Source organism: Callospermophilus lateralis, chromosome 19, assembly GCF_048772815.1.
Source record: "Callospermophilus lateralis isolate mCalLat2 chromosome 19, mCalLat2.hap1, whole genome shotgun sequence".
Classification (NCBI taxonomy): Eukaryota; Metazoa; Chordata; class Mammalia; order Rodentia; family Sciuridae; genus Callospermophilus; species Callospermophilus lateralis.
In genome coordinates this window covers 16,074,972-16,218,686 of record NC_135323.1, presented here as the reverse complement: position 1 = coordinate 16,218,686, position 143,715 = coordinate 16,074,972, and the positions used below count along the sequence as shown (strand labels likewise).

The 143,715-nt window shown below is 44.6% G+C and overlaps 2 protein-coding genes and 1 non-coding gene across 3 annotated transcripts; 2 read left to right on the top strand and 1 right to left on the bottom strand.

Moving 5' to 3' along the window:
- Positions 1-26,316: 26,316 nt before the first annotated feature.
- Positions 26,317-49,425, bottom strand: Scnn1g (sodium channel epithelial 1 subunit gamma). Its single transcript, XM_076840553.2, has 12 exons — positions 49,109-49,425; positions 47,104-47,401; positions 45,506-45,696; positions 44,495-44,598; positions 41,771-41,934; positions 31,818-31,916; positions 30,005-30,122; positions 29,659-29,737; positions 29,521-29,578; positions 29,258-29,319; positions 27,032-27,107; positions 26,317-26,700 (listed from the first exon to the last, which is right to left on the bottom strand). The coding sequence occupies exons 1-12, from the start codon at positions 49,423-49,425 to the stop codon at positions 26,317-26,319; spliced, it is 1,950 nt and encodes a 649-aa protein (XP_076696668.2).
- Trnaa-agc (transfer RNA alanine (anticodon AGC)) lies at positions 38,861-38,933 on the top strand. Its single transcript has one exon. It is a non-coding gene; the product is annotated as a tRNA-Ala (tRNA).
- A 22,956-nt stretch (positions 49,426-72,381) lies between the features above and the next one.
- On the top strand, positions 72,382-143,371 carry Usp31 (ubiquitin specific peptidase 31). The gene is made up of 16 exons (XM_076840038.2): positions 72,382-72,999; positions 106,590-106,727; positions 107,868-107,956; positions 108,041-108,133; positions 109,103-109,238; positions 111,623-111,767; positions 115,199-115,379; positions 118,339-118,450; positions 118,926-119,020; positions 120,344-120,421; positions 120,991-121,120; positions 123,681-123,800; positions 126,033-126,258; positions 131,537-131,695; positions 133,186-133,338; positions 135,336-143,371. Exons 1-16 carry the CDS (start codon positions 72,382-72,384, stop codon positions 136,901-136,903), a joined length of 4,041 nt encoding a protein of 1,346 aa, XP_076696153.2. The 3' UTR covers positions 136,904-143,371.
- The last annotated feature ends 344 nt before the right edge of the window (positions 143,372-143,715 follow it).

Genomic DNA, 143,715 nt, shown 5'->3' with positions numbered 1-143,715 from the left:
GCTTGATCTGGGGACAACCTGGTGAACCCAATGACCCAGACAATCCAGCAGCATCACTGGAGTCCAATAATGAGGGTTTGGGTCAGGACAGGCAGACATGGAATCCATCCAAAAAGCAGCTTGAACTTTGTCTCATAAGGCAACATGGTGTTGGGGGGGGGGGGGAATCAACATTCATTTATTCATTCAACAAACATTTAACGAGTGCTCTTAACATGTGGCACACCCACGGCCAGGAACAGGGTGTTCTCTAAGAAAGGGAGTTCCTGACACGAACTGCATGTTCTGGCCGCCAGGCTCTTGGCTGTCTTTGTTAGTCGGATCCACCTAACATTCCTGGATAGATTTTTTTTTTCCCCTGAACAGTTTTACCATGTGTGCATGGTCATTTTCTGATCACAGGCAAAGTATTGCCAGTCTCAAGGTTTAAACATGGAACTGTACGCCAGAGGAGAAGAAATGTCTTCTACTCAAGTCAGGGGCCCGGCTGTCTTCTGGAATCGGGGTTCGGCTTCTGTTCCCTCCCTGAAAAACTGTTAGTATTTCATTTAGAGACAGGGTCTCGCTGAGTGAGAAAGGAGAAGGTCCCCAGGGTGGGGTTTGGGCTTGTTCTCCTCAGGAACAATTATTTGGAGAAGCATCATTCAGTTTCTGGACTCTATTTGTTTTGACTCAAGTGTTCCATTAAGTTTGGTTCAAGGGAGGGTTGAGGTTAGGTTTCAGCGGGTGTCTGTGTTTGGAAAAGTGAGGGAAACAGGACAGATGAACCCAGATGAGCTGCAAAGTCCTGAGCAAGGTGAGGTGGTGGCACTGATGAGTGACACCGTGGCACTGATGAGCATTCCCAGGAGAGCAGAGGGCTTCCAAGACTGCTCTTTCTGCTACCCAGGAAAGCTCTGGATTATGGCCATTGTATTCTGAATGCTTTACAGATGTGTCCTCAGGCAGAGCCTGGAGAGCTCTTTGCTGCATGCATTATATATTTTAATGGAGAGTGTGAGGCATCTTCCATAAAGGTTGTATTTATTTATAGAATCACCAACAGCCTACCGACCAGTCTCCTCAAACACTGGCTATTACAAAGGTTTTATTCATTGCTAATTAAATAAATGAATGTCAACAAAAATCTGCATATTTTAAACTTTTAAATCTGCATGTTTTTAATCAATAGTAAGGTTGAGGCCTTTTTGGTTCGGTATTGCTCTGTCCTTTGGAATTGACGGGTCATGACCTCATCTGTCAGCAGCTGTCTCCTTGATTTAGAAGAGCTGTGGTCCGTGAGCAACGCTACCTGTTTTGCTTGACATATCCTGCAAGTGGCGTTCGCCGTGGAATGTACTAAAGCAATTATCATGAAGATGATTCTTTCGGTATTTGAAGCAATTGCTGCATTTTATTTTTGCAGCCATTGTTATTAAGCGCTCCCTTGCATTCTCTGTAGACTTTGTTCTGTGTTTATTGGGGCACAGCGTGCACGACTCTTCCCATCACATCAGCTAGGTGTTTGTTCTTCACTGAGCTGCCTCTTCCAGGTGAATGCATTATGCCCTCAAGTGGATTTTTTTCCCCAGCATGAAATATGAAGAGTGCTACAATAACTGATTGCTTCTGTATTCAAGAACATCTTTCTTTTTTCTTTACTGGATATAGAATCGAGAAATTTTTTTGGGGGGGTACCAGGGTTTGAACTCAGGGGCACTCCACCACTGAGCCCCATCCCCAGCCCTATTTTGTATTTTATTTAGAGTCAGGGGCTCCCTGAGTTGCGTAGTGCCTCGCCATGGCTGAGGCTGGCTTCCAACTCTCGATCCTCCTGCCCCAGCCTCCTGAGCTGCTGGGATGACAGGCGTGCGCCAGCATGCCTGGCTAATTGAGAAATGGATGAGGTTGTTCTCAGCATTTCAGGTGAAGGAAAACAAGGGGAATAAGGACTAGAGAGAGTGAATCGTGATTTTCAATGTTGTCACACCAAGAAATGACAAATGTTTAAGGTGATAGATACACTAATTAACAGATGTGCTGGTTACACAGTGGACACATTTACAGGCTGGATTCCATGTTTTCATGAGACACTACATTGTGCCTCATATATATATATGTGCCATTGATAGGTGTCAGTAAGGTTTTATTTAAATAAAGGGAAGACAGAGTAGGTGACAGCGTGGTCAAATGTTGGAGTCCCTTAACAGCGGGATAGAGGGCACTGAAGGCAACTGATCAGAGAGGAGACTCGCACACAGCCGGGTGGTAGTCAGATTAGCCTCGTGAAGGTGATGGAGAGAATGAAATGTGGGACAGGGACTTGGTCATCAGTTGGTCATGACGTGGCTACAAGTCACAGAAAGCTATAATAGGAACTCATCTATGTTTTGTAGCAAGAAGTCCAGGACTAGCAGGTGCTGGTGTTGGCTTCATTGCTCATTGCTGTCAGAGCTGATGTCTCAGTGTTGCTCTGGGCCTTTTCCTCATGATTGCAACATGGCTGCTGCAGCTCCGTATATCCTCGTGGCTTTGAAGCACGAGGTGGAGGGAAGAGGAGCAATAGCTACAACTTACTGATTTTATTAGGAAAGTAGCCACTTCCCAGAGCCCCCTCCTCCTTCCAGTAGGCTTCTGTTGATATCTCATCTGAATGGCCAGAGCTGTGACATATGGCCGACCTCTCTACCAGGAGGCTGGGAAGGCAAGTGGTTTTGCTACACATGTTTCAAAGGGGAAAAAAAAATGGGGAATGAACATTTATAGGAAATTTGAAGTGTCTACCAGAACCCCCCAAAAATACCACCACCAACAGAACAAAACAAACACACACGATAAATTGGACTATGTTAAAAACTAAGAACTTCTGTCGATTCATCAAGTATCATTGTAAGGAGAGTGAAAAGGGTAACCTGGGGAAAGAGGCTGACCAAGGAACTGTATCCAAATATACAAAGATCCACAGTCAATAAAAAAAAAAGATGTACAAGTCAAGGGGAAGAGAACAGGCAAATAAACACACACACACAAAATCACTTCACAAAAAGAGCATATCCAAATGGTCTCTAAACATCTAAAACTGTCTTCCAACCACAGGAGTTTCTGTCATGCACCTATTAGTAATGGCTGAAATGGAAGACAGAGGTGACCTCGTGGTGATGGCAACGTGACGCAACTGGAGCTCTCACACTCTGCTGATGGGAGGGAAGATTATCGCCATCTCTTTGGAAAACGGGGCGTCTCTACTAAAGCAGTCTTCTGGATCCTCTATGCCCTAGCAATCCCACGTCAGCGGAAATGTTCAGCAAGGGAAAAAAATATGCGTGCAAGCACACCTGTGATTGTGCATTCAGTGGAAGACGTGCACGGAGCATCCGAACAGCGCTGTGGGTAATAATCTAAACCAGAAGCTACCAAATGCCTGTCAATGGGAGAATATGACGGGCTGATGGCTGGCATCTCATTGGAGGGGGTTCTTCTTCCTGCCAAGGAGGGTGTCAGCAGCTGGAAACTTAAAGTCTAAATTAATTAGTGAAGAACCAAACAGAAACAGTCAGAAATATCTTTACATAAAGCAGAGCCCCTGGGAGATCTGGTCCCCACGGGCGCTGGACTAGACCAAGGAAGGATGGCTCTGGTGGTTTATTTAAGGCAGGGATCAAAGTTTATTTAAGGCAGGGATCAAAGGTACATCAAAGGCCGGGATAAGGTTTCAAGGGCGGAGTCTTGCTTCCCAATGTCTCGCAGTCAGCAGGTTGATTGGCATCTCGGCAGGCCACACCCATCTCAGGTGCTGGGTGGGATCTTTGGCAGAGCTTGACGGAGAGGTTCAGGGTGCATCAGGAGGTCCATCCCTGTGTGTGGGGGGGTGCCAGCGGAAGTTCCCATTGCCAGACTTCTCCCCTCACTAGGCTACGATGTGCAACCCAGTCCACACAGCCCACGGAGGGCTCTCAAGAAGAATAGGTAAATAAACGGGATCTATTCATTCATACACGGAATACTCTATGTCAACGACAATGCACATTCTGTAAGAATATGCAACAATGTCTATGAATCTTGAACCGAATGTTGAGCAAAAGAATGGTGCAGCCTATCCTGTGTGGTTACATATGTATAAAATACGTGCTGGTGCCTGGCGCTGTGGCCCACGCCTGAAATCCCAGTGGCTCAGGAGGCTGAGGCAGGAGGATTTGTGAATTCAAAGTCAGCCTCAGCCATTTATCAAGGTCCTAAGCAACTCAGTGAAACCCTGTCTCCAATAAAATATAAAAACGACTGGAGATGTGGGTTAGTGGTTAAGCACCCCTGGGTTCAATCCCTGGTACCAAAATAAATAAATAAATAAATAATAAAAATACATGCTGGAGTGCAGGAGAAACTCATATATGCTGTTAAAAAAAAATTGGGATAATCTAGATACTGGTGACCCTTGGTCGGGGATGGTTCTGGGAGGGGTGGAGGTAGTAGTGACTGACAGGAAGCATGAGGCGTCATTGACTGGTGATGTTCTCAGTTGAGGTGTTGGTTATACAGTCATCATCAGTCTGTGACAATTCATTATTCGGCACATTTATAATCAGCACTTTTCTGTTCCTATGTTGAATAAGGAAAATCAGATTCTTTTTTTTTTTTTCCAGTGCTGGGGATTGAACCTAGGACCTGTGCCTGCTCCACCCCCAGAACCCTAGCTTTTTAAGAAGTGGCTGCCACAGCAGGGGTGAGATTAAGAAAAGGGGTCCTTGTCATCTTCTTGCCTCATTATGAGCTGCCACTGCGCCTGCCCTCTTCAGAAACCCCCTTCTGGCGCAGGGACGCAGCAGTACCGCCCGCCGCTGCCCCCTAGTTCAACTGGAAGAGCAGAAACACGTGGAGGCTGCTCCATCATAATTATTTATCACAGGGGACCCGCAGTTTGACATCCCACAGTCCCACAGGTCTCCATGGTGAGGGGGAGACCCATGAGGTCACCTCTTCCACCTTTTTAAGGAAGAAGATGGAAACACAGGAGGGTCGGGGAAGGATTTCACACTCGGGCAGTTCTTTCAAATGGACCCGACCAGTCAAAACATGCCTTGGGGGCCAGATGTGGCCAACAGGAGACCTGTTTGCGGCCACTGGCGCCAGGTTGAATGAAGCACCTTCTGCTGCAGCCGGGATCATAAAACAGGAGCCGCTCTCTACGGGCCCTGGCTGGGACCTCTCCCTGGAGGGTTTCCTCAGTCCTCAGCTGTCAGCCACAGCTCTTGTGAAATGAGAGCTTTCCAGGAAAAGAAGAAGAAAAGGAAGAGCCCAGGCTGTCAGGCTAAATGGATTCCTCTATTAAAGGTGCATCTAGATTTCGTAATCATAAAACGTCAACCAAACAGAACAATGCAAACGTCTGTCTTAGAAATGACTCAGTATGGTACATAGTCCCATTTATTTGCTTTTTTGGTACCAGGGGCGCTTAACCACTGAGCTACATTCCCAGCAACCCCCCCACCACCACCACCTTTTTTTTTTTTTTTTTGAGACAGGGTCTCTAAGTTGCTTAGGGCCTTGCTGATTTGCAGAGGCTGGCCTCCAACTCATGATCCTCCTGCCTCAGCCTCTCGAGATGCTGAGATAACAGGAGTGCACCACTGCACCTGGCACTCATGTTATTTTTACAAAAACATTGTGTGGTGAGTTTGTTAGGCCCAATTTAGTGTGAGGCCCAGTAAAGTTAATGAACTGTCCCAATTTACACACCAGCAAGCATATCTGTGACACCCCCCACCTGTACTCCTAATTGCTGTCAGACAGTGCATCTCAAAGGGTGGAATAAATATCAGTGAGGGCAAATATTGCAGATTTGGGCAAATGTTACAGCAAGATAAGCGTCTATAACAAAAGACCCAGACATATAATGGCAAAAATGAGATTAAAATGTATTTCCTGTTTATTTAAGGAATAAACAGGAAATTCAGGATTGTGGGCAGCTCTCTTTCATGCCATTCTTCAGGGCCGTGGGTGACTCTCCCTTTGAACATGTGGCTTCCGACATGTCACTGGCTCAGTGAGCTCAAAGGGGAAGAAGTGGAGGAGGCAGCGGCTGTCTTGAAGCCCTGGCTTATCAATGGCAACCACTCACATGATATTCAGAATAACTCAGGCCACACTAACCCACAAAGTGCTGGAGGGGGGCTGGGGGGGCTAGAAAATGAGGTTCCACCCGCGAAATAGCCACCCCTGAATTACCACGGAAGGCGAGAGTGAATTTTTGCAAAAAAAGCTACTGATCTCTTTCACAAAGAAAGATGGCTTTCGGACATGCGCACCAATGTCAAGTCACAGAGAAATTCTCAATTTGGGGCTAAAAAGTTCTGTAACCCTCCTCGCCTTTGGCTCGCTTATTTTTTGTGTGTTTGTTTACAAGGAGAGTGGATGATCGTGTATCCTAGAGGTTTACTCACCATATCTTTTATCTTATTCTAAAATCGGCTTCTCAGTGTTTGGGCAAAGGACGCTAGGCAGGGACAACAGCTTTCCTTTGGCAAATCCATGGGCCGCGGTGGAAAGCAGTCGATATTTTAACATGCTAAATAATCGTGCAGGGGCACGTGAGCATGACGAAAATTGGTGAATGTGCTCTGCAAACGGCCGAGTGCTGGTTAAACCGTGCACCATAGTGAAGGTGCCAGGCAAAGAATCTGAAGCTGAGACAAGCAGCCCAGGCTTGTGGGTGGCCAGCTTGGCAGAGCGTGAGATGGGACTTGCTTGAGACCAAGACTGGTCCTAGGGTGACCATGAGGGGAGCCCAAAGCCAGCCGTTCTCACTGGTCCTTGGGACATCAGCAAGGGCTCGTGGGCCTGCCTGGTGCCTGAAACTGGGGCTAGGAGCGTGTCTTCCCTCCTGATTCCCCTCTGTCCCACTGGGCCATCTTCCAGAGGGTAGAATTCTTGGGCTTTTTTTTTTTTTTACGGAAGACTCTATACCCTGGCGAAGCTCCCATCTGGCTGGCTGTCACACTTCCTGAGGGTAAGAGAACAATGGAGCCAGCCCCAGTCCTGGAACCGGTGAGTCCAGACCCCAGTCCTGCGTCCTTCCTGGAAGGCTGGCCCAGGCATTTCGAGTCATTCCTTCCGGCCAGTGATGAAGGACGGCAAATTTGGCCACGGAAGATGGTAGGAAATCCCTTGGGAGTTGAAAGACCCTGGAATGATCTGATAAGCTCTGCATCCAGTCTTGCTGAGGGCTCTGGATGCCCAGATAATGTGGGGTTACTCACTGGTTATCAGAGAAGTGCAAACTAGATGTTCTCCACTCTGGAGAGTGGTGACAGATTTGCAGATCTGACTATCTGCCATCAGGAAGGTGGGGAAAATCCTCTCAGAGATGGCTCGTGGGATATCTCGGGAGATTTACTTTGGGGAACAGATTGGCACTATCCAGAATAATTTTAGCATGTTGCCTAAAAAAAATTTCTCACAATTAAAAAAAATTTATGTTTTTTTAAAAAAATGTTTTGTTAGTTGGGCAGGGTGATGCGAGCCTGTGATCCCAGAGACTCGGGATGCTGAGACAGGAGGATCTCAAGGTTGAGGCCATTCTGGGCAACTTAGTGAGGCCCTATCTCAAGATGAAAAATAAAAACGGCTGTGGGTGTAGCTCAGTGGTTGTGTTTTAACACCTGGGGTTGATCTCCCAGTGCCAGGAAATAAATAAGCAAATAAAATTCAATCGAAAAAAAAACAACAACAAAAAAAACTTCTTAACTATGTGCACAAGAAGGGATGTACAAACATGTTCATTGTAGCTTGGTTTATAACGGCAAACAAAACCAAAACAGAACTGGAGACAACCTAGAAATCTAGCAATGAAGAGATGGATGGATAAAATGTGTCTGTACCAATCAACACTAACAGCCTGCTGTACACAGGTGCATGAAATGGAGCTAAGACCAGAATTTTGAGGGGAAAAGCAGTATGCGGAATGAGAGGTGCATTTATAATCTATTGTCCTACAAGAAAGTATCCACATAACTTCATGGCTTCCAGCAGTATGGAGATTCCTCAGAAAACTTTGAATGGAACCCCCATTTGACCCAGCTATCCCACGCCTCCGTTTATACCCAAAGGACTTAAAATCAGCATGCTACAGGGACACAGCCACATCAATGTTTGTAACAGCTCAATTCACAATGGCAAAGCTATGGAACCAATCTAGGTGCCTTTCAACAGATGAATGGATAAATAAAATGTGGTATGTATACCCAAAAGAATATCACTTAGCCATAGAGAATGAAATTAGGGCATTTGCTGGTAAATGGATGGAGCTGGAGACTCTCACGCTAAGTGAAATAAGCCTATCCCAAGAAATCAAAGGCTGAATGTGCTCTCTGATATGTGAATGCTGACACACAATAAGGGGGAGGGGAGAATAGAAGTTCATTGGATTAGACAAAGGAGAGTGAAGGTAAGGGACCAGGGAAGGGAATAAGACAGTAGGATGATTGGGACATCACCTTCCTGTGTTCCTATATGAATACATGACCAGTGCGTCTCCACGTCATGTACAACCCAAGAATGCAAGTTAGACTCCGTGTATGTATAATATGTTAAAATGCACTCCACTGTCACGGACAACTAAAAAGAACGAATAAAAAATCTTAGTGGCTTTCAGCAACAGCCAATACCGATTACTGTCATAGTTTCTGTGAGTCATGAAATCAGGAGTAGCTTCTCCGGGAAGTGCTGGTTCAGGGCTCCTTGGGAAGTTGCAGTGGAGATGTCAGCCAATGCTGCAGGCGTTGATGACTTAGTTGGGGTTGGACGATCTGTTTGGCAGAAGTCCTGCTCATCTGACTGTCAAGTTGGTGCGGACTATTTGTGGGAGCCCCACGTGGACTTCCTCCTGGGAGCTGCTTGAGCGTCCTCACAACATGGCAGCCAACTACCCCCCAGCATCAGCCGTCCAGGCGAGGGCAAAGAGGAAGTGGCAGTGTCTTAGGACCTGGCCTTGGGAGTCCTGCACTGTCACTTCTGTCACATAGGATTCAATGAGTGGCTCAGTTTGGTTCACATTTAAGGGAAGAGGAATGAGGCTCCATCTTTGAAAACTTGCATATACATGGTTTTATGTAGTTCCAAGTGACATCAAGACACACACACACAGGCCGGGACAGAGATTCCTCCCACCCAGGCTTTGGGTATTGCTTCAGAGATGGATTCAACATGTGGCTGCTAGAAATCATTTTTTTGGAGGTTGCTGAGCATCTAAGATATGAGATTTGGGCTGTTGGAGGCTATTTTTCCCACCAGAGTTAAGAAAGCCTTTCCAAAGGACCGAAAGACTAAGTCTGCCCTACTGAAATCATTGAAGCCCCTGGATCGAGACATGCCTGAACCCAAATCATCTTTCTCTGGTCTTTTCAGTTATATAAAATAATGAATTCCTTTTTTTTTTTTAATCTTATGTTGGCTTAAATTGGATTTCTGCACCCTGCTGTCATAGCACTCTGCATGGAAACATTGGTGTTGGTATCAGAGTTTCGATCTGCGTTAAGGTCAAGGATAGGTGTCAGGTATTCTAGAACTTTGTGATAAAATTGACACCCATTTTGGACTTTGGTAACAACAGCTCACTCTCATTTGGAAATGTCCCTTGAATGTATCCATTTCTGCTGTCACCAGTTTAGTTCAGGCCCTTGTACGCTCTTGCGTGGATCATTGCAGTAGTCTCCTAACTGATTTCCTGAGGCACTCTCTTCCGTCTGCTATCTTCCCTGATGCAAATAGACTATGGTTTGAAAACTAATAGGATCATGTTGCTTCGGTGCTGAAAAACCCCCAATGACACCAATGTCTGGAGAATCAAGTCCAAATGCCTCCGTGTGACCTTCAAACTTGATCTCTCTCTCTCTCTCTCTCTCTCTCTCTCTCTCTCTCACACACACACACACACACACACACACACACACTTCTTTTCTCACTTGCATTTAGGAGTAGGGGGATATGTCTAACATTGGTGTTAAAAATTAAAGCCAAGTTTGGGTCTGTGACAATTAGCCTCCACGATGGTCCCCAACGATTGAGTCTCACCTCCTAGCATTTATGTCACTTGAGTATTTCTGCTCTGTTCTCTCATAATGAATAGGGCCAATCTGTGTAAACAATAGGATACTGTGAAAATGACGGAGTATAAATGAGGGTTAATTTTACCTGTCATCTTGATTGGACCACAGGGTGCCCAGATATATGGCTTAACATTATTTCTGGATATGTCATATAATCGGTTTCCTCAAAGAACAGAGAAATCAAATTCTCCCTTCCTCCACATTTTTTTTCTACTTAGGTCCTCAATAGAGAAGTTGATTTTTTCTGCCTATTTGACCTAATGGTCTTCTCTTGTCCTTAGGCTGAAACTTGAGGATTGGTGTCCCTGGTTCTTAAGCCTTCAGACTTGGGCTGGAACTTAAACTATTAATTCTCCTGAGACTTAGATAAAAACTATACCCCAGCTTTCCTCCAACTTACAGCAGATCCTGGGCTTCTCAGCCTCTCATCACGTGAGCCAATTCCTAACACTAAATCCCAACACTCCTCTTCTGCTCTCAGGGAACCAATTATATGCACATTTATCCCTCCAATCTCTTCTCCAGTCTGCTTATCTTTTATTTTTCTCCCTCATTCCTTCTCTCTGGGTTTTACCAGAAGTTCTTGATCCTTTCTTTGGATCCACTGACTCGCTTTTATGGAACAGTCTTCTAACTCTATCTACTGCCCTTTTGGATTCAATAGATAACATTTTTATGCTCTGGGATAATTTTCTATTCGACATTGCTTTAGAGACGCAGTAGCTTCAGATCTTGTAACTACCATTAGAAATTCCTCTTACATTTTGTCCCCTGAGCCTTAAGGGTGACTTATCCAGAGACTTTTGCTCTCCTTCCTCCTATCAATATCCTTTGACCCGCGAGATCTTTGCATATATCCAGCCATTATTCTCTGTTTGCCCATTTTTTACAGGAGGAGGCCCATGTTTGCTCAATGTTGGGTGTTCAGATGGATTAAAGAGTCTGTTTAAATTTTTTTGACTCAGCCAAAGAAAAGAGGGAAAAGTTTATGTTTACTGTACCTTTACTTTGTACTATTGGAGAGTCAGCAACCCACGGAGATAGGGAGGCAGCTTCAATGAGGTGGGGTATTTTTTTCTTTGTGCCAAATGTCCTCTGTCACCTTCATGGGGGTGTTGAAGGAATCCGATTTAAATGGGGGAAATTAAAAAAATAAAACTTTTTTTTTTGGTACCAGGGATTGACCCCAGGGGTGCCTTACCACTGAGCCACTTCCCCAGCATTTTTTAATGTTTTATTTAGAGACAGGGTCTCACTGAGTTGCTTGGGGCCTCGCTAAGTTGCTGAGGCTGGCTTTGAACTCGAGATCCTCCTGCCTCAGCCTCCTGAGCTGCTGGGAGGACAGGCGTGTGCCACCATGCTCAGCCCCCAAATCACTTTTGACCTGACCCTGTTGTCATTAGGGCTTGCTCTTGGGGTTGTTTGCTCTATGGGTTTGGATAAATGGCCCTTATTGCTTGGGTGTGACCCTGCTCGGCCTCTCACAGCTCCTGGCTTTAAGGCATTTGTGGGTACTCTGGCAGGCCCAAGCTTTGCTTCTCCATAAACCACACACCCCTGGCCTCCTCTGCCCCGCTTGGAGCTGGCAGAGATCACAGGGCCACTTGGATCCCCTCTGCTGCTTCTTGCCGGAAATGAATCATGGCTTGGTAGTCCCTGCCCTCACCTGGTTTGAGCTCAGTGTACGTTGCAGACATCTGCTTTTCTGTTCCTGTCTGCTGAGAGTGGCACCTCCTACCCTGCTTTCCGTCCGTCGGTCCGTCGGGTGGAGTGAGTTTTTCTCTGTTAATGAACCTTGCTCTCCTGGCCACATCCTCGGCTTGGCTGATCAGCTCATGCCTTAGGCTCTAGCTCAAACCTGACTTCCTGGGGGTGGGGGGAAGTGTTCCAGGAAGATCCCCAAACTAGAAACACTCTGAGGTGCTCTCAGAAATTCCTGCATTCTGCTGCCCAGGAGCACGTCTCCTGGCGCCCCAGCTCTGGCCGCTGAGCTGTCTGCCCCTGTAGTCCACAGAGTCTGGGCAGCGCCCGTTTATCCACTCAGAAAGCATTTATGGAGCGCCAGGTCGATGCCAGGCACAGTGCTGGGCCGTTCTCGCCTCTGCACAGCGTCTGCCACAGCTTCAGGGAACCAGGCCTGAGACAGCGAGGGGTGAGGAGGAAAGGGGGCTGGAACAGCACAGGGCGGGACGTCGCCGTGGGCCCAGGGAGAGGCACGAGGGGAAACTGAGCTCTTTTAGCCTGGGCTGGTGCCCTGAGTTTGGCCAGTAGTTGGAAGCACCTCACAGGGGCAGGGGGTGAGCCAGGGCCGGGCAGTGCCATGTTAAGAAATCTCAGACAGACCAAGGAAGGCAGTGTGTGTGTGTGTGTGTGTGTGTGTGTGTGTGTGTGTGACTCCTCCATGGGCTAGAATCTGCACGGATGAGCTACTAGGCTGGAGTGCAGAGAAGTGTTTGTTTATCCATTTAGGAGTTTATTTATCTATTCACTCATCTTGGTTGCTTCCAGATTTTCGCAATGATGAATAAAGCTGTTATAAATATCTTTATGTAGTTTTTTTTTAAGCGTTTAACCTTTATTTATTTATTTATTTATTTATTTATTTTAATGTGGTGCTGAGGATTGAACCCAGGTCCTCACCCACCCTAGGCAAGCATCCTCCCACTGAGCCATAACCCTAGTCCTGTATGTAGGGTTTTATGTGAACCTAAGATCTTATTTCCTTTGGGCAATATATATATTTATTTTAAACTTACCAAATAGGCAGGGATGGAAACACTTCATTGTGTGGTGGAGAGGATGTAGGGAAGAAAGGAACTCCAAAATAGGAGATACACGCCCTTGGGTGTATTCATTCCTTTTCTAGGAATCTGTTGGACCGGTGTGCTTGTACACACGCACACAAGTTTGCACAGGATATTCATCTCTGCAGGATTTGTTATAGCAAAGGGTTGGAAACAACTGAAATGTCCATCAACAGGGGACCTGCAGAATAAGCTATGGAACATCATTTCAGTGGACCACACGGGGTGGTCAAAACACACAAGGGAGATAAATACGGATGTGGAACAATATCTAAGATATCTGAAGTGAAGTAGGTCAGTTCTGGGATAGAACAGGGTAGACGATTATTTAGGTAAGTGAGCAGGGGTGTGGCTTGGCTTAGATCCTGGCTCCACCACTTTCTAGCTATGTAATCGGGGGCCCGTTGCTGGTGCCTCGGTTTTCCCGGCTGTCACACTCAAAGGATTAACAAGAATAGGAAGGCGACGTACTTTTCCCTTTTGTATCTTTTGAATGTTTTAAAACCATGGAACTGTGTTACCCTATGTATTATATAAACTTGTGATCCTCCTGGTCTCAGTCCTCCAAGTTGCTGAGATTACAAGAATGTGCCTCCATCCCTGGCTCAAGTTTTTAGATGAAATGTTTTAAACTACAAGTCGCAAATTTGGACACAGAAAAAATGCTGAACATCATCAATATGAAGGATATACACCCTAAAACTCCGATGAGATACCTGTTAGTCTAGCTAAAATGGAAAACAAGATAGCAGCTTCTTCAAAAGCTAAACATCTATCTGTGTGGTGACCCACAGACCCAGTCTTGGGAATTTACCCAAGAGAAATAAAAATGTATGTTTACAAAAAGACTTATATGTGCTGGGCACATTGGCACATGCCTGTCATCCCAGCATACTACATACTCTGAGGCAGGAGGATCGTGAGTTCAAAGCCCGCCTCAGCCACTTAGTGAGGCCCTAAGCAACTCAGTGAGACTCTGTCTCTAAATAAAATATTTTAAAAGACTGGGGATATAGCTCAGTGGTTAAGTACCCATTAGTCCAATCCCTGGATTTAAAATATATATACATATATACTTGAATGTTTTTAAAAGTTTGTTCAAAATATCCCCCATCTGGAAGCAACCTCAAAGTCTAATAATAACTTGGGAATGGATAGCAAACTGGTAAATCCACACAATGGAACCAAAAGGAACCAACCACAGTTATCCCCACACTGGTGAACCACCAAAACATTAGCTAAGTGAAAGAACATAGAAATTAGAAAATAAAACAAATACCATATGATTCCATTTATTTAAAAAAAATTTAGAAAAGGCAAAATTAAAAACATAAAAAGATGGTGAGCGGTTGCCAGAGAACAGAGGCGGAGAGGGACTGTCAGCAAAGAGACACAAGGAACCCTGGGGTGACGGAAAGAGTCTCTAATGTGATCTTGGTGGTAAGTTATGTGACTTTAGGTGTTTGCCAAAACTTCAACTGGACGCGTAAAATTGTAAGGTCTATAAACAAAGCTAGATTTAACAAAAACAGGCTCAGTCTAGCCACGGTAATTTTTTTTTTTTTTAAAGGATGAGCTGGTCTATAATGTTCAGTGACAGGAAAATTCAACAGGATGAGGACAGAAAGGGCCAGTCTGCCTGGTTAGCAGGTTTTGCTGGGGGTGTCTTGGCAGGGGAGGGACAGAGTGAATTCCAGATGAATCCAGGAGTTGAGAGTCAGTGGGGAGTGAAGTAGAGGTAACCAACGTCATCTTCCAAGAAATTTGACTGTAACAGACATGGGATACACAGGAACCGACCTTTCTGGTTCCAAACAGAATGCAGATTAAAATGATAATACTGTGGAGATTCATCTGCTAAGTACAGCCTAATAACCTGGGTGCGCCCACAGGTAGGAAATGGTGCCTAATCTTTGCAGAAAGCAACTTGAAAAGCCCCCCCTCCCCCACCCCCACCTCCGCCCCACAAAACATAAACGCTTTGACCTGACCCATAGGAATTTATTCTAAGGAAATAATTAGCTGGGCAAAGGACGTGCCCAAAATAGGGATGTTAAATTAGTGCCATTTATTTTTTTAAAAAAATGGGCACAACCTAAATATTGAGTAATCAAGGTTTGGCTGAGGAAAATGATTTATTCATCCCAGAATTTGCTTTTTGGCCTCTAACATTTTTTTCAGATCTTCAAAATACTGAAGGAAATGAAAGAATTGAGCATCTAGAAAATAGGGGTGAGAGAGAAATTTTGGCTACATACTCTTTCCTGACTTAAATATTGCACCTTGTGAATTTATCACCTGTCAAAAAGTTAAAATAGAGCTGAGCATTGGTGGCTCATGCCTGTAATATGGGTGACTAGAGAGGCTGAGGCAAGAGGATTGAGAGTTTGAGGCCAATCTTAGCAACTAAGCAAAGTCCTGAGCAACTTAGTGAGACCTTGTCTCAAAAAATAATAGGGGCTGGGAAATGTGGCTCAGTGGTTAAGGTCCCCTGGGATCAATCCTTAGTACCAATAAAAAGTTATGATAAAAATTTAAATTACAAAAATATGAGCTATAACTGCTAACATGGAAGACATTATAGTACTTAATGGGAAAATTAGATTGAAAGGCAGAATGAGTGTAATACATGTTGCATATATTTTATGTTATATGTATATTTATATATATTAAAAACATGGATTTATCATCATAAGAGAAACAATAAAATTCCAACTGTAATTTCATTTAGATGATGGGTTTTGGTGATTGAATTTTTTTCTCTTTTTATAACCACCCTTTTTAATTTTTAAAAGAATGATGAAAAGGCATTGTATAATTAAGAACATATTTTTTTTTTTGACATTTAGTAGTACAACTGAATAAAATCTGGAGTTCACTGTATGGCGTTTTACCAATGCTAATTTCTTCATTTTGACAAACACACCGCAGTTCTTGGAGATAGTGCAATCGGAGGAAACTGGGAGAAGGGTGTATGGGAACCCTCCAGATTATTTTTGCCATTCATCTGTAAACGATGAACTGAGAATGGAAACATAAACTGATATATACACATAAAGGGACAAAAAAAAAAAAAAAAGAACTCTTGATACTCTAGCATTGGTCATAACGGGACAAAAAGAAAAAAAAAGAACTCTTGATACTCTAGCATTGGTGGCTCTTCAAACCATTATGCTAAGTGAAAGAATCCAGAAATTAAAAAAAAATCAAATTTGGTTTATAAATAATTCCATTTATTAAAAAAATTTTTGAGGGGGCTGGGGTTGTGGCTCAGCAATAGAGAACTCGCCTAGCATGTGTGAGTCCCTGGGTTTAATCCTCAGCACCACATAACAGTAAATAAATAAAATAAAGGTATTGTGTCCAACTACAACTGAAAAAAAATAAATATTTAAAAAAATTGAGGAAAGGCAGAAGTACAGAGATAAAAGGCAGATTAGTGGTTGCCTGTTTAATGATACTGAAATCTAAACTGATTTCAGGAAAGAAGGCTTTTTTTAACAAAATTTTAAAAAATGTGTTTATAACGTTGTAGGATATAGAGAGATGCAACCCCCCAAGAAAGAAAGAAAGAAAAAAAAAAAAGGTTGGTGAAGGGATTAGAGAGAGAAGGTATAAGAAGAGGGAGATTTTAGAACAAGAAGAGTTTGAACAGGCAGAGAAGGGGCCAGGAGGGTGGGAGAGGTGTGTGACAAAAGGGAGGTGCCACCTGGGGGGCTGAGAAAGGTGAGTGGGATGCGCCAAGATGGAGGAGGGTCCTCTTTCTCCAAGACCAGAGGGAAATGGACACAGAGGGACATAAGTGGAGCTTATAGGCCGAAGAGTTTGTTCCTGCTGATCCACTTGAGCTTTCTGTGCAAAGTAGAGACCAGCTCATTGGCTGAGAGTTAGGGGATGAGGAAAGGGTAGAGTTGGTGGACCACCGAGAAGGACCGGAAGCCCAGGTTGAGTCATGCAAACCAAACAGGAGAAGAGCGTTTCTCAATCATCCTGAGAGATAAGGGCCATTTGGAACTTGTTAAAATTACATATCCTCTTGGCATCCAACCTGGACCTTCTGAATCTGAAATTCCAGGGAAGATTTCCAATGATCTTTAGGTTTAACAAGTGTCCCCGCTGGGTCTCACCTCAAGGATCTCCTGAGGAAGACGTGGGTAAAGGAACGGCAAACCCTACGGGTTCCAAGTGTGCAGGGACAGGCAGCTTCAGCCTTGCCCGGGAGCTGGTTAGAACTGCACATCTCCTTCCTGATCTCACAAATCAGAACCTGCATTGCAGATTTGAACCATAGGTGGTTCCCGTGCACATCAAGGTTTGGAAAGCACGAGGCTAAGTCACCATAGTTACCATAATTATGTGACTGGTCAATTGGCACCACTACATGGTTGTCCCCAAAGTGACTGGTGAGCCCACCAGCAGTAAGAGAAAATAACTCTCATTGGGACTGATCCAAGGTGGTGGGGTGGAAAGGTAGGGTGTTAAGAGGAGGGTAGTTGAAGTGTTTGAACACTGGGTGGAGGAGAGAGAGAAGATAAGGTAGAAAGCTGATAAGTTGGGAGTTTAGGGAAGGCTGAGGGGCTCTGGAGATTGAGAATGGGTCAAGAACGAGGGTCAGGAAGGAGAGAGAGAGAGAGAGAGAGAGAGAGAGAGAGAGAGGAAGTGACTGCAGGAAGACGGATCCTTCCAGAACACAGCCCCAGGGCCCCACCTCCTCCAGCCCTAGAGTCACTTCCAACCCAGTGCATTCAAACTAGGATGGACTGATTAGGTCACAGCTCTCACAGTCCAACCGCTTCACCTCTGAACATTCCTGCACGAACATGGGGACCTCACATCCAAACAGTGCAATCAAGGGACTGTGAGGTCTCCTGATTGAGTGTGTTGTTTCAAAGTCCAAGTACAACTTGCTCCAGACGAGGACCTCTGCTTACTTGTTCAGTCACTCTGCCTTGGGGCTCCACGTGACTTGGGTGGAACTCAAGTCAAGGATGGGCAGGTGACCTGGACAGGACCAGTGAGAGTACACCATCTTCTGACTGCTGCGGTTGGTTCAGAGTTGGGCATGTGACTCAGGCAGGACCAATCAGGATCCTTGGATGAGTTTGATTCATGTATGCTGTTGGGAAGAAGAATCTCTCTCTCGCTCTCTGTTTTTTTTTTTTTTTTTTGGTCATGAGTGAGCTAAAAATAATAATAATAATAATAATAGAGACCGCAGGGAGGGGGATGTCTCCCTCCCTCGTGGAGAGAAGCGGTCTGAGAATAAAGGCAAGCTCAGGGAAATGGGGAGGGGACAGGGATGGCACCCATGACTGAGGGACACCTGGCTCCATCATGCTTAGTGCTAGATGCACCTGCAAGTTACACAGAGGTAGTGACAACACCCCCTCCCCGCTCCTCTGCCAAAGCCAGGGTGAGCTGGGGTGCCTGCCACCCCTGAAAAAGCATGGATTCGTGAGGAAACCAGGGAGTAAGGGATGAGTCTTCAGGGACCCAGGGTCCTGGATGAGGGTGGGCCACGCAAGCCAGGCTGGGTGTCCGATCTGGCAGGACCCTTGAAGGAGGAGGGCTGTAAATAGTGGAATGGAGGGGGCAAGGAAGGTCCGGGAGACAGCCAAGCCCACCCGCAGGAGTGCTCATGGGCAAAGAAGCATCCTCCACCTAAAACCTGACAGTGAGGCCGGGCCACCGACTGGGCCCTGGACCCTGAGGACAGCCGGTCCTGATGCTGCCTGGGCCGGGCCCTTTCCTGGACACATGCTGACACTCGACGCAGGCCCCTGCCAAACTCAGATCCCGTCCCCGTCAGAGTCAGTACAGAGTCAGAGCTGGCTGTTCCTGGGGGACCGACTGTTGTCTCTCCTGATTTCATAAGCTGCACGCATCAGTCACTCTTGGAAGCCTGGGACCAAGATCTCAAGCTACGGCCCAGGAGGCCAAGTCCGATTTTCCGTCTGGAGAACAAGACTTTCCAAACACTGCTGTCTTTCCCTGGTGATGCACACCCGAGAGGACACTCTCTTGGTCCCCACTCTCTTGGTCTGTAAGCCCACGAAATTCCACAATTGTTGGTAGGAGTGGGCTGGCTTTGTTTCTGTGCCACTTCCTAGATCTACAGTGACACAGGACTCCCTGATGTCTAGCTGGTGATCTATCAGGTGTCCAGCCCTAAGCTAGGAAGTTTTAGTAACGCCAGGCCCCAGACCACTGCCTTGACCCAAAGGAGTTGCAAAGCATGAGCTGCCTTTATTATTATTTTTAAAAATTAAATATAAGTTTTTTTAAAATTAGGAAGTCCCAGAGGCCATATCTTGGTGGTCCTAAAAGCTCTTACAGTCAGAATCTGCCTCTAGGATTGCAGAGAGAAAAAAAATTGTAGCGGGCAGTACTTGCCCAACATAGCCCACTCAGCTACCTGGACGTGGCCTTCATATGGTAAATATCTAAGGTTGGGAAAATAACAACGAACATTCAAGACTAGAACACTCTGTTGAGAATCTTACCTGAGCCCTGCTCTCAACAAAGCACTTGGGATCTGCCTTAATCTCATTTTTATCCTCAAAACGATCTTATGTAGTAACAACTGAGGCACAGATGGGTTGAGTAACTAGCTCAGAGTCACACAGATAATTAGAGTCAGGACTTGGATTTGAACCAGGTGGTCTAATTTCAGAGCTTAAAAGGTAATTGTTGAATAGGTGAGTGGTTGGTTGAATAGATGAATGGATGCATGATGGATGAGCACATTGATGAGCGATAGATGAATGGCCGAAGGTGAAATTTCAAGAAGGCATAAATTTGCTCCAGGGTTGGCAGGGATCTGGGGATTGACTGGCTCGTGAGGTTGACAGGGAACCGTGGATTATCAGCCTTACTAACTCACTAAAGCACTGTTTGCTTTTCTTCTCTTTCTCATGTTTGCACTTGAATCATTTCACATTCTTGGGAAATCCCCTGCTGAATTGAATGCTCTAATTATGAAAGATGGCCCAGATGACGTATTGTGGAATAATGGCAGGTCTTTATTTTGTTATTTATGTCTTGCTGAAATTTCTAATTTTCTGGAGGACAGCACATATATATTATTTGGGCTAAATACTGATGACATTTGGGCAATTGCTTTATACCCCACTCTCTTTTTAAATATTTATTTATTTTTTATTTGTAGTTGGACACAATACCTCTATTTCACTTATTTATTTTTACGTGGTGCTGAGGATCGAACCCAGGGTCTTGCACCTGCGAGGCGGGCGCTCTACCGCTGAGCCACAACCCCAGCCCCTCCACTCTCTTTTGACGCGGCTCTTGAGAAGTGGGCTGCTCCATCAATTCTAAAATAAACACACAACCCAGACCTGACCTATTACCATTTTGTTCCTTTGGCCACAGCGATTGGTTCAAGGAAAGAACCATGACCCGTGTATGTCGAATGCAAGTTTATTCGATAATTCGGGGTTTGGGAATAATTTTAAGTGAAGCCCTCCCTTTCTTTTGGGATACTAAGGCATAGGATCTGGGATCTCTAGTATCTGTTCCACACACTGTAGGGCGAGAGTGACTGGAGACAACGTAAAGGAAAGCACAGGTGAGCAGTGGGAAATCAGAGTTCTTATCTTTTGAGTCCCTGGATCCCAAAGCTCCCTGCATACCTAAAGCTAGAGACCCGTGGATTTCTCAGTCACATGAGCCTGAGTATTTATTTATTTCTTAATCCAAGATGTGTATTTTTTTTTTTTGCTACTTGTAGATAAGATTCCTAATACAATATTTACTATTTTGTGTGTAAATACAATAAAAATGCATTTAATCCTGTTATTAAAAAGAACAAAAGACAGTTGTCAGATTCCCGAGCGCCCGCCGTCAGCTAACAGAGTTGACGGACCACAGAGTGTGTCAAATCAACACCTCGCAGGTCTGGCTGGAGGCGGGAGCCGTCAGCGAGGCTGGGAAGATCTCTGGTCTGTTCCTGGAGGAGGCGAGGGAGCGTTTGAGCAACTGGGTCTGTCTCACTCCACCTCCTGCTCCTTCCAGCTTCCAGCCCGGCACAATGAGGCTCCTTCAGCCCGCAGCCTGCAGTCAGAGCACGTGTCCCGGGAATCCTGACGATCCAGGTCCTTCTCCACCCTGGGCCGGTCCTGCCTTGGGACAGAAGGAGCTGGAATGGCTCCTGGGTTGCTAGGAGGTGACTAAGCAAGGCAGAGCTGGGCCAGGCAGGAGGGGTTCCCTGGGCACCCACCCTGGGGATGCAGAGCCTGTCCCTTCATGTGGCTGCTTCAGGGGAGGAGGGAGAGGACAGAGCCAGAGAGAGAGATGCACCTCAAAGGCATTTCCTTGAGGGTCAGTTCACTGTGGTACGTCAGGTTGCTTTTAGGGTCCACACGACCTTGTCTCGCCATCACTTTATTTTTTTAATTCTAATTTGTTATGTATGACAGCCGAATGCAATTCCATTCATAGTACACATCCAGAGCACAATTTTTCATGTCTCTGGTTGTACACAAAGAAGAGTCACACCATTTGCCTCTCCATGCAGGTACTTAGGGAAACGATGTCCATCTCATTCCAACGTCTTTCCTACCCTCCCTCCCTTCTCCTCCCTCCCCTCTGCCCTATCTAGGGTTCATCTATTCCTCCCATGCTCCGCCCCCATCCCCACTATGAATCAGCCTCCTTACATCAGAGAAAACATTCGGCATTGGTTTTCTGGGATTGGCTAACGTCACTAAGCATCATCTTCTCCAACGCCGTCCATTTACCTGCAAATGCCATGATTTGATTCTCTTTTAATGCTGAGTAATATTCCATTGTGTAGATACATACACCACATTTTCTTTATCCATTCAATCATTTTATTTCTTTTCTGAGGATTTTTTAAAAAATCATCCACAAAAGACATATATGTGGTCTTAAAAAGTAGGGACTCACACACTGGCGTCTGTGCATGAGAAACAGCCCTTTGCCAGTCTTCTAAATGTCCTGGGTGGCCCTGACCACCTCCTTCCCCTGACCATCTCAGAAGCTCCCACGATCCTAACTTCTGTGATCAGTGTATCTTGTTTTTCTTTATAGTCTCACTTATTACTTTTCTTTAAATCAACTCGCTCTTCCCATTTAAATCATGTTTTGGAATGCTTTTCTTTTGGAAATGGAACCTCCCTATGTCGCCCAGGCTGGTGTTGACATTCTGGACTTAAGGAATCCTCCTGCCTCATCCTCCTGGTTTGCTGGGACTGTAGATATGCACCACCGGGCCCAGCTTGGAAATTTTTTTACAGATACAATTCATACCACGTAAAATTGACCATTTTAGAGTGTAATGTTGAATGGCATTTAGTACATTCACAGTACTATATGAGCACTACCTGGACCTAGTTCCAAAACACAAACCACCCTCAAGTGGAAACCATACCTATCAAGCAATCAACACCCGTTTTCCCTGCTTCCAGCCCTAAATCTGCGTTCTGTCTCTATGGATTTGCCTATTTGGGGACTTTCAAATGGAATCACACAGTGTATTGCCTTTTTTCATTTAGCATAATAATGTTTTGGAGGTTCATCTATGTCAGTACTTTGTTCCTTTTGATGGCTGAGTAGTATTCTATCAGAAACTTATCCTGAAAGAAAACTTTTTAGCTGGATGCAGCGGCCCACACCTGTAATCCTGGACTGGGCCTCTGTTTTTGCACGGTGGAAAACAGAAAGCTTTGCTTATTCTGTCGATGATTTGCAGTACTCCAACTTGCTGGGAAAGGAAAACCTATAGTAAGGCTTTTTTAAAATTTCTTTTTAAAAAATATTTATTTTTTCGTTGGACACATATCTTTATTTATTTTTATATGGTGCTGAGGATCGAACCCAGGGCGACGCACATGCTAGGCGAGCGCTCTACCGCTGAGCCACAACCCCAGCCCTGTAGAAAGGTTTTTATTTATTCATTTTTTCCCCCTGGTGCTGAGGATCAAATCCAAGTCTTGGTGCATGCTAGGCAAGAGCTTTACCATGGAGATACCCCCCCCAGCCAAGGGAACACTGCATACAGAGATAGCGACATTTGTCCCTGGTCTTGAAGGATAAGGGAGTGAGTGGAGGGGGAAGAGGCCGGAGTGTGGCCCGGCAGTTAAGCTGGTGTGTGACCTAGGATGATCGTCGTAGGGTGAGTCCATGCAACTTAGGAAATATGGCGAGCGCTTTAGAGCGAAGACATCAAGCAGGAAGTGCGGCGGTCCAGTCTGTCCTTTGGCAACATGCTCCTGATGTGGCCTGAGGTGGGGGTGGGAGGAAGGAGGCTGGGAGGCTGGGAGATTCCTGAGCAGGGGGCGCCTCAGGCTGCTTGGTCTTTCACCCAGGTGCTTTCTCGTGCTTCAGCTGCTTCTTAAACACTGGGGTCCCGCGGTCTCCATTGTCACCTCTCCACTTTTGACCTGGGGACGGTGGTCCCGGAATCCGCACCTCGACTTTCACTACCCTCATGCCCTGACCCCAGGAGAGGTTGGCGTCTTTATCCAATATTCCCTTGGGGGGCAGTTCCCAGGGAGCCTGTTGAGTTGGAAATGCCTCTGGCTCACCAGGGAGATGGTCCACAGGCGAGAGGACACGTGACTGGGATTCAGGGGCCTGAAAGGGGGCAAGTCTGAGGCCATTAGCTCAGATTGTTTGAGAAAACCAGGGCTGTCTAAAGAACAGACTTTCCCGTGATCTACGCATGGAGTTATCATGGCAGCTGCTTAAAAGAGGTCTTGAGGCTGGGGCTATAGCTCAGTCAGTAGAGTGCTTGAGAAAAGACGTTGTTCTTTTCCACCCTCAACTCTGTCCTGGGCCAAGAATGCCGGTGGGCGGAGGAAGATGAGCCTGAAGTCAGAAAGGACCAGAGGAGACTTCCTCAAAGACAGATAAAGTGGCCTCTGGGGAAAAGCCCCCCTACAGAAGACAGTTTGCACAGTGGCCAGGTGCCCAGGCTCTGGACCCACTAGTCACCAGTGGTGTGGCTATGTGGATTCTCTCTGCCTCCGTTTCTTTATTTGCAAGAATACCAAGCTGTCGGCTGGGTGCAGTGGCACACGCCGGTAATCCCAGTGGCTCTGGAGGCTGAGGCAGGAGGATCATGAGTTCAAAGCCAGCCTTAGCAAAATTGAGGCCCTAAGCAACTCAGTGAGACCCTGCCTCTAAATAAAATCCAAAATAGGGCTGGGGATGGGGCTCAGTGTTTGGGTGCCCCTGGGTTCAATCCCTGGTACCAAACCAAACCAAACCAATCAAAAAACCCAAGTTGTTGAGTTACATGAGCTGATATGTGTGGAGTGATACAGCAGAATCCTCAGCAAACAATAAGAACTCAATGAATATGCCCCTTTTATTGTTTTTATTAGCTCTACAACTTTTCCTAGATGCCAACGGTTCTGTCCCAGTCTGGAGGCAAAGAGATAAAAGCCCATTCCTGTCCTCACGGAGCACATGGTCTCTGAGGAGGAGACCGCCAAATGGATACAAATATTGTATCTGGGGTGAAAATTTTAAATTCACCACCTTTGGAGGGTGAAAGGTGACTCTGCAGAGTGATAGCATCTGCCTCTGGCCTGGACAGGCGAGGGGAGGAGAAAGGGCAGCGTTGGGCTTTGTTGGAGCCAGGCAGGGACGCGGCCAGCTGGAGCCAGGGGGTGTCCCCGCCCGTGTGCTAAGGGACAGCCGAACCAGATGCTGACGGCCCTACCTGGGACACGCCCAGCAGCAAACCCAGCCTTGCTGGAAGTGTTCCCACGGGTGACATCATGCCCAGGCTGGTCAATTCCACGAACCTGAGGGCGCAGCTAACCCCTCTGCTGGCCCCGGGGGGTGGAGGAGGAAGCGCCTCTCTGGGTAGCACCCGGGTGAGCACCCACGGCAAGTTCCCTGTCGGCACCGGCCGCGGCCACTCCTGCCCAGCCTGGACAGGAGCCAGCCAGCAGGGAGCCCTCTGTCATCTGGGGCTGACCTGCATCAGCCCTGGCTTCTGAGCCCCCTCCTCCAGGGAACGCTCTCTGGCCCAAGGTCACCATGACCCCCTCTCTGCTGACTGGCCTGACTCCCGACCACGGGATCTAGCGCGACCTGGCTGGTTGGGTTCCTGGCCAGGGTTACATCCCTGAGGGGACACCACCTGGAGCAGAGGTTGCTATTGCAGCCACAGGCCTGGGGGTGGCTGGACCAGGAGTCCCGGGGTCCTCACAGCCTCTCTCCCACAAAGACTCAGGATGTACTAGCAGCCATCCCTGTGTGGTGATTAGTCCTGGAATCAGTCCCCCATTCATGGATGAAGGACCCCCTTCTGCCTGAAGGAGTGCTGCAGACTCGGCTGGCTTTGCGGGTTCGTGACACGCCGGCCAAAAGCAACGTGGAAGCCAACAGGTGCGGCTGTGTGCCAATAAAACTTTATTTATGGACACTGAGATTGGAATCTCATATCACTGTCACGAGAAACCCAATATTCTTCTTTTGATATATTTTTTGCCAGCTCTTTGAAAAGTAAAAACCATAGCCATGCGTTCTCGGTTCATGAGCAGAACCAGGATTTGACCTGCGGGGTGGAGTTCTGCTGTCCTCTTGGCTAATTTATAGAAGGGCTGAGAACAGTGCCCGGCCTCCTGTTCTCGGGCCGACTCTGCAGCTGGAGGGTGGGAATACAAGCTGTCATGTGGCTGGCAAGACATTGGAGGTGGCATTGGTCATTCTGGCCCAGGGTGGTGCTGAGTCAGTCCAAAGCAAGAGCAGCTGAAGAAGGGTCAGGACACCACAGGACAGCAGTGTCCAGCTCTGCCCTTTACCTAGCCCATCTCTGTCTGGGAAGGGCCCTGGGACCTGCCTTGGCTGCCTAGAGCCAGGCCCCAGCCCCCAACCCCATCCTACCACACCCTCCATTGCACCCCTCCCTACACACACTCCCAGGGCTGGGGCCAGCTCTCTGCCCTGGGGCCCAGAGGACACCTTGCCCCAGTGTTGGTGACTGAGGTTCATATATTTGCTAACAGCCCGACTCCAAGACTGGGGCTTCTTCTTGTCTTTGGTCATTGGTCGGGAGCCGTCCAGCCTTGCTACCTAAGGTTACATCCTCAGGCCCCAGCCCAGGACAGGGGAGCAGACGAAACCCTGGGCTGGGGGCTTACGGGTGTCCTTCTCTCTCAAGACCCAGTGAAGAGCTCCCTTCTGGCCTTCACCTGGGCACGGTTTCCTCAGCCCTGTCTCTTGGTTCGGGCGTGGGATCTAGCACAACCTGGCTGGGGGTGTTACTGGGCAGGGCCCAACAGGTCCTCCGGCACCTGCCCAAGCCCTCTCTCATTCACAGAAGGCTTTCAGTCCCATCTCAAAAGCCCAGAGCGGGGGAGCAGGAGGTCCCCCTCTGTGTCTGGGAGACAGGGACTAAGTCCTCACGCCGCGACTAGCTCTTTCTTCCCATTCCCGCCTCAGGGCTCCTCAGCCACCTCCGTGTCTGAGAGCTGGCTGGAGAAGGCTCTCTCCAAGCGCAGGGTGTTGTATCTGGGGGGTGGTGTGCCGGGCACCTGGGCCCCCGGGGCCGGAGGCAGGCGTAATGCAGAGGTGAAAGTGGGCAGGTCATCGTCGATATCGAGGGCCGGATTGTCCTGGCCCTGCTGCCTAGGGGGAGGAGCCTCAGGACCTGAGGGTGCCTGCTTCCGGGCCCACCATTCCTTCGCTTTCTGCCACTGGTGACGGGCAAGGATGGAGAAGGAGTCGATGAAGAACACCTCAATGATCTCGATGACGCAGACGACGGAGCAGCTCATCCACAGGCCCAGTTGGCCACCAAAGTTGGACAGAAGCATCTCGATCTGCAAGGGAGGGCATGCCCCACCATCAAGATGGACCCTTCCTTTAGTTGGCCTCCCACGGGGATTCTGCTCCGGGACTTGCTCCCTCCTGGTCTTTGGCTCCAGGAGGTAGCTGTACAGCCTTGCTTCTCAAGGTCATGTCCCAAGGGCTCTGAACAAGCTTGGGGGAAGCAGCAGAGAGGCCTCCTGTCCCTTCTCCCTCTGCTGGTTTGTTCTGCTTGGGGGCCTCAGTCGTTCAGGTGGGATCCCCATAATCTGACTCTGCTCCCCAAGGCCAGGAAGACGGGCACCTCTGTAGACCCAGGACGGGTCCCAGAAGGACACCACTCACACTGTTGGCCGGGCTCTCCATGATGGATCTCTGGTTCAGGTCTTTGTAGAATATCAGGAGTTTGGCCAAATCCGTCCTGCAGAAATTCCAACAGGTAGGGCGCAGGTGGGTTGGCAGCCTTGGCATTCTCCCCGATGCCCAGCCCCTCCTGCCCTGGCCCTCAGCTTGGCCCAGGCTCTGAGTCCCCTGGGGATGTCAGAACCTGGTCCGTGGGGCCTTCTGGTATACCCCAGCGTGCATCTGCAGCATGGATCTGCTCCCAGACCACTCATTCACTCAAAAGCTATTTCCCAGTCTCCAGATTAAGTTGGTCCCTCCAGCCACACTCCCATGGCACCCTGTTCTCCATTCAGCTTTGACATTGGTAATTGTTTAGTTGCAATCTCAAATACATAGAGGAGACGAGCAAGTAATGTAAATGAACGAGGTACTGTGTTGCCAGGCCCTGTCGTTAAGACCTTTATGTGAATTAACTCAAATCTCACGGTATCTCTATGAGGCAGGGAGGTATGTTTTAACCATCCCCCACTTTATAGATGTGGAAACTCAGACACAGATTAACTGACTTGCCCAAGACTGCACAGCTAATCCTGGTCTAAGCCAGTATTCAAACCCGCACAGATCTGGCTTCAAGTTCATATTTTTTTGTTTTTGTTTTTGTTTTTGTTTTGTACCAGGGATTGAACCCAGAGGTGCTTATCCACTGAGCCACATCTCCAGCCCTTTTAAAAATATTTTATTTAGAGACAGGATCTTAGTGAGTTGCTTAGCACCTCACTAAATTGCTGAGGCTGGCTTTGAACTCGCAATCCTCCTGCCTCAGCCTCCGGAGTTGCTGGGATTAGAGGCATGGGCCCCGACACCTGTCGGCTTGAATTTATGCTCTTAGCCACTGATCTAAGTTGTCCCTTGATGAGGCTGCTGAATTGGAAGATTCCTGCTCTTTTAAAAGAAGCCACTATTACTTAGCCACATGGTACTATGCAAGAATGGAGATTCACTGTTGCCAGATTTTTTTTATCTTTCAGGAAAAGCTAGAAATAATGGGGTACTTGTATAGGGCTAGACTTGGCCTAGGGGGCATTGGTGTGCGACATTTTGTTAATGGTTTGGAAATGCTTGTTTAAAAGCCTATCACTAGACTTAGTGGCAGAAACCGTGGCTTCGTGGTCTCCAGATTGTTGGGGACCAAGGGAGCAGACCCAGAGCTGGGCACTGGGAGGCAGTGACAACCCAGGGACATGTGAGATCACATGGCCTGAGTGACAGAAGTGAGCTGTCTCTCTCCCTTCTGTACCTCCATCTGCTGAGGCCCCTGGACCCTGGCTTGGCTGATTTTTGCTAAAGCCCCCTCAGAAATGAATACATTGGTAAGCCACGGAATAAATGTACAGGGCTGTGACCGATACCTTTTACAAACTAAAGACAATGGGAAACATCAGAATGCATTCAAAGGAATATTCAAATTATTTGCCAACTGAGATACATAGGATTTAAAGAATCAGATTAGCACACTGTGACCAATTGGGATGGAAATACTCTTGACCCTCCTTCTGAATCTGTGGGTTCTGAATCTGAGTAGTCCATCAACCACGGGTGGAAATTTTCAGAAAAAAAAAAATTGCATTTGGATTGAAATGTACAGACAATTTTCTGTGGTCATTATTTTTCCAAACAATACCATAGAACAACTATTTACATAGCATTGACAGTGGATTAGGCACGATAAGTAGTCCAGAGATGACTTCAGTGTACGGGAGAATGCGGTGGATCATATGCAACTACTATGTCATTTTACATAAAGCACTTGAGCATCCCAGGATTTGGGGATCTACGGAGGCAGTGGGGGTCCTGGAGCCAATCCCCGGAGGGTACAGAAAGAGGACTGTAATAATTGGTTCGGCCACACCACTGTGTATCATCTGAAATCCAGCCCAAGGGCTTCCTATTCACATAAGGAAACACTGTTGCTGTCTTTATTTCAGCGATATGTTCAATGAGCCACAATGCCAAAAAAAAAAAAAAAAAAAAAAGTCTTTCATACCCAGGATCACGGTCCAACAAAAGTTTGAGCAGGGCCTGGTTCATGATATGAGCTTAACAAATATTTGTTGGATAAGTGATTGAGTGAATGAAAAGCAGAGGGCTTGGCCAGGAGGAAGGCAGCCAAGAAGCTTGTGCCCTCGGCCGACGGAGGCAGAGGAAACCGGGTGGAGGTCAACTTACTTGTTGAACTTTTTGTTTATTTGTTGGCTTTGATCCCAGTTGAGGACAGGCAGCAACCATTTCTGTGTTGGAGAAAGAAAGAGTGGGCCTTGGGGATGCCCAGCTTGGCCCTTCCCTTCTCAGAAATCCCCCTTTCCCTGGACTCAGCGAGACAGCTCCTCCCCCGAGTCACCCCCCAAGCCCCGGGTCCCAGACCATAGCAGTGGACAGCAGGGAGGCTCCCGGCTGGGAGCTCCGAGGAAAGGGCAGGCAGTGGGATTCACCTCTGAAACCTCTGATGGCCACTGTGCCAGGCTGGTGGTCAGGGTCCATTCCTTAAAGCTTAGGGGAGGAAGGGACAGAGTGAGCGTGGGTGGCCCGGTCCACTTGCCCATCCCATCCCTCGGGGCAGGTCCACGCACCTGCAGGTTTCTCTGCACACCGACTGGCAGCCCAGCTCTTCTTGGACAAAGGCCTGGTACAGCTGGTAGTAACAGTACACTAAGGGACAGGGTAGAAGACGGCATGAACTTTGGGGGCCGCAGGGCCCTTCCTGGGGCCTTCGAGTTGCCCACGGAGTTCCCACAGTCTCACGTTAATTATTTGATCATTTCATTTGGCCCTTAATTGGGAAGCATAATGTAAGTCAAGCTTGACAACAAGAACTAAAACTGCAGTTTAAACATCGACTACCTCCCTCCAGCACAAGGCAGCGGGGCGGGGAGCGTCTCGGGGCAGGTGGGTGCAGGGCTGGGGTGTCACACTCACTCCAGTTAGGGTGCTGCTGGTAGTTGCAGTAGCTGGCAGCCGGAGGCAGGGGCTTGCTGTACTGGGCACACCCACATTTCTCCACCATCTTTGTCTGGAAGCAGGAGTAAAGGCAGATCTGAAAGAGGAGACCCAGAGACCCCTGAAACTCCCTGCATGTTGGACGCCAGGGAGCTCCCTCCTCACCTCATCGCTCATCCTGGAGGACCAGCCTCCCGCACCCGTGACTCACTGTGTGAATGTACCCTCTTGGGCCAACTGGGCCAGGGGTGGATCCCTGACTCCACAGGGACTGAGCCTGGGACATTTACTGGGAATTTGGAATGAGACACGGAAACCAGGTTGCGCGCTAGGGCTCAACCACATGGTACCGACCCAGGTAAATGTGGGAACTGGAGCCGTTGCCAAGGAACAGAGAGAAACAAACACAGTCCCAGCATGTCCCATCCCAGGTCCAACCTCTTTCCACGCTGGATCTTTGGGGATCATAAGTTACCACAACATCCAAGAAGTGTGTAATATAAAGGCTGACGGCAGGGGCTCGGAAGCCAGGCTTTTATTTGAGTTCGGATCCTAGGTTTGCTACCTACCTGCTGTGTGGCCCTAGGCAAGTCACTTGACCTCTCTCTGATACTTTGCTTTCAGGTATACAATAATAGCTACCCCATGAGATTGTTATGAAATGAATCAATCAGATAAAGGGTTGGTATACAGTTGCTTGTCATTAAATATCATCCAGGAACGTCTTTCCAATGAGCTCACCATTTTTTTGTTGTTGTTGCCGCTATTTGGCCTTAAAGTCCATTGGATTGCGTTTCTGTTTCTTTAGCAGGTGCCAGGGATTGAGCCCAGGGGTGCTTAAACACTTGAGCTATGTCCCCAGCCCATTTTTAATTTTTTTAAGACAGAGTCTCACTAAGTTGCTTGGGGTCTCACTTAAGTTGCTGAGGCTGGCTTTGAACTTGCAATCCTCCTGCCTCAGCCTCCCGAGCCACTGGGATTACAGGTGTGTGTGTGTGTGTGCCACCACACCCGGCTTAACAGTCCCTATTTAACTCAGTGTCTCCACCACCTCTCATCTCCGTCCTGACGGAAGCTGTGTGGAGGGGGGCCGGTCCTCTAATTCTACCAGGATGATTTCCACGGACCTTCTAAGTATCCCAGTAGGAGGCCGGTTGCAGACTCCCTGGATGCGAGATGAGGCCACACACGTCTTTGCTGTCACACTCAAGAGCTGGCAACCCTGATGCCTGCAGAGGTCAGTGATGTTCCTAATACACTAGACGGGGTGAGAGCGGCCCGGAGAATGCCCGGCTCCTTTAACAAGGCTCCCCCACTTTCTATCCTGCAGGAATATGGGCTCGATGCTGCCAGACTGCCTCATTTCCAAGGTCAAGTGCAAATCTTGGAGGGCTTGGGAGCTGCCCATCAGGCCCCTCGATAGGACCCAACCTCCTGCAGAGAGACACCAGTAGGGCCCGGAAGCCTCGCTGTTGACTCCTCAGCCACTGTGACCCCCAAGCAGTCCCCCGCCCCCCGTCCCTCACTTGCCAAGGCCCCTGTGGGAAGCGGGCCCATCTGGCCTGAACACCGTGTTCCTCCCAAACCTCAGTGAATCAATTAAGCTCCAGTTACGGACGCACCGAAGAGGACTGGAACCAGCCGGCATCATTTGTTCCTGAGGTCTTTGGACCAACCCCAGGTGTCCTCATCGTATATAGTTCCTGGTCCCAGACACACCCCAACCTCGATTTAACTTTGTCCCTTGGGTCCAGGCCACAATCCAGGGCTGGGCGCCCCCGCCAAGCCCTACCTGGAGGGAGTAGGCAGCGTTGTAGATGTTTCTGACTGGCACGTCACCCCCGTCCTCTGTGCACTGGCTGTAGGGCTCGCTCAGCTTGAAGGACTCGGTCTGCAATCACAGAGACCCAGACGGGGCTTGGCTGGCTGCTTCCTGGGATCTGAACAGCCATCTGGTCGTGCCCAAGACGGAAACGTCCTGAGAGCACCTACTAGGTGCGTGGGGCCAATGTAGACAACCGGGGGACACACACAGCCATCAAGAAGGCAATTCCCTACCCCATCCAGCTGACGTTCCAGAAGGGTAGACAAGTGGTTAATAAGCAAATAAATCACGAGCGGGTTTTGGATGTTGATCAACAACACTGGACAGGGAGACGGCAGAGCCGGAGCAGGGGTAGGGGACACAGTCTTTCCCATAAAGGGATTAGAGAAAGTGTCTCAGAAAGGGACCTTTATGATGTTGTCAGCTCAGTGTGAAATGATGACAAGAAAGAACTGGCCTTGTCAAGAAATGGGGGAAGAAGCCGGGCGTGGTGGCTCACGCCTATCACCCCAGTGACTTGGGAGGCTGAGGCAGGAGGATCCCGAGTTCAAAGCCAGCCTCGGCAACTTAGCAAGGCACTTAGCAACTCAGTGAGACCCTGCCTCTGAATAAAATACGAAATAGGGCAGGGGAATGGGGCTCAGTGGTTAAGTGCCCCTGGGGGGAGAGGCTTGGGCGGAGAAAGCAGCAAAGATTCGAGACAGGAGGGGACAGTGTGGCTAGAACGTGGGAAAAGAGAGACGTGGCTGGAGATGGAGTCAGAGAGGGAGGGAGACCAGGCCAAATTACTCCCTACCAGAAACCAGGATTTGGGCCTTCTGAGTGGTGGCAAGCCATGGGCGAATCTGCTGGGAGAGGGTCACAGGGGGATTGAAGGGATAATAGGGTCTGAGAGCTGCCTGGGATTCCTGTCCCTCTGGCTCTGGGTTGGTGACCAGAAAAGAGTTGACGCCCAGCCGTGTAGAATGACCCCCTGGTCATCAGAGGAGGCAAAGGCTCTGGGATGCAAGGTTCAAAACCCTTATTCAGCAGGGCACAGTGGCACACGCCTGTGATCCCAGTGACTTGGGAGGCTGAGGCAGGAGGATCGTGAGTTCAAAGCCAGCCTCAGCAATTTAGCAAGGCCCCAAGCAACTCATATATAAATATATAAAAAATATATATTTTATATTCTGTAAGATATAAAAAGGGCTGGGGATGTGGCTCAGTGTTTAAGCACCCTTGGGTTCAATCCCTGGTACCAAAAAAAAAAAAAAAAAAGTCAACAACCCAAACCTATCCATTATAATTTATTGTGGTTCACTGAGTTTGACTCTAGCTTCATATTTGGCACTGCAAATAAACAATCCGGGCAAGCCAAAAAGGGAAAGCAAATAAGACAACAGGTAAGGGGATGGCTTCTCTTCAGGGGGAGAAAACACAAGTATAGATGGTGCCCGGGCTGTGGCGAGGGTCTAGGCTGTGCGTGTGCACAGCGTTTCCTCGTTTGGAGACGAGAGGGAGGAGGGGTAAAGGAAAAGAGGATGGTGGATTTGTAGGTGGGAAGAAAATGCTTTTCTCTATGAAGAAAGAATGATAATTAGGCAAAGCCAGGAGAGAGGGCGTCTGACCCAGGTGGAAACAGACCTCTGAAGAGGCCGGGATCTGGTTCTGTGTTTGCCTTGTAACTCATCTGCTGACCCATTAGTCTCCCTCAATTAACTGCAAGGGCCCCGAGGGCAATTGAGAGTGCTCATTTTGAAATGTTTAAATAACAAACAGAAGCCAGGAGGGAAGAAGCTGGCTGGCCTCTCTGCCTTCCCAGGGTCCCCGAGGTTGGAGAGAAACCGGCCAACGTTCACCGTTCTCTCTCCCTTGCAATCTGCCCTTTTTGCTACCCACAAGGAGCTTCTTTCCAGGCCAGTGTGGGACACACAGCCTGAATCGCTGGGTAGCAAACCCATTGAGAGCTTCTCGTGGGCCAGGGCTGGGCTGGGAACAAAGATGCTGAGAGGCAGAGATGCAGAGCAGGGGCTCCCCCCCACCGCAGGGCACCTCAGTTCCTCCCTTGACCCCGAGAACCAGCTCAGGGACCACTGCCCAGAAACCGTCTGGAAAAAAAAATCATTTTAATTTCTGTTTTCCAAGGACTCACTGGCCTTTGACTCTACAGTGATGCTTTTGGAACTTGGAGGTCATGGGTGGTTCAGGTTGAGGTAACCAAGGGTGGGTCAAAAGGGGACGGAGGGGGCTGCGGATGTAGCTCAGTTGGTAGAGTGCTCGCCTTGTATGCACAAGGCCCTGGGTTCAATCCCTAGCACCACCACCACCAAAAAAATATAAATAAATAAAGAGGGGGTGGGGACAGAGCTTCTCTGGGTGCGAGAGAGGTCTTTAACTCCTCCAAGACTCCACTGAAAGAACTTTCCAGAGCCTGGGACACTCCCACCTCCAACCCTCTGTTTTCCATAGATGCTAGTTTGTGGAGGGCGGGGCCATGTTTTGGCTTCTGCCCTGACCCCTAGGGGCATGAAGTCAAGAGTAGGTGTATATGAATATGCACCAATTAAGCGTGTATACATGTGTATTTATGTGCATCTGCACATGTCTGTGTGGGAGTGTGTATTCGCTCACGTGTGTGGTGGATGAGAAGGTATTTGTGCATACACACATGGGGGATATGTGTGGATATATGCGGGGCGTAGGGTCCATTTTTATCAATTGAGTCCTAAGGAGAGAGAGAGAGAGAGAGACAGTTGCCCAGGAATCCTTAGCTCTCCTCTTTGAAGACAGAGGATAGGGATGGGTTGGGGAGGGGGCAGCACAAAGCCGGAGGGGTGGGGCAGCGGAGGGTGAGGAGGGTGGGAGAGCCGCGTCCTGCCTTCCTGCAACCTTGAAGGGCCACTGAACAGCGTGCCTCTTCTGGGAGGTGGGCAGCCCAGCCAGGCTCCTCTCGGACAGGGATATTGCTTTTGTCTCTTGGTGCTGACCCCCATCCCCACCATCTCCGAGTGTGCCTCTCCACAGCCAGAAGTCCTCAAGCTGCTCCGTCTCCATCCAGGCTCAGAGCAGAGCACACCCGCATTTCTGTTCCCACCAAGTACATTTCCAAGCAAGACTCCCTTGGAGTGAAAGATCCTCCTAACAGCAAAAAAGGGACACCTTGGCTCCTTCCAGCCCCCGAGGGCATGACAGAGATGCCTACTGACCCCAGTCAAAAGGCCAAAATGGTGCCCTGAGCTGCGCCTAGAGCAGGAGCCCTGGCCTTGCTCTGAATGCAGATGTAGATGCCTTTATGGTGGTGGCCCGGCTGCTTCTGACAGCAGAGATAGTGGGGCTGGGGAGGAGCAGGGGTGGTCTCCACCTGTACAGGCCTGGGAGGGCTCCGGCTGCTTTAGGTCTCCAGTTGTCTCAGGGGCATCTCCTGTGGTTCCATCCTGTCTCCTCTGACCACAGGGAGTTGGATTCTGAGCTCTCCTAAGGAGAGCTCTGGAAGAGCCATGTCATGGTCAGTGTTATAGACAATGGTCGATGGCAACAGTACCATTGTTAGCAGGGTAGCTAAGGAGTCAGAAATACAGGAGGAGGCTGAGTGCAGAGGTGCACACCTGTAATCCCCCCCCCCAAGGCCAAGGCAGAAGGAATGCAAATTGGAGGCCAGCGTCAGCAACTTAGTGAGGCCCTAAGCAACTTAGTGAGGCTGTGTCTCAAAATAAAAAAAAGAACTGAGGATGCAGCTCAGTGGTAGGGCGCCACTGATTTTCAATTCTCAGTATAAAAAATAATGATGATCATAATAATACACGGGGCTGGGACTGTGGCTCAATGGTAGAGTGCTCACCTTGCATGTGTGAGACCCTGGGGTCGACCCTCAGCACCATACAAAAATAAATAAGTGGAATAAAGGTATTGTGTCCAATTACAACTAAAACAAATAAATAAATATTTTAAAAAATTAATAATACTGTCGTGCCTTCAAATAATTCAGTCGCACGGAGCTGCCTTTGATCAGATTACTTGGCCCGCCTGAGCTTCCGTTTCTCATGAACCACCATGAATCCTGATTGAACACTTACCATGTTCTTATGATAAGTATCTTACATCTATCGACTCATTTAACCTCCATGGCAGGTCTACTTTATGGGAGAGGAACCTGAGACACAGAGAGATAAGGTAACTTGCTCAAGGCAATAATGGCTGGTGAGAGAGAGAGAGCTGGGATTCAAACCAAGAGGTCCCCCTCTCAACTCCTGCACCCTAAGCATGACTGTGAGGATTCTGTGAGCCTCCTGCCTGTAAAGTGCTTAGCACAGTGTCTAGCCCCAAGCAAGCACCCTATGGAGGTTCATCTTAATTGTTAAAGTAGGTGTATCTTCCACTCCTGCCCTCATGCACTCCCAATAGAGCAACGTGAATGACGGATGTCCCCAAGTCTGTCCTCCAGCCAGAGTCTTTCTGTTGAGACCCAACTGACCACTGGTCATTTTTTTGCTTCGGTGGTTCATGCGTGCCTTAAGCACGCCAAACTCCGTGGGCATTTGCAAAAGTAACCAGATTCTGTGATTCCATAAAAGTCTAGTTTCCACCACTTGAGTCTGGACTCGTCCTATGACTTTGGCTGCTGGACTCTTAAGAAATAAACCCTTGAAAAGTGCCTGCTCATTGGAACTTGCCTTCCCTCACAGGATACGGACCAGCATGAACAGGCCTGAGCCAGCAGGCTGGGGTGAGAGACCTGGTGGAGGAGATGCGAGGTGGCCCCCAGACACAGAGATAGACCTCACACGCCACCCACCCTGAATGAGATCCGCGGAGCCTGGTCCAGGTCAGGAAACCCGGCCAGACCAACCAGCCCACGTGGCTGACCTACAGATTGGGAGTTAATAAACGGTTGTTGTTTGAAGCCATTTAGTTTTGGGGGTGGCTTGTACCCAGCAAAAGCTAAAACCTCCTCCACCCACCACCAACCTGCTCCATCTCCTGGTTTCTCACATCAGCTGATGACACCCCGATCGAACCAGTTGTCCAAGCCACACACCTGAGCACCATTCTGGAAATCTCCCTCCTTCCTTCTATTTAGTCATCAGGAGATGCTCAGGAGGTGTAACCCATCCTCTCTCGCCTGGACCTTGGAAGGCTCCCAGTTGCTTCGGGGCCTCTCACTTTCCCTGCCTCAGCACCTCCTCCACCCCCACCACTCACTTCTGAATCACAGGTCAGCTCCTATCGCGGCTCCTCACTTCCTGGTGATTCAAGTCCCAAAGCACCAGCCCAGCCCTCCATCCCAGCTCCCCAGCTGGCCTCTGACTGTTTCAAGTTCCACCTCCCACTTGATTCCACTCAGTCCTACAGACACTGTCCTGGTTCAGCGGTGGGAGGCCCTGTGTTCCAGAGAAAGTGTACAGTCGGCTCTCCGCATCCACAGACTCAACCAGTCGTGGATCAAAATATCTTTTAAAAAATTGCATCCCCTATTTGTACAGATTTCTCTCTGACCGTTATCCCCTAAACAATCAGTTCAACAACTATTTATTTACAGAGCATTCGTATGGCATAGATATTATAAGTAATTAAAACATGATTTAAAATATACAGAATAGATGCAAATGTAACAGTGGTCCACTTTATGCTTTGCTGCCCTTGCTGCACTGCAATTTATTTTTTAAATGGACGTGTTTCTTTTTCTTCCTCTCTCCTTGATCCTCTCTAATCTCTCCCACTCCCTGATCTCAGTGGAAATAGGATTTCCTTTCTTCCCCATCCTACAAGGAGAGTTACCTGTCCCTGAGTACACACCCACCATAGGACTGAGGTAATCCAGACCAAGGATGGCATGAGAGATCTCAGAAATGACTGTCTCCCAAATTAACAAGTGAATGACAACTCCAACAGAGAACAGGTGGAATGTAGCCTTTGAACCACCTCTTTAAAAGCCCCCTGTTCCTGCTGATGGGCAGAATCACAGCCTTTGGGACAGGAGCCCCCTGGGGTTCTCCTTGGCTAGCAAAGCAATAAGCCTTCTTTTTCCTTTTTCTCAAAACTGTGTCCTTGCCGGGCGCACACAGCTATAATCCCAGCGGCTCAGGAGGCTGAGACTGGAGGATCACTTCAAAGCCAGCCTCCGATGTTTAGTGAGGTCCTAAGCAACTCAGTGAGGCCCTTTCTCTAAATAAAATAGGGCTGGGGATGTGGCTGAGTGCCCCTGAGTTCAATCCCTGGTACCCAAAACAAACAAACAAAAACAACTATGTCCTTATTATTGGATTGGCATCGAGGACAAGAACTGAGCTTTCAGCAACACAAATACTATGCTACTTTATTTAAGGAACTTGAGCATCCATGGATTTCGGTATCCACAGGGTGGTGGGGTGGGGGTCCTAGAAGCAATTCTGCCTCCAATATCAAGGAAAACCTGTAAACTATAAGAACTTAGTATGTGGCAATGAACTCTACATTTGTAGAACAAAATTGAACATTGCCATCAAAATTGGGACTGTGAAAGATGACTTAATGCCACGGAAATATGTCAATGATATATTTTGAAGAAGGAAACTGGCAGATTACAGAGGGGTATGCTCAGCAGATTTCCATTTTCATAACAAAACAAAAAGAATACATTTTAAAAATTAGAAGAGACTGGAAAGACTTGGCCCTACATGGGGTTATGGTGGGATAGTTTTTTCTTTTGTTTTGTAATACATTATAGATGTTATTTATGTATGATAAAGTTTTCACTCCTGATCTATGGTGAGAAAAAAAAGGAATTACAAATAAATGAAGTTAGGACAATTTCTTAGCTATTAGGAGAAAGAATTAAATTCAATCTCTACGTCACACCTTGAAGAAAAGAAATCTAATGGATTAAAGTATTAAATGAAGTAACGAAATAACTAGAAGAAAACTTATTTTAGTATCTGACCTCCAAAAGGGAAAAAATTCCTCAATAAACATAAAAACAAAAGAAGAAAACAAAGACTTTGACTATGTAAACACTTGAATTTTGCATATGATTAAAAAAACTCTAGGGGGCTGGGGATATAGCTCAGTTGGTAGAGTGCTTGCCTAGCATGCACAAGGCCCTGGGTTCAATTCCTAGTATCACCAAAAAAAAAAAAAAAAAAAAAAAAAGAAAACTAAAAAAGGAAACACAAATTGGGAAATATTTTTAATACATATGGCGAATATATACTATTTACACATTTTATTTATATATATCTCCAACTCATAAAAGACAGGTGCATGAGGTTGGGCACGGCAGTTCTGCCTGTAATCCCAGCAACCTGGGAAGCTAACGCAGGAGGATCACAGGTTCAAAGCCAGCCTCAGCAACTTGGCAAGACCTTGTCTCAAAATAATAATTTTTTAAAAAAATGCTGGGGATGTAGCTTGCTGATACAGTGTCCTTGGGTTCAATCTCCCGTATAGGGGGCAGGGGGGAAGGTACCAGAAAAGACAGGGGCTGGGAATGTAACTCAGTGACATACTGCAAAGCAAAAAGGGAAAAAAGAAAAAAAAGAAAAAATCTTCCCTAATTCCTCTTTATTTTCCCTTCAAACATTTTCCCCTTCCCTTCACATTGCTTTCCTCCAAAAAAAAGAGAAATGTATATATATATATATATATATATATAGAGAGAGAGAGAGAGAGAGAGAGAGAGAGAGAGAGCGCACCAGTAATCTCTGAGCACTTACTACATGCCAACCACTTTCCTAAGTGCTTCATGTGCATCAACTGAATTCTCACCAGGCATGAAGCGTCCCCATTTTACAGATGAGGTAACTAAGGCACAGAGATCACATAACCAGAGCACACAGCTGAGGTGTAAGACAAAAATGCACTGTTGGGTTTGCAAGGACAGAGGAACCGCCCTCTTCTCTGAGCCTCGGCCCCACCCCCTAGAGTGACCGGCCCACCCCGGCTCACTTCCTCATCTCCCATTTACCATTCAACCCATTGTCCTTTGGTTTCTGTTCCACTCCTTCCACTGAAAACCTCTCTGACAAAGAATACCAGCGACCTCTTGGTTGCCAAACCTGGAGAACACCTTTTGCCCTTGATCTTGGCACTGTGGTCAGACCTTCCTTGAATTCCCCTTCCTTGATTTATCTGACGCCAACTCTTTTGGGGCTTCTGATGCTAATTCTCTGCCTCGATTTCTCTCTTCTTTCTGCTCAGCTCTTCTACATTTGCATGTTGAGGGCTGTTTTGGAGTCTTGGGTGATGGTCTGTATTTAAAAGTCTAGAATTTTTTAGAAAGTCCCAGATTTTTCTCCTGAGTTCCAGGTTCACAGCATCTAATTACTGGACATTTTATTTTCATCTTGTTTTCCCAAAGGCACGACAAATTGGATGTGACCTGAGCTGAAGTGGTCACTGTCTCTCCCTTCTTGTACTCCCTAACTCTGAGCCTGACATCCACTCCACTGCCCACACCAGGACTTAAAAGTCCAATCTGACTTCCCCTGACTCTGATAACAACTTTTTAAACCCTGATATTCATACCCACAATCACTGCCCCAGCATCTCATCATTTCTTGATAGAATTCCTATAAATGTGCTGTGTCTAACTGACTATGCCTAACAGCTTAACATGCCTATCAAAAATAAATAAATAAATAAAAGTTAAAGCAATACAAAAAATCGGAAGGAAGTCTAGTTTGTTTGGACTTGTTCTTAGTGACCCCCTGCTGACCCCTTAGTAATCCCTGCTTTTTTTGTTGTTGTTGTCGTTCTACATGCTCATAAATCACATCTAGAGCTGACTGACCCTGCTCTGTGGCTTTGATTCTCTACATCCCAAATTGGTGTGGCAGAAATCTCGCCCGGATCTGTTTACTCGCCATTTGTGAAGGCGATATTTGCTCAACAATGTGGGCAGGGATGTCCAAGTTCAGAGCAAAAAGTCAGAGGGCAGAATTCGCTCATTCTTGAACTTTTGCAAGCTCTACTCTCAGATGCTGCGAGAGGTAGGAGGCTGGGAGAGGGCAGAAGGGTAAGGGGTTGGATGGGCTGCAGAACCCAGGTCCTGCCTCAGCTACTGAGGCAGGGGGGATCATGAATTCAAAGGCAGCCTCAGCCAAAGCGAGGCCCTAAGCAACTCAGTGAGACCCTGTCTCTAAAGAAAATATAAAATAAGGCTGAGGATAGGATGTGGCTCAGTGGTTAAGTGCCCCTGCTTTCAATCCCTGGTACTAAAAAAAAAGTTGAATAATAAATCATGTTGGTTGGACTCCTCAGCCCAGATGTGCTTGTATCGATAGTGTTGAGCTTTGTTGCAATTCATTCTCCAGGATTTAGAGGGTTTTAAATCAGTGTGTCTCCACCCTGTTTGGAGAGTGTCTCAAAATAAAAAGAAATATAAAAGGCTGGGGATGTGGCTCAGTGGTTCAGTGCCCCTGCATTGAGTATTCTCAGCATTCAGTGAGGTCAGAGGTCACAGACTTGGAGAAAGAAGGGATTCTAGGTAAAGGTTAAATCGATGGGAGGCTGGGGGGCTGAAACAGAATTTGAGTAGCCCTGTGGCTTTTAACTGGTCTTTAAATAGTTGTTTTCATGCCCTCACAGGACTCTAGAATCCTAGAAAGGAGGATGTTAATCTGCTCTGTTTGTATAATTGACAAATATATAATTAGTGTCTGACACTTTGCTTCCATCATGGTTCCATAAATGCTAGGGCTTTGGGGGGAGGGGGTTGGAGGGAACAAGGGAGGTTCCTTAAATTCTTAAAATGGCATCCTGCCTTGTTCATCCCTAGAGAAGATGCAAAGAGAACCTCTGTGCATCTACCAGAATGACCGTCGGGGTGACCACTAGAAAATACAGAACCACGCTCCCTTTAAAATAAGCACCCATTTTCCGTAAGCTGTGCCTTGCGCGTTGGTCATCCTTGAAAAAAAGATGTCCTCCTCCCCAAGTATACGGAACTCGGAGTAGTCTCTTACCAGATGCATCCCAATGGAGGTTGACATGGCGGTCTCGATCTCGGTTCCCACGTCTTCAATGAAGGGATACTCATCCTGCCGATGGATGAGCACCTTAGCCCCCGTGGAGGACACAAGGAAGGGGTTGTACTCTTCTTCGTTTATGTACAGGATGACCTGCAGCCCTGAGAAGATAAGGTTCTGTGGTCAAGATTCCATAAAGCATTCCCTGGGGGAGGGGGCGGACCCCCTGGGTGGTTTGGTAGGCTCAAATCCAAGGCCCAGCAACTGACGGGCAGCGGCAGGCTAGATGGGAGGCAGGCTAGACCAGAAGCTAGACCGGAAGCTGTGTGAGAGCAGGAGCTGTGCCTGGCTTGCTCACCGCTGTGTCCTCAGGGCTCAGCCCCACGACGGGGCTCAAACACAGGATCACTGGCACAAGTCCTGCTCAGCACGAGTTCTTGCCGAGCATGAAGGAATGGCTGCCCTGACTGAGACACACCAATCCACATGCTCCCTTGAGATGAGAAGTTTGGCTGGACATCTAAAGGGACATGCAGAGCCATGGCTACTGACTGACACCCTCAGGCGGTCACCCAGGGAAGAGAGAACCAAAAAGGGGGTGCATGATTGTTGGCTTAACTCCCCTCCTGGTCCCTGTCCTTGCTCTCTGCAATCTATTATTCTGCAGCCAGCAGCCATAAGGACCTATGGAAATTGGATGTCGGATCAGATCACGCCCTGGCCTGAGACCCACAGGGGCAACTCACTGGAGCTGGATACAAGGGCGTGCCAGAGAATCAACCCACTGTGACTGACAAGGCTGTGATAGTGGACCCCACCCACCGCTCCCTCCTCGTCCTCTGTCACTCTTCCCTTCAATCAGCTCCAAGCACACGGGTTTTGATTTCTGTTTCTAGAAACACATCCCATTCATTTGATTCCCGGAGCCTTTGTGTTTGCTAGACCCTGGAATTCTCTCTCGTGTGGACCTTCTCACCCTTAAATAGGATGATCTCTCGGTGAGGGCTTTCCTGAACCTTGTTTTCCATCTCAAACCCCATCCTGATCCCAGCTCCTCTGTCTTCCCCTTTCTGCTTTCTTCTCCACATTCCACTCACTAGTACTGGTGACTAGATAATGTCTATGTATGTGCTTGTCCCTTGCTTCAGAAGGCAGAGGGGGCACCTGTCTTGTTCACCGCTGCATCTCTGCTACCTAGAGGAGCACCTTGCACAGAGCAGATATCAAACCAGTCAATGAACGAGTGAGTGTATGATCAGAGTCCATCAGAGGATACACGAACTGAAAGAAGACAACTTCAGAGTTATTCTGACATCTTCCGTTTATGCACAAAGGAACAAAAGCCCAGAGAGAGAGAGAGACAGTGATTAGCTAGAGGTCACAAAGCCCTGTGCAGTAGAACCAGAACTCTGCACGTCTCCACGGTCAGTTCCCAGACAGCTTCTTCCACTGAAGATGGTGGAAGAATCCACAGAATCCCACTGTGTGCTCTGAACCAGAGTTTCTTGCAGTCTGGGTGAGAACACAGACTATACAGTGACAAAGGTCTGGATTCCAAATGTGGACTTCCAGTATGACAGGGTCTTGCCTTTCCTGGTGGGTGCATTATTTATGAAATCATGTTGCACCGGACCTTTCAATAATTCCTTTTGTGGGTAAGCCAGGCCAACTAGTTGGGGTCCCTAACTTTTCTACAAAAGGAGTAGAGATTGTAGTATCGGCAGGAGCAATGGCAGCATAGGTGACAGTAGTCTTGTAGTCTTGGTACTAGGAAGTAATGACAGCAGCTAGCATTTGTTGTGCCTATGGTGTGTGTGTATGGCTGAATGGTCTCCAGCCTCCCCAAGTTCATAGGTCTTCAGCCTTAACCCCCAACGTGAGGGTATTTGGAGACAGGACTTACATTAAGGTCCAATGACATCTTAAAGGGTGTGGCTCTAATCTGAGAGGGTTGGGGTTCTTTGAAGACAAGGGAGAGACACCATAGCACTCCTCCACTTGCAACAGAGGCTACTGGGGATACAGACAGAAGACAGCTGTCCTGCAACCCAAGGAGCAAAGTCTTGCCAGAAACCAGATTTGCGTGATCTTGGAATCCCCAGCCTCCAGAACTGTGAGAAATAAATGACTGTGGTGCACACCACCCGGTCTACAGCATCTTGTTAGGGTAGCCTGAGCACATTCAGAGAGCGTGCAGCAGATTTCTCCGTGGGAGATACTATTATCAGTCTCACTTTACAGATGAAAGGCAGTCATGTGCCCAAGGTCACACAATGAGAGGCAGAGCTGGGTTCTGGCTCCAGAATCTGTCATCTTCCCTAAGATAAAGGCGTGTCTACCTCCTTAATCTCCTACTCAGCACTTCCAGGTTTAACTCCATCGAGAAGCCACCTGCCCTGCATTACTCACCCCAGCCACAAGCTTAAACCAGAAAGGCGTCTCCGCAGCAGGAAGCCTGCGGTGTGTCCCTTGTGCCTCTCTCAAGGGTAAAGAAGTCAAAAAAAAAAAAAAAAAAAAAAAGAAAAGAAAAAAGAAGACAAGAGACACCCAGATTGAAGAAAATAGGCAACATGGGCACTGATGGCGATGCTGGACGGACGGGGAAATTAGCGTCTGGTTTGGGGCCAAGTGGAGAGATCTGTATTTCTGGAAGCCCCAGCACCCCCCGGGTTATCCTGCTGCCACCACACTCGCTGTCAGGGGCCCTGGGGGTCTCCTTACCGTACTCACTGCCCCCCATGGAGGTGCTGAGGATGCTCTCGTTTTCTCGGTTGTTGAACGTGTAGCAGTTCCCATACATGGGATGGTGGAAGAGTGTGAAGTTCCTACAGATGGAGCAGATGGGTCAGAAAGGGCTGGGCTGGGGACTCCCCGCGTGCCTCGCAGCTAAAGTCTGGAAAGGCAGTGTTCATGGGGCCACCTCTGTCTCTGAGGACAATGGATGATTGCCCCGACCCCCTGAGTTTCCTCGGCTAAAGGGAACCCCTCAAGCCAGGTTCATTAGACTCTGGTTTCCATACTCCCCCAGAGCCCTTTAGCCAGCTTCTCTGTTCTGATGTGGCAGTCCCTGTGCCTCACGTTTGCTGCAGATTCCTCCACTCTTGAATCTCTCAGCCAACATTGGGAATTCCAATTCCCAGTCCTAGGAAACGCTCCCCAGAGAAGAAACCCCATCGTAGGAGTTATGGGACATAAAGAACCCATCCTTCAGAGAACTCTCATTCCAATCACTCTGTTTTCTTGCAGGGACCAATATGTCCCCTAACATATAGACAGGTGGCAGAGGTTTAGTGTTTAAAAAAAAAAAAAATGAGACAAATCCATAGGACAAGCAGGACCCCTTAGAATGTCCCATCTACTCCCAGTCACCACCAGGAATCTGAGTGTAATCTTCCAAGGGGAAAGGTTGGAAGGCTCACAGATGTGAACATAGGCTTCTCTTTTTTTCTTCCTCCCTCCTTGTCTCCCTTCCTTCCTCTGTAGAGAGCGTTGGCTCTCAAACACTGGTCTGCATCCTAGCAATATGCAAAGTTATACATGCACAGGTCCTGATAAGTAATTTCTCAACCACTCCAGGTCATGATAAGTAATTTCATGAGTTTAAAGCTAGTGTGAGCCCAAGCCATGTCCTCAACTCCCTGATTCTAGAACTCGCTCCTGTGTGCGTGCAAGGAGCCTGGCTCAGAGCTGCCTGTATCCAGAGGCTGAGAGAACTGCCTTCCCCTCCCTGACCTGGCATTGCAGGACATCCCGTCAAAGAAGCAGGTGACCAGCAGCTCCTCTGCAGAGTAGCTCATGTTGATCTTCTTCTCCAGAGGCACCTGGGCCATGATGTTCATGTAATGCAGCTTGTACCACTCCTGGATGGCGTTGATCCCCGAGCTGAAGGTGTAGGTGGCACAGTCCGAGGTGTCGTTGGAACACTGTAAATAAGAGGAGAAGCCGGGCTGTTACCAGGAGATCTGCCACCTTTTGGAAGGACCGTAAGGATAAGTAATTGAAACTTTGGGTCAGATACTCAGGGGAACAGGAGAGAAGCCTGGGATAAGAATGGTTTTCCTGCCAGGCAGGGTGGCGCATGCCTGTAATCCCAGCAGCTAAGGAGGCTGAGGCAGGAGGATGGCGGGTTCGAAGCCAGCCTCAGCAACAGCAAGGCACTAAGCAACTCAGTGAGACCCTGTCTCTAAATAAAATACAAAATAGGGCTGGGGATGGGGCTCAGTGGTCGAGTGCCCCTGAGTTCAACCCCCTGTACCCTCCCCCACTTTACTTCTGAGGTCTGGGAGAAGTCTTTCTCAAGCTTCAGGATAGGAAAGAGGTTAGTGAAGGACACTGAGTCCTACTCTTATGACTCCTTACTTCTGTCTCCCACAGGTAAGAAGCCAAACTACCTTTTTGGGGGGTTCCCTGGATATTTGGGGTTTGGCTCAAATGCTTCTGAGTTCCTACCCAACCCATGATGCTTCCAGCTACATAAACAGTTTAGAAATCTGGATTCTAGCCCAGAATCTGATACTACTTCTCTGCGGGATCTTAGGCGAGGCATTATGCATCCATTCTGTCACAAAATATTGACTGAACTGTCATCCTCACCAGCCACACAGAGTGGCAGAGGGGACCCACGTCTGAACGATACGATAACGAGGACTTTAGAAGGAAGTCATGGTACATTCCAGGTATTTTCTTCAGGGCTTGGAAAGTCTTTGGAAAGGACAGATATCAAGGAATTGACTAGAATATCCAAGAGAATCTTATGACTATCCTATGAATGATTTTAGTGATTTTGAGGAGGGGCCTTTTTTTTTTTTTTTCAGGATTTGACACTCTTGATAAGGAAGTGTCTGCACTCTGGTTTTGCTTTGTAGGAATTTTCTTTCCCCCCTTGGATACAGTCTGGCGAGATTATCCTTCAAGATGTCCTGCCTTCCATTATTAGTCAAGAGGACCTCAGGTGACCCAAGCTTGGCCAACAGATGGTCCCAGGATGGAATTTGTATGTTAAGCACTAATAAAAAGCCTGAAAATAACTTCTTTCATTCAGCAGCAGTTTCTGAAATGACCTCATCCTTCCTTCCCACCTGGATTCCCAAATCATCTCTCATTTCTCTCTATCTGGGAGGCCCCCATGAGCTACGGGTCACCTCCCAGGACATTCCCCGCCGTGTTCTAGGATTGCCTGAGTCAGATTCACTCGCTGGTAGCCCACTCACCCTCACCGGGTATATTTCTTCCAGGGGTCCTCCAGGAGCAAACGGCCTAGGAGAAGAGACCCTGGGCCCACCAGCCCCAGCACCTTCCGTGCCCCCCAACTGCGAGCCAGCGAGTCTTACCAGTTGGAACCCCACCACCTCCTTGGAGTCGTGGACGTGCACCACGTTGGAAGCCTTGTGAATGATTTTCCCGCTCACTTTCCGCTTGCGGCCCGTGATGAAGTCCTTGGCCTTGCCCCTCTCCTCCTCGTTGAAGACCAGCAGCGGGACCACGTTGAGGAATTTGGGCTGGATGCCCTCCCAGGGTCCTGCCTCCCGACGTTTCCGGGAGTTCACCTCTGAAAAGCCAAAGAGGGACTTCAAGGCCTCTCTGGTCTCCTTGTCCAGGTCAGCCAGAAGGTCACGCACGGCACTGTACCTGCCGGGGACGGGAAGGCAGTGTCCGTCAGAGGCCCCGGCTCCGTGCTGTGGTCCATCAAGACGCAGCAGCCTCCCCCCCCCCCACCCCCCCCGCCCCGGGTCCCTGTGGCCTTCACCACTAGCCCCATCCAGAGTCACTGTTGCCTCCCACAAAAGGGAAAGGCTCATGGGTGACCCTTGCATGACATCTTGTGGCTTCACCCCTGCCACCACTGTCTGCTTGCTCTCGGGGTGTGTTGATGAGTTTGTCCCCAACCAGCATTTCTGGAGTGGCGACCATCAGGTACCTCCCATAACCCAGCCACAGTGAGCACAAACAGATATCTGCCAACCAGGGGGTCAGGCTCCATCTCCACCCCACACACCCTGCCTCTGCCAACCCGTGACCTCCAACCAGAGCTGGGAGGGAGGAGGGCAGGCCTGTTACCCTGACAACCCTTGAGAACACAGGGGAATAGTGACAAGTGTCTTCAGCCAGCCTGATGACGCCATTTAAAACTTTTTTTTTCCCATTGCCAAATATTCCCAGGCTCTCCCTTAACTCTCCCCTCTCTTTCCTCTCCTCCTTGCTCTGTGCATAGGCAACATAGCACAGGGATTCAGAGTACCAGTCCCACAGCTTAACTACCTGAGTTCAAATTTCCCATCCTGGTTCTTACTGGCTGTGTGACCTTGGACAAGTCACCTGGCCTTTCTGTGTCTCCATTTCCTCGGGGCATTGGAAAGGTTCCAATAATTTATTACGTACATAGGAAACACACACATGCATGAAAGTAATGTAAGGGTTGTGATGATGAGTTAGCATAGGGTAGCTATATTTGCACGACAGCGTGAGCCAAGGGTCAAAGACTGTGCGTAGGTTGCTCAGTCCTATGCCTCAGAACCTAGGCAAGACGATTTTTAGATGCTGAGTAACTATGGAACTAATAATGGCTGGAAGGAGGGAGAGAGGGAAGGAGAAGGAGAAATGGAAGAGATAAGGGAGGGAGGGAGAAAAGAAAGAGACTTAAGAGGTAGAGAATGAGTCTTAGGCCTGATCTGGATCTTGAGCTTTTCTGACGGTTGATGACTGGCCAAGTCCGCTTCTTTGGTAATCTGATCATCTCCCCCCTGCCCTTCTGTTCTCTTCACCCCCGACCCCTACCCTGACAAAATTCTGCTGGGTTCTGACCCGGCTGGCAGGTCAGTGTTCCATGATCCCAAGGACTCTGATGACCCATTTAGAACAGGTCCTGCAGCTGCCAATGGGGTAGCACCAACCGCTGATCCAGCCCAAAGCCCCGTGGGGCTGGGCTCACTCAACTGAGGCTTAGCAGAGCCAGGATGCTTCTGGAAGTTTCTGAGTCAGCCCTGAGCATACATTTTGTGGAGATGGAGGGTGTGGACTTGGAAAGTTGGGAGGAGTGGCTAAGCTAAGGGTTTGGTGTGAGCGTTTATGAGGGGAGGGCAGAGGGTGCTAGTTCATCCCAGACCCGACCTCCAAGCTAAGCGCATCCTTGCAACCTCCCCTGTCTGCCTCCCCTGGGATTGCCCATCCCCCGAAGTAGCGGTCGGACTGAAACCTTGGTACACCTTCGGAGCGCCTGGAGAGGGCAGTTCACCAATGTTGGCGATGAATTCAAATTCCTAAAAGCACAGGCTGCAGGGGCTTTGGCACCCGCGGAGTCATGAGCTCCACGCCTTGACGCCTGCTCGCGCCTCTTACCTGTAGGGGTTCATGTTGCAGATGGTGACAGCCGGGAAATCCAGCTTCTGGAAGTGGACCTTGATGGAGACGGAGACAGTGTAGAAAGAGCACACGAGGAGCGCGCACTGCCAGATAATGAGGGCCACCGCCATCAGCGTGATCCCGATCCAGATGAGGCGGCGGAGGCGGCCGCGGGACACGACGATGCGGCGGCAGCCGTGGGTGTTGGTGTTGAGGCAGTACCACCGCATCAGGTCCCTGAGGGTGGGTGCCTGCGGGCCCCTCACGGGCAGGTTCTTCTTGATTTTGGCTTTGATCTTCTCTCCGGGAGCCATGGCGAGGATGGGACTTGGCGGGCAGGCCACTTACTGGAGGGACAGAGAAGAGCAGGTGAGGTCGTGCCAGCAAGCTGGCCTGCTGCAGGTCCCTGGAGGCGAGGGACCTCCGCGACCTCCTTCCTCTTTTCCTCCGTGGGCTGGACAGTCTCCATCCTGAGGTCTTGGCCCCGCTCCCAGGATATTTGTTCTTGGCCACCACGGCTGCCGGGAGGCTGCCTCCTCCTCTTAGGGCCCCCAGGCCTAGCCCTGCGGGGGCTGGGCCAGGTGGAACCCGCGGAGACCGGCCCGACGAGCCCAAGGACCTTTCGCCTGGGTTTCTGGGGCCGCAGCCCTCAGTGCAGCCCAGTCAGCTCCCGTCTTATCAGGTGGGGGCCCTGCAACGTGCCTTATCGCTCCCACTCACCCCCCTCCTGGAGGGCAGCCCTCCTACCCCAGTAGGCCCCCTGGTGCTCAGCACAGGGTCTGGCACAGCGCGAGCGCTCAGCAAGGTGTTTCTGACAGATGGAATCAGCCAAGGGAGTTTTCTGGCAGCCCCTTCCATCCCGTTCCTGGCCCCGTTTCTTCCAGCTCATTTCCCTACTGCTTTCTTGAAAGTGGAATGATTTCTGATTCATTTCTTCTCTTTACAGACAAGCTCTTAGCGCTCCCGAGTACCTGATATAGATGTTAGAAAACAATAGTCTACAACTGACAGCCACCTAATATTTGCAGAGCACTGTGCCACATTTTTTTTGTGTGTGTGTGTATTTATTTAAAGCTACCATTCATTTGGAGAATGCACCTTGATTTAATAACAGCTTCTGGGGAAAGTGTTGGAAAGCAAATTATTGGATTCATCAATAAACACGATCATCTCAGTCACAGAAACGATACGGCGTGAAATGATATTCATTTTATAAATATACTAACATACTATGCAGTGTATATAATATATACATATACTATGTGTGTGTATATAGTCATCTCATATTTATAATATATACATATGAGATGATTATATACATTTATAATATATTCATATTGTCTCTTAAGTCTCATAAATTTATAGTCTCTATGTTAACACACATAGTCTCTCTCTCTCTCTCTCTCTCTCCATATATATATATATATATATATATATATATATATTTCACCTCATGTTTCAACAATTCCACAAAGTAAGCATACTATTATCATCTCCATGCTACAGAGGAGGAGAATGAGCTCAGAGAGGTGAATCAACTTGTGTAAGATTGTACAGCTAGTTAGTAAAGGAGCTGGACAGGAATCTTGCAGCCTTAACCACCATAGTCTATGTCTTTGAGGGGCCTGGTGTTGTACCGGGGACTGCTATACCCCCTCATTAAAGCAAGAAGCTGGTTAATAGTATTCGAGACTAAAGATAGAAAGAAAGAGAAAGAATCTTGAGGTATTTAGTTTCTAAATACTCTGGATAGTAAAGGTGACTATTTCTCAAGACTCATGAATACCAGTATTGGGGGAGGGGTGTATGCAAACTCTGTCCCCTGTGTGTTCCACAGCACCAAAGCCAAATGAGGACATGCTCTGATTTGGAGGTATACAGAGTGGACCCCATGTCCTCAGAAGTCCCTTGTCTAACACAAGGACTTAGGTGTGCCCCCATTAAGTTCTTTAGGCAGGATTCTGAACTTGTGGAATTACTTTTTTTTTTCCATTATGAATCCATGGAATAGAGTCCAAAATTGGGAGCTGGAGCAAAGCTGGGGTCTTTCAAAATTAACAACACTAGTGGGTTTTAAGGCTTACAATGCAAAAGAAATAGAGTGTTGGGGGTAGAGGTAAGATATCCAAAGTCAGCCAAACTGTTTCAAACCCCCCAGAGACTTCTGTGATTTTTCTAGGATGGAGAAAACCATCTATAATACCCCAAATTATGCTATTAGCCTCTTGGCAAGAGAAATAAAATTTATTTTAGTTTATTATTTGTTTATTTATTGCAGAACTGGGAATTGAACACAAGAGCGTTCTACTTCTGAGCTAAAGTTTTAGCCTTTTATAAAATTCAAAATTTTTTTAAAAAATATTTTTTAGTTGTCAATGGACCTTCATTTTATATACTTAAATGTGGTACTGAGAATCGAACCCAGCGCCTCACATATGCTAGGCAAGCACTCTACCACTAAGCCATAACCCCAGCCCCCTTTTTTACTTTATTTTATTTTGAGACAGGGTTCCATGAAGTTGGTGAGGCTGGCCTTGAACCTATGATCCTTCTGCCTCAGCCTCTGGACTTGTAGCATCACTTATTTTATAATTTTCAATATTACTCATCCTCACCTTTTCCTGTACAGCAATCCCAAACCAAAAAAGAAAGAAGGTAACAATTGTTTTTTAAATCGAGGCCCAGGTTCAATGTCCTGCTAAATAATGCTGCAGCCCAGGAGAAATTTCCTCCTCTGCAAATGTTTGCCAGAAGCTGTGATTCTGGAAACTTCTGTCCCCAATTCTCATTCTTCCCACTAAAGACAATACCTGGGGTTCCTCTGCTCATCGGACCCTTCCCTGGGCCTGACCCTGACCCCAGCAGAGCAGAGGAGCCCCACCAAGGCTCCCACAAATATTTCAAGTTCAAGGCAAAACAACTTTGGAGCTACTACTGGATTGTGTCACCTTTGAGGAAGAATTAGCTGCAGATGCCCTTCAAAGTGCTTTACAGGTATTACCTCATTCAATTTTCACAACGATCTTCTCCAGTAGGTATCAGAATTTCCCCCATGATACAAATGAAACGGAGACACCTAGGTTAAGTAGCTTGCCCAATGTCACATTAGAAAGTGGCTCAGCTGGGATTTGAATCCAGGAGTCCCTACTATTATCTACCTGCTTTACTGCTCCGGAAATGACAGTGACAGTGGCAGTAGAAAATAATGACTGTCATTTATCAATCCCTAACTGTGTCCCGGCACCCTACTTAGTTCTTTTTACATATTACCTAATTAAATTCTCATGACAAATTGTATGAGGTAGGATAGATCCCCATTTCACAGAGGAGGAAACGGAGGCCTAGAGAGGTAAGATAATCTGCCTTAGGCCACAAAGGTAGGAAGGATTGCAAGGACCCCCCCCCCGCCCCCCCGCAAAAAAAAATTCCAGGGTCCTGGTTCAGGAGAGCAAGTCCCGAATGCACACCCAGGACTACCACTAGGTTCGCCTATTCCCCGTGTCACGGTGAAGAAACCTGGGGAGGGGTGAGAAATTTGCTCCAGGTCTTGGGCAGGGTTGGTCGCAGAACTTGGAAACCAACAGGGACCCAAGCTGATGCGCGCCCCTGCTGTCGCGCTGCAAGGAGATCCCCTGAGCCTCGGACCCGTCCCGAGCTCCTCCTGGGAGCCGCTGCAAGTCCTGCTCGCCCTTGCGCGCAGCGACTGGGCGCTGTCCTGTGGCCAAAGCCCCCTCTGTCCCCCGGCTGCCCCAGGACAGCTCAGGCCGAGTCCGCCCGCTCAAGAGAGCGGCCAGCCCGCTTCAAGTGTTTGCTTCTTTCTGCAACAAGAGTCCACCTCCAAAGAAAGCATTCCAGAGCGTAAAAGGAGCAGCCACGGTCCAGTCCACGCGCTTCACCGAGGCGGGGAAGGGGGATGGGGGGAGGGTAGCCCAGGAATGACCATCGCCCAGCGCTGTGACCCGAGCCACTGCGCGAATAGAGCCGCACCGATTGCCCCAGGAAAGTGTCCCTGCATCCTGGTCACCCGCTAGCAGCCGCTGCGATGCCGGCCGGCAGGGCCACCGACCCACCGAGCGATCCGCGCGTCCGGGAGGCCACCTCGCACGGTGGCACTCGGGTGCCTGAAACCCTTGCCGGTCCGACCCAGCCCGGCTAGCTCACCTCTCGGCTCCGAAGGATGGGGGTTCGCGTGTGCACCATCCGGGTACGCTCCTTTTCTGCTCTCCTCACCAGGCAAGCATCCCCAGTTGGCGCGCCCCAGGGCTCTTGTGGGAGGGCCTGGGCCCCGCCTCTAGAGCCCAGCCCCCTCAGGTTCTGCCCCCTCCTACCTGCCCAGGTGTGTTCCCCAGCCCGCCGAGAACTGGCGACCAGCCCAGAGCGGGCCACGACTCCGCAGCGCCACCTGCCGTCCCGAGGCGAGCTCTGCGCCCCAGCTGGGCTGGTCCTGGGCCGTTCTAGGTGGCAAAGCGAGTGCCTGCTGCCGCCCTGAGGCCACTCTGCACCTTGCATTCCTCTGGGTCTCGGTGGCACCTCCCACAAGGCACCTCGCAACTCCTCCTGCTGCTCTGTTACTGACCCGGGCCTTTCCTTCTGCTCCAGATCACAGGTGCCTTCCTGCCCCAGCACCAGCAGGAATCTCACGCAGTCTTTTGTCCCCCATCCCCTGAGCATCGCTCCTGGCTTGCACCGTGAGGCTGCTTTAACCAGGCCACCCATCGTTTGGTCTGTTCAAGCGCCTTTTTGTAAGGCATCAGGCAGATAACCAGCAGAAATGAGTTTAGAGATTGCAACTGGGAGGAACCACATTAAGACCCCTAGGCCACTGTCCCCTTGAGTCGGGAAGAATTGAGACCCCAGGAGGGGAGGGGTCTGTTCTCACTCAGAGCTTCTCAGATGCAGGTCACCTACTGATGTCTTGTTAAAATGCAGGGGTAGGGTGGTTCTTGAGAGGCTGGGGTCTGACTTCCCAGCAGATGCCTCTGTTGATGGCCCAAGATGACACTTGGAGCCGCAAGGGTTACTTACTGGCCCGGGTGGTGGAAACAAGCCCAGCAATCCTAGAGGGCAGCTTAAAGAAAATCTTTAAAAAAAACTCCACCGTTTTTTCTTATAATATATGCTCATTGTGAAGAATTTAAATGGTAATCCACATCCCTCACTAAATAAGCATGGTTAACAGTAAGGTTATTATTTTGTATATATACCTAGACACATATATACTGTATACATATATGAATGCGTGTGTGTGAATGATAGGATTTTGAAATATATGCTGTCCCTAAATTTCTGAAGTTTGTTTTGATGATTATGCATCATATTTTTCCTCATTGTAAATTGAAGTCTGTTTTTTCACCTCATGATACATTATAGGCAACTTTTCCTTACTTAAAATGTACATTTGCTTAAGTATTCCATTCACATAATTGAATCGATTTATTAATACATGTATTGCCTCCAGTTTTCACTAATATGTTCTCTGTATAAAACCTTCATTTATATCTCTAATTGTTTTCTTGGGATACATTCTCACTGGTGGGATTTTTTTCCCCGTCAATATACTTACTCAGTTTGATTGGCAAAACAAAAAAGTACAGTTGAGAAAAAGGCCAAACAGTATATAGACTAGAAGATAATAGATTATGTATGTGGTGTCTTTCTCTGTATGCTTACCTTCAGTTTTTAAAAGAGGTCATCTCTTGGGGTGGGTTTACATGGGATTTTTACTGATCTCTGTTGTTGTTGAACAGATATGTTCTGTACCATAAAACTGATGTTTTTGAAAGGTAACAAGCTAGCTGATACATTATAGGATACAGTGAACTTAGGCTTGACGGATCTCTTTTTAAAAATCCACTTAAAATTGACATAGTGAAATGTTTGAAGGGTACAATCCAATGAGTTCGGGAAATTGTATATTCTTATATGACCATCCTCATAACAGACACAGAGATGGGCAACTTCCCAGCAGGTTTCCTTAGCCCCTTTCTGCTCCGTTCTGGTGCTCGGGTACAGAGTGGTGTCGTGTCTACGCCACCTCTGCCATCATAAACCTCTTGTCAGCTCCACCTCTTACCAGGGATCTCCTGAAACACTCCACTTTGGGTACCTAGTTCTAATTCAGGAAGGACCATGTTTTTTTCAAGAATCGGAAATAACCTTGAACTAGCTTAGCTAAGTTGAAGAATGAAAGAGTTTAGCTTACACATTGGGAAGTTTGACCTCAGGCTCTGCTTTAAGCTGGAGTTCCAAAGGTAACCAGGACCCAATTTCTCTATGCTTGAGTCTCCGCTTTGCTTTCTTGGTGTTTATGTCATTCCCTGTCCCATGAAGTCATAAGATGGCTCTGCTGGTTCCAGCCTGCGCATGTACTGAGCTCAGAGTCTAGTGGGACTGACGGATCAAATGTAGCCTGTAGGATTCAGTCTGAGCAACACTTATTTTTTTTTTCAGATGAATTTTAGTATATTAAGCATATCTTAATAAAGCTATCATGTATGATTAGATGCAAACAAAAGAATACTATAATGTATAGATAAGTCACATGTAATAATATAACAGAAATCCTTCAACCCACTATTCAGTTTAAGAAATAGAACCTTTCTCATGCAGGTGAAGATCACTGTTGGATTCTTTCCTGACTCCTCTCTCCCTATCCTCCTAACCGTTTTTCTGAACTGTGCTTATCATCCCATTGTTATCTTTAGAATTTACCACATACATATATATGGATCCCTAATAATGAATTGTTTACTTTCGCTTGTTTTCAAGTCTCATAAAAATGGAATCAGACTGCATGTACTTTTCTACAACTAGTTTTGATGACAATACCACATTTATCCACTTTCCAAGCAGTGCAAATTTCTGTTGTTCCCCATTTTTCTCCTACATATCCGTGTTTCTATGAACATTATTATTTATCCCATGCATGTTCAAGAGTTTCTCTAGGACAGTGCACCTCAGACTTCAATGAACATTTATATCAATTGAAGATCTTGTTAAAGTACACATTCTAATTCAATGGAATATTTTGATTAGGGCCTGAGAGTCTGCATCTCTAATAAGCTTCAGGTATACAAATGCTCTTGGTTAACCAACAGCACTTTGATTATTAAGACCAAAATCTAAAACAAGGTTATGCTTATCTTCAACTTTACCCTAGATAACACTGGGTTGTTTTGCAAGGTGATTATACAAAACCACATGTCTAGTAGCTGTGTAAGGGAGAATCCGTTGTTCCTCCTTTGATATTGTCAGACCTAGATTTAAACATTTCCCCCAGTTTAGTAATTACAAGATGATACAATGGTATTAATTTGAATTTCTCTAATATTAAGGCTGAGCATGTTTTAATGTTTATTAACAATTTTTAAAATGCCTATTTGTAATTTTAGCCCATTTTCCTTGTATTGTGTATGCATTTTTTCTTCTTTTTTTATTAGTTGTTCAAAACATTACAAAGCTCTTGACGTATAATATTTCATACATTTGATTCAAGTGGGTTATGAACTCCCATTTTTACCCCATATATAGATTGCAGATTCACATTGGTTACACATCCACATTTTTACATACTGCCATACTAGTGTCTGTTGTATTTTGCTGCCCTTCCTATCCTCTATGATCCCCCCTCCCCTCCCCTCCCCTCCCATCTTCTCTCTCTACCCCATCTACTGTAATTCATTTCTCTCTCTTGTTTACTGTGTTGCTTGAAGCTTGTTTTAACCCCTAATTGAACAACGCCATGAGAAAGAGGGGATGTGTTGACCTATATCTTAGCCCATATTTTACTGCTATAAGAAAATACCATAGCTGGGTAATTAATACAGAGAATGAATTTACTTCTCACAGTTCTGGAGGTTGGGAAGTCTGATAACCAGGAGGTCAGGATCTGCTTTTGTACTTCATCATCCCATGGCAGAAAGGCAAAGCATGCCTGAATAGAGTTTATCTAACACACATATTTTCATAGGAAGGCACGTAGTAAGGCAGAGGAGAAAAAGAGATCAAACTCACAGCTTCAAGCCCTTTTATTTAGCATTCTCCATGCATGAGCGCAGAAACCTCAGGTTCCAATCACTTCTTGCCAGTGTGTTTTGGAGATTTACTTTTTAACATATGCTATGTGTGTGGCGGGGGGGCACATTCTAGTTCTAGCAATTGGCTTAGGTTTGGATTACATGCTTCACCTCTGGGTAGAATCAGCTTCATTTAACACACGAGGGCTAAAAATGGGGATGGGGTGGTTCTCCAAAGTCAGAGTCAGAGTAAATTCTGGGTTTCAAAAGCATCCAGTCTACACAATTCCTTTCCTTTCACCTTCTTTGGCACTCAGAACCGGTAATTGTCTTGGTGAAACACCTTCTTCTCTTGGCTTCTCTGACGCATTGCTTTCTCTACAGTTTATTTAATACTCTTTGGAAATTTTTGCAGCATCTCTCTGTAAAAACCCAGAGTTCCTGTGTTGTTCCTGTAGTATTGGGGTTCAGGGTCTCAGGAGACTAGTCATAAGAAATAATAGGAGATCTTGAAACTTCTAGAGAGTAGGAGGAGATCAAAAGGTGTCTAAAGTGGATCCAAAGACTTGGTTAAACTGAAATAAGGGCTTAGATCTGAGTTTGGGGACCAGTGGGAATAAATAGCTTTGCTGTAAGGTTTGATTCTTTCCAGGATTCCTGAAGCTCTAGAATGATGTCCTTCCATTCATGTGATCCCTCTACCAGGATGGGATCAAGGCTGTTATTTCACATTGCTCATTGAGTTAGAAACCTACTATCCTAGGTCATTAGGGAGTAGGAACCAGGGTGTTTAGATTCACTTGTGTAAATTTCATAATCATTTCTCCGATGCTGCTTCTCTTGCAGGAAGTTGGCTTCAGACGATCAGCACCGTGGACAGCAGCCAAAGATGGTCATGGTTTCTTTCTCCTTCCCTGTAGGTCTCTGGTGGAATGCACATTCCCTCAAAATGTCACTTGCAATTTGGGGATGGATACATTGGAAAGGATGAAGGAGTGAAAGTGTTACCCTCACCCAGCCTATTCAGCCCGTACCCCGATAGAGATCTCAGTCAGAATGCTGTTACAACTAGAAATGTAAGGTCGGCTCTTGCTATTCATGATAGCTATGTTCTATAGAGTTGCCTTGAACACTGAATCAGCCGGTATTGACTGGCTGTGTCTAGGCAAAATGCAGGGTTAAGTTCTCAAGAGCCTCTGGTCTCATTTTCACTAACCTATCCGTACATACCTTTGTCCTTTGTGTGTTTCTGTTTAAAGCCACTTCATTTAAAATACAGTTGATTTGTTGACATTGAACTCATGGCCAACAGCATTATAAGGCATGCCTGAATAGAGTTTATCTAACACACATATATTCATAGCGAGGCACATTACTGTGTTTGAGAAGCACGTCAGCATTATACCTGCGGGGTGCTGTTATCAACAGCAGACTCACCAACAATGTACAGACATGGGTAAACTATGAAAAGGGCCAATTTTTTGTAGTGAGAGCTAAAACAATAAGGCAGTTAGGAACTGGATGTCAAACAGCACATTTTTGTTGTTCTGTGCACGCCCATAAAAACACCTCGAGAAATGATTTTAGAGTTACAAATGAATTTTAGTGAGTAGATGAATTTGCAAATATGCAGCTTATGAATAGTGAATGTTGACTATTATTTATTTTTCTTTATGCCAATTTGGGCTGGTTCATTTGGGCTGGTTCATTCCTTGGGTCTCAAATTATAGAAGCCAAAGTCCTTACAATGGCCCACGAGTCCCTGCATGATTTAATTTTCTCTTCCTTTTCTTGTGTCTGAATTAGGTTATTTATTTGAGATCATTCTTTCTTTCTTGATTTTCTTTCTTTCTTTCTTATTGGAGATTGGATTCTATCGCCATCTCCTTTCTTGGTTTTATTTTTCTTCAAAGCAGTTAGCAGGAGCTGAAATTATGTTAAATATTTATGTATTTATTTATTTTCTGTTGCCGGCCACTAAAATGGAAAACACTTTGATTTTCCCAGCTGAATCCCCAGAGTCCTGAACAGGTGCCTATCACACAAGGAGCACTCCAATGCTCATGCCGGATCGGACCTCACAAGTTTCCTATTTGGGCAGAAAAATGTTAGAGGTTTGACGATTTCTTTCCACTGAATTCTGGCGTCACTCTGTGTTAGTCAGCATTTCGTTGCTGTGATCAAAAGACCTAAGAAGAACAACTTGGAGGAGGAAAAGTTTATGGTGGCTATTGGTTTCCGAGGTCTCAGTTTGTGATGGGCAGACTCCCTATCTCTGGGCCTGAGGGGAGGCAGACTATCATGGTGGAAGGGCATCGTGGAGGGAAGCTGCTCAGTTCTTGGCAGCCAAAGGAATTGGGGTTGGGGGAGATAGAGAAGAGAGAGAGAGAGAGAGAGAGAGAGAGAGAGAGAGAGACGCTAAAGACAAAATATATAATCCTTAAGGCATGCCCCCTATGACCCACTGCCTCCAGCCACACCCTAGTTGCCTACAGTTACCACCCAGAAATCCACTTAAATTATTAATCCATGAAATGCATTAACCCAATGAGTAGGTTATGACTCAAAATCTAATCATTTCACCTCTTGAATTAACACAGGAGCTTATGGGGGGAATAGATCATATTGAAACCATAACACACTCAGACCTCTGGAATTCCCTCAGATCTTTGGAAGCCTTCTTGGGTGGTACCAAGGTCTCTTTATCATCATTCCTGACTCCTTCTAAGATGATTTTAGAATTCCCAGAAAAATTATGTCCTTGTTGTGGGTTAGATATGAAGTGTTCCGCAAAAGCTCACCCGTGAGACAACGCAAGAATGTTCAGAGGTGAAATGACCAGATTATGAGAAATATAACCCAGTCAGAGGATTAATCCACTGGAATGTATCAACTGGGTAACTGTAGGCAGGTAGGGTATGGCTGTAGGAAGCAGGTGACTAGGGACATACCTTTGGGGTTTATATTTTGTCCTTGGTGAACAGATTCCCTGCTCTCCTTTCTGGTTGCCGTGTTCTGAGCTGCTTTCCTTGGCCACTTCATTCCGCCATGATGTTCTGCCCCATCTTGGGCCCAGAGCTGTGGAGTTGGCCCATCATGGACTGAACCTCTGAAACCGTGAGCCAAAATAAACCTTTCCTTCTCTAAGTTGTTCTTGCCAGATCTTTTGGTCACAGTACAGAACGTTGACCAAAAGAGTCTTCCACCCTTTGTGACATGAGTGAGGGTCATCGGATTGCCCTCCTTCTTGGCCTGCCTGACCCCAGAGTCCTGAAAACGGAGACCTGACTCCATGCCCTTGTACCAAATAAAGGGGTCAGTTGATTCTCAAGGTGTCCAAGTGTGACGTCTTCCCCACAGATGTCATGCTATTTTAGCAAAATTTGTCTGATGATCATACAGTATAATTAAAAAAAAAAATCTACCCGTGTTAGGCAAATTTTCACTGCTGTGTTCAAAATAATCTTAGGTAGAACTTGACACAGGTAATGCCATTTTGAAACATACCCTCTATCTTAGAACTAGAGTCACCTCAAGGTCACCTTGACTCATCCTGACCTAAACCCCAGACAATACTCCATCATCATGCAAAGCAACCCCAGGCACTCTATCATCATAAGAAGGGAAACTAAAATCCTGAAAACACCTAGTTCCTCATGAAGGTGACACCACCAGGACCTTTCCCTGACAAACCCCTAGCCATGGCCTAGTTTCCCTTCCCTCATTCCCCTGGGTCTACCCCAGAAGTGCAAGATGGTTTCAGTCTCCACTGGGCCCCGTCCAGGTTTGTCCAGGAGAAACCTGGGTTACCGTGAGCCACCTCTCGTCTCTATTTATTTCCTCCATTCACTTCTTTCCTTACAAACACCTGACAAGGAGGAAAGGTATACTTAGGCTCATGGTTTCAGAGGATTCCGTGTCTGGTCAGCTGGTTCCGTGGCAGAACATCATGGTAGAAGGGCCTGGTGGAGGAAAGCTGCTCGGCTCATGCCAGCCAGGGATGGTGGAGAGGTAGGGGAAGGGGCCGGGGACAAGACATGCCCTTCTAGGAAACACCACCAGGGACCTACTCCCTCCAAGTTGGTGCCACCTCTCGGTAGTTCATTCAGCTACCTGGCGGATTAAAGGACGGAGCAGCTCTCCTGAACCATATCCTTCTGCCATGACGTTCTGCCTCACCTTGGGCCCAGAGCAAATGGAACCAGCCGACCCTGGTCAGAGACCTCTGATGAGATCAGAACCCTCCTGATCCAGTCATTGCCCAAAAGACCCACCTCTGAACCTTGCTCCACTGGGGACCAGGCCTTTCAACACATGAGCTTTTGGGGGACATTCAAGATCCAAACCATAAGACTACCTTTCCTTTAAAAAAAAAAATCTTAAATGTATTTTTAATAAACTTTTTTTTTATGTTGGAATGACTTTAGATCTGCAAAGGAGTTGAAAAAAAATAATAAAGAGGGTCCGTGTCTATACCTGTACTTCCTCCAGCTTCCCCTAATGTTAATATCTCACACAACCGCGGTACCATGGTACGTTTGTTAAGCTAAGAAATCAATGTTCATATAACACTTGTCTTAAGAAAAGAGATTTATTTGGTTCACAATTCTGGTATCTGGGCAGTCCAAACAGCATGGTAGCTGGTGTTTGTCAGAAGCCCCTGGTCACAGCAAAGTGGAGAAGAAGAAAGGGAAATAGCAGCAGGGTGCAGAGGGACCATGTAAACGTGGTGTGGCCTCACTTTTTAACAACCTGCTTTTGTGAGACCTGACCCACTCCCTCCAGACAGATATTAACCCATTCATTAGGGTGGAGCGCCCACTGCTGTTAATCACCTTCCACTAGGCCCCACCGGGTGAGGTGGCAGACACCTATATTCCCAGTGGCTCAGGAGGCTGAGGTAGGAGGATGTCAAGTTCAAAACCAGCCTCAGCAACTTAGGGAGGCCCTAAGCAACTCAGTAAGACCGTGTCTCTTAAAAAATATATTTGAAAAGGGCTGGGGGATGTGGCTCAGTGGTTAAGCATTGCTGAGTTCAATTCCTGGTACAAAAAAAAAAAAAAAGAAAATTCTACTAACTCAACACCTCTACACTGAGACCAAGCTTCCAGCATATGAAACTGTGGGGGACAAATCATATTCAAAGCATAGCAACATGAAGAACTGAAGTCCAGACTTTGTTTTTTTAATCAGGTTTTCACTAATAGTCTTCTTTTGTTGCAGTCCTGGATAATGTGTTGATTTAGTCCTTACATATTTCTGGTTTCCTCTGGTGTGTGACACAGTTTTTTTCCAATCTATTTTTTTTCCTGACCTCAAGAGATTATGAAAATATGTCCCCAAACTTAGATTTGTCTGATGTCTTTCCTCTTGATTAGACCAGGTTTATGGGTTTGGGTGAAGAATACCACCAAGGTTGAAGCGCCATCTTCATTCAATCCTATCAGGGGATGCTTGCTATCAATGTGATGTAGAGCTACCAATGTTAAGCTCCATCTCTTGGTTTAGGTACTGAGAGGTCTCTCTCGACTGTGTAATTGTTATTTCCCCTTAGTTCTTAGGAAGAAAGTCACTAAGTCTAGCCCACGTACCAGAAGTAAATGTGTTTTAAAAGAAAACTTCATATGGTTGCAGCAAGTGGAAAATCAGTATTGCTATAAATAGAGGGCAAATGTAACATTGAATAGAGGGGAAAAAAACAATGCAATTAAAATCTGTGTCGATACTTGTTCTGGGTATCCAATCCCAAGTAACAAATTATCTTAAAACTTAATGGGTTAAAAATTACACAAAAATCAACTTTGTGCAAGAATCTGCAACCTGGGCAGGCTCTTGGCAAGGGAGGGCTAGTCTCTGCTGCCTGTGGCACCACTGGGGTAAATCCATTCAGAGTGGAAAGATTTACTCCCAGGATTCCTCGCTCACGCGGCTGGCCAGTTGGTGCCAGTTGTCAGCCAGTGCTCAGCCAAGACCTACGGATTGGTTTCTTTCCATATGGGCCTCTCAGTGTGGCCTGAGCTTCCTCACAACATGGCGGCCAGGTTCCAAGGGTGAACATCCTGGAATAGAGAGAGCCAAATGGCCTTTAAGATCTGTTCTCAGAAGTTATATCGTGTCTCTTCTGCAGAATTTTCTTTGTTGAGACAGACATAAAAGTACACCAAGTTTCAAAAAAGAAGGGGACGCAGAGTCCACCTATTCATTGAGGAGCAGCACGGTTCTTCAAGGGCATTGGTGATGGGAAATACAATGGACCACAGTACTTTTGCCTGCTCTATCTGTGGTTTGAAAAGGAGAGAGAGAAAAAAAGTGTTGGAAAGTTTTGCAATCCTACTAGTTGCATGGAGAGTTTTCTTCTTAGGAAGAGATGAATGGAAAGGGCATTCTTTCATGTTATTCTGAGTCTATACAGCCATTTTGAACTCCTCAAGCTTCCCGGACCCAGGGAGCCTTTTCATATCCCTGGGTTATGGCACATGTTTATTCTCTCTGCTCGACGTTCCCTCACTCCCTTCTCTGCCTACAAAGTTCATTTCACTTGTCCACCCTTAGCTCCACTCTCCAAGTTAATGACAACATCATCTTGTTTTTCTAACCCTTGTTTATGCTTTGTGTTTTAATTTCCTGGGGCCCTGTTTGGCTTCCTGGGTGTACTCACTACATGTTGAATTCCTAAAGCCTAGGAACTACATGCTGTTCATGGTGTTTGTTTGTATTTTAGTGATACTGGAGATTGAACCCTGGGCCTTGTGCATGCTAGGCAAGTGCTCTGCATCCCTGGGCCTGGTAAGTTATTTTGTTTTGTTTTGAGATAGGATCTCACTCAATTGTGTAAGCCTTACAAAGCTTCAGACTTACAATGCTTCCTGCCTCATCCTCTTGAGTAGCTGGGATTAAGATGTGCACCACCATTCCTAGTTTACATATTATTTTAAATTGTATTTATTTATTTATTTATTTATTTAATACCAGGAATGGAACCCAGGGATGCTCAATCACTGAGCCACATCCCTAGTCCTTTTTATATTTTATTTAGAGATAGGTTCTTACTGAATTGCCTAAGGCCTTGATATGTTTTGCTGAGGCTGCCTTTAAACTCGAGATCCTCCTGCCTCAGCCTCCTGAGCCACTGGGATTACAGGTATGCGCCACCACACCCGGCTCTTTGATCTCCATTTGTAACACCCCCCTGCACACTACATATCCTACCTGGCCAACTCCTGTTCATTCTTCAAAACCCAGATTGAGTAATCCTTTCTAAATGAAATAGTTGCCATCTCTTCCTATTTTTTAGTCCATTGCGATACTATAAAAATAGTATAAATTAGTTATAAATAACATAAATCTATTTTTCTTAGTTCTGGAGGCTGGGAAGTCCAAGATCAAGACATTCATAGATTCAGTGTCTGGTGAGTGCACCAACTTCCTGGTTTGGAGAGGGTGCCTTCTTTCATGTACTTGCATGGTGGAAGGAATGAGGGGTCTCTTTTGGGCCTTTCTTTATTTTAAGGGCATGGTCCCCGTGACCTAGTCATCTCCCAAAGACCTACCTCCCAATATCACCACCCGGGGGCTTAGAATTTCAACATATGTATTTTGGGGAAATATAAACATTCAGGCCACAGCACCTCCCAACCGAGTTATGACCCTCATCTTTGCTTCTCTCATGGGATTTCGCTGGTATCTCTATTACAAGGTCCAGATGTTGTGGTGTGATGTATTAGCTGGTCTGTCCGTCTTCAGAAACACGGGCTAACTTAAATCCTCTTACAGTGCAGACCAGTTTCCCAGAGCCAGACCCTGAGATAAAAATTCTTGTGTAAGAAGAGTTCTCAGAAGAAATTCCTAAGGGGTGTGTGTTAGTCCGTTTTCCATTACTATAAAAACAAAACAAAATGTCTGAGATAATCAGCTGAAAACGAGGCACGTTTTCGTTGGGCTCACAGTTTTGGGGGTTTCTGTCCGTGGTGAGTTGGCCCCGTGGTGAGGCAGCACATCAGCTGCTGATGGTGCAAAGTCCTAGGGTGGCTGGGCTGGGGGTGGGGTGGAGATGGAATGGCATCCCACGACCCTCTTCCAGGGCCTGTTTCCAGTGACCTAAATCCCCCGTTAGCCCCCACCATTTAAAATTCCCACCATCTTCCAACAGAAGGAAGGACCATGCTAAGGACCAAGCCTTTGATAGCTGGGCCTTTGGTGGGACATTTAAATCCAAACTCTAGAAAGACCAGGTGAAGGAAAAGGAAGAATTCAAGCAAGGATGGAGTTTTGGGGAAAGTGTCAGAAAGAGTTCAGCTTCATACTGTGGGAATGTAAGTCACATCTCAGAATCGGTCATGCCTGGAGGGTAGGAGCTGGCTACCAAACTCCTGCATCCAGCCAGAGTCACTGACTAAGAGCCCTGTAGGAGACAATCCCCCAGGCTCTTCCCAGGTGTCTATGTCCATGGTGGGTGGTAGTTCTAGGAGTATGCGGGCAGGGAGAGCTGTGGCTATTGTCCTTAGAAGCCAACACACAGGCGCTGGAGGCTGGGCACATAAAAAGACAAGGGGTTCTCACAAGGTCTCGGTGGCGCCCCAGTGGGGCTGGCTCTGATGGGGGACAGGGAACGCCAACTCCACACACCTGTGACCATCAAAAGTTGAGGAATTTGTTTAAATCGCTTTGTGGCCCTGAGTTAGTAGAGATCATAGAACCTTAAGATTTTGTAAGATTTCACTACTGAGTTGGAAAATGTGATTTTCAAGAAAAATTAAGGAACTAAAATTAACCTCAGAGAAGAAAGAAAGTCTAGAAAGACCCATACTGATAATACTGATAAAAATTTAGAAACCATTTCAAAGAACTGATTCCCACCCTGACACCAGATCCAGAGAATAAATGAGATGAATTCTTATAACCTTTGAAAACAGGTCATTTAAATTATTTCAGCGTCCAAAGAAAATAGGGATGTTTCACAATTGTTGTTTATTCAAAAAGGCGCACAAATGAAACCTCATAAGGATAGTACACACACACACGCACACACACACACACACACACACGAAGATGGTTTCCTCATAAATCCAGATAGAAACTTGTGCATGAAATATCAGCAAAAGCTGGGTGCGGTGGTGCATGCCTGTAATCCCAGGGGCTCAGGAGGCTGAGGCAGGAGGATCGCGAGTTCAAAGCCAGCCTCAGCAATGGAGAGGAGCTAAGCAGCTCAGTAAGACCCTGTCTCTAAATAAAATACAAATTAGGGCTGGGGACGTGGCTCAGTGGCCCAGTGCTCCTGAGTTCAATCCCTGGTACCCTCCCCCCAAACCAAAAACAATGAAAAAAGAAATATTAGCAAATACATAAAGCGATACTTCGAATGCCATCAACACGACACCCCACATGAACAAGTTGGAATGGACATTTGTCCTTTTTCACCATCCAGCACTGAATAGTCTTCCTTTAGGGAAAATCTCAAGGAAGATGGGAGTCAGCTCTGTCTCTCACTGTGGAAGCTGAACGGAGAAGAGGATCCCCACTTCCCAGGTGCTAGTAACCACACATGGAACTTATGCCTAACAAACGTATGCTCTCTCTTCAGTCTTTGAATGTTGATAGGAAATGTTCAGAGACAATCAGAAGTTATCCAAGAATATTAATAGTGGCTACAATAGAACCAGGAGCCAATGAGTGTGTGGCTGCACTGTCCAATGTGGTGCCAACCTGGTGGCAGCAGTGAGTGACCAAGTTCACTGGAGGCACCAACTAGGACATCTTAAGCAGCATTTTCTGGAGTGGAGTCCTGGCTATGTATTGTTTTCCGTGGTTTTCTCAAGTCTGATTCTGAAGCTTTCCTGACAGTTCTGGGAGCTACCCAGTATTACAATGAAATCCTTTGCTGTCCAAATTTGTAACCAAGAACCTCTGATGGGTATACAGCCCAAAGCAGAAGAAAAAAGCAGATGATCATCTTTCTTGATGCCCAGAAGACATTTGATAAAATTCAAGATCCATTTCTGATAATAACGCTTTCCGAAGTAGGAATAAATGGAATCCACTTTAATGCGATAAATAATATATATCTCAAAGCAAAAGCAAATATCAAGCTTAATGGTGCAGTCTTGGAAGCTCTGCTATTAACGTCAGAAACTTTCCCACCCTCACTACTGTTACTAACAGAATTCTGGAAAGGCAATTGGGCAAGAGAAAAAAAAAAAAAAAAAACAAGGTATGACTGTAATAAGAGGCAAGATTGTTACCTCATGAATTACCATGGATTCCTAAAAAACCTAAGAGAATCACCTGAAAATTATGAGAAAGAATTAAAGTCCTTCATGGTGGCAGGTTATAAAAAATATTTTGCCCTGTTGACAAACTGCTGAAAAATATGGTAGCATAAAAATATCCCATTCATAATAAGCAACGAATAGGAATAAATTTATGAATGTTGTACAAGATTTACAGAAGGAAACCATAATCCACTGAGGGACATTAAAAGCCCCTGTATGATTTTTTTAAAAGACATACTTAATCCTCAGATAAGATGAATATTTTGATGATATCAATTTCTCCTAAATTAAACCCCAAAAGGATTAAATTAAATTGAGAGAACAAGCAAATAGCCAATAAAGTACTAGACAGTATTAGCCTATCAAACATTTCAATGTATTGTAAATCTATATGATTCTGCAATGTAGAGGCATGTCAATGGGATGGAATAATTTATTTTTTAAATGCCTAATTGTATGTAGAGTTTAAGAAATGATGAAGTAGCATTTTAAAACAATGAGTAAAGGTTAGATTTTTTTTCCACATTAAAAATTTTTTTTTAGTTGTCAATGGATCATTTATTTTATTTTATTTATTTATTTATTTATATGTGATGTTGAGGATTGAACCCAGGGCCTCACATATGCCAGGCAAGTGATCTACCACTGAGCCACTATTGCAGCCCCCCCCCATTATTATTGGTGCATTATAATTGTACATAATGATGGGATTTGTTGTAACATATTTGTACATGCACACAATATCACAATATAATTTGGCCAGTATTACTCTCCAACGCTTCCCCTTCCACTCCCCTCAGGTTAGATTGTTTTTAAAAATAGTGCTGAGATAGTCGGCTACCCATATAGGGTAGGGAAAAGGCAACATCTTGTCTTAGTCTGTTTTCTGCTGCTATAACGAATACCTAAGATTCAGTGATTTATAAAGAAAAAAGGTTTATTCTTGGATTATGGTTCTGAAGGCTGGAAACTCCTAGGTCTGGTGGCAGCATGTGGTGAGGGCCTTGTATTGCTTCAACACATGGTAGACAGCCGAAGGGCAAGTGGGCCACTTGGAAGAGAAGCACAAGAGAGTGAAGGAAGCTAAACTTGCTTTGTAACAGCTTGCTCCAGCTGTGTTCAGACAAGAAGGAACTCACCTGAGACGGGCATGAATCCCTTTATGAGGGCTCTGATCCCTGACCCAAATACCTGCCCCTAGGTTCAGTCTTCAACACTGCCACATAAGGATCAAACTGCAGCATGAGTTTTGTTGGGGACAGATGACATTCAAGCCATAGTAGATTCTTACTGCATTTCTCACACAAAAATAAGTTCCAGACAAAGCAGGGGCAGGCTGTTTGTCTAACCATGCCAAAAAAAAATCAGAAGCTTCCATTTGACTACATAAAATAACTAAAATTCTCTATATGATATAGAAACACTGTAAACACGACCAAATGAAATGGGTAGACCAAGGAGTAATACAATTCATGTATAAAGTGATTTTTATCAGGCAACGTTTATAAAAGGAGTACAACAAAAGTAAAAATACAAATTGCTAATAAAAAGACATTGCTAGTCATTTTCTTGATTGCAAACAACAGAAACTGACACCAGTTAGTTTCAGTAATAAAGGAATTTATAGGAAGCCTATCAGGTTAGTTCACAGAATAAATAGAGCCGGAGAAACAGGCTTGGGCAGAAATGCAGGAAGGCAGATACTGGTCAGAACTTGCCATGAGAGCAGCTAACTAGAGACTGTTGCCACTGTCCCTGGCCCTGTCCACCACTGCCCGCCACACTGCTGAAAACACTCGCTCATTTACTGCTTTATCTCTAAGTAAGTTTGTATCAACACTCCCAGAGCCAAAGACCAGGTAGGAGCTTCTGGCTCGTGTTCATTGGGTCACCTTCCTGGTTTCTAGCTAACAGGGGGTGACTGATCAAGTGGGAAGGGAACACCTTCTCTCCATTCTGGCCCAGTTTTTATAACAGGAGTTTGGGTTGTCCTCCCTAATTTGGTATCCCTTCTAGACAGGGCACAGCTTTAAATGTTGGATAGCTCAAAGGCTGGTACATGATATTCAACCTCCAGCACATGATATTCAACCTCATTCATTCGAGAAGCAAACCGACCCACATGCCATCACATTGTTCATCAAATTTGTTCTCGTGTTTAATAAAATCGCACTCTGCCTGCTACTTACCAGCAGGGTACGAGGCACCTGAATCTATTATCGGATATACTAATATCCATAAAAATGTGAAGAATGAGGGGGTGACTCTTTTTCATAGATGAAAAACTGACTCTTGAAGAAATAGGTCATTTTCCTCCAGTCATCTCTCAAGTGTGAAGCAGGGTTAACTTATTCAAACCCAGGCCTTTTGAGGACCCAGGCTTAATGCTGACATCTGGGTTATTGGTCGTCAAATTTGCTGATGTGAAAAAGACTGTAAAACTCAACACTATCTTGGAGGTGGGAAATGTGTGCCCCTTATTCACTGTTGGCTGGAGAAAACATTTCTAGAGGTCAGAGTGACAATAGGTGTCTAGTACGAAATGTGTGTACCCTTTGATCTGAGGTTTCCATCGAAGGATTGAGACGAAGGGGTGGACAAAGCATAGGTCATGATAATATTCCTGCAATGTCCCTTTTATTCGTGTTGAATCAATGAATAGCTTAAGAAAAAGGGGGGAGAGTGGAAAATTTACTACATTGTCCTACCTTCCACTCCACCCACCCAGAGAGCTGGGGATGGGACCCAGGGCCTCATGCGTTCTAGGCAAGCACTCGACCACTGAGCTACTGTCCAAGCAGGAGATTTACTACAGAATGCTGTTTGGGGTAAGTCCTACAAGAATGACTGAGTGCTCCAACTAGGGACTCTTTCAAGCCTGTTCTGGCCCATCTCTATGGCTTTGGTGTCCTTGAGGACCATGAAGCCTAGAAGGGTAGGAGAGGCCAGACTGGGAAGGGGGTTCTCAGGTGTCCTTCAAAGAGTTCAGATGCCATTTAGATATTGCTTCATAATAGTTATACCTTACAGTATCGGGGGAATGAGTAAGATGGGTCTCTTCTGGGTTGAAGCCTGTAACTCAAGAGTGAAGGTGACAGATTGCAAGTTGAATTTCAATGTGATCAAGTCAGTGTCATGACTTAGAGGGACCAAGACAGCCTGCAGCAGGGGTTGCAGCTTCCTGGAGGGGGTTGATGCCTACGGTGAGACTTTGAGGATGAGGAGAGTTTAGCTAAGTGAAGAATTTCAAGGAGAGATGTTTACAGCAGAGGGAACCCATTGCTCAAAGGCTTGGAACAGCAAATGTGTGCAAACCTTGAAGGTCACTGTGTTTTTCTTTTAGGATGAGTGATCAGACAGATTTCTTCCTGATGTCCTGATGAGCTGAAGGTGCAGCCTGGAATAGATGTTTTGACTAAGAGGTGGGAATAGAGGTGGTTTGGGCCACTGCAGAGAACCCCGGGGGTATCACTATGGAACCCACTTACTTTGAAATGGGCCTAAGATGAGCTTCCCGTTTTGAAAAGGCAAAGGGTTCTCCGATGATTTTTCTCTTCTTCAGTAACCAGGACTTAGCAAAGAGAATACATACAGAAGAGGTCACAGACCGGTGGCTTTGGGGCTGGAAAGCAGCTTAACTACGTACTGTTCTTTCCCCCACCCCCGCACTAATTTTTTTTTTTTTCTTAAATTGAAAACCAACATTTAAAAATAGGATTTCCGCCTTCTCTTTAAAAATCGGATGATCTGGCAACACAGTCATCATTCTTGCATGGAAACAACTGACTAGCGCTGAGCGGACGCCACTCATTTAAGAGGAAAGATGTTGATTTGTAGTTTGTCCCCATCATTTCTTATATTCTCCCCAACATTGAGAGCCAACACACTTTAGTTAAATATTATAGGTCAACAGATGATTCTTCACTCGTTGCTATGAGCTATCTGGTTACCGTGACAGTTGTGGTCTGTGACCCCTGGATTAGAGATCAAGTTTAGGGATTTGACTCAAACTTGGGTTTGAATGGGGGGTAATCTCCAAGGCGTTGGATTGAAGATTAAAGATCTACATGCGTGACATATGGAGGCCATCGTAAGTATTCACCAAGAGTGTAGCTTGCAGGCGGACAGGCAGAAACCATGTTAGTTTCATTCGCTGTCGCACCCCCCCCCCCATGCCTGGCAGGTGCTCAATAAATATCTGTTGACTGACTAACCGACTGAATGAATGAACGAATGAATGAACGATGTGAGAGCTCAGCGAGGTTTGGAAGGTTGCTCTGAAAAGCAAAGTAATTCTGATAACACCGTTTCGCCGGGACCTCAAGGTACAGCTTGGAAGAAATGTGCCGCCGGAATGTGCCCTGCTCCGTGACGGCGTTCGGGTGGTGCGCAGGCAGCAGGGATCTGCAATGTCCCTCGGGAGCCAGGCAGAGCTGACTTGCCCAGGACTGGACAGAGCCACGTCCACTAGCTCTTCCGCGGTCTCGTAAGGGGCAGACGTGGAAATCAGGCTGTTCGGTTCCCTAGACCTCTACCATCTGATTAGCAACGACAGAGACCCGCCCGCGGAGGTCCCCCACCCAGCGCCAGTCTAGCCTTCTCCCCTACGCCTGGACCATGCCCACACTAGACATGGCTTCCCTCAGGCTTCACGCCGCAGGACCGCGCCCGGAGCCGCGAGTCCTAGAGTCCGGCTGGAGAGGCGCTCCGTTCCCACAGTCAACATGGCGGCCGCCGCGGCTTCAGCCCCGGGCGGGCGGCGCTGAGAGGCGGTCACGTGAGCGGCCCAGCTGGGCGGACCGCGCGCGCGCCCGCCCGCCCCGCCGGCCGCTGCTCGCTCGCTGGCTGGCTCGGCGGCGCTCTGAGGTGTGTGGGGCGTCGAGCCCCCGGGCCCGGTGAGGCGCGGCGCGGCGGGATGCGCCGGCGGCCGTGGCGGGGTCCCGGGCCGGGCGGGCGGGCGCGGTGATGAGCGTCGGCGGCCGCCGCCATGTCCAAGGTAACGGCGCCCGGGCCCGGGCCGCCGGTGGCGGCGGCGGGCGGGAAGGAGAAGCGCTCCTTCAGCAAGCGGCTGTTCCGGAGCGGCCGCGCGGGCGGCGGCGGCGCGGGGGGCCCCGGGCCGGCCGCGCCCTCCTCGCCCTCTTCGGCGCGTTCCGTGGGCAGCTTCATGAGCCGCGTCCTCAAGACGCTGTCCACGCTCTCGCACCTCAGCTCCGAGGGCGCCGCCCCGGACCGCGGCGGCCTCCGCAGCTGCTTCCCGCCCGGGCCGCCCGCCGCGCCCACGCCGCCGCCCTGCCCGCCGCCGCCCTCCTCGCCCGCGCCGCCCGCCTGCGCCGCCGAGCCGGTGCCGGGAGTGGCGGGGCTCCGCAACCACGGCAACACGTGCTTCATGAACGCCACGCTGCAGTGCCTCAGCAACACCGAGCTCTTCGCCGAGTACCTGGCGCTGGGCCAGTACCGGGCGGGGCGGCCGGAGCCCTCGCCTGACCCCGAGCAGCCCTCGGGACGCGGCGCGCAGGGCCAGGGCGAGGTCACCGAGCAGCTGGCGCACCTGGTGCGGGCCCTCTGGACCCTGGAGTACACCCCGCAGCACAGCCGCGACTTCAAGGTGAGCCGCGCGCCGCGTCCCGGGAGCGTCCGCCGCCCGAGTCTTCCCGGGGCTCCTCCAGCCGGCCCACTTCTGCACCGGGTGCTGAGGGAGGTCGGGGCGCCTGACCGTGACCCGCACCCCGATTGCAAGGGAGATTCTTTCGTGCGTTCCTCCATCCATCCCATCATCACTCCCTCCCACCCATCTGTTCAGCTGTCCGTCCATCCATCAGGGTGTATTGAGAGCCCCCTGCGTGTGTGCCAGGTCCGGAGTTAGGCACTGGGGAGGGATTTTTGCCCTGAGCAAAGCTTTTATGGAACTTGGGAGTTGATAATGGGTCAGGGAATGTTGAACTGGGTTCAAATCCTGGTTCTGCTACTTAGTAGTGGTATGACTCTCAGCAAGTTACTCGCCATCTCTGTGCCATTTATTTATTTTTTTCCCCCCAATCTGGTTACCAGTTTATAGCAAACTAGTTGATGTGTTAGGTTGGACACTTGGAAATTCCCCATTTTTGACTTACAGATTGATACTTAGTCAATCTACCTATGTTAAGTGCTTCAGTTGTTTAGTACCATGCGTATTTGTTGTTTTTTTTAAAAAAGTTATTAAACACTTTAATGAGTTAAGAAGATAATATCAGATAGATAGTGGTTTGAAGAAAGCAGCACCTGGTGATATGATTGATGAGCTGGCAGTCTACTTTAAATTGGGGGAGGTGGCTTTGGGTCTTCTTTGCTGTCTGCTGGTGTGGCTACCCTTGTAGTGAGGGTGAGATTTGAGACCTCAGCCATGGGCTTGGCCCAGTTGGTGGAGGGCCATTTAGGCTGCATTATGGAATTAGGCTCTTATTTTAAGCAGAAGGGGAAGATGATTTGCAATTGTGTAAGGGACACTTTTAGGTGGGATATTGTTGTGGTATTAAATAGAATGAAGTCACATTGTGAGGAAGTCAGTTCCTTTTTGTTCTCTATATCCTGATCCTGTGGAGGCGAAAGTTGCAGCTTGATATTAGCCTGTTTGTAACACCTCTTACAATCCCCCACACCCACCCTTTAAAGGTGGAACAACCTTCAAGTTTAGAGGCTTTGGTAGGCAGCAGTAGTTAGATTTAATAAAGTGATGCTTTTATTGGGCTTATTTTTTCATTTGTCTTTTCTATTTATGGCAAGTGGTGCTGGTTTTCCATTGGTTCGATCAAGTTTCTTTCTAAAATACATTTATTAAGTAAATAATTTGATTACAATATAAAATGGTGATCTGGCCGAGGAGTCTGCACTTGGGTAAGGTCCTGCTTTCTTGCTGAGAAGCAGTACTGCTGGTGTGCATCCCTTCCCTTTTAATAATTTTTACTTGTATTTTGTTTATGTTGCCCAGTAATGTTTTTCTCAAGAAAAAGTGGTTGCTGTTTGATCTTGAAAATTTGAATGGAAATACTTCAGTGAGCTAAGGGCTGGAAAAAAGAGAGTTCTGTATGAGAGATCTCTAGAAGGTAGGAGAATGGCCACCAGCTGGCTATTGTAATAGGTTCTTTGTGTTTCCTGCTCTTTGCTTAGAGCTGCCTGTAAACAGCCATTGCACTTGAAACTTTTCAAGGCCAGAGTGTGGTGTTAAGTTTGGTTTTCTGGTCTTTTTCAAAACGTGAAAGTCAGCTTCTACAGCATCTTAGCATGTGAAGATTTTCATTGCCTTTTATAATACGGTGTTCATTTTTTTTTAGTCCATGAAGCTGTGAGCAGAAGTGGGTTAATAAGTCTGCAAGTGCAGGGGCTGATTGATGGCAATTTTGGCAAAGTTGGATGAATTCTTAGAGGTCATTTCCATTACTTTTTATGAGGTCATGTTCACTTTTTTATCCATTAAGCTATGAACAGAAATGGGTCAATAATTCTAAAAGTGCAGAGACTTCATAGTCATGCTTTGGCAAAGTAGAGCAGATTCTTAGAGGACCAGTATTTTTTAAAAAATGTCATCTTCTGAACCTTTACATTTTACTGGGCATTCATTTATTCACCTCCCATTTACTGAAGTTTTACTCCATCAGTTGGGAATGCATTCTGCACAAGATAGAACAGTCCCCAGTGAGAGTGCCTTAGCAGTAGAAATGCTCAATTAGCTCACGTGGGAGTTCTGGGATGGATGGTTCTGAGGTGGTTCAATGGACTTGCACCATTTCTGTTTTCTCACCCTGTTGTTCTTAGATATTATTGGCTTTTTAGTCTCATGCCTGTCACCTCATGGTTGCCCGATGATGGCAGCTGCAATACCCTACATTCTACCCAGGAAGGCAGGAAGTCATTAGGGAAATAGAAGTTGTTCCAGAAGCCCCTGCAGCAGGCTTCTGCTGCATCTCCCTGATATAACTGCGACTGCCACGGAGGCTGGAATGTGGGCATTTGAGTTTTCCTGCCTTCCTGGAGGAGATGAGTGCAGGAAGCGCTTGCCTCTTATGCATCCCATGAGAGAGCCTCACCTAATGTGTGTCAGGCACCATCTTTTGAGGAATACACAGTACCTGTCTCTGAGGAGTGCATTCATGAACGCCACACTAAAGTGCCTCAGCAACACTGAGCCCAGGGCTGGCAAATTCCCCGAGATAGCACTTCTTAACACTTTAACTTGCATACAACTCACATTTGTAATTTACATGGGGATCTTATTACAAAGCAAATTGGGATTTAGTAGAACTAGAGGGGGCCTGGGAATCTGCATTTATTTCTAACAAGCCCTGGGGTGATGCGGATACTGATAGTGCAGGCCCAAGGACCATACTTTGAATAGCAGGCTCAAAGGAAAAGTAAAACAGTACAGAAAAGGTGACTGGAACAGTGTTTTGAAGGATGACTAGAAATTTGCTGGGCAGAGAAGTGGTGGGGCTGGCCTAGAAGAGCATGTATTTTTTTGGGAAACATGTTTAATGGCTGGTTGTATCATGGAGAGCCATGGGGTGCAGAAAGCTCCCTCCATGTTATAAGGGATTGTGAGTGGCTGTGTAGGCTGGTTTTGAGTTATCATTTGGAAGTTGAGAATCCAGAGCCAATTTTTTTTTATTAACATTTTATTTTTTAGTTTTCAGCGGACACAACATCTTTGTTTGAATGTGGTGCTGAGAATCGAACCCAGGCTGCACCCATGCCAGGCGAGTGCACTACCGCTTGAGCCACATCCCTAGCCCTCCAGAGCCAATTTTTAATAAGAGAGCGATATGATCGGATTTTTTTCCTCTCCTTCTCTGTCTCTCTCTCTTTTCCATTCAATTAGGTAAACCTGGTGGCACTGTGGTGATTTGTGACTTTTTTTCCCCTCAAATCTTTTATTTTAGCCAAACTTGATGAACATTATTTTGAGTATAAAGAACATGGAACCCCAAGGAGATGGACATGAGGCTCCCTGTCACCATATCCCTTGCCTGCTTGTGGCAGATGTTAATAAAGATTCTGATACTCTTGTTCAGAGCTCATATTCGGCCTCAGCATCCTGCTCAGTTCTGGTGTCTAGGTAGCCACCACCAGTTGATTATTGTTGGCAGAGGAGATAAAACCAATTTGCCATTTTGAAGTTGTTTGCCTTGAGGTCCAGAAGAGCATTCTCTGTCTTTGAATGTGCTTTAATCATCTGAAAATGTTCCTAAGTTTCTAATGCTTCTCTCTGCAAGGTTTTCAAGTAGAATTCTTACTTGTTTTCTAAACACATTGATTTGAGCGTGAGGAGCTTGCCAGGTTAATGGTGTTTTGGTCTGAGCTGGGCTAGGTGGTGGTAAAGTTAGATTTTCATATCCCAGAATGAAACAAGTTGAGTGGCCCCGCCTTGATATGCTTTAAGAAACTTCTGTAGCTGTCACTTATATCCTTTTCTCTCTCTCTCACACTCTCACTCTCACTCTTTTTTTTTTTTTTTTTTAAACAGGTGTTTTCTTCTGCTCTTAAAGCACTGATTTTCAGCCAGGGCACTTTTGCTTCCCTCCACACCTCTCCCTCCCTACCCCTTGGGACACTTGCCTGTCTTTGGAGACATACTTGGTTGTCACAGCTGGGGTGGAGATGCTGCTGGCATCTTGAGGGTAAATTCCAAGGATGTCACAGAACATTTCAGGGCAACCCCTCTGGTAAAGAATTATCCAGCCTCAAATGTAAATAGTGCTGAGGTTGAGAAAGTGTTGGAGGAGTGTTTTCAGCCTCTTCCGCAGTTTTCCTTCCTTTTTCCCTCTCCATCCGGGGTTGTCTTGCTACTCTGGCCTTTGCCTGTGCACGTATTTGCAGCAGCACGAGGGGAAAACTTAGATTTGACCCTATGTCAGTTGTTTTCTTGGTAAAACAGTGAAAGTAAACATATAGTGTTGAACCTCTATACTAGTCTGTGCCATTTTAAGGGGAAATCTACTTACTGCTCTCACTTTAATAGGGGCATAGGTGCTCCAGATTCTTTCAGATCCTCTTTGATTTCTAGTTCTCAGTGCCCTTTTGCAACAAGTAAAAAAAAGATGGCTAGTCATCTTTCAAGCAAGAAAGGTGAGTTTTATATCAGCAATTTTCAAAGCATGTTCTCAAAGAACAGCTAGGAACAGAGTGATCTACTGATAAAAGAACTATGGGGACTTCTTCCAAATTTGCAATAAACAAGAAGTAATTGATTAAAATAATTTTTTTCTCCCATATGTGTTCCCGTGTACCTTAATGCCTGGTTCTTATTAATCAGACTTTTGAAGCAGAAGTGCATAAATGAGTTAAGTCCAACAGCCTAGCAATCAAGATTACACTTGCTTAGTGTCACACCCTATTTTTCCATGGACTCATGATGAGGAGCTCTGATGATATGCTGTAAACAAATGGTGTTAAGTTTCCTGGTTTGTGTAAAGCTTTTTTTTTTTTTTTAAAGTGGTAGATGGACACAATACCTTTGTTTTTTTTTTTTTTTTTTTTTTTTTTTATGTGGTGCTGAGGAGCAAACCCAGGGCCTGACACAACGTTAGGCGAGCGCTCTACCACTGAGCCCCAGCCCCAGTCCCTGTGTAAAGCTTTTTAGTATGCTGTTATATCAGTGTTTCCCCCAAAGCAGTCTGACTTCAGGGTGTCCCCTGGATTCATTTGAAATGTAGGGAAAAATGAAATTGTGTAGGTCACGTTTAGATTTGTGACAGAATGGACATCTCTTCCCGATCAGTTCCCTTGTCTGTCACACGTTGACACTTGAGTTTTAGTAAAGTTCCAGATCTCTGAAGGAGAAAGGAACGTGGTGGAATCCTGAGGTTGCAGACTTGGAAGCAGCCTTGGATGTGGTATGACTAGGCCCCGGCCTTTCCAGATGAGGGGACCAAGGCTCACCCTCAGACTCAGGTGGAGGAGCAGAATCAGAATTCCAATCTCCACTCACTGCCCTGCTGAGGTTCACACTGAATCCTGGGCCTGGGGTGGCCTCATCAGTACAACCTTTGAAAAGATAGCTCTCAACATAAAACTTCAGCAATCAGAGTGGACGTGCCAAAACGTCTTCCCCCTCTGAGATTGTGGTTCTGAACTGTAGGAAAATAAGATCATCCCGCAGCTAGATTCAAATGTGTGCCATGGCTCCTCAAGCTCAGGTACTTTTAAAAGTCTTCTTAAAAACAGTGTAAATGCATATGTAAATGTATGGATCTCTTGCCAGTAAGGTTTGAGTTGATAAATGCACCTTAGTAAAGGGGAAATGTGAGCATTATAAGAAATATTCCAAGAGGACTACTTGGGGGATAGAAATACACGGGACAACTATAGAACTCCGTATTTGCTGACGTTTTAGTTCATTCTCTGCTGCTGTGACAATTCCACAAACTGGGTAACTTAACACATTTTTATTTCTTAATACTTCTGGAGACTGGGAAGTCTGAAGTCCCACCTCTGGTGAGGGCCTTCTTGTTGTTTCATTATCCATGTCAGAAGATGGAAGGACAGAGAGTGAGAGCGCTTGTCTTGTGAGAGAGGTAGAAGGAAGAGAGTAAGATCAGGGGGAGGCCAAACCCATACTTTTGTCCCTTGATAACTAACCCTCTTGTGTGATGATGACATTCACCCTTCCACCAGGACAGAAGCCTTATGATCTAAGCATCTCCTAAAGGTCTCGACACCTGCATTGAAGGTGAAATTTCTAGCCCATGGAAACATATTCCCAGCGGGGGAGACACATTGAAAACATTGCAGCTAACTTAAGCCCTGTTAAATGCACAGTTATTGTGTTTAGCTGAGGGACTGGGGATAAAGGATTAAGTGTGAAGATTTAGGACCAGATTCTTGCCCTCAGAATTTACCTTATTTTAAGGAAGCTATTTTTAAGTATACTGAGAGACAGTTCAGTGGGAGTTCAGAGAGGGGCAAGAAGCAGAAGATTCATTCATTCATCCTTTTCATTCATTATTGGCAATTAAGCGTCTACAAATTTGAGTTCCAGCTCCATGTTCTCTGAACACACGGTGCTAGTCACTGTGTGGTGTTAGTGGTAAACAAAAGGTATGGGGATGGTTAAAAGGTAAAAAGGAAAAGGCTGCATGGTTCCTTCCCTCATGCACCTTGCCACGGAGGAGGCTGATGTTAACCAGTGAACACTGAGAAATGTGAAATTAAAAATGATAAGAGCGGGCTGAGGTTCTGGCTCAGAGGTAGAGCACTCGCCTACCATGCGTGAGGCACCGGGTTGGATCCTCAGCACCACATAAAAATAAAATAAAAAAGATATTGTGTCCACCTATAACTAAAAAATAAATATAAAAAAATGATAAGAGCTAAGAAGAAAAAGATAGGGTGTATGAGAAGGAATAATGTATGTGACTGGGCAGGAGAAATAAAAAATGAGCGTGAAAAGTTCTATAGTTGGAAAGAACTGGGGGTGCTTTTAAAAGTCTGACAGGCCTTGTTTGCAGCTCAGAGAGCCAGTAGAGGGGACAGAGGCTGTAAGGAGGCAGGCATCAGGACAGGTCATATGGCACCTGGAGGCCGACCTGGGGGGGTTTAGGTTTTATTCTAAGAGCAAAGGGGTGGCTGTTGCTGGTTTTAGACAGAGCTCTGGCATGATCTCATTAAAATGCAAAGTGGACATTCTGGGTGCTGAACAGGTGGGTAGAATGGGAGCAAGGAGGTCATCTGTCACCCGTGAGGCATTTGTGACCTTCCAGATAGAAGCGGTGGTGGGTGGAGATGGAGAAGTAGACAGTTGATATATGTCTGCGGTAGCCTCTTTTTTTTTGTGGGGGCAGGGTTTACTGAGGATTGAGCCCAGGGGCCCTGGACCACTGAGCCACATCCCCAGCCCTATTTTGTATTTTATTTAGAGACAGGGTCTCACTGAGTTGCTTAGTGCCTCATTTTTGCTGAGGCTGGCTTTGAACTCATGATCCTTCAGCCTCAGCCTCAGCCCCCAGATCTCGGACTCCGGCTCCTGCTCCGGCCGGCAGCCTCTGTACAGGATTTGCTGAGTCTTGATTTGGGGGAGGGCACGGAGGCAGTGGGGATTCAAGAATAACTCCCAGCTGCATGTTCTGAGCAGCTCAGAGATTGCTGGTGCTGGATACTCATTTGAGGAGAAACAGGTTTTTTGTGTTTTTTTTTGGTGGTGGGGGGACCAGCAGATCAGATTTGGATGTATTATATAGGACACTATTGGAATGTCCAGAGGCAGTTGGAAATAAGGGAATCTGGAGCTCAGTTGATTCTGGTGGAGAATCAGTCAGCCTGTAAATGGTATTGAAAGCCATGAGCTGGAGACCTAGAAAGTGATTTGAGGATAAATAAGGTGTGGATAGTAGGGGAAGAGAGAACATTCCAGGTTCTGGTGAAAAATTCTGAGGAGAGGAGAGAGGTGGCATAGCCTAGGAATAGGAAGCCTGGAATTGAACAGGGAGTTGGCACTGTGGGTGCCAAAAGCTCTGTCCCTTACCCACTGGGAAAGTGGTATTCCTCAAAAAAGGTCTCCAGAGGTTGCCAAGTGTCCCCAGGGGGTCAGAGTTGCCCCTGCTTGGGAACTGCTGTTATGGAGAAAAGGGGAAATAAATAAAGATGACTGGGGAGAGGTGGGGGCAAATTATGGCTGGCTTTGAAAGTCTGTCACAACAGTTTAGTCTTGAAGCTGCAATTAGTAGTGATTCAAATTGAGGCTTCCTGAGAGTGCAGAGAGGGATTTGGTGAAACCGAGGTTTTAGGAGAATGGGTCTGACTGTGAGCCAAACTGTAAAAGCAGGAGAGGTGTGAAGTGAGGAAAAGGAGGAGAGGTGGGTGCAGGAGATGTTTCGAGGACATTGTGACATTGAGAGAACTCCAGAGGTGGAGTGGTAAAGGGAACACCAAGGTTTCAGGCCTGGGCAGAGGGGAACTAAAAGGGGACATATGGTAAAAACTGAGCAGTTGGAAAGGGAAGTGGTGTGTGGGGTGCCAGGGGAAGAGAAGACCGTCCTTTGAATTTGGATATCTGGGCTGGGGTCTTGGGACCCCCACACAGCGCCAAAGGGTAGTCTTAACAGTTGGAAATAGGGCGTTATTTCAGACCTGGATTCTGTACAGACAGGTGATAATTTCAGTGCCTAGTGGCCAGAGGCTGAAGGCCAGGCCCTTGGGGAAAACTAAACTGAGAGGAGGAGAGAGAGGAACTGCTGAAGGGGGAGACTGAGGTAGGAGGGGAAGGCAGAAGGCAGAGTCGGGAGACCTGGATCACCTCACAGTGTGACTACATGCTTTTAGGCCTGAATACAGTGTGGAGCTGCAGAAATGTCAGTTTATACCTGTTAAGAATCAAAATTCATGTTGGTGTCATAGCCAAGAAATCATTGTCAAATCCAGCCAAATCCAATGTCATGAAGTTTTTCCTGTCTTAAGAATTTTATAGTTTAGTTTCTTATGTTTAGGCTTTCAGGTTTTTGTTTTTGTTTTTTTTAGGTAGGGCTGGAGATCAAACCCAGGACTTGGTGTATGCTGGCAAGTGTTCTACTATTGAGCTATATTCCCAGCCTCCTTTCGAATAAATTTTTGTAGGTAGTATAATGATCCAACCTAATCCTTTTGCCTATGGCTAGTAGGTTTTTCCCAAGACCTTGGATAAAAAGTCTTTCCTATCTTTATACAATGATCTTGGTACCCTTGTTGAAAATCAGTTGATTATGTGAGGCTTCACTTCTGAGCTCCCTGTTCTATTCTGTTAGTCTGTATGTCTGTCTGAATGCCAGCACTGCCCTGTTTTGATTACCAAAGTTATTTGCGTAGTAAGTTTTGATATCAGGTATGACTCCTCCAACTTTTTCTTTTTTCAAGATCATTTTTGCTTCAGAATCTCTTGAGATTCTACAGGAATTTAATGATGGATTTTCTAAGAAAACGCTGTTAGGATTTTGATGGGAATTGCATTCAGTCTTAGATTTCTTTGGGTCGTAGGTCGTAGTGTCATCTTAACACTATTAAGTCTTCCAACCCAGGAACAGGGGGTGTCTCTCCATTTATGTCTTTAATTTCTTTTAGCTCTGTTTTATAGTTTTTTTTGTGTTGTTGTCCCCACCCCCACTTCTTGATTAAATGTATTTCTAAGTAATTCATTCTTGTTGATGCTATGTAAATGAATAGGGGTGTGTGTGTGTGTGTGTGTGTGTGTGTGTATATGTGTGTCCGCGCACGCGCGCTGGATATGAACATGCTTAAGCAGGCTCTCTAACACTGAGCTACACCTTCAGCCCTATAAATGGAATTGTTAATTTTCTTTTTGGATTGTTCATTGCTAGTATACAAATGAAAGTGATTTTGCATGTTGATTCTGTACCCTCAGCTTTGTTAAATTCATTTATTAGCTCTAACAGAATTTTCTGTAATCTTTGGGGTTTTCTGTGTACAGAATCATGTCATTTTTAAACAGAATTAATCTTAACATTTTTCTTTCCAGTTTTCATGCTTTTTGTTCCCTTTTCTTGCCTGATTGCTTTGGCTAGAACTTTCAGTGTTATGTGAATAGAAGAGGCAAAGTGGGCATCCTGGAGGACAGGCTTTCTACCTTTCCCCATAGTGTTTGGTGTTGGCTGAGGATTTCTGCATATGGGCTTTATCATGTTGAGGAAGTTTCCGTCTGTTCCTAGTTTGTTGAATGTGTGTGGGGTGTGTGTGGGTGTGTGTGTGTTTAAGTCATGAAAGAGTATAGAGTTTTGTCAGATGTTTCTTTCTACATCAACTGAGATGATCATGTGTTTAGCTTTTTCCCAGTTCATTTTATTAATGTATGTTTATTACATTGCTTGATTTTTGTATGTTGAACCGCTTTTTATTCCAGGAATAAATCCTACTTGGTCATGGTGTCTCTCGAGATGTTGAAACCTCCTCACTTTGTTTCTGTCTTCTCCATTTCATCTTTGTATAGTGTGTGTGTGTGTGTGTGTGTGTGTGTGTGTAAGTAACAACTTCATTAAATATTTGATACATTTGACATGAATTTCTTAGCCAGGTTCCATAGCGCATGTACCCATTTTCCAACCCAGCAAACGTGGGAGGCTAAGGCATGAGGATTACACATTTGAAGCCAACCAGTTTAGCCATTCCTAACTAACCTAAAGAGACCCTGTTTCAAAATAGAAAAAGGGAGGTAGCTCATTGGTAAAGCACCCAAGGGTTTGATCCCCAGTACCCAAAACAAAACAACAACAAAAAATATGTGTCTATTTCCTTCAGTCTCCTATTTTTCAATTTTAGTTTGGTATATTTGTATATTATAGAAAGTTTATATTTTTCAAACTGCCCCTGTCCCATAATTGCTTTTATTACAATATAGCTGAAAAAGTTACTCTTGCTTATAGGATAATTTTTTTTCCTTTTTTTTTTTCTATTATGTTCTAACTTTTCTCTTTCTCTAGTACTTTGGAGTTGACTTTGGTGCTTGTGTAAAGTGGGTGTTTATACTAAGGTTTGGCATTTTCTATCTTGTATGGAATGGTGAGTGGTCGAGAGCTAGGCCACACTGCCCATGTGTGAATCCCACTGCACTGCTTCCTTGGAACCGTGGAGCTGAACTCTCTGGGCTCCCTTTCCTCATCTTAAATCAGAGATAAGAGTATATCTACTTCATAAGCCTGTTTTGAAAACAAAGAAGAGAAGGACTTGGCCAGGGCCTGGCTCAGATGATGATGTTACCATTACTACCCAATCTTATTATCACCTTGCTGTGCACAAAAAGTTTCTCCCTGTTTAGGATTTCTGAATTTTGTATCGTTTCAATCTTTTTGTTGGTACTACGTAGTATTATTATTGCTTGTTACTCTTTCTCATGTTGTTCTTTAAAAGTTCTCCAAATTTTAGGTCATTTTGCTAAGTTTCAAAAAAACCCAAAGTATATTGTGTGAATTTTAATGTTAGATACCTTTAATGTGAGACAGATAAACATGTCTACTGAATGCCTGCGGCCATTGATAAAATCAGTATCTATCAACAAAACATTAATAATGTTACAGTGAGAAAATCTGAATCAACTGATAACTGAGAAAGGAATTCAGAGTGAATAAAGAAATGCTTGTTCCCCAAAGGAACAGGGTTGTGTGAATTTACTCATATACTCCTCCGAGGATCAGACAGTCCCATGTTGTGTGAACTGTTTGAAAAAGAAACACTTACTCTCAGAATCAAGAGGATTTGGTTTCTTAAACCTACTCTCTGTTTCCCCCTCCCCTTGCTGGTGACTGTTGTCTTCTTCAGCCTGAGTCTCTGTACTTGGTTTGTGGGAAGTGCACAGGGCTTGGCTAATCTGTCTGAAGAGGCCACATCCAAGGATAGCTTCACTCCAGCCTCCTTATAAAGGGGAGGTCTGGTGAGGGGTGTTCTGATGTACACTTTGGTCAGATCTTAAGAACTGGCCTGATGACTCTTGTTGGACTTTAAGCTTTCAGAGGGGAAGGGAGAAATTGGAAGAGGGAGTGGCAGGCCTCAGGCTATGGGATTTTATGAGCAAGTTGTCTGAAAATCAAATGATCCACCTTCCCTTAATGGTAGAGTACCTGTCACTGGACTCCTGCAGGCAGTCTTGGTGACGCCGTAGTGGGAACCTTGCGCCCCATTGTGGGTTGGGCTGGATTCCGTTTCTTTTCCTTTGCTTGTCTCTTGCTCCTTTCTTCTGACTTTTGAACATCTATAAAATGCCTGCTGGAAGTTGATGGTGTTGGCAGCTTTGATGGGTGGGAAAGAACAAAGAGGAGAAGACAGGAGACTGAGGTTTTGGAGTAGGAGTCCAGGGGTGATGCTGCTCAGGACTGGGAAAACAAAGTGATTAGTGGTTGTGTGTGTGTGTGTGTGTGGGGTGGAGTTCAGTTGTGGAGGCTCCTATGGTAACTGAGCATTAGAATCCCAGAGAAGCTCTTGGTGAAGCTGTACTTGTTGAATGCTACATTTTCAGGTGCTGCGCAAAGTGAAGCTGAAGTGGTCTAGATAGAGAAGTATCTTCTAAGTCAGGACACAGCTGTGGTAATATAGAGGCTGGTCCTCAGCCAGTTTTAAATTTTCTTTTGGCCTAAAGTTTTTGGTTTGACTCTGCCACTTTTGTTTTGCAACTAGTGTGTGGTTTGATGGATTTTTCCTGTCCCCTTCTATACACTGGTCACAATGAGGGGCTATTAAATGGGGCAGTGTTCTCTGTTTGTGTAGTTCCCCACAGCTGTTTCCTATAGTAAAGACTCTGGAAAACAATGACCTCATAGTTTCCATAAAAAAAAAAAAAAAACCTTTTATATATAGTAGTGGAAAAGAAATCATTCAAAATTGAGTAATTTAAAGTTCTGCCCTCTGTTGCTTCTTCCTTCAAAAATATTCTTGTTTGCGCTGCTCATTAATTGTTCATTGGCTGTTCCTCAAATGACCTTCTGTATTAACAAACAACAGTTTTGCAGTGGAGCCTATCAGGATGTCTTGTCTTTCATGAAACCATGATTGTTCGTTGTCTGTTTAGCCGCCATTGTCTTATGTCATGGACTGTGGAGTTCCTAGAGGAATTGGCCAGTCACTGAACATCTGTTGCTTCTTCCCTCCAGTTGTCCAGCTCAGATGGCAGTAAACAGTGTATCCACAAACAAACAGTTCACGTGGTGGAAGATTTCATGGTGCTGTTGGATCTGCTCCTGCTGGGAGGACTTTTAAGCTCATTACCCGATCAGCACATCTTTTTACCCTTAACTTTTGGCATTTTTCTAATCTTTTAAGAGCAGGACAAAGCTCTCTGATCTTTTCAGGAGATTTTAAAAACAATAATATTCATAATACTGAAAGCCCCATTCATTTATGTAGAGCCAGATTATTTACAAGATAACTTCAAATTCATATGAAGTTTCAAAATTTAATCTTCACAACAACTCTGTGAAGAAGCACTGATAACTCTCTGATTTTTTTCCTTTAAGGGTACCTAGGATTTAACCCCGGGGGCAATTTACCAATGAATCACATTCCCAGTTTTTTTAAAAAAATTAATTTGTTTTAGTTAGTTATACATTACAGTTGAATGCATTTGTGTGCTTTGATATACATAGATGGGATATAATTCCTCATTTTTTCTGAGTATACATGTTGCAGAATCATATTGGTCATGCAGTCACATATATACATAAAATAATAATGTCTGTTTCATTCTATCTTTTTTTTTTTTCTTAATTTTGAGAAAGGGTTTTCACTAAATTGCTTTTAAAGTTTGGAAGTTAGAATTCACTGCAAGTAAGTAGCAGAGGTAGGACCGCAATCCTGCATGTTTTTTGTGAGCACGAAATGAGAAGATGTAAGTAAGGATTCATTGTTGAAACTAGTAAGATGGATGGGCCACATGCAGGCACGCGTTCTCAACTTAAGGCCATCTGAGTATCCTTGCCTTTTCCTCAAGTAACCAAAGCCCTGAAAAACAAGCAAGTCGATGATGTGATTCTTCACACTCTGTATGGTTCTGTTGAGTTCTGGGGCCACTCATTATGACACTTGTTTTCCTGACCTGCTCCTTTCAGCACTATGGTTCTCTATTGACATTGCAGATTTTCATGTATCATCCTATTGTAAAAATATTTTTGCTAGTGAATTGCATGAGGACCTAACAGGTGTATTACTTCAATTTGTAAATGTTCTACAGCGTACGATTTATATTCAAAGTTACACGGTACATGAAAATCTTTAATGAAAATTAATAGCTGACATAGAATGCCATATCTTGCATTGGGGTTAACAAATGCGCTACCCATAGTTCCTTTACATAGGGTCTGTTTTCAGTTCTTAATCTCCTTTCAAAGAAGTGTCATGATCTGGGGAGGTGATAGTGCTGTTCTAGTCAGACCACACCTTAGATTTTATGTTTTATGCTGGGACATTACAGTGTTGTCTAATTCTGGGAGTGACAGCTGCATTGTGTCTGGATGGTGGTGCAGGAGCAGGGAAGTAGAACTCCTGTTTGCCTCCCAGGGGGGTGTCCTCTAGTGGTGAGGGAGCTTCCTGGCACATAATTCCAACTCTTCTAGTTCCAGCCATCATGTCTCAGGTATACATCCGCATTAGCCTTCCAGCCTCTCCCTGTTTCTAAACTTTCTGTTCCAACTGATGATTTCTATTGCTGCCAGGTAATCTTCTTAAAGCTTACCTGTAGTTATTTTTCTTCTTAAAAATTGCCAATACTTTTCCTTTTATATACAAAATGTAATGTGAATGTGTTAGCTTGCCATTTAAACTTCCCATGATGTGGCCCACCTTCTGCCTACCCAGAGAGGCAGCGGACATGGGGAGAGCTGAAGACTCAGACTTGGGTCCAGATCCTGAGATCTGAGGCAAATAACTTCCTTCTCTTAGCTGTTTCCTCTTTTATATGTTGCTTTCTTCATAGGATTGATATCAGAAATAGAAGAAATACAGTGCTAGGTACAGAGGAATCTGTTAGTATTGTTATTCGTGGCCACCTGACCATCCTGCAGCTTTTTAAATGCTCCATACTTCTCTGTCTTGCTTTATCTGTTTCTTCCTCCTGGGCCCAGGGTACAAACATTCTTCAAGACCTACTTTAAAAACCACTCCTGTGCAAAAGTTCCCTTTAACTCCCTTGGTTAGAAGTAATAGCTGCCTCATTTGAAAGCAGGTAGCATTTTTTATGAAATTTCTAGTGATACTAGTACGTCTATCTCTCATATAGTTATGTTTAAACAATAACAGTAATAGCTAGGTATTCAGAAAACTATGAAAATTTCATGTTCCTCTCAACCAGTGTCAACAATTACTTATTTGTAGGTAACCTTACTCCATTTGTTTAACTGTTGCCTTTCTTCCCAAAAACCTTTGAAGCAAATTTCAAATGTGTTTCATCCATAGATATTTCAGTATATCTCTTTAACAGCTAAGGATGCTTTAAAAAATTATCTATTTTCCACCTAAGGAAAGCCAACATTAATTTCTTGTTATCAGTTATCCACTATTGTTCACATTTTTCTGATTGTCTCACATTCATTTAGTCATGCACAGTAGAGATTGTGTGTGTGTGTGTGTGTGTGTGTGTGTGTATTACAGTTTGTGTATATTAGGACTCAAGTCATAAATTTTCAATGGATTGATAAATCATTTAAGACTCTCATAATCTGTCCTGTTTTATTTTAGGTTTTTTTTTTCTTGTAATTTATTTGTTGAATGAATTGGGTATTTGTCTTAAAATTTCCAATCTCTTGTAAACTGATCATAAAATCCAATGTAAATGATTACATAAAAAGTGAAATAAAAAGGCATGTGTAAGACCAGCTCCATTAAAAAAAATTGTCAGGTTCATTAGATATAAAGGTACTGTTTAATCTGTAGATTTTTAAAATGCATAGTCTCCTTTTCTATATGTATCTTGTCATGGACCAATGACAAAGAGTTCACCTGTTGTTGGGTCATATTTTGAAGAGCTCTGACAGACATTGTATGATTTTTTTTGTGTGCAGCTTTATTTAAAATGTGGTAGTTATATATAAAGTGGTAGTTATATCTCAAAAGTTTAACAAAATTAAAGTTGAAAGTTTTCCCTCCTTTTTTTGGGCGTGAAACTGTGTTGTGTGGGTGGCATTGAAAATTTCCATCAGGAACCTATTCTGTCTGGTTGTACCTCTTGTAATGTCAATAGTCATTGATGATTATTCTCTAATCTGTTAATTCATTAAGGGTCAGAAAGTGGTAACATTATAATTCTAAAATTCACTCTTCATTAGCTAGAATATTGAAGATATTCTTGCCCTCATCAATTATTTGGTTACCCTAAAGCAAATTTGTAGAAAGTCTAGATAAATGTTTGGGTTCCTCTCTTTATTTTCCAGTTTTCACAATAATTATTTGATTTCAGATGTGGCTAGTTTTGGTAACGTATGAACTCAAGGGTTTAAGCGTATTTGATTGTTCAGTCAATTATAGTAATTAACCTTTTTTGGGGGGGTGTAGTTCTTGTTATGTTGTCTCAGACTGATCTGATACTCCTGGGGTCAAGCGACCTCCTGCCTTGGATCTGCTCAGTGCTGGGGCTGCGGGCTAGTACCAGCATACTTTGCTGTTAACCTTTTTTTTTTTGATGGTGCTGGGGATTGAACCCAGGGCCTTGTGCATGCAAGGCAAGCACTCTGCCAACTGAGCTATATCCCTACCTTCGCTGTTAACCTTTTTGTTGCTCCAAATTTTGATCATTTGGAACAGGTTGCCTTCCAAGTCCTTTTGACACAATACCTGTATTCTGTGCTGTTAAACCAGAGTGGAAGGAAGCCAAGGCGTTCTAAGCAATCTTACATTTCTTGTACCAGGTTTGGAATCTCTTTAAGGAGCTCTGGTTCTTTGGTGGTAAATGGTATTGAGAGACCAAATCTGGGCATTAGGGTCATGCATAGTTTCCAAGAAATGGATAATTTCTTTTAAAGTTAAATCATGATTTCATATTCACAATTCCAGTTCTGGGTTTCAGAGGTTTTATTTACCTCATTGGTCTTATATCTGTGTCTCCTTTCTCCCAAGCTGAAAATCCTATTTGTAACACCCATTTAAATTCTTACTTGTCTTATGTCGTCATTCACTGACAAGTCACAGAATGATAACCCCAACACTACCACAAATAGTATGAATATTCAAAAGTGGTTTAAGATTATTTGTAAGTTTTTTTTTCTTTTTTTGTCTAAAATAGGGTATATCCTATAAGTTTGTACAAGTTACAGTGTCTTAAAGCCACTATGGTTCTGTCATCAACTGGATATAAAATTAAAATAATTTATTTCTCTTGATTTTGAGGGATTGCTGTTTAAAATTTAACTTTGTTGCATAATTGTGCAAAAAATAGAATATTTGGCCCAGAGACAACTCTGCAAAGCAAAATCTGTTCAAAAGTCTAGCTTTGTCTGATTTTTGTACCCTATTTCTATTCTTCCCAAATTTTGTGATTTAGTCTTTGTTTAAATGTAAGCAGATATGTATGAGTATATGTGTGTGTATGGTGTGTATTCGTATTCTCCCTTTTATTTGCATAAATAGTAGCAGACTATGCATGTTTTTCTCCATCTCTTTTTCATGTAACTAACATAGGAGTGCTTACCATATGCTGTGCACAGTGGATTGTTGTATTTAATCTTTATAGTGTTGCAAGGTAGACACACAGATTGTTATTCGTTTTCAGATGAAGAAAGGGACATCTCTGCACAGACTTTTAATTCCAGGATTCTCTTTATCCCCTGTAATAACTAGTCCTGTTCTTTGTGTGCATATTCATGAGTACAGGAGCAAGGAACTCCCTATTCTGCTTTAATTTGAGTAGTGATTGGGGCTGGGGGGCAGCAAAGACAGGCTTTGTTTAAACTGTAGGGAAAGACATTCAACCCTGTCTTTATTTGAGGGCCTTTGTTTTCAGTAGCTGGAGAAGAATAATAGATAAGGTCCTCTTGTCTGACCAGAGTTGCCCCCAGCTGTTAAAAGATGCATTAAATTGAAATGTACTTTAATCTTACCCTAACGTAAGAGTCCTTTTTAACAGTTTAGTGACTCCTTGGTAAATCTCCCTTGTGTTAGTCTTTAATTCATGGAAGTTATAATAAACTAGAGTAATTAAAGAAAAGACAACTCCTCCAACAGCAGCTGCCCTTGGCAGATAGCTACTAGTTAATGATATCAGGATTTTATAGAGGACACAGGCAGCTTTTTATCCTGCATCTTGCAGTAGGAGGGTTACTTACCCTTCTGGCTCTACTATGGTATGGGAGCTTGGTTGGGCTGCTGTGACCGATGCCATCTCTGACCATATGGATCTCCTAGGCTTCAGGCTGTCAGCATCAGAGGACAGTGTTGGGAGGAAGTGAGGGTTGGGGCCAGCAAGGTTTGGGGTCTCCTCATTTCCTTTTGAAAATCTGTGAACCCAGGAATTTTGAATTTAGTCAGAATTCTGGTGCGCTGTGTTGGCTGCACTGTGTTTCCTTATTTTCCTTTTCATTGCCATATAACATCAGCCTTATAGATCCTGGCATTGAACAGCTGTGGGTTCCTTTACATCTGAGTGATGAAAACATTTTAGCAGGAAAAACCAGCCTATGAGAGCAAGCCTGTGACACACGAAAGGGACTCTGGCAGGACAAAGGTGTGGAGATTGCTGCAAAAGGCCACCGTATGAAATGCTGAAGAGGAATAATGCTCTGCCTCAGAGTCTTCTCCAGGTCTGGCCTGGCAGCCATAAGGGATGGCTTCCCTTGGGGCAGCTGTGCTCAGGGCTCTGGCCCTAGGATTGCAGACAGTAACGGCCCCGTGCTACAGTGATGGGTGACTCACGGCGCGGTAATCCTCAGCAGGGTATGTTCTGTGCCATTGTATTGTCATTGTATCATCTTTTGAAAAAACATGGTGATACTCCATTCATCTGACCTTTTGGGAAGTTAATTTTTTACATTTTATTTTTCAAATAAATTTTTTGAACATCAGATCTTAAAATTTTAACTTTTTTTTGAGTGGGTTTTAGATGGATAAGCCACATGCTGTACACTCCCCCAGGGAGAGAATCCTAGACACACTTATGCTTTCCTTTATTTGAGTCTCTGATGTGACCGTTCTCTATGAGTTCCATTCTGTTTTATGGAGTTTTCTTTTGGGGTCAGTTGGACAACACAGGGCCTTGTAGGTGGTCGGATCTGGATCGCTCGTTGTTTGGGTTCTTGTTTGGCTTTGTGTGTTCTCCTCCACCACTTCCCACGTCTTCCTCCATGCCTTCCTCTTGCTTCATCCTCCTCCTGGGAGCCTACACCTTCTTCCTCACTTCTCTGTTTTACAGTTTCTAATCTGCTTTTAGTTAAGTAACTAGATAAATAGAATTGGCTCTAAATAAGATGAATTGTGGTCTAAGAGTCTGGCTAGATTTTAGTGTGTTTCTTTTTAGAAGACAACATTTTCTTTCAAATTTCTAAGTAAAGTATGGCATATACATACAGAAAAATGCGTAAGCCATTAGTGTACAGCTTGATGAATTGTCCTAAAGTAATAATTTATCACCTCGATCAAGAAATAGGGCATCACCAACACTCCAGAGGCTCTGTGCACTCTCCCTTCCCCATGCCACCCTCCCTGTCCTGCCCAGAGGACACTACTCTCCTGGCTTCCAGCACCGTCAGTCAGCTTTGTCTATTTTTGAACTTTGTCTATTATTTAACTTTTATATGTTAAATAATAAGTGTTTATTTTAAAAAACAGCTTTATTGAGATAGTTTACTTAGCATATAATTCACCTATCAAAGTGTACATTTCAGTGGTTTTCAGTTTATTCTCGGGTTGTGCAACCATCACTGCGATTTTAGAAAAATTGTATTATTCCCTAAAGATACCAGTGCTCATTAGCAGTCACTCTCCGTTCCACCCTCCCTGCCCTGGGCCACTACTAATCTACATTTCATATAAATGGAATCTTACAGTAAGTGGCCTTTTGTTTCTGGCTCCATTCACTTGGCATTGGGGTTCAAGGCTTATCATGTTGTGGCATGCGTCATGCTTCAATCCTTTTTGCAGCCAAAAAATCCATTTTATGAATATTTACATTTTGCTTATCCATTGATGAACATGTGAGTTGTTTCTGTTCTTGGCTGTTATGAATAATTCTGTGGGACACCTGAGTATAAATTTTTGTGTGGGCACAATTTTTTCATTTCCCTTGGGTATAGGAATAGAATTGCTGGGTCATATAATAATTATGTTTAATAGTTTGAGGAGCTGTCAGACTCTTTGCCAACATGCCTGTACCATTTTATACTCCCACCATCAATGTGTGAGGATTCTAATTCTTCCTTATCCTTATCAATACTTGTTAATTTTTTATTATTATAACCATCATAGTGTGAAGTGTTATCTCATCGTGGTTTTGTATGTATGCATCAAGTATGTATTTTTTGTGTCTGGTTTCTTTCCTAAGATTTGTTATAACATCCATTTCAATAAGGGTAGTATTCAAATTATTGTAGAAAACTTAGAAAGAATATAAAAGTTAAATGAATAAAATGAAAAAAATATAAGTTATTTGGTGTGTTGCTTTCTTGCCCTCCGCTGTATTTAACCTAGTTTAGACCATGCACTGTATGTGTATATAGTTTTGCATTTATTTCATAGTGTATTTTGAGAGATTTTTGTCATAAAAATTTTCAAATTATTGCATGAGATAGTACAGTCTATTTTTGAGCACTTAGATGACTTCTGGTTATGATGAACCTTTTTTTTTTTTCCTACATAAATCTTTCACTTTTGATCATTTCTTTAGGCTGTAGGAGTGAAATTTCTGATAGTAGGTGCCTGTTTTGAAGGCTAATTAAATCATATTCTTACCTTATTTTACAAAAGGATTGACTACTAGCAGTGAGTAAGGATAACTATAGTATACCACTGTTGGAATGATAAAAAAAAAGAAATCTTTTAATTAATCTCTACGTGAAACATAGCATTCTGCTGGTTTAACAGATTCGTAGTTCATTTCTTTGATGAGTAGTAGGTAGGAAAGTTTGATCTGATCTTTAAAGGGGAAGTATACGTACAGGGTAGTAACATGTTGCTTAGGGAATGACACTATTCTGATTTCACAGACTTTCTCTTGGCTTGCAACCTATGTATTTGTACATTCTTGCATTTAGCATCCCCCTAAGGGAGATGATCCAGGCCTCCACTGACTAGAATTTGGTCAAGATGGGGCCAGGTCAGGCCTAGGTTGGGAAGTTCTAAATTGTACTTTGCTAGGAAAATACTGGAGCCAGGATGAGCTGGAGACTCTACATTGGTACTGGTTTTTATGGAATTTCATTCTTGTGGCAAAGGCTGAAGGAATAGGTGGAAGCTGTGAGGGATCTGGGGACCATGCCTGTGTAGCTGAGGGTCAGCCTGGCTTGACTGGAGCCTGGACCTAGCACTGGGCAGAGAGAGCAGGTGCAGGGCCTGGGGTTGAAAAGCATCTCCAGCCAATTCAGATTTACTGGGAGCACCTGGGGTTTATGGTACTGTGCATAATGTGCAGTGAAACTCACGGAATCTGCTTGTGAGTAGTGCCTCTTGGTTACTACGAATTGACGATTCAGTCATAAAAGAGCAATAGCAGAATAATGATTCAAAGCAAGGCTGTTTTCAGAATATTTTGGATTTTATTATAAAACCTGTTCAGTGAAAAAATATCAATAACTAAGAGGACATCCACTTTTCCTGTTTGTGTGTAGATATACACAGTCTTGTGTTTTTTTGTGTTTAGAGAAGAAACAGTTCATCCTGTTATCTTCAGGTTCTCCGCCCACGGATTTTACCAGCTGCCCATGGGATGGGGATTGCATCTGTACTGACCCTGTATGAACTTCTCTTCCTGTCACCGTTCCCTAAACAGATATAACAGCTCTCTCCATAGCATTATGTGGTATTGGGTTTTCTGTAATCTGGAGAGGACTTCAAGTATGCGAGGATGTGCAGGTTACATGCAGGTGCATGGTGGCCGGAGGCCTCGCTGCCTCCTTTCTGCCCCATGTTCCACCCTCACTTCACTTCCACCCCAGGGAGAAGAGACCCTCAACCAGGAGGTTGATTGGCTCCTGGGCTGCCTTCTCAAGTCCTTGGGTCTCCCCTACTTCCTACCACTTGATCAGGAAGCGAGCTGGTGCCTCTCTTCTGTTTTCTCTTGCTAAGTGCTAAGCTTTCCTCTCCCACCACCTGGCAAACGCGGATGGCCTGCAAACTCTCTTTTTCCTCTCTCCTTACCTCATTTTTCTTTGATGCGGGAGGCTGTCAATCTTTTTCTTCCCCAGAGGTTGGCATGGACTTTGGATTTAGCCTTGATAGAACTAGAAAACTTTGGTTTAAGACTCCATAGATCTATTAGGTTGAAAAAAAAACAGTTTTATTGAAATGTTATTGATATTTTAAAGTTGTAAATATTTAAGGTGTACAGCATGATTCTTTAAAAACTCTCAAACATTTGTAAAGTTAGTTATAGAAAGTATATAAAAATTTCTTAGATATTTAGATGGATTTCCCAGTTTTTCCTGTTTTCACTTTTAGCTTTTAAGATTTTATATTTACTTTAGGATGACCTTTTAGTTGTATAAGTCCTGGGTGTTTGCTTTGTGATTGTAAACCAAAATCTCACCCACCCTCCCTTCTTCCTTTTACAAAGAAAAAAAGAAAAGGCGTTGTTTTACCATAACTGGGAAGAACCGTAGATTGTGCTGAGAAATGACAAGGAGACTGAAAAGAAGATAATTTTGAGTTACTTAATTGGATACATAAACACGCTTTGGTGACCTGGGCTGACTTTACACTTGGAATTAGCTAGTGACTACCCTCAGAGTGTGCTGGGAAGGAGGGCAGACATGATCTCCACCAGAGGGGGTGGGCACCCCAAGGTTAAGAGCACAGCCCTTTACCTTAGCTGATGAGACACCGAGTTGCGCAGAGCCTGAGCTCTGTCTCCTCTGTTGACTTTCTCTAGCAAACTCCAGCTGGCCGGTTCTTCACAGGCCGTAATATGACCTTTCTACATAGTCTGAATTCCTCCTTATTCCTCAAATAATAACATCTCAATTAGATAAATGGCATTTTTGTTTCTAGGCCATATTTTAGTCATAGGAAAAATGCAAAAATACAACAAAACAAAAACTGATTAACAAGGATTTGTTTAAGAGCAAATAAACTCTTAGAGCCTGGGGTTGGAGCAGCTGTAGTTGAGTCTCCAACATGTGTTTTATATCCACATTGAGAATTGATACTTGAAATGAAGAACCTCACGCCCTGCGTAATCTTGAGTTGTATTAGGGGGAAAACATTGTGAGTTGCTTTATTTATTGAAGGAGGATTATGGACAAAAATGTTTTAAGACTTTTGTAAACAGTCGAGGTTGAGGAGTAGTGTAGTGGTAACTTTGGACAAATTATATCCCTTCCGAGTCCAAGTTTTTTTCCTATTGTAAACAATAATGTAGCATGGAGAATTTCCTAAGGGTGAATTTTGTAGGAAATAAGACCCGTAACCACTTAGTATAATGTTTGATACAGTACAAGCACTCAGTCATAACTTATTATTGTTACGCTTTATGCCAAATATTGTATTTGGAAGGAGCCAGGGAAATAATAATGAATGAAGAATCACTCCTGATCCCTGTCCGGAGGTGAAGATGCACACCGGGTTATCTGTCTTGGTAGTCTCAGGGCCATCAGTGACTCAGTGCAAGTGTGGCTGAGGACCCTTTTAATGCTTTTGGAAGTGAAACTCTAGAGCTTTTCCAGGGTGGCCAGGTTTTTTCTGCCTTCACATTAGAAATACAAGCATTTCAAAAGAAAATCACAGGGCCGAGGTTGTGGCTCAGTGGTGGAGCACTTGCCTAGCATGTGTGAGGCCCAGGTTCCATATAAAAATAAATAAATAAAATAAAGATCCTGTGTTTCATTACAATTTTAAAAAAAAGGAAAAAAAAAAAGAAAATCACATTTTTTTCTTTTAATTTATTTCTTACATACATGACAATAGTGGAATGCAGTACATTCATAATTATCCATTCACAGCACCATTTTTCGTAACTCTGTATATAAAGTATGTTCATCAGTGCTCAAATCCTACCCATAGATTTGAGTCAGCATCTTTGGGCTCTTGTCAGGACATGGTTTTTATTTATTTGTTTGTTTGTTTTTAAGGTTTCCTAGGTGATTCTGATGTGCAGCCAGAGGGAAGAACCAGTGCTTTCAATATTTTCTCCTTTTCTTTCTCTTTGACATTTTCCAGGATTATTCCTTTCTCTTTTCTTGATTTTTTAAAACTTACATAATAGCATCTGTGTAGAGTTTTGGAGTTTATAAGATCATTTATGTTCTCACTAAAGCCTCACATTAATCTTTTTATTATTATCCCCATTTTGTAGAAAAGATAGTTGAGGCTCAGAAAATTTGCTTTAAGTAAAGCTATTACAATGAAGACGTGAATCCGGTTCATGATCCTGACTTTTTGCTTCTGCATTTGTAGCAGAAAGGATCAACTGCTATTTCAGTACTTGAGGGCTTCTCTTGCTGCTGTATTTTCTACCTGTGTAGCTTTCTGATCTCTTGGGAAAACTTTGCTCATTGTTCATCTGGCTGCACCACTGTAGGATATCTTTTTGGTATTTGGCCCTTTTATCCTGGCCCTTGACTGTACTTTGACCCTTAGTTTTGTGGTTTCACATGCTGGTTATAATTTCTTGAAATTCAAAACTTATTTTCAGGTAAGCCCTCTTTTGTATCTTTTTCCTTTGGTAAGGTATAATTCCTTCTCTAGTTTTAATTTCAACAGTGGGTTCCTGTTACCAAGGATTTGTGGTGCATATCTGTTTGTTGACCTTTTCAAACATTGTTGTTATTATAATTGATGGCACATATTAACTTCATAGATTAATGGGATTCACTGTGATATTTCCATTATGTTGTGCGTTGATCATGTCCACCTACCCTTCCTCTGCCCTCTTTGCCCTCCTTTCCTTCCTTCTACCTCCTAGCATATTTCTCAGTCTCTAGAAGATCTTTTTAATTTTTATCTGTCCCCTCTTCCTCCTTTCCCTGTCTCAAGCAACCACCAATCCATTTAGTAATTCTACCAGGCTGACATTGTTTCCCATAAATGAGTAAGGATGTGGTATTTGTCTTTATGTCTGGCATGTTTTATGCCACATAATCTCTGGTTCCATCCATGTTGCTGCAGATGACAGGATTTCATTCTTTGTTTTATGCCCAGTACTTCATTGTGTAAATATACACATTTTGTTTATCCATGCATCCACTGGAGGGCATCTGAATCGATTCCCTAATTCAGCTGTTGGGAATGGTGCTGCAAACACAGTGGTGTAGTGTCTCTTTAGTAAGGAGTTTTTTTCTCCTTTCGGTATATGCCCTGTACAGGGGAATTATTCTTAAAATAGTGCAAGTATCTTTTGCAATCCATATCTGTTTGGTTCCTGAATTTGGATCCTGGGAATTCGGGGAGGAGGGACACCTGTACTTGAATTGCCCTGTGTTAGGCCATCGTGTCTGGAAGGGTGAAGGAGCTGTGCACCTTCTCTTGTGGCCAGGCAGGAGCATGGAGTGCTGCAGGTGGCGTTCCCTCGCATTCTCATGTGGTTGTCTTTCCATCCTTGATGGAAGCTTCCTCCCTTTTCTCTCTCCTCTCTCCCGCCAGGGCTCTGCTTCATCCTGCTGAGGAAGGGGAGTGACAGTGGCTTGGTGGCTGGTGGAGGTCAGTCCAGTCCTAGGGAAAGAATGTGTTAAAGTTGAGGAGCCTGTTGTTGCCATGACCAGCTGATGCCAGGGCCTCTCAGCTGAATTTGTGCTGTTAGGTTAAAAGGCCTCCCCACCAGAGTGAAGAGGGGAAAAGCCCTTCAAGGACACAGAACCCTGTCTGCTGGGGCTGCTTTCCGTACCTCTGCTGGCATAGTGCTGCATAGATACTTTGTCTCTATTATTATCTTTTTCCATGGGTCATATTGTTTTTATAGTATTCATCCATTTGTACAGATTCCATCCCTTAAATTTTAGTTAATTATTCTTTGTCAACCTAGTAGGTAGCCTAAAAATCAGATTCATAAATGAAACTTTTCTCAAAACAAGTACTTACCACTCTTTCTAGCAGGAGTCTGAGAACCAGACTTTACTTTTAGATACCAGCAATGAATGTAGTTGTTGACATTTCATCTTTCTATTTCTTTCTCTAAAATTGTAAATATAAAAAATACATTTTTTTCCTTTAAGGGAAAATAAATAAATAAATAAATAAATAAATAAATAAATAAAAGTTCTCTGTTTGAAGTGTAAGGTGAAATGTTATATATATATCCCTTATCTGAAATGCTTGGGACAAGAAGTGTTTCAGACTTTTTTGGATTTTGGAACATTTGCACATATGTAATGAGATATTTGGGGGATGGTATCCAACTCTAAACATGGAATTCATTTATGTTCCATATACACCTTACTCACAAAGCCTGAAGCTAATTTTATACAACATTTTTAGTGCACCTGTGTTTTGAATGCAATCCATCACATGAGGTTAACAGTGGAATTTTCCACTAGTGGTGTCATGTCTGTGCTCAGAATGTTTTGGATTTGGAGTATTTCAGATTTTAGATTTTTAGAGTAGGGTTGCTGAGCTTGTACTGTTCTCCTCCCAAGTTCTTCTGTTTCTTACTTAGAATCACTGGAAATAAATTCCATATTTCTTCTGGCAAAGAAACAAAGAAAGTGGGTAGTGATTGGATTTGATGAGTCTTGCAAACTGTCTTCTCCCCAGAAGAGTAGCCCAACTCCTGATCAGTCATGTCAGGTGGTTATTGCCACATTCATTCCCTATGGGAGGAAGTCCCCACTTCCTGGGGCCTTCTTCCTGGGACCAGGTAAAGAATGTTTTGGACTCCTTAGTGTCTTTCCCTGGAGCCTGGGATACTTTTGCCTCCTTGCTAGGGCTCTGTGGGAACAGTGGACCTCATGTGTGGTTGTGTAGTTCCAGTTGTAGAGACTGCATTTTTTTTTTTTTTCCTTGACCATGTTTCCAACCAGGTTTTTTTTCCCCCCACCTTAAGGGAAAATAAATAAATAAATAAAATTTCTCTGTTTGAAGTATAAGGTAAAATGTTATGAAACTTAAAAACCCTGCAAGCATTTTGACTTTTTACTTTATTATTTAGTAAGTGATTGCTAAGGATCATCAACTGAGGAGACTGGCATAATGGCCAAATTTATTTATGGTAGAATGTATAGGATTCAAGCCATATGACTCCATATATTTTCTCAGACAGAAGCATTATGTCCAAATTCTCTAAAACAGACACAAATATGGAAGGTTAATTTTAACAAGGTTCACAAAGAAGCAATATATTTGAATAATTTCAATTCTTGAATATTTGAATAATAGCATTGCTGCTATTTACAGATGACAGTGATAATAAACTTTTTAAAAACTGCAAAAAATAGAGAATGATTAATTTTAGGACATCAAATAGACTGAAGTTTAATAATAATGAAAAAAATCATAGAAGATAAACCAAAGCAGCATTAGTTATGACTCAAACCATGAACCAAGGTGAAGGTTTGGAATGCCAGGGGTCTCCATGAACCAGGAATCCCAATGGCTGGTGGCAGAGCTGGGGCTTCCTGACTCCCACTGTTCTTTTCTGTGACATCAGCTAAAGGATTGACCATGAGATTATTCTCTGATTTGTTTTGTCTGGGGAAGAAGTAAAAATAAACAGACCCTGGTTATCTGCACTGGGAAGAAGCCACCTCTGTGAGGGGTTAAAAGAGGCGGAAGGAGGAGCATTTGTGTTTGTGTGTGAGTGCTGAGATTTTCTTTTCCTTAAGTTTCCCAGGTAGTGATTTAGGGTGGGGCTGACCCAGAGCGGTTTGTGCCCTGTTAGGTAGTGGAAGCCTTTCTGCTTGTCGAGTCGTGCCCAACAAAAATCTTGTTGAGCAGCCTTTTCACAGCACCTTAGCACGTGGCGATTGGTGAATCGCTCTGGACAAGTTGAAATGATAGCGGTGAGGAACCCAGATACATTTAATTCAGCCCTGATAAAGAATGAAATATTGGTCTACCCTGAAATTTGAATGGATGCTGTGAATAAAATATGTTTTGCCGGGTACAGTGGCACATGTCTGTAATCCCAGCTACCTGGGAAGCTGAGGCAAGAGGACGGCAAGCTTAAGGCCAGTCTGGGCATCTGAGCAAGAACCTGTCTCAAAATAAAAAATGAAAAAAGGACTGGGGATGTAGTTTAGTGGGAGAGTGCCCCTGTGTTCCATTCCCAGGACTGCAAAAAAATTAATAATAGTGAAAATAACAGTCTGTTTTGATGCATACAGAAGGTTTGATTTCAGTTAATTTGTTTTTTGGGGGTGCATACGCTGATAAACTTTTTTCATTTTTTTCCTTTGGGAGAACATAAGAGCATTTGAAACCAAGTTTGCTGTGCCTCTGACAGTTTATAGTGGCCAGCTAACATGTCAAGAGATTTATTGTCACCCTGCTATACCTAGGACTTCCTCTGGGCAGTTGTCCCTTGCTTCCTCCACAAAGCGAAGCGCGCAGGATACAAAACAAGTTCAGGAAAACAGGTTCCCTGCCTTCCTGTTAGTTGCTTATCTGAGTCCAGGCCTCTGCTACGCCCTTGTCTCCCTTATCTTCCGTGGCCCACTCTGTTTAAGGTGGATTCCTCTAGTTTTTCCAGCCCTCCTCCTCCCTAGGCTGAAGAATTGTCTTTATCAGGTTTCTTCTTCCCTGGGGCTGCTTCTCGAAGCCTGTCCTTCGGGCAGTCCCAGCGTCTTTCCTCCTTCCTTGTAAGCCTCAGCTGCTTGGACATGGCCATCACTCAGTCTCCTTACCTTTGCTTCTCTTCTAACCCTCTCTGACCAATATTCTGCTTCCCTGAGCAGGCACAGGCAGGAGGCCTCTGCTCTGCCCCAGAGCCCTGTGCATGCCCTCACTCCTGAGCAGTTGGCGTTGTTGCCTCATCCCCGGGCTTCCCTTCCCTCAGCTGCTGCAGGCCACACTCGCCCGGCCACTGCCTCTTGTTTTCTTCATGGGCTCCTTTTCTGTGACTTGTCCCAGGATTCCTCAGCATTCTGCCCTGGTTGCCTCCTTTTCTCACTAGGTGTCCCCTGGGTCACCTTTCTCCGTCCATATGATAGGCATAGGCCTCCCAGATTTAAATTCCTGCCTCGTTCTCTTTCCTGAGTGGCAGACTTAATTTCACTTGGTTTTGTGTAGGTGACTCAAACTCAGCTTATTCAAAACTCTGTAGTTCCCACTCCCTTCCTCTGTTCCTGATTTCATTATTCACCTAAGTCAGAAACAGAAAATTTTTGTGCCATCCCTGGTTTTCTCTTTTGCTCTGGTGACAATATAATAGTGTCACCACTCACCTGTTTCTCTTCTATTCTGAGTTAGCCACAGGGTTAATTGCTAATGCTAATGTGTGTGTGTGTGTGTCTGTGTGTGTGTGTGTATGTATGTATATGAGCATGTGGGTGCAAGTATGTAGCATATAGCTAATGATGTATATGAATATATGTATATATGTGTTCTTTTTGTTTATTGATCCATTTTTTAAAACTAGGAAATCTTTTCTGTAGCTCTCATTCTTCCAGTATATTTACCAATGGCTTAGGTTTTGATGCTCTTAAATGAGGGTAACATAAGACCACAAGCCAAACTATTTCAAAATGGAAAAATAAGTCTGGTGTATAAAATGTGACAGGGAAATTCAAGAAATCAGGCTGAGAAGGAGAAGATTTGATTTTCATTCAGATGGCATCTCCCGGTGTCTGGGGGAGGTTGTGGAGTAAAGATCTTCCCACATCTGCTCCTCCTGCATGCCTGGTCTGAGTTGGGACCCCGTGGCATCTTTCCAGCATTTGAAACCTCGTTTATTATCAGGGTCCTTCTTCTCCCTTGTTCAGTTTATTAAGTTAGAGAATTTTGCCAGTGTCATCTCCATTTCTAATATTCCTTTATCCCAAATTCAAATCTCAGGATGTTTAATGAACCAGCTTGTCATTCCATCTGATTGACCATTGAGCTGTGATGGTTCTTCCTCAAATTACAGGTCTGTTCCTTTCATCTCCATTATCATTATCTGAATTGGAAATATAGCCCACAGTTTTTGTTTGGCCTGCTTTATCATTCTTCAACTTTAATGCTGTTTTCCAACCTTTCCTTTGTACAACTCTCTTTACTTGACTCTTGGGTCTCCATTTTCCATTGTCTTGCCACATCTTTGATCTCTTTTTAGCGCCGCCCCCCCCCCCCGCCCAAAATACAGGTGTCCTCTGGATTCTGCCCTCTGGATTCTGCCCTCTGCCCTCTGGATTCTGCCCTCTGGCTTGGTCTCTCAGGATTCTGTGTGGGCACTCTCAGCCACACTCATGATTTCAGCTTCCACCATCTGTTGACTCCAGAATCCTTGTCCTTGGTGCAGACTCTTTTGCTGAGCCCGAGATCTATGTCATTCAGTTGTCTACCAGAACATTTTCTGGAGGTCTACAGAACTTCAAATAGAGTAGATTTGAAAGATAACACATCACCTTCTGTCCCAGACTTTATCCTTCTTTGTTTTGTCTTGATGTAGTTCACCACCAGTTGTCCATCATCCAGCGGAGACACCGGGGTCACATTAAGGCCTGCTTCCTCACCCTCCACTTTCACTGTGTCACACAGAAATTCTGTTGATTTTTTTTTAAAAAATCATCTTTTAATTTTTTTTATTTTTGTGGTATTGGGATTGAACCCACTGGGCGCTCTACCCACAAGCTACATCACCAGCTATATTCATCTATTTATTTATTTATTTTTATTTTGAGAAAAGATCTCACTAAATTGTCAAGACTGACTTTGAACTTGTGATCATCCTGCCTTAGCATCCCAAGTTGCTAGGATTCCAGGCATTTGCTGGGGTTCCAGGAATGTGCTTGTACACCGGACTCCTGAATTCTATTGATTCTACTGCTTAAATCCTGAACTCTCAAATCTGCCTTCACATTTTGGTCTCATTGCTAAGTCTGGATCTTTGTTGTTTCTTGTCTCATCATTTTACTGTTTCCTAATTACTCTCCTATTGTGTAGATCTCCCCCCCCCCTTTTCTCCCTGCTTCCTAATATAACACCCACAGCTACAATTGGAGTGCTTACTATGTCTCAAATTTTACATGTAAAACATTTTGCATACGTTCCCATCTCACAACCACATGAATCATTATAATCCTTGTACACTGGCCTCACAAATAGCAAGTGGGGGAACAGTTTCTTGGTCAGCTTTTTTGTCACTGTGACCAAAAGACTTGACAAAAACAATTAGAGGAGGAAAAGTTTATTTGGGGGCTTTCAGTTTCATCTCAGTCCATCGAAGGCTGGCTCCATTCCTTGAGGCTTGAGATGAGGCAGAACTCATGATGGAAGGGCGTGGCAGAGGAGAGAGGCTCAGGACATCCCGTCAGAAAGCCAAGAGCTAGCTCCACTCAACAAGGAAGGACACCCCCTGTGACCCCCCTCCTCCAGCCACACCTTACCAGCCTGCAGTCACCACTCAGTTAAGCTCTTTAATTCACTAATTGGGTAAAGGCTCTCATAAGCGAATCCTTTCACCTCTAAACCTTCTTACATTGTCTCACATGAGCCTTTGGAGACACCTCACATCTAAGACATAACGAGCAGGGACTTAGGTTGGCGGTGTGCTGCAGAACCCCATAGCTCACTCACAGCCTCTGCGTGGCCTTCGAACCCCCTCCCCCCCACCCTCAGCCGGCCTCTACCTTACTTTTTCATTGCCTCCTCCTCTGCCTGAGTGGACCTAGAATTTTGGTCCTTTGGAACTTCTTGGTCTTCTTAAAGGTGTCATACTTTCTTATACCTTTGTGTGTTGGGACATGTTGCTTCCTCTGCCTTGAGATCCTGCCTTTATCCTTCAAGGCCCAGCTTAAGTGACATTTCCTTTTGGAATGTCATCACTGTCCTGTTCCTTAGTTTGCTCCTGTTTTGTTCCCATGACACCCAGTATGCACAACTGCCATCTTTATATTTATAAAAATATATATATATATAATCATATTTAAGTAAAAGTTTACATTTTAGGATAGTTTTATAGTTAAAGGAACATTGGCAAAGGTGTCTTAAAGAGTACCCGGAAAGTCTACACACCCAGTGTCCTTGTTGTTAATGGCCTGTGTCATTGTAGTGCAACTAGAAAACGAATATTGGCATGTTGCTCTTGACTAAATTTCATACTTCAGTGGGATTTCACCAGTTGTTCCCTTGGCCCAAGACCCCATGTGTGCGAGCACACGCGTTTGGTTGTAGTGTCTCTAGTTTCTTCTCATCTGTGACAGTTTTTCAGATTTACCTTTTCTTTAATGACCCTGGTAGTTTTGAGAAGCACCAGTTAATTTTATTTTCATATATCCCTCAATTTGGGTTTTGTCTGATTTTATTTAATTTTTTTATGATTAGATGAGGCTATGGGTTTCTGGAAAGAAGCCACAGGGGTGAAGTGCTCTCCCATTACATCATATCAAGGGCGCACGCAGCAGCAGGACCTGCCACTGATGATGCTGACCTTGCTCAGGGCTAGCTGGGTCCTGACTGTCAGCTTCCTTCTTACCCCTCTTTCCATACTCAAGTCTTTGGAGGCAAGTCGCAGATACAGCCCACCCCTGGTAGCGGGTGGTAAACTCCACCTGTGGAGGAGAGATTATCAACATAAATTAATTGCAGTTCCTTTGTTAGGAGGAATTATTTATTCATTTAATTATATCAGTATAGATTCATTTATGTTATGCTTTGGATTATGATTGCTGTTATTTATTCTGTTGCTCAAATTGTTCCAACTTTGACCATTGGGGGCTCTTTGGGTTGGTTCCTGCATCCCTGTGACATGCCCATCTCAGCCCTAGAAGCAACCATTTCTCCAAGAAACCCTAGTTTTTTTTTTGTTTGTTTGTTTTGTTTTTAATTAGAGAATGACATTGGGAGGCAGTCTAGGTGCTGGTTGTACAGGTGTTGTGAGGGCATAGCTGCTCCTGTGCCTTTCCAGTGACAGAGCTAGGAAGTACACACAGAGACCCATCAAAGCGTGGATCGTGAGTTCACGCAGCACCTCTGACGGCCTAGCCCTCTCCTCGTTGCGCCAGCACATGCTGTACTTTAAGCTTTGACTTTGCCCTGACTCCCTCACCAGGTTGTAGGTACCTTGGCCACTTATTAAATCTGTGTTTAATGAGGGTGATGAATCTTGAAAATGTAATATCTTACTAAAAAGTTTATTTAGCATTTTAGAAAAGTCAATTTAAATACATCTTACTCTAAAGTTTGAAACAAAAAAAGTAATATCTGTAAACATTGGCTATTCTAAACCCTGATGAAAGTCTGCATAGTTTTGGCATGCTGTTTCAGTTGTTTCCTTTAAATGTATTCTAAAAGTAGAATTGCTGGTTAAGGTGCATTTTAAAGTCCTTGGTTATATTTCTGGGATGAGGTTTTTACATTTAAGCATCTGTGCTGCCCTTCTGGGATGTAATCTTCAGCATCTTTGGACTCTTGCATTCCTCTTTTGAAATTATGATAAATAGTTTTCTCTTTAAAGCCAGGAGCTTACACCTGTTCATGCTGATTTATTTACTTGTGTAGAGTATTGTGTCAAAGAACGCGCTGCAGTATCGGGGGAATTCCCAGCATGATGCCCAGGAGTTTCTGCTGTGGCTTTTGGACCGAGTTCATGAAGACCTCAATCATGCTGTAAAGCAGAGTGGCCAGCCTCCTCTGAAGGTGAGGACCTGCGCTCCCCCTGCTTCAGTTGGGGAGCAGTGCAACCTTTTCTTCCCAACCTCCACTGAGGATTTGTTGCATTTAGCTAATAAAATGAAATTGACTAAACGCTGGGTGAGTATAAAATTAAGTGGATCCTTTCATGAATATTCCATCTTATTTGCTACTGTGTGGCAGTGTAAGGCACGTGGTCTCTGCTCACATCCTTGTTTAATGAGAGTGGAAACATTTGCTCTCCAATAAAACATACTTGGCATCATTAGAACGAACACACAGTCCAGAAGGAAATGTATGGAAGCTGTTGGAATTGGCTTTGAGCATAGGAACCGATCCTCCAGAATGGTCTTACTGAGAAACATGACCGTTGTACTCCTTTTTTTATACACGTAGCCTTAATATGATAGGTATTATGATGTATGTAATGGAAACAGTTTAAGATTAAAGAGATACTTTCCAAAGCAATTTTTAAAAGTTTTTGCTAATTTTGCTCTGTTTCAAATTTCAAATTTCTAGTTTTGGTAGGTTATTAAGTTATTCTGATCAAGATCCCCTTGTGCCTACACACTCTAGGCTGTCATATGACTTTATGCATGTTGCTGACTCTCCTACCAAATTGAGATCTCCTCAAGGTCACTGTGTCTTATTTACATTTGTGTCCTGAGGTTCTGTACAGTGCTCTGCATGTGGTAGTAAATGCTCAATAGCTAGTCCTTAGGTGGAGGGACATGAAAAGTAGAATGTGATTAGGCTTCAGAATGAATAGCCCAGCTAATAGCTGCACTAGAATTTAGGCATGGGGAGAACGGTCCTTTCAAAGTGGTTGAGCTTTTTTTCTTGGAAGAGGTTGCGGGGTTGGGGTGCTTTGAGAGTTGGAGGGAGATTGGAGCATACTGGGGAAGAAGAGCTGCCCCATCCCTGAATGGGCTGGAGGTGGAGAAACCTGGTCTGTCAGAGGAGGTGGGTCCATGTGACCTACACGCTGTTTGCTATGCTTTGGTTCCTTTAACAGGTGCCTGTCACTGAAGTATCTGGACATGATATGTAGCTTATAAAAGAAACTAAGGCAATTATGACTTTTTAGATTAATCTTCAATAAAAAATTGGTACTTCTAGTCTGTGAATTGTACTTTTCTTTTTTAGCCTCCATCAGAGACTGATGGCATGCCCGAGGGACCATCTTTTCCTGTGTGTAGCACTTTTGTACAAGAACTTTTTCAAGCCCAGTACAGGTATGAACAAAGCAAATGTTCCCTCATATTTTGACATAGTTCAAGGTGATCTTAATGTGAATACTTACGTTTTTGTTTTCAAAGATCTTCTTTGACATGTCCTCATTGTCAGAAACAGAGCAACACTTTTGATCCTTTCCTCTGCATTTCTTTGCCAATTCCTCTACCCCATACAAGGTAAGAATAGATTTGTAAAATTAAGATTGTACACTCTGATAGTATACCTTTTCCTCTATAAACTACTATTACATATTTTACTTACTTATTTATTTATTTATTTATTTTTTTGAATTTTTTAATATTTATTTTTTAGTTTTCGGCAGACACAACATCTTTGTTTATATGTGGTGCTGAGGATCGAACCCGGGCCGCACACATGCCAGGCGAGGGCGCTACCGCTTGAGCCACATCCCCAGCCCTATTTTACTTATTTAGCGAGTAATAAATTTAATGATAATTTTAATACATGCTTTATTAATTCCTTAAAGAAATAAGTACCTGTGTAAGTTTGCAGGTGAGCCTCAGTTTCAGCTGGTCATTCACAGACAGTATGGGGAAGGAGGAGGAATGTTGATTGACTTCTAAATTCTCTGGAGACTTTGCATTGTCCTTGTAATTAGGACAATGTTCCTCAAAACTTCCAGGAGTTAGATTGTTTCAAAGGAAATACAAAAGACAGAATCAAGCATTGTTCAGTTTTGTTTTATGAATATTGCCTTTTCCAAATTGCCAATATTGCCTTCTCTCTCTCTCTTTTTAAGGTACTGGGGATTGAACCCAGGGACGCTTAACCACTGAGCCACATTCTCAGCCCTTTTTTAATACTTTATTTAGAGACAAGGTCTTGCTGAATTGCTTAGGGCCTCACTAAGTTGCTGAGGCTAGCTTTGAACATGCAGTCCTCCTGTCTCAGCCTCCCAAGCTGCTGGGATTGCAGGCATGTGCCACTGCTCCTGGCTCTCCAAAGATCTCTTGATTGTTGTTTTGATAGTTCTACTTAGGTCCAAATGAACTTTTTAAATTCGGTTTCTAAAAAGAGGTAGGGATTGCTTCAGTTTTTGGGTAGATTTCAGATCAGGTCTATTTTATTTCTATATTTAGTTAAAATAAGTGACTAATGAGAAGATCTGACTTTGATCTGTACAGGCCTCTCTATGTCACTGTAGTGTATCAAGGGAAATGTTCTCACTGCATGAGGATTGGTGTGGCTGTGCCTCTGTCTGGGACCGTTGCCAGACTTCGGGAAGCAGTGTCTGTGGAAACAAAGATCCCCACTGATCAGGTAATAATGCTGCCAAGACCCACTGCATGTGAGCCACAAGGGTGCTGATTCTGTTTCTCTGAAATTTTTTATAATTCTTTGCCAAATATGGTCACTTAGATATTTAAAACCAGTTACATGTAGTCTCAGGGGAAAAAGAAATCAAGACCAGAAGAATAAAAGGTATAGAAAACTTTTCATCCTTAATTTAATCTCACACACACACACACACACACACGTATGTATATGTATATTTGTGTATTTGTATATTTGAAAGGAAAGGCTTATATTTTACATTAAGACCTTCTTGTAGCTTTGTTCATATAGTATAATTACTTAATCCCTCCTAAATTCTTACGGTTGTGTATGTGAACAATAGAAGAACATTACTGTGATGTTTGATAATCAAATAGGCTTGGAGAACTCTAGAACACCTCTTCCCATTATGGTGATGAGAATGGACATCTTGCTAGTATCATGTCCTGCTCACAGTACATACTCAGTGTGTTTCACCTCTACCCCCTGCCAAATCCTGGGGTTGAACCCGGGGCCTCCTGCATGCTGGACAAAGTGCTTTACCAATGAGCTACTCCTTCAACCCTATTTTGTTTTCTTATTATAACTGGACCAGAGTCTCTTACTTGTTGAGATAAGGGAAAGTTGTGATTCTGTTTTTGGGGGAGTGGATCTTTGATAAATAGTTAAAGTTTAAATGACCTAAAATGTTTTGGCCTCTTTGTGACTTGACATGTTTTTACATACAGTTTTTATTCAGTTCACTATTATTATTTCATTTGGAAAACATCCCTTATTTAAGATTTGACTTCATAGCTAAACAACTTTTCCCTAGATAGCTTCTGGAAGCCACTATGTAATCACTTGAAAATAAAGGTGTTTTGTAGTCTGGCCTCATGTGGCCTTGGTTGGGAAGTTACCACAGTAAAACAAACACAACCAGCAGTGTGGTCCCAATATAGCAAATCTCTCATATTTTCATAGGCCTCGCACTGGCACATTGATAAAATGTCCATATTCTTCCTTACTCTGAAGAGCTCATTGATTCTTTTTTCCCCTCCAGGATGAGGGAAAGACGGAGAGGGAGGGAGAGAGACTTTGGTGGGGTCCAGAGAAAATCTGGTTGCATCTTTAAAGCTTCAGTGCTGTCTGGCTCTTTGTGCATGTGGTTCAAATTGGTGAAATAATTACAGTTTGCATTGACCTCGGCTTGCTGGGGAGAAGGAATTATATTTGCGTGTTCACCAGCAGAAAAACAGCATGGCCAATGAATTCATTAGAAGGAAACCCGCCAGGAACATTTTCCCTGGGCTATTTGTAGAATAGGTCACCAGCTCCTTTCACTTCATAGACTAAAGAACGTTAATGCTGTTGGGGGACCTTAGGGGTGCAGTGCAACCTCCCCCTTGCCCCATTTGAAGGAGGCCAAGAGAAGCCATGTGATTTCTGCAAAGTCACAGGGCTGGTTGGTGGCAGGCTGGGACAGGAACCTTCTCTTGCCCAACCCAGTGCTTTTTTACCAGACAATGATGCCGAGCCTGTAAAGAGGCACTAAATGTCTTCATTGTTTTCCCCTTTATCTTTTGTTTTTCTGTTTCACTGTAAAATACTTAACCATTTCAAAAGTACAACTTAGAAAGTGGACGTATCCCAATACTAAATATTTTCCTGTACTGTACTAACTTTAGTACTGTTATATAGTGTTCATTCAGATTTTTTATGTGCATACACTACATTATTTTATAAAAACATTGTTTATACATAACTTTTTTTTAACCTTACTTTTTTCCTTGTTAGTGCAAATATACTTTTTTTAAACCTTACTTCTTTCCTTGTTAGTGCAAATATATGTGCTCATTCTTAATAGCTTTATAATTCTAGTAGTATATTTCATTAGTGACTGTTATTGGACATTTGAGTTGATTTCATTTCCCCCCGGATGTCCGTGATTATTTGACATTTTCAACCTGAAAAGGGGGAAATTTAATGATGAAGGAGCAGATGCTACAGTCAGTTGTGAACTCTGTTCTTGGCATGAGACGGAATAGTTGTGTGCATCCTTAGGTGGCTTTCTCAGCCTCTCTTTCCTCTGTAAAACCAGAGGGTTAGACGTAGAGTCTCCTGGCTCTCTTTTGCACCAAAACCTAAAGGAACTCTGGGTTAATGCCATAGGTTTCTGAAACAGTGTACATTGTTACACAATCATAGGTGATATTGTGCTTCTAAGGTTCTCTCACTGAAAGCAACAGTGAGGGCCTGCGGGATATTTCAGAGCCTTTTTAGAGCGCTGCCAAGTCTTAATGGTCCGGAGAAGTTCATGGTGGAATTAGAAGATCATTTTGTACTGAATTTCCAGCTACCCAACTATTTTTATTTTCTCCACATTTCAGATTGTTTTGACAGAAATGTACTATGATGGGTTCCACCGTTCCTTTTGTGATACAGACGACCTGGAGACAGTCCATGAGAGTGACTGCATTTTTGCCTTTGAGACTCCAGAAATATTTCGGCCTGAAGGAATTCTCAGTCAAAGAGGTAAAGGAGCACCTGTTTCTATGCTGTTACCTGAGCTCTCAGGCTTGACAACTGTTTCCCCTTTCAGATATAATATCATGATATAAATATTTTTTAATTGTGAGAAAGTACACACAATGCTGTCCACTCAGATTTTCTTTATCTTTTGCCTGACAGTTGTTTTTCTTGCTTTCAGTCAAATCCCTATTTCTCTGCCAATAATCTTTCTGAACCCCAGACCTTATTCATCTTTATTGAGCATCTGACTCCTCAACTGCCTGTTGCACACAGTTCTCCACACTCCTCCATGGTGCCTGCCTCACCAGCTTTCTCTCCCCACTGGTGCAGATTTACTTTAAGCTACTTGTAGTCTCTAATTGTCTATGCATGAGTGTTTTAATATTTCTGTTCTATTTAAAGGCTATGTTATGCACCTTTTAAAAATTTGTTTTCTTAACTTACTCAGAGAACATAGGTGCACCATGTTACACACCTTTTTAAGGTTTGTCTTCGTACTTATTCAGAAATCACTTCTTGTGTTACCACCAGACCTACTGTTGTTCTGTATCTCATTGCAACAGGAATTTGTGTTCCTCAGTGATACATAAGAGTATTAATAAGTGGTGGTTCTGAATATTAGGTGGTAAGCTCTTTCCACTGCCAGCTTAGCATTTAATTTTGTCTGGCCCACTGATGTTTATCTATATCTATCTCTCTCTCCCCATATATATAGTTAGTTAGTTAGTTTTAGTGGGACACAATACCTTTATTTATTTATTTATTTTTATGTGGTGCTGAGGATTGAACTCAGGGCCTTGCACGAGCTAGGCGAGTGCTCTACTGCTTAGCCACAAACCAGCCCCTGATGTTTATATTATTTTCTTTTTTTAAATATATATATTTTTAGTTGTAGATAGACACAGTATTTTTATTTTGTTATTTTTTGTGGTGCTGAGGATCGAATCCAGTGCCCTACACATGCCACATGAGTGAACTACCGCTGAACCATAACCCCAGCCCCTGCTTATTTTATTTTCAAGTACTCTGTTATTTCAGTTTTCATTCTTCTTTGACCCAGGAACTTTCTTTTCTTCCAATTGTTGCATTTTTATTCATATGCTTTCAGTTACTTAAATTATTTTCTAATTTTATTACATTACAGTAAAAACACCCAGTCATCACCTGTTCAGAAAACCTCCTGAAAGTTCTGTCCTCTGACCCCAAGGCTGGCTAACTCCTGCTTTTCTGTGCTCCCATTGCTTCTGCTATCTCTTAAGCTAGCGTGTGTGTGGAAATGATCTGTTTTCTCCTCTCTTTTCCATCATCTCTCCTCCCTTTCCCATCATCTCTTTCCCAGTATGATGAATTATAAGAATTCTTACAAAAAATTCTTACAATTCAACCCCAAAACTACAGTGTGACTTACAAGAGTTGTGACCACTCTTTGCTTCATTTTTTTTATACACAGCAATTCCTAATATGTAGCAAAAGCCCAGCTAATGATTGTTCAACTGAACATTTTCCCAAATTCCCTTTCCCATCCCCAGTTGTTTAGGGTTAACACTTACGTGTCTATTCTGAAGTGAATTTGGTAAGTCCAAATTTATCACGTGTGTTTTGGCTTCTGATCTAAAGACCTTACGAGTGTTTGGCCCAGCATATGTGAGGCATCCGCTTTCCTCACTCTGCTTAGGAGGGGGTTGTGGCTGAGAGCAGTGAAGTAACTAGTCCCAGGTCACATGGCTGTAGGAGATGGGTCCATAATTTGAACACCCAGTTTGATTTCTGTTTAGTTGAGTGGCATTCCCTTATCTCAATAGGGTTCTGACCGCTTCTAGTGACCTAAGTCTTCCCACCCTGACCTCTGCCAAGAACCTGGGAAAGGAGGTCATTCATTGTTTCAAATTCAGATTTCTAATATCTTTTGTTCTCATACCAAAGTTCATGATGGTTATGAAGTGAAATCAACTCTTGTTCCTTTTGGGATTTCTTTATGGTGTCATCACCTGTTCAGAAAGCAATGGGAGCACAGAAAAGTGGGAGTTAGCCAGCCTTGGGGTCAGAGGACAGAACTTTCAGAAGCCTAAAAAGTTTTCTTCCCTCTAATAACTTGATAAAGATTCAGTTTTTCTTTATTTTTAGTGTCTGTGATTTTTTTTTGTCATCCGGTTATTTTGCTATTAATTATGTAGTCATAATTTCAAATTGCTATCATGCTAATATATCTTCAACAGCATCTTGTATTGCTGGATGTTTAAGTTACTGTCAGAATTCTGCTATGAATAATTTTGTGCAGCCATTTGAATTTTATTCTTCTGATGGTAATGTTATTATTTATGATGGTGGTGGGAGGGGCTTCTTTCTTCTCTATCATTTTACTAGACTCTATACTTCCAACGGATTAAAGAAATGAACTGATATTTAGTTAGTATTTATTGACTTGCTGCAGGGCCTTGTGCTGGGTAGCTCTAATTGACAGGGAGGTCTGCTTTAGGTCCTTGTGGAGACTAGTACTGTGTCTGCCATACATCTATTTTTGTTAACTTTAATGTGAGTTGGTTCAGTCCAGTTGATTTTGTTAAAGTTGGCATGTTCTCATCATTATGAGAGTCTTGTTTCTTGTAATAATCAGGAACTACTTTGGGTCTTGTTTCTTGTACTAATCAGGGATAAGAAACTGCTGTTGGGCTGGGCACAGTGGCACGTGCCTGTAATCCCAGAGGCTTGGGAGGCAGAAGCAGGAGGATCTCGAGTTCAAAGCCAGTCTCAGCAATGGAGAGGAACTACCAGTGAGACCCTGTCTGTAAATAAAATACAAAATAGGGCTGGGGATGTAGCTTACAAAATAGTGGTTCAGTCCCTTGAATTCAATCCCTAGTACCTTGCCCCCCACCAAATAAAAGAATCTGATATTGGAATGTTTTAGACCATTTCAAGTGTTCTTGTCTTTATTATTATTTTTTTTAATTTATTTGGTTGCTGGGGCTCACTTTAAATTTTATTGCTGGATTATCTCTGCAAATTTATTCTTCTGAAATTGTATCTAACATTCATTGAAGTGGAGAATTTTGATTTTCAGTTTTTAAGATAGGTAAGGCTAATTTAAGGAAAATAATAGATGCTAAATTTTTTCCTTAAAGACAACCAGAGTAATTTCACAGGAGAGTATTTGTTCCTATTTTCAATTGTAGTTTAAATTAGTTTTTTTGAAAGTATTGGGGATTGAACCCAAGGGCACTGAGTTCATCCTTTAGCCTTTTTAATTTAATTTTATTTTCTTGAGACAGGGCCTCACTAAGTTGCTTAGGATTTCACTAAGTTACTGAGGCTGACCTTGAACTTGCAATTTAAAATGGCATTTTTTTTTTCTGTTGGGTAAATGTCTTTGTAATGCATGAATGAATGAAAATAATTTTGAAGAGGTAAAAAGAGTAGTTTTTATTCTGTTTCAGGAATTCACTTAAACAACAATCTGAATCACTTGAAGTTTGGCTTGGATCATCATAGACTGTCTTCCTCTACACAAACAGCAGCAAAGCAAGGGGAAATGGACCTGCCCACCACCAGAGCAGGCAGTGACAAGATTGTCGTGCTGGTGTGTAACCGAGCCTGCACCGGGCAGCAGGGGAGGAGGTGAGGCCAGCTTAATTTACAATAAGTGCTGAAGCTTTCAAGTTCGCTGCTTTTAAGTGTTTGAAAAAGCAGGGTGAGAAGCCTTACATTTAGCAGGAATATATGTGTAAGTTGACCTGATTCCGTGGGAGGGGGAGTAAAAGATTATGATGTGAGTTAGGAAGCTTTTTACAGCTCATCTGGTTTTGAAGGGTTATATGAATATTTTAGTTCAGACTCTCTTAGGACGCTGGACCTGTATCCAGATCGATCCATGCTGTCCTTTCCTGTTTAATTGGTACATGATAATTGTAGAAAACAGTAGGGTTCATTATGATGTATCTGTGCACGCACATAACAGAATTTGGCCAGTTTCATTGCCCAGCACCTCCCTTTCCCTCTCCTCCCTCCCTCGATCCCCACCTTCTAGTCCACTGGTCTCCTTTCTATTTTCATAAAATTTTTTTCCTTCCTTTTTTTCTAGCTTCCACATATGAGAGAAAACATATGACCCTGACTTTCTGAGTCTGGCTTATTTCGTGTCCAATTCTATCAGTTTTCCTGAAAATAACATAATTTTGTTCTTTATGGCTGCATAAAACTTCATATATATACACACACCATATTTTCTTTATCTATTTATTGATAGGCACACAGGCTGGTTCTGAAACTTGGCCATTGTGAATTGTGCTGCTAGACATGGGTGTGCATGTGTGATTATAGTTACCGACTTTAATTCCTTTGGATAAATACTGAGGGGGTGGGATAGCTGGGTCTATGGTGGTTCCATTCCTAGTTTTTTGAGAAACCTCTGTGCTCATTTGCATAGTGGTTTATAATCCCACCAGCAGTGTGTGAGTGTTCCTTTCCCATCTCATTCTCACCACCATTTGTTATTATTTATATTACTGATGACTGTCATTCTGACTAGAGTGAAATGAAATCTCAGTGTAGTTTTGATTCACATTTCCCTGATTGCTAAGGATGTTGAGCATTATTTCATAGCTTTACTGGCCAGTTGCAGTTCTGCGTTCTTAATAGCTTTTTAAAAAAACAAACCTTAATTTATCTACTTTGGTAGTGTCTGCCCCCCAGTCTTAGGTCTCAAGCTGAGCATTTTATCTTTCCCCATGATACTGGTCCTCCAGTATCTCCTGTTGTGGCAGATGGCACAATTGTTCACTCAGCTTTGCAAATCAGAAATTTGGAACTCGGAAATCTCCCTCAGATTTCTTTTGCTGCCCTAAGAATTTATGGGAACTTTAGACTATCTTTTAAAGTAGCTTTGTCCCAGTAAGGTAAGTACCTTGGATGGTAAATACTACTGATGTGAAATGTGCTAAAGTGTATATTTATCGTATTCATTAACAAAGGTGTTAGTGTCAGGCGCTGTTCCAAACCCTAGGAATCCAGCGGAGAGCAGCACAGACAGGCTGTGTCCTCAGGGAGCTTGCACTCCCAGGGCCAGGCTGGCCTTAAACAAGTGAACAACACATTAAGCTTGAGACAGGTAGCACCCTGTTGAAGACATCAGCGCAGGTTAGAGTGAGAGGGTGTGAGTGAGGAGAGGCCGCAGCTCTGCACTGGAAAGGCAGCCAGGAGGTGGCCCCAGGAGGCCATAGCTGAGCTGAGTCCTTGTGAAGAGGAGCAGGCTGTGTGAATGTCCTGTGTGGCAGGAGCACCCCGAGTGGACACTGTAGGAGGCTCTTTAAAGCTTGGGAGAAAAGGCATCTCCTCATAATGGAGTTACTTGGAGCGCATTTCACACCACAGTAGTTTTCAGGGGGGTAGGTTCACTGTTAAGTACTATGCGGGTAAACAGCTCCATGACTGTTAGGAATGAGTTTCCCAGTGATCTTTTATCTCTGCTTCAGCCTTGGCCTTAGAGCTCTCCTGGTAACTAGGTCGATTGATCATTCCTTCATTCATCATCTGCTATTTTTGGGGCATGGTTGGTTTAGATTACTAAGGCAAATCAATAACAGTTCTTGTTGTCAGATAACTCAGACCATTGGTGGAGGCAGAAACACAGTATTTACAGCATAGTGTAGTTAGTGCTATGGCACACATAGGGAGAAAATAACCAGGGTGCTACCTGGAGAAAGGTGTGTTCGTGGGTATGAGTAGGAGACAGCCTAGAGAAGGGTGGGAAGGGTGTTCCAAGCTGGGGAGTGGCCTGCACAGAGACCTGGACATGTGGAGCTGGACACATGTCAGGGATCAGTACATAGGTTTGAATGACTCTGGATGTAGGTGAAAGTTGAGGCTGGGTCAGTGACCTTCAACTTCAGCTGCATATTAGAACCACCTGAGAAACTTCTGAGAAAATCTCAGTGTTTGGTGCCACATTCCAGACTGATGTCATCAGAATCTCTGTGGGCTGGACTTAGGCATCGTTATTTTTTGATACTCCTTTGGTGATTTCACTGTGCATCTGAGGCTGAGAACCACAGAGCTGCCTTTGATTCTCCAGGACACAGAACCTGGCAGAGGCCAAGTGGTGTCTAGCCTAAGGTGGGTGCTGACTTTCAGTGTGGCTTGCTGGCCAGTGCCTCTCTTGTTGTCAGAGGCTACCAGGACATGGCCGCCTGCCTGTTGGGCCTTCCAGCCCTGCCTGCTCCTCTGGCACCTCCTTGTGGGATTGACCCACACTGTTTGCCAGATTCTTGTTCATTCCCATCCCCTTTCTCACCATCCCTGCCAACCCTATCCCGTGTTGCCTGGTAGCCCAGCATCATGCTTCCCTGGAGTCACTTAGCATGGAGGCTGTTGAGTTTTCTTCGAAATCGAGGCTGCACTTCTGACTTTGTCATCTTCTCTTTATGACAGTTACTGTTGACTTGTCTGTCTGTTCTGATTTGAGAACTGTCCTAAAACCAATTTATGTTGTCATTCCATTTTAAAAGATGAAGAATAAAGAGTTAGGCCATTAAAGGAATTGCCATACTTTTAAGGTGATGCCAGTATTTCTGTGTGGTAGATTTGGACTGCCTTTTGTGCTGCACTTAGAGAAGACGATAGCATGGGACCTTCTGCAGAAGGAAATCTTGGAGAAGATGAAGTATTTCCTGAGGCCTACTGTTTGCATTCAGGTTTGTAGGCATTTTGATATTCTAAACAGTGAAGAAACAGTCATTACAATGGAATTTGAATTTGTTTTGTTCAGATTTTCAAGACTGAGCACTTATTTTTCATTTTATGAATGGAGTTGGTCACTGCAAGCTTTCCTGAACTGCTGTATATTTCTTTATAAAATTTACTTAATAAAGTTTGGAGAAGTTGCATAACCATCTGTATATTTTAAAAATGATTGCTATGTTCAGGCACCCATGGAAGACCATTAAGTTAATGTTCAGCGAGAGCAGTGTATTATTTGTCTTGTATGACATTTGGTATATAAATTGCATTTGGTTAAATCATATTTAATAGCTCAACAGCCTAACAGAATGTCATAGAGAAGCATTTTGCAAAACAGTTTGCTGTACCTCTAATCTGTTTGGAAATGCCACTGTAAAACATGCCTGTGAAGAGAAAGTCATCCTAATTTTCATTTAATATTTGACACAGGTGTGTCCGTTCAGTTTGCGAGTGGTCAGTGTTGTGGGAATTACATATTTGCTGCCCCAGGAGGAGCAGCCCCTGTGCCACCCAACAGTAGAAAGGTAAAGAGGAAAAAAAATTCACCTTCCATAATTTCACCTATGCTCACATGTGATGTTTGGTATAATCCCATGTTATGTTATTTAAGCTCACTAAAAAACTGTATACTTTTTTCAGTTCTGATTCACACGTGAGTATGAAACATTTTATGGGTATTCCTTAAAATCAGAAAAGCCACAGAATATTCATGTTAGGAAAACAAATTACACTTTCCTATTCACCAAGACTGAAGTTTTCCAAAATAGTGTGCTAGTCACACCTCGTTCCTCCTTGAAGCCCTTCAGTGGTGACTTGTGGCCTACGAGGTGAGGGCTGGCTTCCACCGGATGCCAGATTCTCTACAGCCAGGACTCAGAGGACCTCTGTTTTGTGGGTCCTGCTCTTCCTTTCCCTTCCACGCCAAGCCTTCCTCAGTATCAGAGTACCGAGGAGCATTTGCGCATGCAGCACCATGCTGTGTGTGTGTCCCTTCTCAGATGGGATTTCCGCTGTCCATAGTGCCTTTTCTTTAAAGTTTCTTTATGCTGTTCCTCTTTCTCTTAGTTAGTCGCTGTTCCATGCTGTTTCTGTACTTTCTACATCCTTCTATTATGTTTACAGTAGTCTACTAATAAAATAATGGATATGTGAATACACCATATACATATTGCTATATAAATATGAAAACTCACATTGTCTTTATTATCTTTTCTTTCAACAAAGAAATTGTGCCTACATTTCAAGATTTTCAAAAGGTACATAACATTGCTATTTGAAGGGTCCCTGTTGGTTTTAGAGAATGGAACTAATAGATAAGATAATAATCAGAAATATTGAACAATATAAAAAAAGATTTGTTGAGTGATTTTAACAGTGATGGCTGAAAGAGTTTCTCAGGAGGTGGCCGAGTCCAGTGAACTGGGGTAGTGGCTTTATGAAGGAGGGAAGAAGGCGGCACAGGGTAGGCACGTGGTGTGGAGCAGGTGGAGAGGTGCGAGGTCAGCTCTCCCCGGGTTGGTGGGGAGTCGGGCAAGAGCTGGAAAGGTCACATAGAATGTCCGAGAGTAATTGCGGACAGCCTTATAGTGCCTTAGTAAATTTCTTCTAATCTATTTCTTCCATTATTTCTGTATTGGATATTTTAAAGATTTTTTTTTTTTAGCTCACTTGTAAGCTATTTACTAAACCTATGGTTGTAATGGAGTCACTAAAATCTTTTTCTTCTGGGGGAACTATGAAGATTTTCAGCAATTTTATGATTGCAGATAGGCCATAATCATATTTAAGTAAAATAATTTCTTTTTAAAGATAGCAACATGGAGCTTCTTCTCTCCCCCATTCTGTAGGGCATTAAAATCTTGTGGACCAGGTGGCACTGTTCATGTGAAGTTAGTGGTAGAATGGGACAAGGAGACAAAAGATTTGTGAGTATTCTTTTACTTAATATTTATAGAATTGTTTATTTTAGGAGCACCCCATTGATCTTCCAAATTAGCTAAAGTACAGAGTTTTCTTCTCTTCAGTATCTAAGCATATTGTTAATCCTTTATTTAAGCAGCTTCATATTTCTTTCTTATACATTTTTCCCAACCTTAAAGTCTTTGAACATTTATTTACTACTGAGAGAGAAGCCATATATTCATTAACTACTGTATAGGTCCAATTTGGTTTTTATTAGAAGTCCCTCTGCCCCAATAAGCTTTATCGAATGCTTGCCCTTTGGAGATGAAGGACAAGAATACATGATTTAATGGCACAAGTCATGGATAGCCCCAGAAAAACTAACTCCAACTTAGTTCCTAAAATAACTTGCAGATGGAAAACTTTTCAAGAACACTTTGGGACATAGAAGAGTTAGATAACCTCCTTTGCTTTCTTACACCTCGATCTTCATGGTTATGAATTCATAGCCACTTTGTGAAACTGTAATAATTGTACTTTTGTGTCCGTGTTTTAAGACATTCTGTGATAATGTCTTTCCCTTTAATTGTAGCTTATTTGTAAACACTGAAGATGAGTATATCCCAGATGCAGAAAGTGTCCGCCTGCAGAGGGAGCGGCATCATCAACCTCAGATCTGCACTTTATCCCAGTGTTTCCAACTCTACACCAAAGAGGAACGAGTAAGAGCCAGGCAGCATTTCTTGGGTGCTGAGTTGGTAGGGAAGGGGGAATGGCAAGATAGCAGTAAAGAAACAGATTCTGCCCCTCAAAATCCCTAGGATTTTACATTTTCCTAGTTTTGAACATGCATTGAGTATTCTGTTCCTTTTAGGACTTCAACAAAAAGAAGTTTATATTTTCGATTAATTGGAATGCTCTTGAAATGAACCTTTATAATTCTTTTTTTAAATCGGGCTCATATTTTTTGGTTGTTTTTGTTTTACTTTAGAAGTTTTAAGTTGTTTTCCTTTGTAATGAAAACGGTGTTTCACATCGTGGTACCTGTATGCTAAGAATGTAGTATCAGAACCTATTTAAATTAATTAAAGTAAAATGAAAAATTCAGTTCTTTCATTGCACAAGCATCATTTTAGGTGCTCTGCCACAGTCTGGCTGGGCACAAAATAACTGAGCCGCCATGAAGCACTTGTAGGTTCAAACAGGAACTCCTTTATTGCCCGAACTCCACCAGCACTCCAGCGGGGAAACCCATGAGAACTCAACTGGGAACTCCAAAGTAGCCTGTGCCTGAGGCAGCAGGAGCTGCCCTATTCTTGGAGCTGCCCTATTGCCAGACTGCAGGGTCCATATACAACTCAATACATAGCCTGTTTCAATCCAGCATCATCCAGTCACAGCAATTATAACTTAATTATCATCATCTTAATGGCTCACTGGTGTCACCTCTCAACCACTCCTGGCAAAATGCCATGTGCCATCCCAACTCGGCTGTGGCTCTCAATATTTCCCCCCTTCTGTTTAATTAAACAATAAGCATATGGCTTAGGAATCGTGCCTGTCTTAGGTTGTCCAATACTATATATGGTTTTTACCCTCATCGGATGAGTTGACCTCAAGGCCTTAGCCTCCTGTCTTAGGTTGGTACCATTGCAATTGGATTTTACCCGTCATTGACTGCCAGTCCAGCATACAGCCATACTTGTGGATAGGCCTTTGCATCAGTGGGGGAGGGTGAGGTTCTTTGCCTCATCTCTGTTGGCCCCCAAATTTTAGAGCATATAGCCATACTTTGGATAGGCCTTTGCACGAGTAGGGGGGTGAGGTTCTTTGCCTCACCTCTGTTGGCCCCCTCGGTCATTGTTTGTAACATATTGTGATTTAAACAAAGAAAACCCTGTTTACTTACTACCAACATTGGGCTGGATGGCCAGGTATGGGGAGTGTAAAATGTCACAGAGAGAAGCAGACTTTCCAGATGACACTGGGTCTGATTTTCTGATTCACTCTCATCTCTCCAAACTTCTGTCCCTTCCCAATTTTCTTACAACCATGTCTCCTTGTGATGAAAAAAAAACTTCCTTCATTCTGCTTCCTTCTCAGGTTCGCCCCAGTCTTCCTCCCGCTTTGTTCTGCTGAATTTACCACCAGTGGTTTCCTCTCTCCCCATTCACTTGCTCCTTCCCTCCTCCCTCCCTCCCTGCCAAGACTCTCTTTTGTCCGACTTGCATTTTGGACTCCGGGCCTGGGCATTCTTGTGGCTCCTTGTGTCCTCATTCAGCAGCCTCAGCTCAGGCTTCCTTTGACCCCCGCGTAGTTCATGCCCCTTATGACCACCTGTTCTCCCATTCTCTTTTCTTGAAATGTGTAGAGGAAATGCTTCTGACTTGCCTGTTTTTTGTTTTTTAACTGCATCTTCAGGCTCTGGTGGCTTCTGAGTTTGAGTACTTCCTTTAAAAATATGCATCCCCCAAGATTCTGACCTTGGCGCCTTTATCTTCCAAACCCATGGGAACTGTCATCCATTCCCAGGGCTTCCCGTACCTCACACATTGATGAAACCAGATCTATCTTCTGAACTCCAGAGCATATTACAATTTCTCACATTTTGGCACCTGTAAATGAATGTCCTCATCGTGAAATTTTTCCGTACAGAGATGACATGTGGATTTGGAGCCTCAGGTTGATGTTTAGAAGGATCTTGCTTATAGCAGGAGGGGTGGCTTGTTTGGAGCAGGTCAGAGGTTGTGGGAGAGAACAGGAGACGTGAAGAAGTCTAGGTGAGAGTAGGCGAGGACTTGGAACCAAGATGGTTCCAGTGGGTGTGGAGAGGAGGAGGCACAAGAAATGGCAGAGAGAGATACTTTGGATGGACATGGACAAGAGGAAGAGGGAAGTGGGAAGGTTCTAGAGTTTGGAATGAACCCGTGTTCCATCTTTGGGCAGTACTGGTGTTGCTGAAGTAGGACATACAGGAGCAGGAGGAAAGGTCCATGTTCATCGTAAGATGAAGAGTTGAGTTTGGAGCTCTGCTTAGTTGGGGTGCGTTTGTGACATCTACAACCTCTCTGTGGCATTTACTAGTTTGATTATTTCTCCTTGAAGGATAATCTCAGCACTTGCACTCTAGCCAGGTACCAGCTGTGATTGTGTTACTCCATTGTGCAGTGTCTAGAGAGATTGTGCGTCGTGCCGTGTGCTGGACAGGTAGTTAGTACTCCTGTCTCCATAACAGTCACGTGTTAAGGGGTCTGGAACTGAAGTCACGCTCCTTGTTTTCAGCTGGCCCCAGATGATGCCTGGCGTTGCCCACACTGCAAGCAGCTGCAGCAGGGGAGCATCACGTTGAGCCTGTGGACTCTGCCTGATGTGCTCATCATACACCTCAAGAGGTTTCGACAGGTAAGGGAAATGCAGCCGGGACCAAGTTTCTTACACCCCCTGTGGGTGCTGTGGGTGGGTTCTTTGGTGTTCCTGTTGATCCCCTGACCCTGTCTGGATGGTAGATATATTTACCCCTATTTGGGTTTGTGTTTTGTTCTTTCTCAAAGCAAAATTTGAGCATCCTGTGACCCTTTAAATCTTGAATATTTTAGTTCATATTGCAGATATTTTACTTTGTTCTCGAGGTTTGCTTTAGACTTGTGAATGTTATGCTTAAATGTTGTTATGTTTTCTTTTGTATTTAAGGGGAAAAACGTAAGTAGAGATCTCTTCTGGGGGAGGTAGGATTGTGCGTCGTGTCGTGCACTGGACAACCCTTCCCACTTCCCTCCTCTTCTTGTCCATGTCCGTCCAAAGTAACTTGTCCTGCTCCCAAGGAGCTATTGTATAGTTGGGGAGATGAATCAAAAATATAAATATATACGAAGAAGCTCTGCTGTTTTATTGTATTACTTCGTGATTCATCTTTTCCAAAAAGGCTATTCCGAGTCCAGGATTGCTCTAGACAGCCCCACTGTAGGAGAGGTAAATGGGAGGTGAGCATTGGTGGAATCTGTGAGGCCAGCTTTAAGGTTTGTCCCTGAGAGATGAGCTGGTGTTTTCCAGGGGTTCACACTGGTAGTGGCAGAGGGAGCAGTGTGTGCAGAGCCTGGGCCCAAAGGAGCGCAGCACTTGGAGAGGCTGAAAGTGGGCCAGCGGGGCTGCGCGGCAGAGCGTGGGATGGTGATGAGAACTGGGATAGGAGCAGGGCTTCTTGTCCTAACAGACTCTTAGAGGCAGTGTCACATTCTGGCGAGGTCTTTGAACAGAGAAGCAACACTACTCAGTGTTTATTTTTAAAAGATCAAGAGAGGCTGCAAGAATGAAGGCAGGGAGGCCTGGAGGAGGCCCCTATAGTCATCCTGGAAGGCTGTTGCTGGCTTCAGGTGGAGTCTTGGCCTGGAGATGGGAGATGTGAATAGATGGAGAGGTGTTGGGCTCCGAGGAGGCAGAGAGGAAGAGGTGACATGCGCTCGGTCCCCATGGCTGGGGTTTTCACACCGAGGCTCAGAGTTGAATTCCTGTGGTAGAGAAGGATGGCATTTCCCTGCTTACTACTGGGCTCTGCAGGTAGAAGCCTGGTTGAGGGTTTGGACCCCAGCCTTTCTGACTCCCTGCTCCTTTGCTGTTGGTTCCCTTGATGGCATATCTACATCCCTTTCAGAAACCCAGACCCAGAAACGCAGCAGCATCTTTCACTTCTTTCTGGGTTTTCTTCTGTGTGGCTGTGGTTGTCTCCCCCTGACTCCTGATGTGTCTTCTTGTACCAGCTGTCACCTGCCAGTGTAGATGCTTTGCTACTTTCCAGTGGTCTCAGTTGCAGTGTCTTTGGGTTGATTTCTTGATTGTTGCCACTCTGCCCCTGTAACTCGTTCTGTGTGCTGCTCACAGTTCTTCACCCATGAGTTGGGAGACATCTCCTCCCTCATAAAAACCTCAGCATGTCCCCTTAGCCACAAAATAAGGCCCACATTCCTCAGCCTGGCCTTCCTGGCTCTCAGGACCCTCTCTCCCTTTCGCTTGTGAGTGCTTTCCTTCCCTTGGTAGAGTCGAGCTCCTTGGGTCAGGCATATCTAGGCCTGGTTAGTTTTAAAGTTCCTATGGACACAGGACACATGCAGTAAATGTCTGTTCAACTAGTGGTTGGTGTCAAGGGGGTTTTCCATGGGCTTAATGGAAAGTGCAGGTTGACCAGCTGTCCACTAACTGAACATGTCAAACTAAGTCAGCATGAACTTTTATGCACTTGTTGGAGGAGGTGGGGAGGAAAGGGATGCTGCTTATTGACTCTTCTGTGCAAGGTCCTGGGTCTTACCCTTCAAGTGGTTGTCACTGTTGATTTTCATGCCTCTGACAGGTATTAAGGTGAATCTTGTGAAATTATCAATTTTTTGTAAGGAAAAAACCTAAAAACCCTTAGTAGATAAAGAAATGAAGACTCACGGAGGCTCATTTACCCCCAGTGGTTAGGCCACTTTTAGTTGTGTTAAAACTGGTTCTTCCAACTGCTTAAAACTGTTCGTCTGTTGTCCTGTTTTATCCGTGTCTTGGGAACTACTTCAGTGATTAGGGTCCACATTCCATGCTCACCTGATTTGCCATCTACTTGCATTAAAATATCATCAGAACTTGTTTTTCTTCTTGCAACAGGAAGGAGACAGGCGTGTGAAACTTCAGAACATGGTCAAGTTCCCCTTGACTGGCCTGGACATGACTCCTCATGTGGTCAAGAGAAGCCAGAGCAGCTGGAGTTTGCCATCCCATTGGTCCCCGTGGAGGCGGCCCTATGGACTCGGGAGGGACCCTGAGGACTACATCTATGACCTGTATGCTGTGTGCAATCACCATGGCACCATGCAAGGGGGGCACTACACAGGTCTGCAGTGCGAGAGGCCCGCGTGTCTGTGCTCACGGCTCCTTCAGGCGGGTGTTGCTTGTGACAGGGTGACGTGGCTTTAGAACCTCCCTTTCTTTTCCCGTGGGCAGGGTGCCCCTGTGATGGCAGTTTCATACTACAGGTCTCTCCCCAGAACTCTTCCTCTTCCTCCTGAGCTGGAAGGCACAGCAGCTACCAGGCCTGAGTGGCGAGCGTGTGTCCTAGCACCGTCTGCTCTGCTGAGAAACTGCCCTCCATGCCCTGGCTCGCATTCCCCAGTTTAGGTTTTGCTCTTCTTCTGTGGTCCTAGCTTCTCCCTCACTTAGGGTGATTGTGAACTGTTCTTACAGTATCTTCACTTTCTTACCTTTCATTTATAAAAGCAGCCGTGTTCATCATGTGAAATTTAGAGACTAGAAAGAACACCATCATCTGTGGGCTGATCCCTTAAGCAACCCTTGCTAACATTTTAAAAAATTGTGAAATGTGTATAACAAAATTTACTGTGTTAGCTATTTTCAGCATACGGTTGGGTGGCATTAAATACACCCACATTGTTGTACAGCCATCGTCACTGTCCCTCTCCAGGACTTGTTTCATCTTTCCAGCTGAAACTCTTGTCCTGTTATATAGTACTTTCCATTCTCCCCTCCCTGGCCCTGACAGCCCCCATACTCACTTGTCTCTTAAGAATATGACTGTCATAACTACCTCCTGCAAGTGGATTTATACAGTGTTTGTCCTTTTGTGGACTGGTTCGTCTGTGTTGTAGCCTGTATCAAAATTTCCCTCCTTTTTCACATTGATTAGTGTTCTAGTGTGAGCAGGACCCCCTCACACATGACAGCTATGTTTTCCAGGGAGTTGGTGCTGTATTCTACACTGGTGTGTCCGGTTCAGTCGAATGTTTATTAAACACCTCATATTTAGCTTGCAGTGAGCTCTATTACACCAGAAATGAGTAGGTCCCAACCTCTATCTTCCAGGAGTGTCATCAAACAGGGGAAGATGTAGAGACCAAAAAAAATTTAAAAAGAGCCATAACATAGCCAGGCACAGTGGTGCATGCTTGTAATTCCAGTGGTTTCAAGAGGCTAAGGCAGGAGGATTTCAAGTTCAAAGGTAGCCTCAGCCATTTAGTGAGTCCTGAACAACTTAGTGAGATACTGTCTCAAAATAAAAATAAAAAAGGATGTTGCTCAGTGGTTAAGCACCCCTGGGTTCAATCCCTAGTACCCACCTCCAACCCCCTCACTTCCTGCAAAGAAAAGGAGCCATCACATATAGTAGGTTCTGTGGTAAAGGTGTGTTCTGTGGTGAGCAGTGGGCTGAGGTGGGGTGCAGGAGCTGCACGTACCACAGTGGCCCGATACGTTTGTATCATTTAATGATGTCAGAGTTGTCTTTGTGGAACTAGGTTTCCAGGATGTTCAGACGACAGAATTGCCTAATGTGTTTCTTGGAACATATTCCTGTCGTTCAGCAACACATGACTGTATGGTCATCCCCCATTGCTGAGCATCTATATTATTTCTGGCTTTTAACCTTTAATAAGATAGACATCTTTCTGTATATGCACTTTTTCTGAATTTTAATTCTTTGTTTCCTTGAGATTGAGTCTCAGAAGTGGAAGTGCTGGGCTAAAAGCATGCACGAACCATGTGGAGGCCAGGCAGACCATAGGGCTTCTTGTTTGGACATCTGTTCATGTGAAGGTTGAAATGAGGGTGATTTGTTCACTTGGTATAGCTGGATATGGTTTCCAAGACTCAGATTTCTGCATTCTGTATACTCGTTGTATTTCACACATACTTCTCAGGGATTTTATTTCTTCATCAACTCGGTCGTTTATGTTACAGTTGCCTACCTTGATTTTTAAAGGTAGTAGAGATGAAGGCAGGTTGGTCTCTTCCAATTGGTATTTTAAGTCCCCGAGACTCTCCCTAGCAGGTAGCCACAGCCCGCCCTCCCTCCCTCCCGTCAGCATGGTGGAAGCAGGTCCTCTCATGCTCCTTTCTTCAGCCTGCTTTTCCCCCCAGCAGGAGGGTAGGAGGTCAGGAGAATGACTGGATGCAAGAGACTTCTTGTTTTTTGATTTTACTTTTTTGGGAGTACTGGAGCTTGAACCCAGGCTTCGCACATGATGAGCAAGTGCTGTGCTACTGAGCTCCATTCCCAGCCCTGCAGTCTCTTGTTCTTGAAACCTGTTTAGTTCAAGTTCTTTAACTATTTCAATATTGTAGGCAGCAGTTGTTTGTGAGAGGACTGTTCCCAACTTAATGAGATGTTGTCTCATGATGGAGTGGTTTGAATTGCCTTGAAGCACTTGCAGGGAGAAACAGAAGGTAGGGAAGTTCCAGTTAAGCAAAATGTTAGTTAAATGCTTAAATGTATTTTACCTTTGTATTTTGGCTTAAGCCCAATTTAAATTGTGATGTTTTATTTGGTGTCTTGCATGTTTTGGGTTTCTGTTTCATGGGGGCCCCCTCTGTTAAGGTTGTGTTGAGTTGAATTGTTTCTCTTGTGGCATTACTTGTAATATCTGTGTTCTTAGACACTGAGCTGTAGAATCATAGATTCATGAACTCTTAGAACAGAGAGGGACTTAGAGGTGATTTAACTTCACTAATTACCTGATGTAGTCATGTCTTTGCCAACATCCCCAATTGCTGTTCATCCAACTTCAGTTTTGGTAAAGATGCCATCTTCCATTTAGAGCACTGTTTATCAGGAAAATGTCGACTGGCTTGTTAGCATGCTTTCTAGCAAGAAATTATTGGGAAAAATAGGACAGTGATAAATTTTATCACATCGTGTTGCTCTTTACATAGAACAGACTTTGGAAAATGCCTGAAAAATCTAGAGGCAGTATAGTTTAATGAAAGCAGTTCTGGTTGGAAGCTAGACCCATCTTCCCAGCTCTGTGGTCTTAGCTATGCAGCCTACTCTGACTTGGGGACCATGGTGGGACCACGGTAGTGTGCAGGAAGCAGGCCTGTCTTTCTCACAGGACGTATTCCCTGGGAGGTGCTCAGATATTTTTGTTATTTCCCCTTTCCCATGCTTAAGCCACATTGTTGCTCTTCTGGTATACAGAATGTTAGAGTACATCTTAAATACCCCAGCACTGTGGGTTAAAGGCATTCTCTTGTTAAGTTTTCATTTGGAGTGTCTGTTCTGGTGTGTTTTTGGTTTTGCACTGGGTCTAGCTGTAATTACGTGGTTTGTGTATGGCTACCTTGTGCAAGGATCTAGAACAGAGCTTCTCAAATCATCTGCGATAAAGACCTTGTTTTTTCTATTTTAAAATTCCAATCCTTCACAAGCCAGCTCTTTTTGTAAAAATATAGCAAAACATCATGGCAGTATTGGATTGCTATGAAAGTTTTTGACTGCTTCTCCATTTTGGGGACAGCACCAATCTCCTGCCACAATTTGAGTAGCACTGGCCTAGGAGACACCTCAGCAGGTAGGGCTAGGAAGAAAAGCAAGTAGAATTATTTTGTAAATAACATTATTTGCTCGTTAGTGAGTTACTGTGCTGCCTTAGTTTCCATACTGTGATGCAGAGTAGACCAAAATTAGAGCAAAGTTATCTGTCCCCTTCTCTTGGATATCTCCCCACTCCTTACAGTTCTAACTCCCACTTACCACCACCTCACCAGTGGGTGAGTACACATCAGGCCTGACCTGACACCACGCGAGTGCTGTTTTTATAGCTGTTTGCTGCTTGTATCTTCATTTCTCTCCTCTTCTGGGTCTTGATGAGTTCACAGCTGCAGAGGACTTTCTTCCCCACATTTATAAATTCTTCCTCAGCTCTTCATTTGAGGATCTGTTTGGTATAGTAACCCTTCCCTCTCTGGGTCCCTTTCATCTCTTATAGTGCCATACTTAGAAAAGTGTGTGGCCTGTTAAGGGTTTACTCCTGGCGCCTCTCAGGACCTTAGGTGCCCTGTCCTTGGGTATACTAAGTGTGTTTCAGCATCCAGCTAAAGGTTCTAGCACTCATTTATTCTCGCTCCATTAAACGGATATTTTTAGGAAATGTGATAACAACGTGCCTTTTTGGATCAAGCCTATGAGACCCTTTGATATATCTTTTCAGGATTGAGAATTTATTTTATTTTGTTTTTTTTTTGGTGCGGGGGTTGGAACCCAAGCCTTGTGCATGCTATGCATGCACTCTACCTCTGAGCTATAGCCCCGGCACCAAAATCTTTTAAGTTTTTGTTTTTTTCTTGCTGGTACTTGAACGCTCTTTATTTCTACCTGAGCTTGGGATTTGAGCTGGGAGAGGGCCTTGTGCCTTCATGAGCTTGTGTGTTCTCAATTTGCCAGGGACCCTCTGTGGAGAGCTCTTGTGTTGCCCCCTAGGGAGGCAGGGCAGGGCAGGGCCTGAAGCTCAGGCTCAAGTATCATATAAACCTGAACTGAATTGGCTCTGTACTTCAGCAGATGCATGCGGGTGGATGTGCTGGGTAGTCTTTTTAAGCCTCTATAAAATTGGGAGTAATAATAAAACAAATCTGAGGATTAAATGAAATTCTTGGTATACAAATGTTGAGTATTAGATACTGGGTTAGTAGTAGTATTTCTCTTAATATTATTTTATATCTCTTGTAAACATGAAATATTATAATATGCTTATGTCAAGATTTTTTTAAAAATATTTGTTTTAGTTATACATGGACACAATATATTTATTTTGTTTATTTATTTTTATGTGGTACTGAGGATCAAACCCAGGGTCTCATATGTGCGAGGTGAGCGCCCTACCGCTGAGCCACAACCCCAGCTCCTTATGTCAAGATTTTTAACCCTGGAACTATTGACATTTTGGCTAGGTACTTCTGTGGTGGGGTGCTGCCCTGTACATTGTTGATGATTAGCAGCATCCCCAGTTTCTGCCCACCAGGTGCTGGGCACTTCCCCCATCCCTCTTCAGTTGTGACAGTCAAAATGTCTCCATTCTTGGCTAAATGTCTCCTGTAGGGCAAAATTGTTCCTGGTTGAGACCCAGTAGTTTAAATAAATAAGTATATTGTGTTTTCTAAGGTGAAATAGAACTATATCTATTTGAAATAATTTGGAATTTAAACACATTGTTTGAGTGTGATATGGAATTTGGATTTATTAAAAAGTTTCTTTCAGTGTTACTATGTGCAGACTTAAAAAGTTCTTGAATTAGTTGTATAAGCCAAAGTAATGGTTTCTGGATGGAATGGAACAGCTGGCGTTGTCTCCTCTGGTACTGACCATGGTCTTTTTTTGGCAGCATACTGTAAGAACTCTGTGGATGGCCTCTGGTATTGCTTCGATGACAGTGATGTGCAGCAGCTGTCGGAGGACGAGGTGTGCACGCAGACAGCCTATATCCTCTTCTACCAAAGGCGGACAGCCATCCCGTCGTGGTCGGCTAACAGCTCAGTAGCCGGTAAGGCTGACTGTTGTTCTTGGGCAGGTTTTTCTAGAGCAGAAGATTGTAGTTCATGGTCTAGGGGATGTCTTAGAGGCTTCATGACTGTCAGTTTGATTAGATTAATCTTCACATTTCTGTTAGTCTGGAAACCAGCTTGATTGCAATTAAGGAAGTGGGGTGGACTGTGTGGCAGCCATGGACCAGCACAGTCCACGCAGTGGTGGGCAGAGCTGGCTCAGACAGCCTGCGCCTGTGCCTGTGGGATAAATGCACGGGGGAGGGGGTCAGTAGCCTGGCTGCTGCTCTCAGACCTTCTCCTGGGTTACCTTGGAGCATGGCCCACCTGAGCCACATGGTCATCACCCAGCATGGGTGTAATAGTCACAGTCCTCCCTCATTGGATCATTGCTTGCATTAAATTAGGTAATGGATGTGAGAACACTTTGTAAAGGGTTGACGAGTACCAGTAGAAACAGTTCTTTTTTTCAATAAGATTGACTTGTTCTCTTTGGGAAGGGATTGATGACTGTAACAGATGGCTTGGATTTAGCCTGTGGGATCTAGCCTGTTATGTTAATAAGCATAGGAACCAGCACCCACCTACAGGACACATGCAGACACAAGACACATAATCCAAACACGGGCACATGTGCTTCCTGCTGTAAAGTCTGACTTTAAGAGAATGGCAGAGGACGAAACGTGGTTCTGTGTTGACAGGGTAGGGTAAGGAATGGTGACCACTGATTGTCTCTAAGCCTGGGAGAGGTGAGTTCAAAGAGGCTGAAAAGACGCCTTCTTCAAGTGCAATGAGCCCTGCTGAGCCGAAACCCATGCAGTGTGTAGCTGCTCACTTCCTTGACAGGAAGTGGGAACTCAGTTACTCTGAGGCTTCCCTGGGTGCTCTACCAGAGTCAGAGATGCTCAGAAATGACATGCTCTTGTCTGCTGATCCAGTAGTGCTGCTTCATGCAGTCAACCTCAAGAGCACTTTCTGTTGCACTATTGTGTATTGAAGGGCATTTCTGGAACAAATAGGAGATAGGTCTGATGGACCTGAAAGGACGTGTGTGTGGGTTATTAACATGATAACATGGTTAACAATTTCTGTAAGGCAGTGAAGCTAAGACTAGTGCACATTGCTCCCTTTCCTCTGTGAGTCAAATCTTCTTACAGGTGCTCAGAACAGTTGCATACTCTGTAGGTGCTTAATCCATATTTGTAGAATGAGCAGACATGAATTACTGTCTACATCCCGTCTTTTTGCCAACTCTTACGGGTCACATACTGCGTTCTGAAGTGGTCATCCTGTGCTTGCATTTCATTCCTGCCTGTGTGCAGGAGCCGACTTCTGTTCTTCATCTTCACTAATCAGCTCTGGGAGTTCACGGTGTCCTTAGGACATCAGATGTCCCCAGATTGGCTTGCAGCATGTCCGTGAGGGCGTGGGCAGTGCAGGCTGGCCACAGGACCCTGACTGACCTCAGCTCCCACCTCCTTTTCTGCAGGCTCCACAAGTTCTTCCCTGTGCGAGCACTGGGTGAGCCGGCTTCCAGGGAGCAAGCAAGCCAGTGTGACTTCAGCGGCCTCCTCCAGACGCACCTCCTTGGCCTCGCTCTCTGAGTCCGTGGAGATGACCGGGGAAAGGAGTGAAGATGATGGTGGGTGTGAGTTTTGCTGATGGGTTTTCAAAACAGCAACATAAAGACAACAGACACAGTGCCGGGGGCCTCAGGGTTAGGAACAAAGTCCCATGGAGATCGTGGGAGAACTCAAAGTGGGTAGGAGTGGGGCTGCCTAGCTGCAGTTATGATCGTAAGAAGTAACATTGTTTATGGACATGGTCACTGGCTTTTCCTCTATGACCCAAGACTTTATCCACATCATTATTTTCCACTTTTATGGTCTAGTGTGAGACTGAAGCTTTAACTGTATGATAATGTATACATTTTTTTTTTTTTCAAAGTGCTTTTATAATTTTCAGAATGGCTCTAAGGGCTCAGTGAACTTGTGCTTGCTCAGGGCCACCTGGTGAGTCCCAGCCTGGCAATGAGGCCCCTGACAATTTCAGCTCCAGATTTCTTACTCTGAACGTAATCACAATATAAAAACTAGGCAAATCTGATTAAAAATTGAACTCTGAAGCCTTCACTTACCACTTGAGTAATGGCAGGATAGACCTTGGTCCTAACAGGGACCCCAGGTGGTGTGGGAAAGATCAGGCAGCCACTGCACTGAGAGCTGGAAGGAGCAGAGGGTGAGCTCAGCCTCTGTAATGAGGGCGGTGACTCATCCTCCAGCGAGTCTCACTCTGCGGCCAGCATTTCGATCGCCATAATCTGTCTCTAGTGATGATGGATAATTCTGAGAAAATGAAATGAAGCTCAAAGTGCAGGAGGTTGGAAGAAGGTGGCAGACTAGGAGATCTGTGTCAGGGTTTCAGCTCTGCTGAAACTTCACTTCGTCTGGCTTACCGCTGTTTTATTTGTAAAATAAGAATATTGGACTATAATTGCTAAGCTCTTTCTAGCTCCTGACATTTTGTGAAAAGCCAACTAGTGAGCCTTTGTTTGTTTAGGTGGAGGTTATATTCAACATAACTTGTAAACTTAGAATTCACTGTCACTTTAATGATAAGTCTAGATATGGGTTGCCTCGATCTATTTTTAAACAGTGTAGTTGGTGGAGTCAATATCCTCTTAAGCATTATTATCATTTAATGGTTCTGGATAGTGCCCACAGAACAGAGGCTGCCTCTTAGGAATTTATGCAGAGTTTCTTAAATGCCACAGCTACAGTATCAAGTATGTATAAAATTCAATTTAGAATATTTTCTTTAGAAGTTTTAAGACACTACAAACTAACATATTGTTCTAATTATGAGGGTTTTCTTTGGAAGTGTTAGGTCCCTTAGGTTTGGTGCGGATTGTATCCAAGTTTCTAGTTCTTTCCATTGAAATCTCTAGCTCTTCTCCACTTTACTAGTCAACGATTGTAGACTAACTTGAGCCAAGGGGTGAGGAGTTCTGGTTTTAGCTCTGCCTTTAATTATTTGTGTAATCTTGGGCAGGACTTGCCTCTGTGAGCTCCAGATGTGCTTCAGGAGGAGGAGGAAGCTGGATGAGCAGCTTCCATTTCATGAGCATCTGAGGTGCCAGGTCTTCTGCCAGGCACAGAACTTCTGAGATTTTTCTTTAGTCCTTACAGTAGACCAGTGGTCAGCACACAGTATCCTGCAGCCGATAGGCCCTGCGGCCTGCTGCCTTTTTTCTGTAAAGTTTTTTAGACCGCAGCCACGCCATTTTTTTGTTACCTATGTGGTTGCTTTTGTGCTGTGGTGGCAGAGTTGAGCGGTCGTCCATGCAACATAACATACTTCTGGTGGGCCTTTATAGGAAGTGTGCTGACCTGGAGGGAGAGCCAGGAGGAAGGGAGAATGGTTTGCTTACCCCTGAGCTAGAAAGTTCCTCTATTATAGATAAGGGAACTGGGCTTCCGAAGGTTGAAGTCACATGGCTGTGACCTCAGACAGGTGACTCTGAGAGTCATACTTCCGTCATTATGTGTGGCCTGCTTTGGGTCCACCTTTACCATCTTAAGATGCTACAGGAATGGTTTTGTGGGTTTAGCTTAACAGAATTCTCTCTGCCATGTTTAGGTGGCTTTTCAACTCGGCCATTTGTGAGGAGTGTCCAGCGCCAGAGCTTGTCCTCCAGATCATCTGTGACCAGCCCCTTGGCTGTTAATGAAAACTGCATGAGACCTTCTTGGTCCCTGTCTGCGAAGCTGCAGATGCGCTCCAATTCTCCTTCCCGCTTCTCAGGGGACTCTCCAATTCACAGCTCTGCCTCCACCTTAGAGAAGATCGGGGAGGCAGTGGATGACAAGGTCTCCATCTCTTGCTTTGGCAGCTTGAGGAACCTTTCCAGCAGTTTTCAGGAAGTAAGTGATAGTCACAGTCGACGAGAACACAAGGCTGTGGGCCGGGCCCCGCTGGCTGTCATGGAAGGCGTGTTCAGAGACGAGTCAGATACCCGCAAATTGAACTCCAGTGTTGTAGATACACAGAGCAAAAACTTAGCACAAGGGGATCGCTTACCTCCTGTCTCCGATGCATTTGATAACAATAACCAGATTGCTTATGTGGATCAGAGTGATTCTGTGGACAGCTCTCCAGTCAAAGAAGTGAAACCCCCAGGCCACCCAGGCTCGCTCACAAAGAAACCAGAGAGCACAACCAAGAGGTCCCCCAGTTCCAAAGGCACTTCTGAGCCAGATAAAAGCTTGCGGAAGGGGAGAGCAGCCTTGGCAAGCCAAGAATCATCTCTTTCAAGTACATCTCCTTCTTCTCCTGTTCCTGTCAAAGTTTCTCTAAAGCCTTCTCGCTCTCGAAGCAAAGCGGATTCTTCCAGGGCTAGTGGAAGGCATTCATCCCCTGCTCCTGCCCAGCCCAAAAAGGAGTCCTTCCCCAAGTCCCATGATTCCGCACCGTCTCCCTCGCCACAGAAGCAGAAGTCGGCTCCTGCCCTCGCTTACACTTCTTCCTCTGCATCTGCCAAAAAAGCCTCAGGCTCTGCCACCAGGGGCCCCTTCCCTCCTGGGAAGAACAGGACTTCAGAGCGGACCTTGAGTAGGGAGGGCTCCAGACAAAGCCTGGGATCCGACAGAGCCAGCGTCACCTCCATCTCCAAACCCAGCTCCCCTCGGGTGAGCCAGGCCAGAGCCGGGGAGGGCAGAGGTGACGGCAAGCACGTGCGCAGCTCCTCCATGGCCAGCCTGCGCTCCCCCAGCACGAGCGTGCGTTCTGGTCTGAAGAGGGACAGCAAGTCTGAGGATAAGGGGCTGTCCTTCTTCAAGTCAGCCTTGAGACAGAAGGAAACTAGGCGGTCGACGGACCTCGGCAAGACAACCTTGCTGTCTAAAAAGACAGGGGGCAGCTCTATCAAGTCGGACAGTAAGAGTGCCAGGGATGACAAGGCCGAGAAAGGCCACCAGACTCCAGGCCCCCAGCAGCCAAATGCACATGCAGTTGTAAAGGAGCAGCTTGTCTCCAAGGACCCTGCCTCCGCCAAACATTCCCTGCTCTCTGCTCACAAGTCCAAGTCTTCCCAGCTGGATTCCGGACTTCCCTCATCTCCCAGCGGCAAGCAGCCTGCTGAGAAAGCCTCCAAAAAGTTCCCTTCTAGCACGCAGACCTCTGCACGGCCTTCTCAGAAACCTCAGTGACGTTCCGCAGCCTAAGTGTTCTGTCTGTAAAGATGTTTATTTATTTAGCAGCCCTCCTCTCCCACCAAAGCCCTCTATGCTTTTGTTTTGTTATTTTTTGGGTCCTGTGCCTGATTGTGTGTGCGTGTGCGTGTGTGAGTGTGTGTTTGTATGCAAGGAGAAGTCAGTTGTAAATTGTTAAAAGCGTCGCCTTATTCTGCCATTGAACCAAATAACAGCCATAGGCAAAGCATTGATACCAGGCTAACTGGAGTAATTATAGACAATACCCGGACAGTCCCTTTAGCAATTGTATACATTTCTTTCTAGAGAACTCTAATGACTTTCATTGGACACTAGGGTCTTGAAACCTGTGAAGCAGTTAATCTATCATTAGTGTGTGGAAGGGTGAAGTATTTGACTTGGGTTTCATCTGAGCAGGATTTGTCCACACTGTGGATTGTCGAGTGGCACCAGGAGCTCTAAAAACTGTGACAATAACAAATGGAACAAACCGAGATAAAACTGTTGCTTTCTGCACTTGTGCCCCATTTACCAGTCTTTGTAAAGGGCAATATTTTAACACTAATGTTTCTCAGGTATCTATACTCAGCTAGTCCAGGATGGATGTGCATCAGTAAATGGATTAAAGAGGAAGGTGACATGTGGGTGACTGTGTCATTTCTCCTACTGCCACAGAGACGTTACAGAGGTAGAAGCAAAGTCTTAGACTACCTTTATCTCTGCAGAGGTGTGCAGCACCCTTGCCTGTCTTAACTCTTGAGATGTGTTCCAAGAGGTAGCAAATTGGATAGCCAGGATCCAGTCACTGATTAAATTTTTTTCCTTCTACGTTTGCTAGCTAAGTCCATTTGGATTTTGAACTGTAGCAGAGTAGTTAACACCTTTGAAAGATTCCTGGAAAAAAATGCATTCTAAACTGGAGGCATGAATCCTACCATTCTCCTGTGGTATTGCTTTTTCTGTTAGAAGCTGAAGGCTCCATGCTGCCCCCATCTGCATGCTTGTGTCCCCTCATCTCATAGCTTGAAAAGGAAAGAAGTCGCTTCCTGCCAAGAGTCAATGATGGTGTGTGGAAGCAGTGTGTGACACAGTATTACAGATGCACTTTGGATCCCGCTTGTCAGTTTTCGTTCTGACTGCTTTTCAGTAACTCATTTATATCTTCTTTGTGCTGAAGATGTAATCGCATGCCCAGACCTCACAAGCGGGGTCTGGAGTGTGTTCCATCTGGCAGTTTCAGTGCAAACTGCATTTCTTATACAGAAAAAGGAGCACCTCATAGAAATAGCACAGAAAAGCAAATCTATAGTTTTTCAAGCTCTCTGGAGGTCTCCTAGTAATCATTTCCTGCTTCAATTTTAGCTTTTGTTTTATTTGCTTTTTAAATATAAGGAGAATCATAGTCCTGATTCTCCTTGAATAGCATTTGTCACTTTGCCATAAAATATAGAATGCTAAGTTTATGTTGTTATTTTTTATTATTATTATTGTTGTTATTATTTTGGTCATAGACTATTCAGGTTCTTCCTGAACTCATGGTGCACAGATTGGTTGATAGCCTTCCTTTTCAGTATTGCTGTGTATGAAGTAACGACAACACATATGCATGCATAGCTGTGAATTCTGCCCTCTTTTTTCTTTCTTTTATTTTTTTCCATGAATACCTCTTGGGAACTGTTTCCAGTAGGTTACTTAACTTTATTTTGCTGCTAATTTGAGCATTAGCTGGTAACTTGCAAGGAGCCATTATGTGGAGGGTAGCTGGAATTTTCGACCCTTGCAGTGGTGAAGACTTGCTTGTTCCACTCGTGAAGGTTCCCGTAGTGCTCCACGTAACTCATTCAGCATGAGCCGTCACCCTGGCACCGAGCCCTGTACTAGACACTTCACTAGGTGTTGTCCTTGTGCTGTGTGGATTCGCTGGTTTCCCGAGCAGCGTTGTCCTGTGCTGTGGCCTGACTGCGGGGCTGGCTGCCTTTGATACCACCTCACCAACAGCCCCGCCCGTGTCAGCCACTGCTCTGGCTTTCCTGTATTGCTTTTATTTCCTGAAAAAGATGCACAAATGTGGGATCATCAATATCAGGAATTGAATGTTTGTCTAATTTGAACCTGTTGTCTTTGTTTAGCAGGTAGATTTCATTTGAAATCTATCAGAAGCTCTAAAGCAGTCTTAGAATTATATTTTGATTAGGTAGAGGGTTTTAATAACACTTTTTTTTCATAGTCAGTTAAGCATTAATAGAAACTAGTTTGATTCTTACAATGGTAAATATTTTTATTCGTGAGTCCTATAGGAATGGATTTTCCATTATGTGTAATGCCTTTAAAAAAAAAAACAAAACCTCTACAAATCTCTTTAATTTTCCATGGGATCTAGAAATAAAATTTCTATAATATAATAAAATCTATAAACTATATGTCTATGGAATTTAGTCCTTGCTTCAGGTTTAATTAAATAGAAAAAATGCCAGGAAGTATTATGGCATTGGCCAGGCATCGTTAAGCTTTCTATTTCCAGGGTTGGTAAACAATGAAAATTTCATTATTCCTAACAACTAGTTACAACTTTAAGCCACAGAAAAGGAAATTTTTCCCCAAAGTTTGAAGGTGCTCTTTCAGGTGGGAGTATTGTTACTTGGTTCAATTTAGTTCTTTGTTAGGGTCAAGGACTTAGTGTTTCTTTCTTTCTTTCTTTTTTTAATTCTCAGTGATATTTGGCACAATGATCATTATGTGTTTTGGGGTTAAAATCATCTGCTAAGGGTGGTGGGTCTGGGTTTCTGGTTGACACCTCGATGGGCCTGATGACAGAAGTCCTTTCCTTGTAGGCACCACGTAGTCACCAACAGTAGGGTTGCATTGGGAATGTTTTCTTATTTAAAAAAATTATTCTTGATTTCTCTTTCTGTAAACATCCAGTCACTGGGCTGTCTCAATCCTTAAGACAGCCCTGTGCCTCACCTTTGTTAACCCCCTAGAGAATATGGAAGCACAAGGAAACTGAGGAGCCCTTCCTGGTAGGCCCTCTCCTGCCTTTTGTATTTTCTCATCCTAAAAGCAGCCAAACTGAAAGTACGTCGTAGTACGCTGGCCCGGTAGCAGTGGAATTGGTTGTTTGTGGTGTGCTGAAATGCTGTAATTGTCTGTGAAGCTGCCTGAGCTCTTTTGTAATCCTTCTTTCCAGCCTTCATTCATTCTGCAAATGTTCACTGAGGGCCTGTTTTGTGTTTAAAGACCTGCTGAAGCTTCAGGAATTTGCTGTAGCCAAAGAGCCCTGCCAGCACAGCTCATGAGGCTGGGAAGGCTGGCAGTGGGCTGGACGGAATGGCAGTCCTCTCGACAAAAAGAACTGTTGGATTCTGGCTCTGGCTAAGGCTCATGGTCCTCTTGAGCATGTTTGTTTTGTCTGGAAACCAAAAGTGCCCTTCATCTCTGCAGACATCCTGCTCTTCGATTTGCTGGTTCAGGCTGAGCTGCCTCTGCTATTGGAGGACTTGAAAATCCAAGTCACTTTGCATTAGAATTTGGTCATCCATTTGTCTTGAGGTGGATATTGGGGTTTTTCTCTGGGTTTGGGGAATTGTCATCCCTCTAAATGAACTATCATGAAAACGTCAGGAACAGTAGTGGCAGCTTAGGGCAAGCGGAGCAAGAACAGTGAACAAAGCTTATTTATTTCAGAGAAACACGTTTTTAGAAGTAGATGGACATCTGATGTTACATTTCATTCTGACAAATTCCTGAACAGCTGAAGTTATTATTTCCTAGGTAAGTTGTTTTGGATACGAAGATAGTGTTTCTGGGTTGAATTTTTGAAATAGTATGCAAATCATAAGCACAGTTTAAAATGTATTCTGAAGGCACATTGAAGCTTATATTATTTGGAATTGAGAAGGGTGAAATTTGTTGACAAACCAGTGCCTGTCGTAAACACAAACACAGACAGACATGGCTGTGAGTGTGCACGCTGTCTTTGTCTTTAATTTCATGAAGGCAACATTATTGTTAAACCTGCCTGCCTTTTTTTTTGGGGGGGGGCAGGGGAGTCCAATGCCTTTATGTAACAGAACGCCCAGTGTCGCCCTGTGTCTCATGCTGTCTTTGGATCAACTCCCCAAATGTTTGTTTTTGCAGCCACATTTTGGGCACGACCACTCATGATTCCCTCAGTAATGGAAAAGGTCTTGCATGCCCTCCATCTAATCCAGAAAGCATGCTCTTACTACCTATGCAAGCAACCAATAAAGAAAAGACTATACTAAATGTTAAGCATTAAAAAAAAAAAACAACTCTTAGATTATGGAGCTCTATTTTTGAATTTGTAATTTTTCAAATGTGGCTTAATCCTCAGTGTAGATGAGCATGAATGTGATCTCTTGGTTTGCTTCGCATCTATTTCTCTTTGCCAATTTTTTTTATTATTGGTGAGGTTGTATGTAAAATAATAAGTATTTTGGAAGCAGGAGTGGAATTGGAGATACTGAACATACACTGGTGTATATACTGTATTTAGCCTGAAGACTTTCCTAAAGTATTTTGTTCTAAAAATAACCTGCCATTTTCTATAGATTTTAATTTTTTATATCTTCTAGGGTTCTATCGTGGTCACAAGGAAAGAATGTGGCTTCAAATAGTGCTAACAATTTTAAAATGCTTTTGTAGAGACTTAGAGCTGTTTTGGAAAGCTGTGGAGCTTCCCACCCACTGGTCCCAGTAAGAATAAGGCTGTGGAATTTATGATAGTGTTGTGCAGTGGATTCTGATCTAGATCCATCTCGTATTCATTTAAAAGCAGTGTTTCCCAGTGTGGAGGAGAAAGGGGTTTATGGCAGACTTGAGAGCCACTTCTGAATGACTCATCTGAGATTGTGATACCCAGTGTTTACTAGAATCATCTACAGAACTTTTAAGCCTGGACTCCTCCCGAGCTTTTGATCTAGGTAGTGTAGGGACCTGTCCCAGGAACCACCATTACAGCTCGAAGGTGTTTCTGATTTGTAGTTGGAATTGAGAACCACTGCGATACACCCTCCGTTTGCCAAGAATTATGGTGATAATCACTGCCATATGACGTCTCAGGAGTGATACCAGTTGCTCAGTTGTGTTAGGGAGGAAAATATCAACCTCCTGTTTGGAATATGAGGCCTTTCTGATTCCAGGCCTGATTCGGGAGGTGGACGGCTTGGCATTTCCCAGCCTGGTGGGAATTGGTGGTCTTGGGGTCTGCATCTTTCTCCAAAGTCTCCCCACCAGATTTCATGGTGGATTAGAAACCAACCCACTGAGGAGAAGGGAAGTTCCTCCAAGTCAGAATATTTGGGAGAATTAAAAAACACACACACACAAAAACAACCTTTCTAGCCTTGGAAGACCTGTCCCTGCTTTTGATAGAACGGTTGCCTTTTTGTAGTAATTGAAATAGCAAACCCCAGGCTGCTGTACTCGGCTCATTCTCTACTGTAGCTCTTACTTACCCAGAATGTAGTTTCAGGAATTCTTTTTAGTTTGAAATGAATGTGAAACATTTTACTTGGAATTTTTTTTTTTTTTTTTGTAACCCTCATTGCAATTTTTTTCGTGTAACTCAAGAAATACTCATCCAAAAACTTGGCAGTATGTTACCTATGGAGGCATATGACATTTAGTTTTAATCTGTGGTGAGCTGAATGCACTACAACATCTTCAAAATAATCTGCTGGACTCGGGTGGTTTCATCCTGTCAAGCATTATGCTGCCTACAAAACGAAAAGAAACGTAATTTACCTGGAATTTTCAACATTTCAAGGAGTAAAGATAACAAGGAAATGTTTCTTAGAAAGGCCTCCTAGAGGAGTGAGCTCTGTGGCAATTGGTAAGACGCAATATGAAATTTCCTAGGTGCTATTCTACACGGTGAGGTTTCATTAAACCAAGGGGAAAGGAAATTACGGTATTACCCAAGTTGAAGTTCTCTTTGAAGGACTTTCAGGTATGCATTTGTGTTCAGATATGGATTTGCCCACCAATTGTGCCTCTCACCACTGGTTAAAACTGAATTCAAGTCTCATTACCAGAGTAGTTTCTTGGTTGAACTTTTCCATATTTACGCTGTAAAATCTGCATGTATATCACTGTACACAAAATGCTTCGGTATTGTTCACGCACCGTCCATAGTTCTGTGTAATTTTCTTTAGTTATACAGAAAAATGTAAGGCAGGATGTCTTTCCTAGAGGCTGGAAGAAAAGTGTATCATACATTTTAAATTATTTTAGGCCAGTGCATGAGATGTGTCACTGACTTCTGTTATTTATTTGTATGTTTTATTATTCAAGGTGTATGCACTTTTAAGAAGCAAAATTTATATTTTTATGTTTAAAACGTTTTATTTCTGAAACAGCAGTTGATTATATAGTATACAGTTGGAATTAAGAGAAAAGTGGAAAATGTAACAAAGTATAATAAATTTATTACGTGATGCCCTCTTCAAGCCACATTCCTCTTTTCTCCCTCTTGCCAACCAGTATCTATTTGGTGTTGACTAATGATATTTGTACTACATCAATCTATACAAAATGCCTCAAAATTGCCATGTTGAATGTCAAAAAGCAAATTACAGGATAAGTACAAAGACCCTCTAAGTAAAAAGTTACGACAAAAGGCGCACATCCATGAGGATATGATCTGCACAGTGATTGTTATTCCCATTTCCTCCCCGATGATCTGAGGTGTTTTGTCCTGGGCCTGGAAGTTGGACGAGAAGGAACTCACCTTCTGACTCTGTTCCAACAGACTTTTCAAAGTTTCCTATTTTTTTCCTCTCCTACCA

What these genes read in the sequence shown, in the direction of transcription:
- Scnn1g (XM_076840553.2), bottom strand. Translation starts at nt 49,425, where the DNA reads ATGGCTCCCGGAGAGAAGATCAAAGCCAAAATCAAGAAGAACCTGCCC. An exon ending in GTGTGCAGAGAAACCTGCAG is followed by an intron (nt 29,579 to 29,658) that starts GTGCGTGGACCT and finishes TCCTCCCCTAAG; the next exon opens with CTTTAAGGAATGGACCCTGA. An exon ending in TGGAGAGCCCGGCCAACAGT is followed by an intron (nt 26,701 to 27,031) that starts GTGAGTGGTGTC and finishes CCTCCCTTGCAG; the next exon opens with ATCGAGATGCTTCTGTCCAA.
- Usp31 (XM_076840038.2), top strand. Translation starts at nt 72,382, where the DNA reads ATGTCCAAGGTAACGGCGCCCGGGCCCGGGCCGCCGGTGGCGGCGGCG. An exon ending in AGCACAGCCGCGACTTCAAG is followed by an intron (nt 73,000 to 106,589) that starts GTGAGCCGCGCG and finishes TTACTTGTGTAG; the next exon opens with AGTATTGTGTCAAAGAACGC. An exon ending in GGAAAGGAGTGAAGATGATG is followed by an intron (nt 133,339 to 135,335) that starts GTGGGTGTGAGT and finishes TGCCATGTTTAG; the next exon opens with GTGGCTTTTCAACTCGGCCA.